The 139,893-nt window shown below is 36.7% G+C and overlaps 39 protein-coding genes across 39 annotated transcripts in view; 25 read left to right on the top strand and 14 right to left on the bottom strand.

Moving 5' to 3' along the window:
- SAPINGB_P002937 (uncharacterized protein) overlaps positions 1-1,606 on the top strand; it is a gene marked incomplete at both ends in the record, with an annotated part of 3,009 nt that extends 1,403 nt beyond the window's left edge. The window contains one exon of the mRNA XM_031997655.1: positions 1-1,606. This exon is cut by the window's left edge and continues 1,403 nt beyond it. Within this exon, the coding sequence (XP_031853546.1) occupies positions 1-1,606 (1,606 nt within the window).
- A 2,363-nt stretch (positions 1,607-3,969) lies between these two features.
- Positions 3,970-6,693, top strand: SAPINGB_P002936 (uncharacterized protein; the record flags this gene model as incomplete). Its single annotated transcript, XM_031997654.1, has 1 exon — positions 3,970-6,693. One exon carries the CDS (start codon positions 3,970-3,972, stop codon positions 6,691-6,693), a length of 2,724 nt encoding a protein of 907 aa, XP_031853545.1.
- Positions 6,694-6,939: 246 nt separating this feature from the next.
- On the bottom strand, positions 6,940-8,718 carry SAPINGB_P002935 (uncharacterized protein; the record flags this gene model as incomplete). The annotated part of the gene is made up of 1 exon (XM_031997653.1): positions 6,940-8,718. The coding sequence occupies one exon, from the start codon at positions 8,716-8,718 to the stop codon at positions 6,940-6,942; it is 1,779 nt and encodes a 592-aa protein (XP_031853544.1).
- Positions 8,719-9,160: 442 nt separating this feature from the next.
- SAPINGB_P002934 (uncharacterized protein) lies at positions 9,161-10,053 on the top strand (the record flags this gene model as incomplete). The annotated part of the gene is made up of 3 exons (XM_031997652.1): positions 9,161-9,163; positions 9,564-9,744; positions 9,842-10,053. 3 exons carry the CDS (start codon positions 9,161-9,163, stop codon positions 10,051-10,053), a joined length of 396 nt encoding a protein of 131 aa, XP_031853543.1.
- A 542-nt stretch (positions 10,054-10,595) lies between these two features.
- Positions 10,596-11,087, bottom strand: SAPINGB_P002933 (uncharacterized protein; the record flags this gene model as incomplete). The annotated part of the gene is made up of 2 exons (XM_031997651.1): positions 10,596-10,869; positions 10,936-11,087. 2 exons carry the CDS (start codon positions 11,085-11,087, stop codon positions 10,596-10,598), a joined length of 426 nt encoding a protein of 141 aa, XP_031853542.1.
- Positions 11,088-12,206: 1,119 nt separating this feature from the next.
- Positions 12,207-14,789, top strand: SAPINGB_P002932 (uncharacterized protein; the record flags this gene model as incomplete). Its single annotated transcript, XM_031997650.1, has 1 exon — positions 12,207-14,789. One exon carries the CDS (start codon positions 12,207-12,209, stop codon positions 14,787-14,789), a length of 2,583 nt encoding a protein of 860 aa, XP_031853541.1.
- Positions 14,790-15,402: 613 nt separating this feature from the next.
- SAPINGB_P002931 (uncharacterized protein) lies at positions 15,403-20,004 on the top strand (the record flags this gene model as incomplete). Its single annotated transcript, XM_031997649.1, has 2 exons — positions 15,403-16,176; positions 16,237-20,004. 2 exons carry the CDS (start codon positions 15,403-15,405, stop codon positions 20,002-20,004), a joined length of 4,542 nt encoding a protein of 1,513 aa, XP_031853540.1.
- A 122-nt stretch (positions 20,005-20,126) lies between these two features.
- SAPINGB_P002930 (uncharacterized protein) lies at positions 20,127-21,092 on the bottom strand (the record flags this gene model as incomplete). Its single annotated transcript, XM_031997648.1, has 1 exon — positions 20,127-21,092. The coding sequence occupies one exon, from the start codon at positions 21,090-21,092 to the stop codon at positions 20,127-20,129; it is 966 nt and encodes a 321-aa protein (XP_031853539.1).
- A 365-nt stretch (positions 21,093-21,457) lies between these two features.
- On the top strand, positions 21,458-24,252 carry SAPINGB_P002929 (uncharacterized protein; the record flags this gene model as incomplete). Its single annotated transcript, XM_031997647.1, has 2 exons — positions 21,458-21,764; positions 21,869-24,252. The coding sequence occupies 2 exons, from the start codon at positions 21,458-21,460 to the stop codon at positions 24,250-24,252; spliced, it is 2,691 nt and encodes an 896-aa protein (XP_031853538.1).
- A 92-nt stretch (positions 24,253-24,344) lies between these two features.
- On the bottom strand, positions 24,345-25,370 carry SAPINGB_P002928 (uncharacterized protein; the record flags this gene model as incomplete). Its single annotated transcript, XM_031997646.1, has 1 exon — positions 24,345-25,370. The coding sequence occupies one exon, from the start codon at positions 25,368-25,370 to the stop codon at positions 24,345-24,347; it is 1,026 nt and encodes a 341-aa protein (XP_031853537.1).
- A 724-nt stretch (positions 25,371-26,094) lies between these two features.
- Positions 26,095-27,396, top strand: SAPINGB_P002927 (uncharacterized protein; the record flags this gene model as incomplete). Its single annotated transcript, XM_031997645.1, has 1 exon — positions 26,095-27,396. The coding sequence occupies one exon, from the start codon at positions 26,095-26,097 to the stop codon at positions 27,394-27,396; it is 1,302 nt and encodes a 433-aa protein (XP_031853536.1).
- Positions 27,397-29,241: 1,845 nt separating this feature from the next.
- On the top strand, positions 29,242-32,631 carry SAPINGB_P002926 (uncharacterized protein; the record flags this gene model as incomplete). Its single annotated transcript, XM_031997644.1, has 1 exon — positions 29,242-32,631. One exon carries the CDS (start codon positions 29,242-29,244, stop codon positions 32,629-32,631), a length of 3,390 nt encoding a protein of 1,129 aa, XP_031853535.1.
- Positions 32,632-32,776: 145 nt separating this feature from the next.
- SAPINGB_P002925 (uncharacterized protein) lies at positions 32,777-33,907 on the bottom strand (the record flags this gene model as incomplete). The annotated part of the gene is made up of 1 exon (XM_031997643.1): positions 32,777-33,907. The coding sequence occupies one exon, from the start codon at positions 33,905-33,907 to the stop codon at positions 32,777-32,779; it is 1,131 nt and encodes a 376-aa protein (XP_031853534.1).
- Positions 33,908-34,087: 180 nt separating this feature from the next.
- SAPINGB_P002924 (uncharacterized protein) lies at positions 34,088-37,747 on the bottom strand (the record flags this gene model as incomplete). The annotated part of the gene is made up of 1 exon (XM_031997642.1): positions 34,088-37,747. One exon carries the CDS (start codon positions 37,745-37,747, stop codon positions 34,088-34,090), a length of 3,660 nt encoding a protein of 1,219 aa, XP_031853533.1.
- A 4,726-nt stretch (positions 37,748-42,473) lies between these two features.
- SAPINGB_P002923 (uncharacterized protein) lies at positions 42,474-43,740 on the top strand (the record flags this gene model as incomplete). Its single annotated transcript, XM_031997641.1, has 2 exons — positions 42,474-42,491; positions 42,544-43,740. 2 exons carry the CDS (start codon positions 42,474-42,476, stop codon positions 43,738-43,740), a joined length of 1,215 nt encoding a protein of 404 aa, XP_031853532.1.
- Positions 43,741-44,438: 698 nt separating this feature from the next.
- Positions 44,439-45,371, top strand: SAPINGB_P002922 (uncharacterized protein; the record flags this gene model as incomplete). Its single annotated transcript, XM_031997640.1, has 1 exon — positions 44,439-45,371. The coding sequence occupies one exon, from the start codon at positions 44,439-44,441 to the stop codon at positions 45,369-45,371; it is 933 nt and encodes a 310-aa protein (XP_031853531.1).
- A 1,681-nt stretch (positions 45,372-47,052) lies between these two features.
- Positions 47,053-48,491, top strand: SAPINGB_P002921 (uncharacterized protein; the record flags this gene model as incomplete). The annotated part of the gene is made up of 3 exons (XM_031997639.1): positions 47,053-47,445; positions 47,527-48,251; positions 48,323-48,491. 3 exons carry the CDS (start codon positions 47,053-47,055, stop codon positions 48,489-48,491), a joined length of 1,287 nt encoding a protein of 428 aa, XP_031853530.1.
- A 515-nt stretch (positions 48,492-49,006) lies between these two features.
- On the top strand, positions 49,007-50,821 carry SAPINGB_P002920 (uncharacterized protein; the record flags this gene model as incomplete). Its single annotated transcript, XM_031997638.1, has 1 exon — positions 49,007-50,821. The coding sequence occupies one exon, from the start codon at positions 49,007-49,009 to the stop codon at positions 50,819-50,821; it is 1,815 nt and encodes a 604-aa protein (XP_031853529.1).
- Positions 50,822-56,756: 5,935 nt separating this feature from the next.
- On the top strand, positions 56,757-58,820 carry SAPINGB_P002919 (uncharacterized protein; the record flags this gene model as incomplete). The annotated part of the gene is made up of 1 exon (XM_031997637.1): positions 56,757-58,820. The coding sequence occupies one exon, from the start codon at positions 56,757-56,759 to the stop codon at positions 58,818-58,820; it is 2,064 nt and encodes a 687-aa protein (XP_031853528.1).
- Positions 58,821-60,016: 1,196 nt separating this feature from the next.
- On the bottom strand, positions 60,017-60,606 carry SAPINGB_P002918 (uncharacterized protein; the record flags this gene model as incomplete). The annotated part of the gene is made up of 2 exons (XM_031997636.1): positions 60,017-60,515; positions 60,593-60,606. 2 exons carry the CDS (start codon positions 60,604-60,606, stop codon positions 60,017-60,019), a joined length of 513 nt encoding a protein of 170 aa, XP_031853527.1.
- An 11,724-nt stretch (positions 60,607-72,330) lies between these two features.
- Positions 72,331-75,396, top strand: SAPINGB_P002917 (uncharacterized protein; the record flags this gene model as incomplete). The annotated part of the gene is made up of 2 exons (XM_031997635.1): positions 72,331-73,393; positions 73,472-75,396. 2 exons carry the CDS (start codon positions 72,331-72,333, stop codon positions 75,394-75,396), a joined length of 2,988 nt encoding a protein of 995 aa, XP_031853526.1.
- Positions 75,397-75,713: 317 nt separating this feature from the next.
- SAPINGB_P002916 (uncharacterized protein) lies at positions 75,714-78,920 on the bottom strand (the record flags this gene model as incomplete). Its single annotated transcript, XM_031997634.1, has 1 exon — positions 75,714-78,920. One exon carries the CDS (start codon positions 78,918-78,920, stop codon positions 75,714-75,716), a length of 3,207 nt encoding a protein of 1,068 aa, XP_031853525.1.
- Positions 78,921-79,493: 573 nt separating this feature from the next.
- SAPINGB_P002915 (uncharacterized protein) lies at positions 79,494-80,933 on the top strand (the record flags this gene model as incomplete). The annotated part of the gene is made up of 1 exon (XM_031997633.1): positions 79,494-80,933. One exon carries the CDS (start codon positions 79,494-79,496, stop codon positions 80,931-80,933), a length of 1,440 nt encoding a protein of 479 aa, XP_031853524.1.
- A 70-nt stretch (positions 80,934-81,003) lies between these two features.
- Positions 81,004-82,914, bottom strand: SAPINGB_P002914 (uncharacterized protein; the record flags this gene model as incomplete). Its single annotated transcript, XM_031997632.1, has 1 exon — positions 81,004-82,914. One exon carries the CDS (start codon positions 82,912-82,914, stop codon positions 81,004-81,006), a length of 1,911 nt encoding a protein of 636 aa, XP_031853523.1.
- Positions 82,915-84,045: 1,131 nt separating this feature from the next.
- SAPINGB_P002913 (uncharacterized protein) lies at positions 84,046-85,725 on the top strand (the record flags this gene model as incomplete). The annotated part of the gene is made up of 3 exons (XM_031997631.1): positions 84,046-84,081; positions 84,141-84,272; positions 84,337-85,725. The coding sequence occupies 3 exons, from the start codon at positions 84,046-84,048 to the stop codon at positions 85,723-85,725; spliced, it is 1,557 nt and encodes a 518-aa protein (XP_031853522.1).
- Positions 85,726-85,767: 42 nt separating this feature from the next.
- Positions 85,768-86,889, bottom strand: SAPINGB_P002912 (uncharacterized protein; the record flags this gene model as incomplete). The annotated part of the gene is made up of 2 exons (XM_031997630.1): positions 85,768-86,577; positions 86,638-86,889. The coding sequence occupies 2 exons, from the start codon at positions 86,887-86,889 to the stop codon at positions 85,768-85,770; spliced, it is 1,062 nt and encodes a 353-aa protein (XP_031853521.1).
- Positions 86,890-87,132: 243 nt separating this feature from the next.
- SAPINGB_P002911 (uncharacterized protein) lies at positions 87,133-87,891 on the top strand (the record flags this gene model as incomplete). Its single annotated transcript, XM_031997629.1, has 5 exons — positions 87,133-87,168; positions 87,227-87,239; positions 87,319-87,476; positions 87,524-87,617; positions 87,668-87,891. 5 exons carry the CDS (start codon positions 87,133-87,135, stop codon positions 87,889-87,891), a joined length of 525 nt encoding a protein of 174 aa, XP_031853520.1.
- Positions 87,892-88,293: 402 nt separating this feature from the next.
- On the top strand, positions 88,294-88,758 carry SAPINGB_P002910 (uncharacterized protein; the record flags this gene model as incomplete). Its single annotated transcript, XM_031997628.1, has 1 exon — positions 88,294-88,758. The coding sequence occupies one exon, from the start codon at positions 88,294-88,296 to the stop codon at positions 88,756-88,758; it is 465 nt and encodes a 154-aa protein (XP_031853519.1).
- Positions 88,759-89,505: 747 nt separating this feature from the next.
- Positions 89,506-91,728, top strand: SAPINGB_P002909 (uncharacterized protein; the record flags this gene model as incomplete). The annotated part of the gene is made up of 1 exon (XM_031997627.1): positions 89,506-91,728. One exon carries the CDS (start codon positions 89,506-89,508, stop codon positions 91,726-91,728), a length of 2,223 nt encoding a protein of 740 aa, XP_031853518.1.
- A 195-nt stretch (positions 91,729-91,923) lies between these two features.
- On the top strand, positions 91,924-93,432 carry SAPINGB_P002908 (uncharacterized protein; the record flags this gene model as incomplete). Its single annotated transcript, XM_031997626.1, has 2 exons — positions 91,924-92,400; positions 92,479-93,432. 2 exons carry the CDS (start codon positions 91,924-91,926, stop codon positions 93,430-93,432), a joined length of 1,431 nt encoding a protein of 476 aa, XP_031853517.1.
- Positions 93,433-93,925: 493 nt separating this feature from the next.
- Positions 93,926-94,524, bottom strand: SAPINGB_P002907 (uncharacterized protein; the record flags this gene model as incomplete). Its single annotated transcript, XM_031997625.1, has 2 exons — positions 93,926-94,437; positions 94,509-94,524. 2 exons carry the CDS (start codon positions 94,522-94,524, stop codon positions 93,926-93,928), a joined length of 528 nt encoding a protein of 175 aa, XP_031853516.1.
- A 1,655-nt stretch (positions 94,525-96,179) lies between these two features.
- On the top strand, positions 96,180-100,031 carry SAPINGB_P002906 (uncharacterized protein; the record flags this gene model as incomplete). Its single annotated transcript, XM_031997624.1, has 2 exons — positions 96,180-96,304; positions 96,944-100,031. 2 exons carry the CDS (start codon positions 96,180-96,182, stop codon positions 100,029-100,031), a joined length of 3,213 nt encoding a protein of 1,070 aa, XP_031853515.1.
- Positions 100,032-100,175: 144 nt separating this feature from the next.
- Positions 100,176-100,886, bottom strand: SAPINGB_P002905 (uncharacterized protein; the record flags this gene model as incomplete). The annotated part of the gene is made up of 1 exon (XM_031997623.1): positions 100,176-100,886. One exon carries the CDS (start codon positions 100,884-100,886, stop codon positions 100,176-100,178), a length of 711 nt encoding a protein of 236 aa, XP_031853514.1.
- A 6,424-nt stretch (positions 100,887-107,310) lies between these two features.
- SAPINGB_P002904 (uncharacterized protein) lies at positions 107,311-109,092 on the top strand (the record flags this gene model as incomplete). Its single annotated transcript, XM_031997622.1, has 2 exons — positions 107,311-108,740; positions 109,005-109,092. The coding sequence occupies 2 exons, from the start codon at positions 107,311-107,313 to the stop codon at positions 109,090-109,092; spliced, it is 1,518 nt and encodes a 505-aa protein (XP_031853513.1).
- Positions 109,093-113,350: 4,258 nt separating this feature from the next.
- SAPINGB_P002903 (uncharacterized protein) lies at positions 113,351-114,920 on the bottom strand (the record flags this gene model as incomplete). Its single annotated transcript, XM_031997621.1, has 3 exons — positions 113,351-114,404; positions 114,672-114,682; positions 114,900-114,920. 3 exons carry the CDS (start codon positions 114,918-114,920, stop codon positions 113,351-113,353), a joined length of 1,086 nt encoding a protein of 361 aa, XP_031853512.1.
- Positions 114,921-116,500: 1,580 nt separating this feature from the next.
- Positions 116,501-122,136, top strand: SAPINGB_P002902 (uncharacterized protein; the record flags this gene model as incomplete). Its single annotated transcript, XM_031997620.1, has 2 exons — positions 116,501-116,583; positions 116,664-122,136. The coding sequence occupies 2 exons, from the start codon at positions 116,501-116,503 to the stop codon at positions 122,134-122,136; spliced, it is 5,556 nt and encodes a 1,851-aa protein (XP_031853511.1).
- Positions 122,137-127,868: 5,732 nt separating this feature from the next.
- Positions 127,869-130,781, bottom strand: SAPINGB_P002901 (uncharacterized protein; the record flags this gene model as incomplete). The annotated part of the gene is made up of 1 exon (XM_031997619.1): positions 127,869-130,781. One exon carries the CDS (start codon positions 130,779-130,781, stop codon positions 127,869-127,871), a length of 2,913 nt encoding a protein of 970 aa, XP_031853510.1.
- Positions 130,782-134,951: 4,170 nt separating this feature from the next.
- SAPINGB_P002900 (uncharacterized protein) lies at positions 134,952-137,804 on the top strand (the record flags this gene model as incomplete). The annotated part of the gene is made up of 1 exon (XM_031997618.1): positions 134,952-137,804. One exon carries the CDS (start codon positions 134,952-134,954, stop codon positions 137,802-137,804), a length of 2,853 nt encoding a protein of 950 aa, XP_031853509.1.
- Positions 137,805-138,317: 513 nt separating this feature from the next.
- Positions 138,318-139,893, top strand: part of SAPINGB_P002899 (uncharacterized protein) — a gene marked incomplete at both ends in the record, with an annotated part of 2,385 nt that continues 809 nt past the window's right edge. The window contains one exon of the mRNA XM_031997617.1: positions 138,318-139,893. This exon is cut by the window's right edge and continues 809 nt beyond it. Within this exon, the coding sequence (XP_031853508.1) occupies positions 138,318-139,893 (1,576 nt within the window).

Below are 139,893 nucleotides of genomic sequence, written 5' to 3'. Positions count from 1 at the left end.
ACTTATTTTAATTCCCCAAAAAGATTATGCTTTAAAAAGATTTCTTTTAAAACAATTTGAAGAAATGAAGCATCTTCACACACAAAGAGAAGAGCTTACAAAAGAAATATTAAAATGGTTTCATTGGCCTGAGTTAAATGAAGACTTAGATTGGTATATACCCTATTGTGAAAATTGTCAAATTAAAGAAAAATATCTTCCTACTTTGTTTTGCAATAAACAAGTAGAACATTTAATTTTTTACCCATTTGCGCAACCTCACATATTTAAAATCACGTTAAATTCTTTTGAAACTGAAATTTGCTTGACTATTATGTGCCGTTTTACTCAATACATTATTGGCATACCAGTTCTATTAAACACAAATAATGAAAATATTATTGAAAGAATTTTGGAAGCAATTAAGAAAATTGGAAAACAATTACGTCCAATACATCTTTCTTGGGATGATGGCCTACTTTGTTTGGAGACAAAAGATTCAGAAACTTGGCTTAAGAAAAAAGGAATTAAGCGTGTACCAAAAGAATCATTTCACCCTTTAATTTCCTTTCATCTTGCAGAACGATGCAACGAATTCCTTAAACTCATTCGCAGCCATGAAAACAACATTTTCCCTTTATCATTCAGTTTCAAACTCCTTGAACAGTTGGTTGTTAAGCAAAATGCTATAAATATTAAAAAATCCACATTAACTCCAAAAGTTGTACTAAACGAGTATACTTGTGATTTAACTAAAAAAAATAAAAAAGCTGGCTTGGAGTTGGCTAAAGAATTGACGAATTGTTTTAACAGACATACTCATTCTGAGTATACAAAAGGCTTACAGAATGAGTTCAAAGTCTCTTCTTTCTTTCCAGAAAACTCTTTGGTATTTGTTGCACTACCTGTCAATCAACATTTTGATAGCGATTTAGATAAGGCCAAATATCAGGCAGATTTATCACTTGTTAATAACATGAAACTGGAATTGATTGGCCCATTCAGCATTGTTCGAGCTAATCAAAATCAATACGGATGCAGTTATAGCTTAATGATGCCACCGGCTTGGAACGTAAATGGCAAAATTAATGATACATTTGAAAATCAATATGTGATTTTGCCTTTGATGATTAACGTCCCTAAAGACAAGGTCTTTCAACTGCTTAAAGAAGGTCCTCATATTAATATTAATAACAGTTTTTTGAAGATTAAACCCCCAGTTTACAAGTCGAAAAATGGAAAATATTTAGTGACTCAGCTTGAAAACAGTCAAGTTATTGTGATTGGAATAAGATCACCATCGATGTTAGAAAATGAAAATAACCGCAGGAGAGAAAAAAACAAAAACGAAAATATGATTTATGATAGTGTTGGAGTTTGCAATAATTTCAGTAACACTGAATTTCAAAAAACTCATCAAGTGTCATATGATATATCATCGTCTAGTACTAATAGTCAAAGGAGAGCCTTAAATAACATCAGGGGGTGTACCTGCAAAAATATTAGCGGCGGTCTCTCAGATCCTCTCTGCTCTATCCATATAACCCCCATACCCTTCCATTCCAAGCGCAAGTACGACAATTCTGGTGATGATGTAGTTAAGAGATTTGTTCGATCTAATAAATAAATCTTTATTTTTATATATCATATGTATAACCCGTAAATGGTTAATGCTTAATTTATTCGCTAATAAATTTTAAGGTTGACGTCCTAGTGCGAATTTCAAGCGCCATTGTTACTGACAACATTTAGTGATCTTCAACTTGCTCTTTTTTGCAGCATTTCGCATTTCAACAGCATCAATAGTATTTGATTGAACGCGTGCAGCTGCTCCTCTATAGGAAATTCTAATCCGCACAGCTGCTGCTACTTCAAGTACAACTGGTAATACTTCTTGGCTCCCTGCAACATCCGATTTTTATCGACCATTGCGACCAGTTTCTCTTAACATTTGCAATTGCTACAGATTTTTGATTTATTAGATTAATATTTCCAACAGTGTAGTTTTTTTATTAACTATATATATATATACTTAATCTTCGTAATGAATTATAGCAGGAATTTGACAAGGTTTAAAAATTTATGGTTTTTTTTATTGGTATTAATGGTGATAAGCCCATATTGAAATAGGGTTTTAAGTAATTATAATTGCATTTTATAAAAAAATAAAAAAAAATAATAATAGCCTGTGCTGAAGAGTTTACATCAACTTTCATTAGCCCTAACCCTTGCGTAATCTCTATTAACTGAAGACCCTTGCAAAATAAGGAAAAAAAGACAATTTATTAGCCCTAACCCTTGCGGAATCTCTATTAACTGAAGACCCTTGCAAAATAACGGAAAAAAAGATAATTTATTAGCCCTAACCCTTGCGGAATCTCTATTAACTGAAGACCCTTGCAAAATAACGGAAAAAAAGATAATTTATTAGCCCTAACCCTTGCGGAATCTCTATTAACTGAAGACCCTTGCAAAATAACGGAAAAAAAGATAATTTATATGTTTTCTTAACGTTAATATAAAATAGGTATTTGATTTTATAATTTCAGCATAAAATTAAATAAATATATATTCTAAATGCTATCTCAACGTTAAGGAAACTTATAAATTACTTTTTTTTTGGTAATTTTACAATAGTTTACAAACTTATGTTTTATATTTAGTTCAATATATATGTTTTTTTTAGCACCAACAATATCTATATTGAACAAAAATCAATTTTTTTTTTCTCTCTGATCTTATTGTTTTCTCCTGAAAAAAAAAAAAAAAAATCAATTATATATATAAATAGACACACATTTTTTAAATATATGAAATTCTTTTAAAAAAACCGTCATCTATAATTGTTTAATTATCTGAGGAATCATAAAAAAAATATTTTGGATTAGTTTTATTTTTCCATATAGTTATTATCTTTTTTCCTCCACCAAAAAAAAAAAAAATATTAAAACAAATAAAAACCTCATATAGTTTATTTACCTAAGAATTTTTTTAACTCTCAAAGTATGGATATTATAGCATTCTTTTATTTAATCACCATGAACATGCCATATATATAAGTTAATAGAGATTTTCAGATTAATATTTAACATTTTTGTTTTCATAAAGTTTATAATTATTTTTTTTTCTTTTCTGAATATTAAATTAATTTTTTTGAAAGTTTTTAAAAAAAATTAAATAAAAATAAACTTTGATAGGTTTAATATATATGGACGGATAAAAAGGAGATCTTCAGATCTAAATAAAATTCACCCATATTTTTTTTAATCCAAAATGAAAAAAAAAAAATTAAAAATAAAAAAAAAAAAAAAATTAAACTAAATTGATAAAGATTAATAATTTTTGTGATATTTTGAAAAAAAAAATATATATATATATATATTACTTATTATAGAGATTTCCTTATAATTTAATTTTTCAATGTTCTGAAAGTTCAGGTTGTTAGAAACTATTCGAGTTTCCCCACATTTTTATCACGTGATTCTTTAAGTACATTGAGTCACCTGCGTATTTTTCTGACTGTGTCTTTTGTAAATTTCCATCTCCGCTTTTAAAAAATTTTTGAATGAATTTTTTTTTTTAGCAAGAAGAAAGAAAGAAAAAAAGAAAGAAAAAAAAAAAAAAAAAATCAAAATTTTTTGCTTTCGCCCAACTTAGAAACAAAAACTGCCCCATCACTACCACCACTACATTTACACTCACACCAAACCAAACCAAATATTTTTTTTTTTTTTTTTTTTTTTTGAAAAATCCCATTTTAATGGCCCTCCACGTCTTTTCTCTGCCTATTCCTTTCACCGGTCCCGACTTCTTATAGAACCGGAACCTTACACGCTCTTTTCTTTGGCTTCGGGACTCTGCTCATCACTACTATTAACTTAGCCCCTCTTTTTTTTTTTTTTTTTTTCAACAACCAAAACCTTAAATCCTTTTGTCTATACATATATATATAATATATATAAACCCAACAAACCATCCTCCATTGAAAATATGTCTCTACCAGCATCCCAGCACCAGCATCAGCAACAACAACAGCACCAGGTTGTGTCGCCTCAAACTATCCCCCCATTGAACTCACCGTATGGCCATTCTCCAGGCTCTCAAACGGCCCTGCCATCTGTTGCCAACCAAGCAGCAATGTCCCCGCAAGGTTCTTCCTCCACATCAGCATCCACCCCCGCACCACTAGCACCAGCACCAGCACCAGTACCAATAAGACATCAGAATACATATTCTGGATCTCCTGGCCACGGGTCTCCATCATCATCATCATCATCATCATCATCATCATCAAAACACAAAGATCTCACATCGCCTGGAGCGATGGGACTCTCAGCAAAAAAGCCTTTGCAGCTAAAAACAGCACCACCTTCTAAAGGCAAGCCGCGAGGAAGGAAACGAGGCAGCGGGGCATCCACCCCACAAGTCTTAAAAGCAGCACCACAACCACAACCACAACCACCAGCAACAACATCAACATCAACATCAACAACAACATCAACATCAACATCAACCTCAACCTCAACCTCAACCTTAAACTCCAATGCTACTACCAATATTCCCAACCGCGACCATAATCCATCGTCTCTTGCTGCGATTCTTGCACATCCAGTATCTCACCCATCACCACTGGGTCCTTCGGCGTCCTCAGCTGAAGAATCAACCCCTCCCAGACCAGCACAAGTAGGCCGACAGCAAACTTCGAAAAAACCCAAGCGAAGGAAAGTAGATCACGCGTGTGTGTACTGTCGACGATCCCATATGACTTGTGACGATGAGCGGCCCTGTACCCGGTGCATCCGGCGTAATATTGGGCACCTGTGTCGTGATGAGCCCAAGCGCAAATCTGGGGCAGCTAGTAGTGCATCCCCAGACCAAAAGGCTAGTGAGGGTCCCGGGTCATCAGCATCTAGCAAGGCTGGGAAGTCAGTGTCGCCAACACCTATTTTGGCAAGTAATAACATCAATAATGGCCCTGAGCCGCTACCGTCGTCAGTGCACCAACCTGCAGCACTAGTGCTAACGTCCACGTCGCAAAGCCTCACGTTTACCGAATTGCAGGATTCCAAAAACAATTTACCATTCCACAGTAACAATCCATCCTACTCCGGTTCGCCACCTTCTCCTGCGTCTCCTTCCAACTTGAAGAATACCCAGCATATGACAACCAACTCGCCCAAGACGAGTAATACTAACTTTTCACATCCGCTTTCTCAGTCATTGACTATGGATAAGCAAGCCTCTCAATCCGCAACACCTGGGCTTGCTAACAATAACAATAATAATGTTGTCAACAACAATGGTGTCAACAACAATGGTATCAATAATAACAATAATAACAATAATAATAACAATAATAATAACAACAACAACAACAACTATAATAGTCAGTCGTTCAGTAGAACACCCTTTTTAAATGACTGGTTAGGAACTCAGAGTATTTTGTCACAAACCTCCGAGTTTAATCAGAATTTGTTTTTCTCGGAGCACGCCAATAGCGAGTTTGCATCGCTGGGCGATTTTCTTGCCATGATTGAAGACCCTAATGCAAACTCAGACTTTTTGCTACCAGGGTCACTCGGGAACTCAGCGCCTGGGTCGACCAACATTTCACCAGGGATTTCACGCAAGAGCTCTAACACGGATGTGACAAAACTGACATCTGTGCTTGGAATGGCACCATTTGGTAATAACTCAAATACTTTTAATGGAAACTTTAATGGTGATAATAGTCAGCAACAGCAGCCACAACAATTGGCTCCCTTTAATCAGTACACATCACAGTCTGTTCAATATAATAATCCACAGAACCAACAGAACCAACAGAACCAACATCATCAACATCATCAACATCATCAACAACAACAATCACTACAGCCACTACATCATCATCTTTATCAAACACAGCCACAACCACAACCACAACCACAACCACGACAGCAGCAACAGCAACAGCAACTACAACTGCAACAACGGCATTTACAACCACATCAACAATCGATACATTCTAATCAGTATCAGATACCTTCTTCACAGCCGCATCAACCGGTGATTTCGGACTCTGCAAGAGATAAATTCTTTTTAACAGCAGCGGACCCGTCGGTTGATGTTTCGCCAGAAGAGCGGCTGAAGCAGGTTATTCGAGCAAAAGTGGAGGCCGGGTTGTTACAGCCTTTCAACTATGCGCGGGGATACGCGCGGCTTCAAAAGTATATGGATAGCTACATGAACCAGTCATCAAAACAACGGATTCTTAAGCCACTTTCTGTGTTTCGACCGGCGTTTAGGGCAATTGCACAGTCATTGTTGGACGTTGATCTAGTACTTGTGGAAGAGGCATTTGAACGGATGTTACTTGACTATGATCGAATCTTTACGTCGATGGCTATTCCAGCGTGTTTGTGGCGACGTACTGGAGAGATTTACCGGGGGAACAAGGAGTTTGCAGGACTTGTTGAAGTATCTGTTGAAGATCTTCGGGATGGAAAGCTTGCAATCTATGAGCTCATGTCTGAAGAGTCTGCAGTCAATTATTGGGAAAAATATGGGAGTATTGCATTTGATGCTGGGCAAAAAGCAGTGTTAACGAGTTGCAACTTACGAACTCGAGATGGACGGAAACGGCGGGCATGCTGTTTTTCATTTACGATTCAACGGGATTGTTATAATATACCTAGTTGTATTATTGGGAATTTTATACCAATTCACCCTTGATGATTATGAAATTATGAAATAATGTATTTTTATGATGACGATAATTCGAGAATGGGAGGCAGGGATTAGTTTTTTTTTTATTTGTTCTTCTCGTGACGGGTAGCACCATTATCCGTCGAGTATTTATGACCTTTATGTATTTATTATTATTATAACGCTTTTTTTTTATTTTTTATGATTTGAAATTTTCTTTATATCTTGGTTTTTTTTTTTAAAAAAAATTTTTTTTTTTCTGGTTTCATTCTATCATTTGGACTTGCCAAAAGAAACGCTCTTCTTCTTGGAAGCAGAGCTTGGGGCAGCAGCAGTAGCAGTAGCCTTTCCATTCTTTTTCAGTGACCCTGAAGAAGTTTTTTGTTTTTTGGTGGCAGGTGTACTTTCTTCTTCCTCAACTTCTTCCTTCTTGACAGACTTCTTGACTGGTGTCTTCTTAACAGAAGCCTTCTTTTTATCCTCAACAACAATTACTGGTTTTTCTACCACCTCCTTTTTGACTGAAGCTGGCGATGGCGCACCTTCACGCTCACGTCTCTTCTTTGTGGTAGGAGTTGCAGGTTCCTTTTTCTTTTCTGGTTCTTCGTCATCCTGTTGTTCATCCTCAGGGGTAGTTTCCTTATTAATTTTCTTTTGCTTTTTATCAGCAGGAGCAGCAGCAGCAGCAGTCTTAAGAGCACTTTCATCATCTACAATTTCATCGAGCAGCAGTTGGTTAATACGCTTATCGGAAAGTTTGTTGGCAGCAATGCGGCGCTGCTTGGCAACAACGGCAGAATCTTTTTGTGTTTCTTGTGTGGCCACGGCCTCAGAAGCATCTGCAATCACGTCTTGTGAAGCATCTTCATAAAGTGTTTCAGCAACAAAAATAGGCAGCGAGGGACCTGTAGAAGTTTTAAGGAAAACTCCACGTACGATTGGCCAGCCGCCCTTGAGATACTCTGGGGTCTGAGCACCAGTTGGAGTTTCAAGAATTGTGGCAACAGCAGCCTCGATGTTGGAAGCAACTTCATCTGAAGTCAGCGCGGTGGAACCGATACGGACAATAATTTGGTTTGAGGGAGAAACCATGTAATGTGTACCATGGATTCGCTTATACATTCCAGTAAGAGTTTTTGTGAGAGAAAATGTAGAGGCAATGTTATCTGCATCGACGAGCTCTGCGAGGTCTTTAAGAGAGGTCTTACTGTTAGTGAGGAAAGTTGTAGGGTTCTTTTTGTTTGATGAAGCCGAATTCTTGTTACGAATAGCGAGTTGAACAACCTTCTCGGCCTTGGTTACATTTTCGTCAGAGGTTGAGGTAAGGGCCACGGGTTGAGGGACAGTTTTAGATTGAGCGTAAAAAGACTTTCCCATGACACGGGGCATCAAGAGACCGTCATCAGCACGGGCCAATGCGGCATCAAGGAAAAAAAGGTCATGCTCAGAGATGAGTTTGCGACGAGCTTGGAATGGTTTATACTCGTTACGGAGCTGAGAGAAGGTAACGACGCGGTCAATTTTAATTTTAGAAAGGTCTTCAAGAGAGGGTATGCTTGAGGAGGAGGAGGCAGCAGCAGCAGCAGCAGATTTCTTAGATTTCTTTTTAGGAGCAGTAGTAGCAGAAGTAGATTCTGGAGACTCAGCTTTAAGAGCTTCGAGAGCATCTTCAGGAGTCTTTGTGGCTTCGACAAGATGTTCATCATAAAAGACTTGAGCAGCTTCGGCAGACATGCCTTTAATATCACGTACAATGAGGCAGACTGATGGCTCAAGGGCATCAGAAGCAGCTTTGCCAAAGAACTGATTAGGAAGCTCTACTAAAATAGGGTCCATGGACTTATGATCCGTGATAATTTTCTTTGTGGCTACGACAAGATCAAAGGGTAATAGTGGTATAGTATGATCTTCGTCGGCATAGTCCTCAAGAAGTAAGGATTTTTTAGAAACACTAGAGGCAGTGTTATCATCGTCATCTTTAGAAATACGTTGGACGTAGTCGATGAGAGCCTCTGCGGCTTCTTTAGCTTTGTCGAACGAAAGTTTTGACATTAGTGATGGTGGTGATAGTAGTTTGTGTATGTGTATGTGTATTTAAAAAAAAAAAAAATTAATTTTCTCAAGACAAAACGAGATTTTTGATTGAAAAATTTTTGAAAAAAAAAAAAAAAAAAAAAAATTAAAATTTTTTTGTGTGGCTTACATAATTTTTCTGCGATAACCCAAAAGATTTTTTATTTTCTTTTTTTATTTTCTTCTACATAAGAAAAAAAAAAATAAAAAAATAAAAATAAAAAAAATTTCAGATTTGCTTCCGGGTAACTTTGAAAGTTCTGTGGGAAACCTCCCTGTGTGTGTGTGTGCCATTCCTCCACCACCACCACCAATTTTTTTTTTTTTATCTCCCCTCTTCTCTCTCCTTTTATATTCACAAGCAGCAACTTGAATCTGTGGCAAGTTTCAACAAAAAATCATCACACAGAAAAATATCACAATGGTGTGTAGTTTGCAGAGAAAAGTTCTTGTTAATTTTTATTTTGGTTTTTTCTTTTTCTTTTGGTTTTGGTTTTGGTTTACTAACAAGTGCTGGTGGATTGCGGGTGGTGGTTAATGATGTGTGTGTATATATATATATATATATATGTGCGGTTGGTGATGATGCGGGTTTGTTTACATCGGGTCTTGTATTTTGAAATTTTATATCTGGTCTCTCTAAGATTTGTTCACGCCACTTGGAAACTGATATTTTCGCGCATGCTTATCTTCCCCTGAAATCCATGCCGACTCATATACTACTCAATCACACACACATATATATATATATGTATATATATATATACACTCACACACATTGTATTTCTCCCTCCCACTTCTTTATTTTTTTTTTTTTTATTTAGGGAAAACGTAAGAAAAGTTCAAGAGGACCCGTCAAGAAGATCAAACAGAAGTTAGATGTGACATTTGCGTGTCTGTTTTGTAATCATGAAAATTCCGTGACTGCGAATCTTGACAAGCAAATGGGCATTGGCACTCTGACATGTAAAGTATGTGGTCAAAACTTTCAAGCATCAATCAACGGTATGTCAATTCCTTTTTTTTTTTTTTTTTTTCTTTAATGTTTTTATTGTTGTCTGGATAAGAATATATTGAAACATATAAATAAACTAACTTAAAGTAGCTCTATCGGAACCAATAGATGTGTACTGTGAATGGGTAGACGCGTGCGAGGCCGTTGCGAAAAAGGGTCAATCTGGGGATGAAGAAGGAGAAGGAGAAGGACATGACTCGGACGGGTACGGTGAAACTTCATCGCGGCCGTCGGGCAGAGCAGGAAGCAGGCCCTCCGCGCTGTCTGATGAAGAAGATGACGAGGAAGACTTGTTTTAAGGTTATTTATGATTATAAAAAAAAAAAAAAAGAAAAGAGTTAATGAATTGATGAATTGATGAAATCTATTATTATTATTAATATAAAGGCTACGATTGTGGGGTTTAATTGTTAAAAAAAAGAGTTTTTATGTATATATATTTAATGAGAATTTTTTTTTTATTATTAGATCTAGAATAGAAAGAAGAAAAAAAGAAGATATGATTTGGAAAAATTGTTTGTGTAAATGTTTTTATAATATGATGATGTATTGTAGGTGTATAAATAAAGATATAGTAAAAAAAAATGCACCCAATGAAAACAACAACAATTATAATAATAAAATCATCAGACATTTATAAATATATATGCCAGATTTTATAAACAATTAGAAATGGAAAAAAAAAAAACAAAAAAACGATGGTATTTTTTTTTTTTGCTTAAAAAAGAAAAAGAAAAAGAAAGAAAGAAAAATCAATTGTTATCATGTTTGTTTGTTTGATTGTTTGATTAATTGATTTTTTTTTTTTGTGTCTGTGTCATTTTATTCATATTATTTCCGTTTAAGCAAAGAGCTCCTCAGAGAGATCAATACCAAGCTCCTGTCTAATGTCCTTGAGCTCATCAAGGTATTGCTGGTACTGTTCCTTGGTCTCGACCTTGACCTTAAGGCCCTCAAACAATCGGACAGCGGTGGGGTAGTCGTTAACACGTCTGCAGGCCTGAAGAGCCTTCTCGAGCACAGAAGGAGCAGGAACCAAATCGTAAGAAAAGGCATTGTTAAGAACACGCTGGACTTCGTAAAGATCATAAGCCTCGTCGAATTCCTTCTCGAATCTGAAAAGATATGTTAGTAAAACTTAAAAAAAAAATAAATAAATAAAAACTCTCTCAAGGTCTTACCTCTTGGTGAACTCCTCGAAGCTCTCATCGTCATGGCTGGAGTACATGCGGACAGACTTGATCATAGAAGGAGCAGCGAGCTGAGCACGAACGACAGGACGAGCGATGGCAGCTCTAAGAAGAGCAGGGCGGGCACGGAGAAAGAAAGACATTTTTTTAGGTGATTTTGTGGTGTGTTGTGGTGATGACAATATATAGAAGAAGGGGAAAAAAAAAAAAGAGAAAAAAAAAAAAAAAAAAAGGGGAGGGGAAAAAAAAAAAAAAAAAATAGAAAGAAAAGAAGGAAGGATTTTGTGTGTGTGAAGAATTAAAAATGTGTGGAAAAGCCAAAGCGGCCATAGGACAAAAAATATAAAAAATAAAATAAAATAAATTGTCACTGCCACCACCTTAAAATTTTAAAAAAAAAAAAGTATCACCACTAATAGTATATTATTACTACTACTACTACTACTACTACTACTACTACTACTACTACTACTACTACTACTACTACTACTACTACTGTTTCTACTACTAATGTTTCTATTACCACAGATATATAGTTTAAAATATAAACGGAAAGACCTTCGATGCGGGCACTGATTAAAGTTGTTTAAGCGGAGAGGTCGGCATAAAATTTTTCAGCAATGCTGTGGTTGGCCGAAAAATAAAAATAAAAAATCAGCCCATATAGAAAGGGAAAAAAATAAAAAAATAAAATAAAATAAAATAAAATAAAATAAAAATTGGCTACGGAAAAAAAGGCAAAGGGCAAAGCCCATATTAATATATTAATTAATATATCATATTAATATATCATATTAATATTTTTATTTTTATTATAATATAAATGTATTTGTTACATTTTCTTATGTAATGTCATCTAAACTGTAATATATTATTGTAATGTCATATGCACAGCCGTATTATAACCCAATCTGAAAAATTTCGGCAATAAACCACCCAAAATGCCCTCAAATGATCAAATCACCAAATCACCAACTAGGACTTTTTTATTTATTTTTTTTTTTTTTTTATATTTTTTCATTAAATAATCCCAATCAAAAAAAAAAAAAAAAAAAAAAAAAAAAAAAATTTTCACAATAATAACATCTTATTATACCCACAACAAAAAAAAATCAAAGCCTTGTGATTATGGCAGCATCTTAAAACCTTTACATTTCTCCTGCTGACATTGTCATTATTTGCCTTATCAGTCTATTTTTCTTCTTCTTCTTCTTCTTCTTTTTTCTTCATCTTCTTCTATCTCTCTTTCTTTCTCTCACTCCATGACCGCCTTGGTCTCAAGAGCCCATGGCACATTCATTAATGCCCGCTCTTTTCATTCAACTGCATTTCATCGCTATAGCATTGCAGACAAAGTCAAAAATGCAATCTATGCTTTGGCTCCAAAGGAAATCTTTGCAGATCAACTAGGAGAAGAAGAAAATGATGAAGATACAAAAAAATTGTCACACCAATACGTTGCCGATCTCGAAATACCTTACTCCAATCTTAATATACCAAATCAAAATACCAATACAACAAAACTGCATTCTTCACACCCTTCTCTTACTCTCAGATCAACAAATTTAAAACCACCATACATTACACAAGGTGTCATGGGGTCTCACGTTCATCTCCCATCCTTCATGCTTGAATCAATCAAACCTTTAGGCTCCCCAGGCGATAAAATCATTCACATCATTAAAACCTACCCAACTGTATCTCCACGAGCAATTCTAATCCTCATCAAACCAATTCTTTCCTCTCTCTCTGATTCCCATCTAATCCAAATATCAATCTACCTCTATTCTCATTTTTACCCTCGTGAAGCATGCAACCTACTCTCTACAGCCCAGTCTCTGGCCCCAGCAATTGCCTCCTTTTCCGATCTTATCCCTGCTCTTACTCAATCTCAAATTGACCGCACTGATTTTATTCTTCTCAACATTACTTCAACCCTCCTAGCTACAAATAAGCATTCCCTAGTTCTCCAGCTTCTCCAGGAAATCCAAAACACAACAAATCTTGGAATTATCCCCCCGCATGAACTTTTCGAACAAGCTAAACTCGCTAACCGCATCTTCACAGCATCTTCCACTGCCGATCTCGACATTGTTCTCGACAATACCCCAACTCGCATATTCTACAAAACAGCCCCACCACCAATTAAACTGGCTATTCTTAAAGCTGTTGCCATCTTCAAAGACCCTGATCTACTTTCCTCTCTCATAAAACAAGATTTCCCCTTTTTCACCTCACCATACGTTCTCCACAATATCATCTCAGAAGTCCACCATCAATATCAGCTTACAGACGACCCCTCTGCCATTGAAACTCTCATCCCAGTTTTGTTCGAAGTAACCAACCCTTACCATACCCCTTCCATTTCTTTCCACCCAGTCGACCTTGCATTGCTCCCCTTTTTGGCCCTGACAAGGCCTTTCTTCGACAAACTCTGGCGAAGAGCCCAGATCCTTTTAAAAAAATCACCCTCGCCTGAAGCATACAAGCTTTTCCTAGAAAAGGCAATTACTCTTAAACTCACACACTCTGCAACTGACATTTTAAAAGACTCCCAGAAATCAATCACATCCCCAGCCCTCATTGCAAGTGCAATCAATCTAGTCATTTGGGGGCGCCATAAAATCAAACACAAGCGGCCAGAAAAAACAGTTGAAACTCAAGATAAAATCTTAAGTTACCAATTTCTCGATGTTTCCCTTGTCAAACGAATCTTTAAATACACACCAATTGACATTCTTATCCCAGCAATCACCATCTTCCTTAAACGTCTCAATGCCCAATATAAAACATCTGCTCCAATAAACCTCCCTGCTTCCCAGCAAGAACATCCAATCCCTCGAAGCATTCTCTGGTCACTCATCAAGGCTATCGATACTACCCCTAAAACAAATACCACCCTTACCCCAGAAATCGAGCAGCAGCTGGCCCTGCTTATCGCCACGCGACCTCTAACTGAACAGTTTGAGTATTATACCCTTAAGGCAATCTCCGTGGATGGAGTCCTCCAAGCCATTCTAGCACATATTGCCAGACTCAAGCAAATCCCAGACACTCCACAAGAAGCAAACATTCAGCTTATTCTCTCAGCCTTGGTCATGATGAAATCTAAAATCTCCCATGACCTTAACCCTCATCTTCTTTCCCAAATCATTCTTTCGCTTTTCCAACTGGCCCCAGCTCTCAATGACCCCCTCCCGGAAATCATGGCATATATTGCTCCATCCGAGAAAGCCTCTTTAGATATTGTACAGAGCCTGCTCAGAAAATCAAACTATACCGCCGCTCTCAAGTACATTGACATTTTGGGTAACAATCTCCCCATCGAAGTACTCTATGCCGCAATGACTTACACAAGTTACGCCCGCCCAGCCCTCAGCATGCATTTTCTGCGATGGTTGCGTGTCCACCGAGGGATTGTCCCCCCACCTCGCGTGCTGCGACGCATGGCTATTGGATTTGCTAAAAGTCCAGCTCTTTCAGATAGCCAAAGTCGCGTGCGCATTGAAAAAGTCGCACGCGTGCTTTCCCGCCATCACAAGGCATCTCTGGGCCCTCATGCCGCGCGTGTATTTGTTGACAGCTTGTTGGCTCGCGCGCTGGCTCGCGGCCAAGGTAGTCGGCAACGGCTACGGTGGGCCATTGGTTTGGCCCGTCACCAAAATGTCCCTCCAGAGCAAATCCAGCAGTGGATGCGGCAGATTGATTACATGCGCATGAAGCGCGTTGGGTACTGGGCCCCGGGCAGTTCTGTAAGTGCAAAACCGGGACACACAGGGGTCCGGCCCACTCTTTCGCATATCCTGGCCTTTTTCTCTAGGCCTCGACCCAATAAAACTAGATAGAACAAAATTCAAGATAGATTACGGATATATATATATATATATATCAAAAAAAAAAAAGAAAAAGAAAAACAATAGTTGTAACTAAGTTATAAAAAAGGTACTGGTTAACCAGTTGTTGTAAAATGTACTGAAAAAATACCGCTTTATTGCAGACCTCCGCATCCCCCGTTTGGACCCAAAAAAAAAATTAAAATAAAAAATAAAACGTTCTCCCTCCCCGTAGAAATAAATTATGCACGTGACATTCTTAAAAAAATTTTAAAATTTTTCAGATTTGCCGGTGAAAAAAAAAATTTTTTTCCCTTCTTTCCCGACAACAAACGAAAGTCTTTTATTTTTATTTTTTTTTTTTTTAAGAATCTTTTTATAAAAGACCTAAGCTCGAGATATTTTTTATCTCAAGTCTATTCTTTTTATTTTTAATAAAAGAGAAAAAAAAAAAACAAATCTTTAAATACCTTCTTTTGCATATACCTCCTAGTTTTGAAACTGTTTTTGGTTTTTTTTTTTAGATTTTAATGACTGTGAAGCCTCCACTCTCGTGTCTTCAAATCTAAACAAGAAACTCTCCAAAGTTTCCCTCTCTCTATCTATTCTTTGTTCTATATACAAAATGAAATCCATCTATAAGCTCTCAGGTATAAATCGCAACCCTGCTGTCACAGTGGCTCTGCGGTCATCGTCAGCTTCGACCTTTACCTGCAGCATTCATCGTAGAGCCTTCACCAGCTCAGCTGCTGCCTTGTCTGCTGTCAAAATCCAAAGTCCCTCTCGTGGCTTCAAAACTGATTCCACCACAAACCAGGCTCTGTCTGGTTCAACGACCTCCTTTGCGTCGTCTCTTCATTCAGATCCACTGTTTTCCACATCTTTTGACCGATCAAAACAATCGTCGTCATCACCATCAAGCACATCGCCACCCTCCTCTACTACATCATATATGCCTGGTCTTAACACAACTTCATGGTCCTCGCCACACGACTCTATCAATCGCCACCAGTTCCTTAAGGACTACTCACACCTGTGGACACTGCTCGAGGCGTGTCTCGAGTCTGGAAACTTTGAGCGCGCCGAGCACGTTCTCATCTCCTTTAGCGAGCACTCTGATTCAAAAGACCTCACCATGGCGGTCAACAACTACCTTCTACGTCTGTCTGAGCTCAACAGCAAGGATAGCAATGTCTCCCAAACGTGGCTCCGCAATATTTCCCGCAAAATCCCAAAGTTCTCTCCTGATACTATCACTCGTGCAATCATTCTTAAAAATAAGTGCTTGCACTATGACTACGAAGAGTCGAAAATTGCAAGCTATATTCGCCAATACTCAACCGATATTTTAAAGCACGTCGATGTGCTTGGCATTGACATGATTGCAAAGATTGTCAAGGTAAGTTTTTTTTGTTTTCATAATATGAGACTTTAGATTTCCTTTCTAACCCAGTCCTAGGTCTGCGATATTCCTCTGTCTGATATTGACCCTCAGTTTAGAAGTCTTGTTCAGGCTGTTTTGGAAATCCCCAAAGAATCTAACGTTGATGCTTCGGTTGATACCACTTCTGATGCTACTTCTGCTCCCAACGCCACCACAGAGCCCACCAAACAAGCTTCCGAAGCAAAGGCCGATAAAGACTTGACCACTCAGCGTGAACAACAAGAAGCCATAAACACCAAACTCGCGAGTTTTGACATTGATTCCATCAAGTCTCTCAGCAAACCTGGTGTTGAGAACTTAAACGCCGTGGACTCATTCGGTCTCAAGGCTATCCAGCATACTCTCTCGGGCTTTGCCTCCAATAGTGAGCAATTTAATGGCGTTCTCGACAAGATCATCCCCTTTGCATCTGAAAAAAATGTCAATAATACAAACTACATTGACTTTTACAAGATGGTTCAACAAATGGAAAGCCCAGAAAGCAAAGCAACTTTAGAGGAAAAGGAAAAGTTCTACGAGGCTTTTGAAAGCTACAACATTGCTCGTCAAAAAACTATTGAGCGCAGAGGTCTCGAAGGTGCTAACCTCAAATGGAAACACTCTCATGAGCAAATGCGCCAAGCCGGTGCTCTTGCGCTGAAACCTCTCGAGGCTCTTCTCTGGGAATGGAACCTGGCCATGCAGCCTCTGCTCGAGCAGGAATTTGCTCGTATCAAAGAGGTGGTCAAGTACACAACCACTCGCAAGGCTAAGGATGCACACAAAAAGGCTGTCGCTGCTGCTGCTGCTTCTGCTTCTTCTGCCACTTCTAAAAAGACTGCTGAAGATGATCTTCTTGAGTTTGTTGAAGGTGAAAACGAGGATATTGACTTGTCAATTTCTGACCGCTTCGAGTATGGTCCTTATCTGTTGCTTGTCAACTCTCAAAAACTCGGTATTCTTACCATTCTCGAAATTCTCAAGCTTGTTTCCACCGGTGGCATCCAAGAGGGTATGAGAACCGCACGTGCCGTTCTCTCTGTCGGTAAGGCTGTCGAGATGGAGTACAAGATTGCAAAAGCTTCCAAGCGTGAAAAGGACATTTTTGGTGGTCTTTCCCCAGAATCCCTTTCTGACCAATCCTCTGTTTCTGCTCTCCACGACAAGATCAAGGAATCAAACCTTTCGAATCAAGTTTCCTGGCCCTCTTCTATCCGTGCCAAGGTCGGCTCTCTGCTAATCTCTCTTCTGATACACGTTGCCAAAGTCCCTGTCACTGGTAAGGACCCTGTTACTGGCGATGTTGTCACCGGTAAGGCCCCCGCCTTTTTCCACTCTTACCAGTACCAAGGTGGTAACAGAGTCGGCGTACTCAAGGTCCACAACTTTCTGTCTAAGTACATTTCCGGTGATACCCCCTCCAACTTCTTACAACCCCAGCTCTTGCCCATGCTTGTCAAGCCCCGACCCTGGAAGTCGTGGCGTAGTGGTGGTTACATTTACTCCACCAGCTCCATCATGCGTGTCAAGGATGCCCCTGAACAAATTGCATATCTCCGAGCAGCCTCTGACAACGGTGATCTCGAGCAAGTCTACGAGGGCTTGAACGTTCTCGGTGATACCGCCTGGACCATCAACACCCCAATCTTCAAGGTTGTGTCTAAAGTCTGGAACACAGGCAAAGAATTTTTGGAAATTCCTAATGAGCCTGGCCCACTCCAGGCCCCACAAGCCCCTCCCCGTGATGCAGACCCACAAGTGCGTCGTTCGTGGCTTCGTGAATGCCGCAAGATTCATAATGAGCACACTGCCAAGTACTCGCAACGCTGTGACACCAACTACAAGCTCGAAATTGCTCGCGCATACCTCGGTGAGCGCTTTTATCTCCCACACAATATGGATTTCCGTGGTCGTGCGTACCCCCTCTCTCCTCATTTGAATCATCTGGGTAATGACCTGTCACGTTCGCTTCTCATGTTTTGGGAAGGCCGCCGACTCGGTGAGAGCGGTCTGCGATGGCTCAAGATTCACACTGCCAATGTGTTTGGTTATGACAAGTTTTCATTTGAAGAACGTGAACAGTTTATCGACGAGCACATGGGAGATGTCTTTGATTCTGCAGAGCATCCTCTTGATGGCGAGGGTTGGTGGCAACAGGGTACCGATCCTTGGCAGACTCTTGCTGCGTGTATGGAGCTGACCAATGCCATGTCTCTTTCCAACCCTGAGGACTATATCAGTCACTTGCCTGTTCACCAGGATGGTACATGTAATGGTCTGCAGCATTATGCTGCTCTCGGTGGTGATATTGAGGGTGCGCGACAGGTCAACTTGGTCCCCAGTGAGCGGCCCCAGGACGTTTATTCCAAGGTTCTGGAAATTGTCCAACGCTACGTCAATGCAGATGCTGAAGAAGGCCACCCACTGGCAGAGCTTCTCAAAGACAAGCTTGCTCGTAAGGTTGTCAAGCAAACCGTCATGACTACAGTCTATGGTGTGACATTTATTGGTGCTCGTGCCCAAATTGCATCACAGCTCAAGGATAAAGAAGGCATTGATGAGACTCAGGTCTACGAATGCTCAGTCTACCTCACCCGTAAAGTCTTTTTGGCTGTGCGCTCGCTGTTTGAGGGTGCACACTTAATTCAAGACTGGCTGGGCGATTCTGCAGCCAAGATTGCAAAATCTGTGCGTCTTGACATTGACACGCCCTCGCGCCGTAACGGCAACAGACCCGACTTTATGTCATCAGTTATCTGGACCACACCTTTGGGTCTGCCAATTGTGCAGCCTTACCGTGAACAAAAGAGACTTCAAGTCGCCACCCGCTTGCAAAGTGTGCAGCTGGTCGATCCTTATGCTCTGCGTGGAGTTAACGCACGAAAGCAAAAGACAGCTTTCCCTCCTAATTATGTCCACTCGCTCGATGCCAGCCATATGCTTTTGTCAGCTGCCGAGTGCGGCCGTCAAAATCTGCAGTTTGCATCTGTCCACGATTCCTACTGGACTCACGCTGCCGACATTGACAAGATGAATGTCATCTTGCGTAACGCCTTCATCAACCTGCACGAGGTAGATCTGATTGCACAGCTTAAGAATGAGTTTGATCAGAGATATGGTGGTATGCTTGAGTATGCTGAGATTCCACGTCACTCAGTGATTGCTCAACGCATCATCAAGGCTCGCCAAGATCTGGCCGCCATTTATCGTGCCCGTGAGGAAGAGGAGGAGCAGCAGAGCTGGACCGATGCTCCCAAGCGCGGCCGCAAGAAAAAGGCCAAGAAGTCGGCCTCATCAACTAACCTGACAGTTGCCGAGGAAATTGCAATTGAGCGCGAGCGTATCGATCTGCTATCGTCACCAGAGCCCGAGGATGTTGCTCGGGGTCAATCGATGGTCACACCTCTTAGCATTGTGGAATCGCTGGAACCTGAAGAGCTGGACGCGCTTATTAAAGAAGCAAACTCTACCAAGAAGCAGCGCTCTGTCAAGTCCAAGACTTCGTCGTTCATCAAGTCAACTGAGCACTCTGGTAGTGGCTACGACAAACAGGCGAGTGCTGCAGCCGCTGCAGAGGAAGATATTGATCTTCTTGATGATGTTGAGGAAGACATTATTGATGAAGTTATGGGTGATGAAGAATCTGGTGCTACAACCAAGAAGACCCCTAAGCTGGACTCACTGGCAAGTGCAAAGTCCAGCACAAGTGTTGGTGTTTTCATCAGACTCAAGGTGGACGCTGTTCCTCCCAAGGGAACATTTGACGTCAAGGAACTGAGAAAGAGTAAATACTTTTTCTCTTAAAAAAAAAATTTTTTTTCTGTTTATGTTATTTCTATTTTTTTGTATATATGATTCTTATTTTTTTGATGACTTGTAAAATTGTTTCCCCGTTTGTGTTAATATAAAAAATATATAAATATATTCTATTCATTAAGTGATTGCCATACAAGCCCCGTTTTTCCCTCCATGACTCGTTGGTCTATAAACTTTCTGGTCACTTCTGGACCGTGGATTTGGTACAGTGAACCTATTGTTTGATACAAGGCGGCAATGGCCTGTTGCTCGCGGCCCACATTGTGAGGCAGCGAGTCATACACAATGGAATCGTAAAGGCCAATGGCCTTTGTGTAATGCGCAAGAGACTCTGGCCGGCAGAGATTAATGTCATTATACGGTGATAACCGATGTTGATGCATTGGCGATTTTGTGTTTTTAAACTCGCTTGCCTTCACGTCTTCTTCTTCTATAGGAGCAATTTCCTCGTATGGACTCACATAACCAAGCATATTAAAGTTGTAGCCATTCACAAAGCATCCAGGAGATGGGGCACGCCCAGGTGCAGAAAGATACTTCATGGTATATGACCAGCAACATATCTCAAGGTACATGCGTCCGATCCTGGCAAGTTTGGCAAGCTGATCGCTATGGCCCGAAGTTTCAGCCAGGCGAGGGTAAATAATGGAAAAAATGACGTTATCTGGGAGTCCAAAGTCTACCGACCCAGTTGAAATGTGAGTTCCATCTGATTCAATTTTGGTTCCAAGCACGCGTGAAGAAAAGTACACCAATGATGGGCGGAATGTAGATGCAGCTTGCCTAAGCTTCAAGTTTGTGAGATGAGCCTGGCGAGGGCCTCGAATGATTTCCGGGTCAAATATGCGCAGGGTATGTGCTGGAGACTCGATGTTTGAAAGAAAACGAGAGATTTGTCGTGCAAATGCCGGGAATACAGCTTGTAACGCTGGCTGGGACCATTTTAGCAGCAACGAGGGGGGTTGATTGGTTAAAGACTGTCTTGACGCTAGGCCGGAAACAAGGCCTTGTAAGTGGCGGAGCGTACGCTCTCGAGAGTCTAGTAAAAACTGGTAGAACTTAAGTCTACTGAACATTATTAACGGGTATCAGGATGGGGGTATTTTGGGCAAGCCTGCACATGGTGCTGGTTGGTAATTTGTTGATTTGATGGTTTGATGGGTTTGATGATTTGATGATTTGATGGCTGATAGATTTTGTTAAAATTTTGAAAGAAAAAAAAAAAGCCGTTGAGAAAAGCCGCAATAAACAGGGTAACTTATTTGTTACAATTTTAGTTGTAACATTTCTAAAGGTTTATCTCTCCACCCACACATGTTGACTTCGTCAGCACAACCCCATCCTCTTCTTTAAACTCCTCTTCAAAGCCACCCTAAAATATAAAAATAACTAATAAATATCAAAAAAAAAATTTCAATATTAATAATAATAATTCAGAAAAATGTCAAGTGCCGTCCAGGTTATCACGGCCGAAGAACAGGCCCGTAAGCTTGAAGAGTCGCTTGCAATTATTCACCAGCAAGAGGCGCTCATGCGCAAATGCCTTGAGTCTAAGGGTAAGCTCATGGACGCGCTGAAACATGCCTCGACGTTTCTTGCTGAACTCCGCACATCGCTACTCAGTCCCAAGCAGTATTATGAGCTCTACATTGCAGTATTCGACGCCCTCAGTTATCTGGGAGGATATCTCAGAGACAATCATAAGACTTTTCATCTTGCCGATCTCTACGAACTGGTTCAATATGCAGGTATGTGGTGTCTTTTTTTTTTTTTATATTTTTCTTTTGCCAATGCGTGGCGGTCGTATAAATTCGCTTGAGAAAATAAAACTGACATTTTGGGGATGACCTAGGCAACATTGTCCCCCGACTTTACCTAATGATCACCGTGGGTACCGCATACATGTCGGTACCCGACGCGCCCGTCAAGGAAATTATGAAGGATATGCTGGAAATGTGTCGTGGTGTACAGCACCCTACCCGCGGCTTGTTTCTCCGCTACTATCTGTCGCAAACTGCTCGCGACCACTTGCCTATTGGCGATTCTGATGGCCCTGGTGGGAACTTGCAAGACTCGATCCAATTCATTGTGACCAACTTTATTGAGATGAATAAGCTGTGGGTGCGTCTCCAACACCAAGGCCACAGTCGTGAGCGCGAAAAGCGTACCAAGGAACGTAAGGAGCTCCAGATACTAGTTGGCTCAAATCTTGTGCGCTTGTCTCAGCTTGAAGGAATTGACAAGGAGTATTACCGGTCGACCATTCTCAATGCTATCCTTGAGCAGATTGTTCAGTGCCGCGATGTAATTGCGCAAGAGTATCTACTTGACGTGGTCACCCAAGTTTTCCCCGATGAGTTCCATCTCTATACGCTTGACCTGTTTCTCAATGCCACTGCCAATCTTCATCCTGAAACAAGTGTTAAGAAGGTCATTTTGACCATGGTCAATCGACTTGCAGACTTTGCTGCCCGCGAAGCTGAAAACGAGTCTTCTGAGGGCGTTGACGCATTGACTGAATCTTTGAAAGCAGCCACTATTAAAGAAAGCGTTAAAAGCGACGATGAGCCCAAGAATAAAGAAGAATCTGAAGCTGACAAGCCTGAAAAGGAAGAGGAAGAACCTAACAAGGCTGAGAAAAAAGAAGGAGAAGGAGAAGGAGAAGAAGAAGAGCCCACTAAGTCTGAACCCAGCAAGCCGGAACGCCCCAAGGAGGTTGCAACGTACCGTGGAGTTCCAGTCAATATTGATTTGTTTGAAATCTTTTGGTCCTTCTTTCTCAAGCTCTTGGATGCTCGCCCAGATCTTTCTTTGGATGACATTACAGCCTTTCTTGGGGGTATTGCACGGTTGTCGCTTAACTGCTACCCTGAGCGCACCGAAAACATTGACAAGATTCTTGATTTTGTTTTGCAAAAAGTCAAGCCAACTGAGGAAGAAGAGCCTATTTCTCCTATAACCACTGGGAATGTGTTGGATCTTCTCAAGATGCTAATTCAAACATACCCACAGATGTTGACTGTTCTTTCGCTCAAAAACTTTATCCCCCTACTGGAGTCTCAGCCTACAGCTACACAAAAGGCGGTTGCATCAAGTGTTGCACAGGACATTCTTAAAGGCGGCAACAAGATTACGACTGTTGAGGATACAGAAGGTGTTTTTGGACTGGTACGCATTGTGATTCGCGAGGGCGTGGATAGTATTCGAAACAAGCATTCCAGCGACGGCATTGCTAAGCTGATGGGTGGAGAGTCGCCTGCTGCGACTTTTGGAGAGGACGATAAGGACGTTCCTGATGAGATTGTTGCGGATCAAGGCAACTTGGCCAAGATGGTTCACTTGCTGTATAACCCTGATGCGGAGACGCACGCAAAGCTGTTGACGGCTGCGCGTAAGGCACTTTCTGAGGGTGGAGCATTTGTTCGATATACATACCCAGCGCTTGTGACGAGTGCGATGCGGCTTGTGCGACGGTTCAAGGCGCGGGAGCCAGTAGATTCTGAGTGGAAGGACAAGGTTTCGTCAACGTTTAAGTTTATGCAGCTGGTGATTGGAGACATTTACCGTGTGGGGGGGAGTGACAAAGCGCTGCGGCTTTATGTGAATGCGGCGAGTGTTGCTGACCAGGTAAATGTTGAGGAGGCTGCTTATGAATTTTTTGCCGAAGCGTTTACTGTTTATGAGGAGGCTGTGAGTGACTCGCGGGCGCAGTACCAAGCCATTGTACTGATTGCTGGAGTTTTGCAAAACACGCGCAACTTTGCGACAGATTCTTACGACACGCTTGTGTCCAAATGTGCGTTGTATGGATCAAAGTTGTTGAAGAAGCCAGACCAGTGTCGGGCGGTTTACCTTGCGAGTCATTTATGGTGGGCGGTTGAGATTCCGGCATTGGGTGAGACTGAGGAGGACAGTGAGTTTTTCCGTGACGGGAACCGGGTGCTTGAGTGTCTGCAGCGGGCGCTACGTGTTGCAGATGCATGCATGGATGTTGCTGTTTCAGTCGAACTTTTTGTTGAGATTTTGAACCGGTACTTGTACTTTTTCTACCGGGGGAATGATAAGGTGACTGTCAAGTATATTACAGGGCTGATTGAGTTGATTCAACGGAATTTGGATTCGATGACAAATGACGGGAATGTGAGTGATTCGCCGCGCAAGCACTTTGAGCGGACGTTGCAGTTTATTACAGATCAGAAGGAAGAGGATGAGCGGTTCCAAAAGATTGTTTGGTAGATTAGTAGAATAAGTAATAGTAGTAGTAGTAGTAGTAGTAGTAGTAGTAGTATTAGGGAGGGGAGGGGAGGATGTTTTTTATATATATAAATTTATACACTAATAGTAACTTGATGAGCATATTGGCATGCTTTATAGAGGGCAGTACCATGGAAGACTGCGGCGATGACGACGAAGAAATGAAAGATTTGGTGGGAGTGGCCAAAAAGGTCGTATTTTCCCGGGTGCCAGCGCTCGGGGATACGTGCGGCGTAGATTGCAGCTCCTGAGATGTAGAAGAAGGCTTCATTTAGGAGGTAAAAGAGCTGGGAACGTTTTGCAGTTTCTTGGAGGCCAAAGACGAAGAGGCCAGTAATTACTGGGAAGACACCTGAGAGTCCAAAGGCGACAAACATGGCAGCGCGGTATGGGCGCCAGTCTGGGGTTCTGAATTTTGAGTCTAGGGAGACGGTAGCGCAAGCGGCTCCGAGGAGCAAGGTAAGGGACCAGAAAAAGATGCGTGGAGCAGGCATATCAGCGAAAGAGTAGTTGACTAGGGAGACCATGGAAGCTACGATGAGCAAAACAATGCCGAGATAATCGAGCTTATTCCCGAGAGTTGCGACAGCATGGGAGTGGGATTTAAGGGTATGGAAAGTTGCAGAGAGGCCGAGACAGCCTGCGACACCGAGAGCGAAGATGAAAAATGCGGCAGAGTCAGGGAGGAGGTATGGAGGAGTGGATGGGTGGTCAGGGTATTGTGGGAGGATTGAGATGGAGAAGAAGGTTAGGAGGGCAGCGAGGGCTATGCAGAAGAAGATTGCGAGGATAGCTGGGAGGAGGTGGGAATAGATATTTACAGATTCATTATGGAGGTAAGTGAGGGAGTGAATTGAGTGTGCGAGGGAATTTGTTTGTGGGACATAACCTGTATGGATGTAATGGTTATCACGCATCCAGTGGGGGAGGTCATCCCATGATATGAGGGATTTTTTAAATGGTTTTGGAGATGGCGGGGGGTTAGGAGATGAAGTAGAAGGTTGGTCAGTACGAGAGACCGAAGTAGTCTGTGAGGAGGAGGAAGAAGTTGAGGCTTCGAGGAGGGCCATGTTTTCAATGTCGATGTCAGAGGTGGCCATAAAGATGGGATATAGGATATGTGAGTTTATATATATATATAAATAAATATAAATATAGGAAAGTGGGTTTTTTTCTTTAGATTTGGAGTTTGTTGGATGGTTGGGGAGAGATAATTTATTGTTGAGACACAAATAAAAAAAAAAAAAATCCGATGGGATTTCTCTCTCTCTCTCTCTCTCTCTCTCTCGGCTAACGGAGGTTTTGTCGGGTGAAAGTTATTGCGAGATCTATTTTAATGGTATATGTAATTTATATTTAAGTTTAGTAGTCATGTGACTAATTACATTTATTTTATTTTATTTTATTTTATTTTATTTATTACATTTTATTTTTTTTTTTTATAAATTCTGGGGTATTTATTTATATTTATTTAAATTTTATTAAATATTTTATCACTGGCCAATCACCAGCAACAGAGTCTAAGTGTCGAGAGAGAGAAAGAGAAAGAGAAAGAGAGGAAAGGGAGTAGCCACCTAAAATGGCTGGCCCTACACTATTTCATCCATCCCTCCGCCCATCCACTGGACTAGTTTTTTAATTTTTATTTATTATTATTAAGGGAAAAAAAAAAAAAAAAAAAAAAAAAAAAGGACTACACAATAACATACCACCACCACCATCTGACTTTCTAATCCTTTCTCCTCTTATATATTCATATTTTAAATTTTTTTTTTTTTGAAGAAAAAAAAACAAGAAATATCAACACCAATTGACTATAAAAGCATGACCAACTACGGAATTACACCCACGGAAACCCCCCGGTTATGTGTTGTGATGGTTGGACTGCCTGCACGAGGCAAATCGCTCATCACGCAAAAAATTGTACGGTATCTGTCATGGCTATCAATCAAGGCCCGGTCATTTAACGTGGGGTCATATAGGCGTTTGCAGGAAGCTCATCCATCTGCGGACTTTTTCGATGTGCACAATGCACAGGGTGAGCGGATGCGACGGCAAGCTGCTGAACTTGCTGTGAAGGATATGCTTGAATGGTTTGAGACGAGTGATGGAGTTGTAGCTATTCTTGATGCTACAAATTCTACCAAGGCCCGGCGGTCGTGGATCAAGGAACTATTACAGGGGCATGGAGTGGAACCATTTTTTGTGGAGAGCTGGTGCAATGATAAAGAGTTGATTTGGAATAATATTATGGATGTGAAGACGACCTCGCCAGATTACGTGGGGCAGGACCCTGAGGAGGCGGCCAAGGATTTCATGGCTCGGATCCGGAAGTATGAGGAGGTGTATGAGACTTTAGATGAGACAGAGGCGGAGTCATCATATGTGAAGATTATTAATGTGTCATCTCAAGTTGTTATTAACAAGATTCGGTCATATTTACAGTCTCGGATTGTATATTATGTGATGAATTTGCACATTAAGCGGCGGTGCATTTGGTTGAGTCGACATGGCGAGAGTGAGTACAATTTGACTGGTAAGCTTGGAGGGGATGCGAATTTAAGCCCCCGTGGAGAAATGTATGCAAGGAAATTACCTGAGCTTGTGAAGGAGGCTGTGGGGGATAGGCCACTGACTGTTTGGACTTCGACATTGAGGCGGACGCAACAAACGGCACGGTTTCTTCCTTATCCGAAGCTTGCATGGAAGGCACTTGATGAGCTTGATGCTGGTGTATGTGATGGAATGACTTATGAGGAGATTGAGCAAAAGTATCCGGAGGATTTTGCTGCTCGTGACAAGGACAAGTATGAGTACCGATACCGTGGTGGGGAATCGTATCGGGACGTTGTGACACGGCTGGAGCCGATTATTATGGAGCTTGAGAGGCAAGAGAATATTATGATTGTGACACATCAGGCGGTATTGCGATGCATCTATGCATACTTTATGAATGTGCCGCAGGACCGGTCACCATGGATGGTTGTTCCATTACATACGTTAATTCAGTTGGAGCCTCGGCCGTACTCTACAAATGAGACTCGGGTGCCTGCTAATATTCCTGCGGTTAGCACATACCGGGAAAAGGGCACTAGTAGCAAGCATAGTACTGAGGTTGTTGAGTGAGTGAGTGATTACTTAGTGTGAGAGGAATAGTAAGGAAGAAGAAGGTTAAGGGTTTTTTTTTAGGAATGTAATAACAACAACAACAACAACAACAACAACAACAACAAGTAGAGTGGAGTGAGTAATTGATATCATGTGAGAAATGAGATTATTTACACGTGATTGTCGTGTGACTGGTGATGACGTTTGATTTTTTTTTTTGTAAGAGAGAGGGGGGTGTGGAAGGAAGTTTTTGAAAAAAAAAAAAAAAAAAAGCGGCAACAGCAGCATTAACTTTTAAAAGGGGAAAATCCGGTTATTTGGCAGCAGCAGCAGCAGCAGCAGCAGCAGCAACAACAGCCTTTCCAAGTAAGAAGGAAAACCGCCGCACAAATTTATTTATTTATTTTTTTATTTTTATTTTTTTAAAAAAAAAAAAAACTATAAATCTTTTTTATGAAATTTTTTTTTTTTTTTTTTTTTTTTTAAAAAGATTTAGTTTTTAAGAGCATTTATATGTTTAAGAAAGGAAGGAAGGAAGGAAGGGTCAACTAGTCAATGAGTTAATCATTCCGGAGAGACAAGAAAGAAATAATAAAAAATAATAAAAAATAATAAAAAATAATAAAAAATAATAAAAAATAATAAAAAATAATAAAAAATAATAAAAAATAATAAAAAATAAAAGTTTACAAGGCGATGCGATGATGCCGTGCCGCGGGACCAAAGAACAGCACCAGCGGTAGTTGTTGTAATTAACTTCTAAGTAAAATAGTAAATAGTAAATAGTAAAAAATATAGTAGTATATTTATATAATTAATAGTAGCAGCATCACTAACAGTAACTAATAGTGGGATCAACGGATTCCGGGTATTTGGAACGGGTCTAGTTAAGAAATAAAGGAAAGAAAGAAAAAAAAAGAAAAAAAAAGGTTCCCGAGAAAGATAAATAGATAGATGATGATGATGATGATGATGATGAAAAAAAAAAAAAAAGAAGAAGGAATATGCGATATTAGATAAATTTATATATATATAATAATTATAGAATTGATGGAATTGATGGAATTGATGGAATTTGTGGAATTTATGGAATTTATGGAAAACTCTCCGCTCGGGATTTTAGCAGCCGTAGCAGCAGTAATAGTAGTATTAGTATTAGTATTAGTATTAGTATTAGTATTAGTAGAAGTAGAAGCAGCAAAAGCGGCAACGGCCAGATGTCTTTCTTGATCGGGGAATTTGAAAAAAAAAAAAAAAAAAAAAAATAGAGGAGGATTTTAGAAAATCAAAAAAATCAAAAAAATCAAAAAAATCAAAAAAATCAAAAATAAAATTAAAAATAAAATAAAAAAAAAGCCTCGTATTTAATATTTAGTTATATTTATTTATATTTATTTTAACTTGTTTTAATTTAATTTTTTTTTAATTTTTATTTTAAATTTATTTCTTTCTTTCTTTTTTTCTCTTCCTTTTTCTCTCCCTTTTTTTTTTAATTTTTTAATTTTTTAATTTTTTAATTTTTTTAATTTTTTTAATTTATTGATTTTTATTTATTTTTATTTATTTATTTATTTATTTTTTCTCTCTTACAAAATTCTTTTTTTTTTTCTCTTCTTCTTATTTTCATTTTCATTTTCATTTTCATTTTCATTTTCATTTTTTCATTTTTTTTTTTTTCATTTCATACGTTTCTTCATTAAAATATATATAAAATAAACAATGTCAACAACTCCAACTCCAAATTCATTCAAACCGTTAAACGTCCTCCCCCCACGGTTCCATCATAACTCTCGGACCCTGCCGCCACTCCACACTACTCCATCTCCTCCACAACCTTCTCAACCATCATCATCATTCACTCCAATGCCTAAATCATCCTCTACAATCTTACAAAAACAAGGTTATGCTCCAACTTCAAATCCTTCATCCTCTTCTTCTTCTTCTTCTTCAAATAAAACAAAGGCTTCCGCTCCACCTTCCCCTTCTCCTTCTCCATCCTTATCCCCAGCATCAAGCCCACTTCCATGTACTCCAACCACTGCTACTGTTACTACTGTTATTACTGCTACTACTACTAATCCCCACCAAACTATTCCCAAAATCCATTTCAAAGCTATATCAGCAACTCAACCATCACAAGTCACAGCTACTTCAAATGTATTTTCTTCTTCTTCTTCTTCTTCTTCTTCTTCTTCTTCTTCTTCTTCTTCTTCTGTTGTGCCGGTTTCAACAGCCACTAAACTCAGCTCCAACACAGCCACTACTATTACCCCCACTGCCTCAAGTCCTCACAACTCAGTGGTAACCTCCTCCACCAACACCTCCACTCAGCCAAGACCTCTCAAGAGGTCTCGTAGCTCGGCAAAAACTGATATCCACGCCCCGGACTACGGCTATGAAATCGTCTACCGCATCCACGAGGTCCCGACCTCCACCCAAATCCCTCCCGATCAAGTCCCCCTTGTTCCGAATACCTCCCGTGACATCCGCATGCGCAAATATGCAACCGCAGTCGACTCACGTAATTTCCTTACAGTCTATGAATACTCGTTAAATAACCAGTGGATCATTTGGGATTATTACACAGGATATGTTCATTTGACTGGACTCTGGAAAGCTCTCGGGCATTCTAAAGCTGACATTGTCAAACTTTTGGAAACTTCTCCGGATCTGGAGCCAGTTATTCGACGCGTCCGTGGAGGATTTCTTAAAATCCAAGGTACTTGGGTCCCCTTTGAAATTGCACGTACTTTAGCTGCAAGAACATGCTTCCATATCCGATACGCTTTAGTCCCTCTATTTGGCCAGGATTTCCCCGATGCTTGTTTAAAACCTCATGAACCAGGCTTTGGCCAGTTACAAATGCGCCTGGCTGATCCAGCTTCTCGCAAACGTCGCAGAGTTAAAAAGAAGGAAGATAATTTGTCTGCTAAATCCTCCTCCTCTTCTTCTTCTTCTTTGGCTACAACCCAAAACCCCGTTACAACAAGTAGGCTGGCTACTACTGTTACTACTAATACAACAGCTGTTCAATATTTACCGTCGCCACCGCACGGCGTAAGTGTTTCCTCGAACAGGCCCGACGAATACGACCAAAAGGTAATGGGATATGCCGGAAGTGCCGATACAAACAACATCAATAACAATATCAACAATATCGACAATATCGACAATATCAACAATACCAATAATACCAATAATACCAATAATATAAATGGATTTACCGGGTCTAGCCAAGATGAAACTACGAAAAAATCTGGTGGCAATAGCAACAGCGGGGTCATCACGCGGCCTCTTGGAATGACCAACACTACCAATGCTCGGCAACTTGCAACAATAACAGATTCTGCGCGACTCCTCCACAACGGCAACAGCAACAGCAACAGCAACAGCAACAGCAACAACAACAACAACAACAATAATAATAATAATAATAACCACTTTGGCGAGGCTCAAGGCAATAAGAATATTAAAAAGTACTCGCCACCATCATCACCGTCACATGGCCCATCAAGATCGACAGACTCGGCAACAACAAGTACTACAACTACTACAAGAAAAACAGCAGTAGCAACACCAACAACAACAAGTACTACAAAAAGTTTGGCTGGGCATGATCAAAGTTCCACTAAAGTTCGAGACCCTCGGGCCCTTGCGCCGCTTTTCCCGGGGACGGCCGAGGGCGGTTGTTATGGTGGGTTGTTATATGCTGGTGATGAAAAGGGAAATGTAAGCTGCAGTGGTGGTGGTGGTGATGACGTCACAAGTGGTGGTGGGCTCAGGGGGGGGTCAGAAAAACGTTTGCCTCACGAGGTCTCTTATGCTCAGACTTTTCAGCAACAGCAACAGCAACAGCAAAATAAATATGAAAAGAAGGAATTTCAACACGTCAGATCAGAATCTTTTGGTGGCGTTGTCGGTGGCAATAATCTTAACAAAAGTAACAACAAGTACTCGGGTCGGACAAAAGAGTCTATCCGTTCATCTACAGTTCCTCCACCACCGTTGGAAAAAGATTTTGGCCGGAACGCTGGTGGAAAAGATTCCGCCGGAACTTACAACAGCCCACTAGTACAGCCTCATTGGACGGCTGGAAGCGCAGGAGAAGTGGATTCTTGGTTAACTCCGCACTTACAGAATCAACAATATCATCAGCAATATCAGCAACATCAACAATATCAACAACAGCTTGACTTTAGAGCATCAGCATCAGAAGCTGGTTTGACACAATCTGAAGTAGGAAGAACAGCTACAACTAATGTCGGAAAAAATGTTTCTTCTTCTTTTGGTTTTAATAATAAATCGTCATCCTCTTTGTCACCATCGTTGCCGCCGTCGTCGAAATGCTCGCTCACCCGCCTGTCGCCTCCATCGTTTGAGCCCCACCAACACCCATACCAAAACCAAAACCAAAACCAAAACCAAAACCAAAACCCCCTAACAAATAACGACACGCTAACGCCGACGCATCTCTACGGCGCCATCACCCACCATGCCTACCCCCACTTAACTGCCGCCGTCACCACAGCCGCCGCAGCCGCTACTAATACTGCTGTTAATAAAAAGCCCACGCAATCACAAACCATTGGCAGCTCCTTCATTTCTCTTGGAGGCTTGGCACAATCGGATCCACGGGTATTTCCCACTTCCTGCAACCCGTCGCTTTCTCCACCGTCGCCCCACAAAAATGGCTCTCAACTGATGTTTTCCCAGGGTCAAGGGTTCTGCTCTACGCTACCACCACTCCACAACCATAACCAAACACAGACACTAACACAGACACAGACACAAACACAAATGTTTCGATCCGATTCACTCCGACCCGAAGACTACCATTTGACCCAAACTCACCACCAAAAACTACAAGAACCAATCACTCCACCACCACCATTACCTGCTAAATTGGCTCTGGGCGGCCCACGCGAAGAAAAACTTCTTGCTACATCTCCATCAGAACTTGTCCAGGTCCTTCAGGCTACCCGCTCACTCCAGCAAATGTCTGCAGGCGTGGCTGCTCGCAGATGGTCAGTCAGCAGTAGTGCTAAACTCCTTGGAGGACAATTCGAGTGTGGAGGACGCCGGTTTGCTTGGGATGGATGTGACAAATTGTTGGTTAAGGATGAAGTGGCAGTAGAAGAGGAAGAATGCGAGCAGCAAAAACAGCAGCAGCAGCAGCAGCTAAAGAAACAGGTGATTGAAAAACAAAAGGATACTCAGCGTGGGGCAATGGACATTAATCGTCTTTTATCATGAATTTTTTTTGTAATTTATTTTTTTGTAACTTTTTTTTTTATTCTTCTTCTTCTATTAACTTGTATTATTTTCTAACATATATATATATATAAATATACCAAAAAAAAAAAAAAAAAAAAAAAAACTTATTTTCTAAATTTTTTAATCAACTAGTTTTGGTCAAAAGCCCTGCCCGCTTAAGCTCCAGTGCTCGCTTATAAGGCGGTGCGGTGGGGGCCTGCACTGGATCCAGCGACAGCCGCGCCAGTTCCTCGGGTGCCAGGGTGTATGTTGCGTCCGAATCGTAGGCACTAAGATCGCCGCACGCTATAAACTGTGCATTTGCTCTTGATCCAAACACATCATCTAATGGAAGCGAGTCGCCGACGCTAAGACTTGGGACTCCCTTAAGAACGGATTCCGTAAACTTTTGTGTAGACAAGTTTTGAACACCACCACTACTGCCACTACTACTAATACTATCCAATTGCTGCTTCTGTAAAGCCTCAGGCTGACCTCCACGATAACCAAGCCCAACTATAAATGCTTCCAGAGATGATGCTCTACTCGATCTTGGTTTTGCACATGCTACATGAACAAACATACGACCCATTTGATCATACAGTAAATCAATATCTCTTCCACGGAAAATCTTGGCCACAAACGCGCCACCTGAACGTGCATCCACGGGACCACCATTTGCAGGAGCCTCGTCCACGGGCCGCAGAACTGCTGCAGCAACTTGTAGCGCCGAGTGGATCAGTTGAGCCTGAATATACTCGTCAAGATCATGAAGCCCTGTAACATCAGGAGCGCCGTCTGAAACCACAAGATCCGCAGGCTCACCGTCAAAGTGTGCAAGAATCGCTGCAATTGTTCGTGGGTGAGTAATATCAGCCTGCATAGTAGTTACCCCCTCGATTGGTGCCATGGGTTGCAAATCTACTGCCACAATCTTGGGTTCTTGAGGTGCTTTAATGTGTACTTGTGAAGATGATGAAGAATCTTTGACTCGAGAGTATTCGGCAACTGCAGCAGCATGCTCTTCACGCATCCGCTGAGAAAGAACTTGTGACCAACTTCCCGGAGCCGCGCACAGGTCCACGACCCGCGTGAGGGCCTGCTGGTGAGACGAAGATGCGGCGGCAGTAGTGTCGGAGGCAGAGGTGGCACCTGGGTTTAAAAGATGGAACTGGGAGTCGAGTTGTAAAAGTTTAAACGCAGACCGTGCGCGCCAACCTTCTTCTTTGGCTTTGCGGTAGTACAAGTCGCGTTTATCTTTAGATGATTTACCCATAATGTCTTTTAGATGTTGTTTTTTTTTTTTTTTTTTTTTTTTTTTCTTTTAATAAAAGCTAAGTGTGATGTGATTGAAATAAAAAAAAATTTTTTTTGTTCACTATTTTCTATAAAAAAAAAAAAATCTATATCACATGACTGGGTCCGAACCAATCCAACTCATTTTTTGTTTATTAATTTATGGGAACCGGTAAAACAATCCAAAGTACCACTCGACGTTATAATTGCCCGCGTCTTTCCAATGATCATCCCACATTGAAAACATATAAACATCGCCCTGTAGCGCATTATAAATCTGAGTCACTGCTATACCTTGATTCACATCCGACGGCACCTGCAATCCATTTGTGTTACCGTCGTGTGGGTACCCAGTTTCCAGAACCTTGACATCCGAGCGTCCGCATGCGTCCTTGACCAGCTGTACCTGTGCCAGCATAAAGTCACCCGACTGGTCAGCAGCAATACCCGAATCAAAGTACGGGTGAATATTGACACCCACGTAATCTGCTGCACTCGACGTGCACAGCTGTGGGTAGCTCTGGTAAATCCCCACAATCTCCGACGTGATGACGGGGCCTGTGAATCCAATCTCAGATTGCAGTTTTGACCGCACACTTTCCATCTTGCTTGCAAGATCATCTGCAGTCACCCAGCCATTTGTCACTGCCTCGTTTCCAATAGCCACGGCCGTAACCACATCAATGTCTCCGGAACTTTGAGCCCACGAAATAAAAGACTCAACTTCGCTATCGACCACGTCGACGCCTGCGCTAGTTACGTAGAATCCCATAATGACTGTAAGGCCCTGGGCCTTTGCCGGTGACAGAATGGTGTTAATTGCGTCACAGTCTGCACCGTACAGACGCAATTCTCGAATCCCCTTGTTGTAGAGATCTGCAAGGTCCTGCGCAATCTCGGAAGTGCTACGACAAGACGTATCATTGTTGAATGGCGTGTAACTCAGCGACCGAGGTGTAAACTTGAACAACCCATCATCTCCAGGGTAGTCGTAATCGGTCCAGCCGTCAGAAGATGTTGAGGTGGTCGTGGACGCGGCAGCAGCTGTGGACGAGGTCGTGGCAATGACTTGGGAAGAAGTTGTTGGCACGGCATCAGGTGTAGATGTTGTTGAAGTTGTAGGCACGGCATCAGGTGTAGAAGTAGAAGAAGTTGTAGGCACAGCTTCAGGGGTAGAAGTAGAAGAAGTCGTAGGAACAGCCTCAGGAGTATAAGTGGTAGATGAAGTGGTAGGCACGGCTTCAGGGACCCAAGTTGACGAGGTTGAAGTTTGAGCTTCCTGAACTGGAGTCTCGACCACAACAACAACCGCTGAAGAGGAGGATGAGCTAGTTGTTGTGGGATCAAAGTTGACAGTCTGTACACTAACGGACGTTTGCTGTTGTACAGTATTTATAACCTGTCCCGCTGCGTCTGTTGCCCCGGCACCCAAGGCCACCACAACGTCTGCCGCACTATCAGCAGCTGTTGATGCCGCACCTGTGGAGCTTTGAGGGTCTGCAGTGCTGCTGGATGGTTGTGCGGCTGATGGTTCAACGGCATTAACCGAAAGAGTAGCAGCCGATACAATCCACTCAGAAGAAGAAGAGGAGGAGGAGGAGGAGGAGGAGGCTGAAGAACTATCAGTAGCAACAATAGTGATTTCGTTTTGTTTGTTGGCAACATTGACAGAGGCAGCATCTGTAAAAGATTCCAAGGAATCAATGGTTGTGGCAGAAAAGGAAGAAGAAGATGAAGATGATGAAACTGAAGTGGAGGAAATGGGATCAGATTCAACAGAAGATTCCACAGAAAAAAATGAGGATAAATCAGTAGATGAGGAAGAAATAGCAGTAGACTCAGAAATAACACTGGATTCTGTAGTAGGGTCAACTGAAGATTCAACTGAAGACACAATTGGAGCAGCACTGGAACTTTCTGAAGAAGAAATGTAGGAGGACTCTGTGGGAACTTCCGCTGAAGAGCTAACAGATGAAGCAATAGTAGACTCAACTGAAGACTCAATAGCAGAAGCAACAGCAGATTCAGTTACAGATGCATCTGACAAAGAAGTAGAATACTCAACAGATGAGATTGAAGCAGTTGATTTATCAGCAGATCCAGAAATTTCAGTTGAAAAGTTGGCAGCCACAATGCTTCCAAGGGACAAAGTGACTGCAGAAAAGCTACTACTTTCATCAGTAGCAGAAGAAGACACAGTGCTTACATTAGTCTTTGATGTCTCAACAAGCTTAGAAAGGCTTGGAGCAGCAGTAGACGATGCAGGGGCCGTAGTTGTAGCAGCAGAAGTAGCAGAAGTAGCAGAAGCAGAATGTGTGTGTTTAAGGGCGAATTCCATAGTTGCGTTCAGGGTGGAAAATGTGGAGGTTGAGAGAGCAGTGGCAGTAGATGAAGAAATACTGTGGGCCAAAACTGTAGAGTTAGAAGAGATAGTTGAGGCAGTTGAGGCAGCAGTGGTCACGGTGGCATTTAAGTAGGCGCTGTGTGTGATGATGGAAGAAGATGAGGAAGAAACAAGACCACTAATTTTGGAGGTGATTTCTGCAGCTGAGTCAGCATTTGAGGCAAGAGAGGGGGAAGTAGATGAAGAAGATGAAGGAGAAGAAGGAGAGGCTGGAGAGGATGTGGGGATAGTAGCAGAACCTGGGAGAATGGTAGTGACAGCTACAAAAAATGGAGAATCGCTTGAAAAAGAGGAAACAGAGGTGGAAGTAGAAGAAGAGGAAGAAGACTCGATGGTGTTAGAACCAGAGGAAGAAAGAATAGTGTTAGAACCAGATGAAGAGAATGACTCAATGGCATTGGAGCCAGAGGAAGAAGAAGAAGAAGAAGAAATAGTAGACTCAATGACAGAAGACTTGGTCGATTCGTCAGAGGATGAAGTAGAAGTAGAGCTGGACACAGGCACTAATTGGAGATTTGCAGAAAGAGTAGCCAACGGAGAAGAGGAAGAGCCGGTGTTGCTTGAAGATCCAGAAGAGCCAGAAGATTCATTGTTTGTAGAAGATGAATCAGAAGAAGCACTGGAAGAAGAGGAAGAGGTGTTTGCTGAAGTTTCAGAAGAACCTGAACCAGAACCAGAAGAAGAGGAAGATGTGCCGGAGGAAGTGTTAGACGAAGAAGAAGAAGAATCGGAAGAACTGGAAGAAGAAGAGGACAAAGAATCAGAAGATCCCAAAGAGTTTGAGGAAGAATCAGAAGATCCAGAAGAATTACTTGTAGAACTTGACCCAGAAGAACTGTTGGAACCACTGGAATCAGAAGAACCATTAGAACTGCTTGTATCGGAACCAGCCGAAACACTAGTGCTACTACTTGAACTGCTGTCAGAGCTTGAAGTTGCAGCTGCTGAAGCCGCATCCACACTCACGGTAACCACTTGGGAGCCAGCTCCCGACGACACACTTGCTGCAACTGAATTTTCATTTGCGCCGGCATCATTATACTCTCCTGTGATGACGTTCCCGTCAGAGTCTACAATGACGACCTGTGTGACTATAGACAAAACTGTTTTTGTAACAGGAGTGCCGAACTCTGTAACGACTACAGTTGCGTTTGTGTAAGGCGCAAGGGTTGTTGTTGTTGAATTCTGGAGAAGCGTGGAGTTAAGAGTTGCAGTAGAGTTGTTTAGATTGTACTGTGAGGTAGAGTTTAAAGAAGAAGTTGGGACGGCGGAGAGAGTGGAGGTGGAGGAGGACCCTTGGACGGAAATTATATTGTAATCTTCGAGGACTTGACGTTTGGGGAAAAGAATGTTTGATGGTAACGCATTGACCATCATCACAGCTGAAGTAGAAAAAAGAATGTCTGAGAATTTCATTTTATCGAAAGTCTATAAAAATACAAAATTTTGAATGAAAAAAAAAATAAAATAAATAAAAATATAAATAAAAATAAATAAATAATAAAGGAATGTCGGGTCTTCTAATTGCCTGCAAAAAGAAGAAGTTGGGTGTTAATGTTTAAAGAGTGTACTTGGACTAAAGTCCTTTTGAAGAAATGAATATGTTCTCGATAGATTTCAGCTTGGTTAAAGAAATGAAGAATAAATAAATAAAAAAAAATTTACTAAAGTTGAGCGAATATGATGATTATATAGGAGAAATATTTTTTTTATTTAAAGTAATACTACTACTACTATTACTAATAATAATAATGATAATACTTTACTTGAACAAAGGAGGTCCATTATGCTTTCTTGGTTGTGTGTAGCAGGTGAAGGTGCGCCAATGGAAGAAGTAGGCAGAAACAGGTTGCGTATAGGCTTAAGTAACCGTGGATATTAGCTATATATACTTGGGACATATTGGCAGCAAAGGGGGTTATGGAAAGGAAGGGAGCAAAGAAAAAAAAAGTAGCGATTAATAGATGATGATGATGATGATGATGGTGATATACAGCGACTTTGGTTTACTACACACAGCCACAGTACGCACAATAAAGTATCACACTTTGGCGAATAATATTAATCAACAGAGAGAGAGAGTGTGTGTGTGTGTGTGTGAAAAAAAAAGGTCTTTGTTAAGTAAGGTGGTGAAGCAAATGAAAATATTTCTGTTAAAAAAAAAAAAATACAGATAGATAGACAGACAGATTATTTGATGAAACTGACAAAGAAGGAGACTTCTTCTTTTTTCTTATGAGATAAAATAATAATATTTGCAAGACAGGGAAACATCTTTGTTGCCAAAACAAGAGTGCGGCTGTGCACGTCATTATTATCATCATCAACAACAACAACAAAAACGATCGCTTAAATTGATCCTTTTGATTATATCGACCAAGAAAAAAAAAAATAAAATATATAAAAAATAAACTTGAAAAAAAAAATTCTTTTAATTATTTCGAAATTTTTTTAGAAAGTCTTTTAAAAGTGTGAGTGAAGTTGAAGATGCAAAAAAAAAAAAAAAAAAAAAAAAAATTTCAAGAATAGATAAAATCGTTATATAAAGTAAAAAAAATTAATTGCCTAGTCAAGTCCCCCTTAATATAATTAGTCTGAAAAAAAAAAATAATAATAATAATAATAATAATAATAAAAAAGGCTTATTTGCTTGTTCCTTGCATGACGCAGCCTTTTCAGGTACACACATCATATATATATATACACACACACACACACACACACACACTAAAGGATCACAATATGTCATTTTGAAATTTTAAAATTTTGAAAAAAGTAAAATTTTTCTTTTTTTTAATTTTAATATTTCTTCATTTATTGATATTTTCTACAAAAATAAAAAAATAAAATAAAAATTTATAATCCTTGAGATATTCATATAATTCTCTTTATATTTCAAATTTCATGTAAACTTGTTCCAGATGTAACTCGCTCAAAATTTCAAAAAAAAAAAAAAAAAAAAATATCCTTTGTCAACACCAACTTAAAACGCAACAAGAAAAAAAAATTATTGTGTCTTGTATTAACAAGCAATATATCCATATACATAGATTTAAATAATTTAATAATCAATATGCAAATAAGTATTAACTTGCTTATTTTCCTAATTTATAATAAAGCATACATACTTTTATTTTTTTATTATTTTTTTCATCTGTTTGGCTTTGTGAAATTATTTCCTTTTCCCTTGGATAATGGTATAACGATCTTCAGTTTCACAGCTTTCTAATTATTATTATTATTATTATTTTTATTTTTTTCAATATATCACATAATGCACTCAATCAAAATATTAAATCTTCCTAATCAAGGAATAAATTCATTTTTTGTCTTTTTTTATTGTAAAGTGAAATATACTGAAAAAAGAAATCATTGGCCTTTGTTCTGAACATAAAATATTGCGTGGCTTTTAGATACAGATTTTACTTCATTTTATATTTAATAAAAAGCCAGAAATATGAACTTATAAATGAATATATTTTTTCTTTGAATACTTGCAATAAATCCACAAATTTTAAGCATTTAAAAAATAGTTTTATTGACTGTCTTATGTAGAATTGAAGAAACATTTTTTTCATCAACATGTGGGCGTATGGCGCAGTTGGTAGCGCGCAAGTTTTGCATACTTGAGGTCTCTGGTTCGATCCCTGATGCGTCCAGGATTTGTTTTTTTACTTGTTCTGTTTTTTCTGTTAACATTGGTTTTAGTTATTTAGTTATGGTTGGGGCTGTCAATGGTTTTTTTTTTTTTTTTTGAGAAATAGTGTGGGTGGTGGTTGTGTGGTGATTAATAAAATGTACCAAAGTCAGAGGTTACTAAAAAAAATTTTAAACTTTTTTTTTTTTTTGTTTCTTATAATCATCATACACTCAGCTTGGCTTTTGTTGTTTTCCAGCTACTTCACTTTTTTTTTCTCATCTTTTAAACTATTGAAAAGAGATTGAATTAAGAAAAAAGTCTGTTAGAAGGATTTTTTTTTTCTTTTTGGTTGATTATGTGAAAATCTAGCTAATGACTGACTATACATATTAGAAGATGAATGAAATGTATATTAACTAGGAAAAAATATCTATTGAAAAACAAACCAAATATCATTTTTATAGCATTCAGACTAATCCAATTAGTATTTGTTGGGAAAATCAAATACCTAGCTTAGAAATATCATTATTTTTAATTCAATCAATAGGAAATCTTCACTTAATAGTGGTCGCTAACTTTTGAAGCAGAGAAATACTAGTATCACAGTTTAAAGTCATTTTAAATTTTCATATCTATGAAAATAAAAAAATAAAATTCATCCCAATCTTTACAGTTTTTAAAAAAAAAAAATTCTTTTTTCAATTGTCTAGCTTTTTAGTAATTAATAATAAATAAGCTTGGTTGTAAATTTAAAAGAAATTTCACAACAGTACATCTATTTTTTTTTTAAATTTGTTGGTATCAAGGCTGAAAACTTCATGATGAAATAGGTTTTAAACAATTTACTGATTATAATTTTATTATATATATATATAAATATAAATAAAAATAAAAATAAAAATGATAGTTATTCGATTGAGCTCACCAGTTTGTATCATGTCAAACAAACCCCAACCCTTGCGGAATCAATGTTAACTGAATTTTGATGTGAACTGCAAGAAAACGTCTATTTCTTGTTTTACTTAATTCTATTGAAGATCGTAATAGTAATATATTTTTCTTCATTTTTCGTAAACGCAAGAAGATCAAATAATACCAAATACTCTTTTTTTTTTTTTTATTTATTTTGCTTCAATTTAAAAGCTAATGATACATGAATACACTTGATTATAAAGGTACTGTTCAATACAAACAAGGTCTATATATTAATCTAAAATATTGACTCATTTGAAGAAAATCATTTATAAATAGGGATTGATTTTATCCCTAAGTTTTATATTTAGAATTGATGGTTATCTTAAAATTTATCATCCATATTATGAATATATTCATCTATTTTTTTTTTTTTTTTTTCAAGTTTACGCCATTGCTTGAAATTTGTTTCTAAGTCACACTTTTATACTCAGTACCACAATTAAATGACCCTGGCGTTACAAATAGGCACCCCACCTTCTCTTTGAGTATTTTGTCTGCTCGTTGGATAAGCCTTCCGCAACAGATCAGTATTTTTTCAAAAAAAAAAAAATAAATAAATAATAATACGAATTTTGACATTTATTTGTTTTTTCCAGCAAACATTTTCAGTTATCCAATTTTTTTAACAATAACCTTAATAGAAAATTAGAAGAAATTAGACCAGATTTAGGGAATTTTTAGATTTTTTGATTCTTTTGATTCTTTTGATTCTTTTGATTTTTTTGATTCTTTTGAAAAATATTTTCATTTATATTTGATTATCTGAAAATTTATCAACCATATTTTGAATGCATTTATTTATAGTTTACGCTAAATCAGTTTCATTTATACTTAAAATTAATATTCTTTTTTTTTTTTACCAATAACAAAATCTCCTATCTATTTTACTTTGATAATTACCCAACTCTCTGAATTGGAGGGTTTCAGTATTTTTTATTTTATCTGAGCATAACTCCATACCTTTACATCATTGCTTGAAGAATCTTTTTAGACCATTAACTTTTTATATTAAGTACCACAATGCCAAAAAAAAAAAAAATTGATTTTCAATTAAATAGCTTACGTTTGTTTATTTTGTTTTGTTGCAAAATACAACTCGTAGATATAAAAAATAAATTTTACGTAGTCAATTAAAGGCTGTTTGTTTTGTTAGTAAAGGGGGTTCATTGATTAATTGAATTTTAATTGTCTACAAAAATATTTTGTGAAATTGTTATAGTGGTTTTAATATTTTTTGTTTCAATATTTAATTTATCTACGTCATTGATTTATTTATTTATTTATTTATTTTTAATATCACATATTTGTATGTTTGAAGATTTGAAAATTTCGAATCTAAAATCTAAAAATTTCTAATACCATTTCTCATTTTTAAACTAAAATCAGTATTGAAAGATATAATAACTATTTAGCTACCATAATAAATATTTCAGGTTTAGGGTTAAAATTAAATGCCAAAACTAAAATTTTTTTAAATTTTTTTTTTTTTTTTTTTTTTCATCAAATGCAATACCCATAAGATCAAAAATGTCTGAACATCTTAAGGTAAGAATAACCCATTCTCTTAATAGTCTTTCATAGTCTAATCATTTTCTAGATTACAAGAGCAGGAACTAAAAGACGGTTAACCCTGTGTATTCCATCATCTGCTATTTCATCTTCCAACTGCCGTACGGGCCAACAAGTGGCAGCCACAGCACACCAGATTGCACGAACAGCGGTGCAGTTTGGTGTTTCTGAAATCATTGTTTATGATACTGCAAAACCATCAAGAGAAGAAAGTGCACCAGTTGTTGTAGCACAGGAACTTGAAAAACCCAAGAAAATTGTTTTTGGTGAAGACTCAAGCGATGAGCCGCAGCCCAGTACAGAAGACAAGAGCACACCAATCACCAACGACGACGACGCTGAACTTTCTGATCAAGACAAGCTTGTTGGACTGCTTGAATATTTTGTCACTCCCTCATATTTACGGAAAAGCTTGTTTGGTGACCGGACGCACTTTTTCGATTCCATTGCCAAGAAGTTACCCAAGCTTCCAGGTCTTGATCTGCTAAACCATGAAAATAGTCGGTACTTTATTGGACTGAGTGTAAACCGTAAGGTGAGAAAGTCCAAGACACGTACGATTACGAGCAGCAACGGGCGCAAGCGTAAGAGAAAAACCAAGGTGACTGGGTCTGCCGAGGAAAATGATCCGGGACTTACTGGATATGTCAACATTGGCGAGAAAAAGGTACTGAAACTGGCAGGCAAAGTAAAAGTTCCTGTACACTCGATTGTTGTGATTGACAAGGAAACAAAGGCGGTAGTTTCACCAGAGGATGCCTTTGGTAACGACAAAAAGCTGGAGCAATTACAGAAGAAGGGGATTGAGACGAGTGACACACACTGGACTACGGTGGGATTCGGGTATAAGGTCCGCAAAGTAGAGAATTTTGGGCAGGTGTTTACTGAGTGTCCTTATTCTGGAGGTTACCGGTATACAGCTTTTGCACCATGTGCTGAATTTTTGGAGCAGCAGAACAAGGCGACTGGAGCAAACGAGATTGCTTTGATTGAGGAGGAAACCTTTTTGATCAAGGGTATTACAACAACACCTGGAGATGATGTACCAGTGTTGCTTATTACTGGCAAATGGAAGGAATTGGAGCAGGCTGTTTTAGCAGACTCTGTAAATTTTGCTGGTCTAGAGAAGGCTCAGATGTTGTTTGATGGGCGGATCCGGATGGGACGTGGTGCTCGTGTAGAGGATGCGGTGTTGATTGCAATGTCCAAGATTGAAGGCTTGTAGAATAAAAATGGGATGTGACTTATGCATGTTATATATAGATAGAACTTAGATTAAAAGACACAAGTTTTAAGCGGTTATATTGGAGTATAGATAGAGAGAGAAAAGAAAAAGACTTATAGTGGAAAGTTACCCGGTCGAGAGGCAAATGTATTTTAATGTGTGCCGCAGCAACACCCCATTTTTTTTTTTTTTTTTTTTTTTTTTAAGTGATGTCTGCTTGAATGCCTTGTCTGGGCTGCTGCCTTAAAATGTCTGCGTAATTACTTTGTGTGAGGCCTCTCTCTCTCCCTAAAAAAAAAATAAAAAAAAAAAAATTTTATTTTTAAAACCGCCATTCCCGTCTTTTCTTTCTTCTTTCCTTCTTCCCTTTTTTTTTTTTTCTCTTTCCAAACTAGAATTACAACTTTTTAGACTTGCCCTTAGAAAAACTCAACCAGCCAAAAGAGTAAAATTCCTTATAGAATTTTTTCCCTTTCGACAATCTTTTTCATTCCTTTTTTTTTTTTTTTTTCGTCTATTTGAAACTTTCTTCGTCACTCGTTTAAAACGTCACTTATTCGCCTCTTTTTTTTTTTTTTCAACATCATATAAAACATACAATTTCTTAAATTTTTTTATTTTTTTTTTTCAAAACACGAAAAAAGCTACCAGCCAACCAACTAACCACATACATATTTTAATCACATAAATCACCAACAATGAAGTTCTCCACCTCCCTCGCTCTCGCTGCTTTTGCGGGTGCCTCCTCCGTTGCTGCTTTTGGCGATCTCGGCTTTGACATTGGTGTCAAGCGCAACTCTGACGGTAACTGCAAGGAAACCTCTGATTACCTTACTGACTTCAATGACATGAGCTCTCTTACCAACACTGTTCGTGTTTACGCTGTTTCCGACTGCAACACCCTTGCCAACATGGCTTCTGCTCTCACTCAGACTGGTTTCCAGGCTTTCCTTGGTATCTGGCCCAATGACGACGCCCACTTTGCTGCTGAGTTGGCTGCCTTGTCCACCTACCTCCCCACCATCTCTGTTTCCAATGTCCGTGCCTTCACTGTCGGCTCCGAGGCTCTTTACCGTGGTGACCTGAGTGCCAGCGCTCTTGCCGATAAAATCAACTCTGCTAAAAGCTACATTTCCACCCTTAAGGACAAGGACGGCAACTCTTGGTCTTCTGTTCCTGTTGGAACTGTCGATTCTTGGAACGTTCTTGTTGATGGTGGTAATGCTGCTGCTATTCAGGCTGCTGACATTGTCTTGGCCAATGCCTTTTCTTACTGGCAAGGTCAGACCCAGGCTAATGCCTCTTACTCCTTTGTTGACGACATTATGCAGGCTCTCCAGACCATTCAGACTATTAAGGGTTCCACTGATATCCCCTTCTGGGTTGGCGAGACTGGTTGGCCCACTGCTGGTGGCAGCTATGGTGTTTCTGTTCCTTCTGTCGAGAATGCTCAACACTTTTGGAAGTCTGCCATTTGCGCCATTCGTGCTTGGGGTATTAACACTCTTGTCTTTGAGGCCTACGATGAGTCTTGGAAGCCTGATACTTCTGGTATCTCCAATGTCGAGAAGCACTGGGGTGTTCTTAATGACGACGGTAGTGCTAAGTACGACCTTGCTTGCACCTTTTAAGCGATCTTTTAGTATATGAGGTCATTGATTATTAAAAAAAATAAAATAAAATAAAACGGCACCACCGGCTTGGTGACGACAAACAAAACTCATCTTTTATTCAACGACCATTTTTATTATTAATATTTAAAAAAAAAAATAATCTTGCATACACATTTTTTTATTTTAATCTTTCATTTTCATTATACATATTTATTATATATTATTGGCTTTATTATTATTTATTAATTTGATTTAAAAAAAATCTATTGATCATGAAGGCAGTAAGCAGCTATGTTTGTCTGTTTTTTTTATATATAATTATGGTGGTTTGGTAGGAATGAAAAAAAAAAAAAATAGTATTGCGTTGTACCCACCGTTGTTCCAGTTACACAAATAATCACGTGAACATAACTACTAGAAACTTTTTTATTGTTTTTGTTGTTGTTGTTGTCGTCGCTATAACAATCACATTACAACTGGGCTTTGTGGAGTATAATTTGTTTAATCTCGTTACAATCTTCCAAGGATATATCCTGTATATACAAGTAGATCAAATCCATTTTGCAGTTCTTTTCTTACTTATAAGAAAGTTAAAGATTTATATATATATATATATATATATATACGTTGGATTACAAAAGAAAAAGTACTAGCATATAGGGGGTTTAAACTTATTTGCTGAAGCTGAAAACCTCCAAATGTATTCTAGTCAAGTAACAACAAAACATGTTTTTATATATTGTAGTAAATGGATTTAATTGAGTTTTCCTTTGCAAATGAAATTTTAATAAAATTGTGGGGAAATATTGTTTAACTCTAGATCAAATTTGAAAAAAAAAGTTATTTCTTTGATAATTAGGAAATCCTTTATTAATTTATCTTATCATTCAGTTCAAGAGACAATAATACTTTTTTTTTTTTTTTTTTTTTTTGATAATAGAAATATATGAGAACCATTTAGTTTCATATAGATTAGTTTTTTTTTTTTTTTAAGAGTAATGAATTTCCATTGTGACTTTAAAATAAATAAAATAAAATAAATGGTTACAATCGATTGTAGGACTTGATACCAGTTACGTTAGGTGGTTAATTGGTTAGTTTAAATATATCTTGATATATATTCTGATTAACAAAAGAGAAATGTGAATAATTGTTGAAAGGATCTAATAATTTACTATTAAAATATTTCATATATATTTTAAAATGATATTTATGATTTAAAATTCTTGAAAAAAAAAAATGTGTTTAATTGGTTATTTTTATATAATAAAAATTTTTTTTTTCTACAACACATCTCTATTGTTGTGATGGCTACGAGCGGCAGATTAGTCATCAAAATGAGGGTGATATTTTCCAATGGCTTTTGGTGACAAAACAAACATCGCCTGTTTCGACCAAAAAGTAAACAAACAGAGACTTTTTTTTTTTTTTTTTTTGTAAATAATATAAATAATAATAAATCATCAAAAGTAAATAAATAACTAAATAAGTAAATAACTAAATAAGTAAATAAAAAAACAACAATCTTAAAGACCTGGCTGTTTGAATGGAAATGTTCAATCAATTGGGATTTACTGATTTACAACTTTTATTTTTTATTTTTTATTTCATAAAATAAACAAAATTACTTTAATAATAGCTTGACCATTTCAATTAAATTAAATCAAACCAAAAAAAAAAAAAAAGCATCTCTATAATCATGGCTCAAAGAATACACAAGGACCTCGCAAAACTCTTCAAGGCTCCTCCTCCAGATTGCATCCTAGACACTGAAGATGATGACGATGATTCTTCTCTTGCAGACCCTGAACCCTCGATCGGTCTTGCGCTACCTGGCCGCTCAACAGGACTTGGCATGTCATCTCTCAGCACTATTTCATTTTACTTGCTGGGCCCTGAGTCCACTGCATTTTACGGCGGCGCGTGGCGCGTCAAGCTCAAAATCCCATCAGAGTATCCGCGCAAAGCTCCAGCGGCATACTTTGTCACAAAGATCTTTCACCCAAACGTGCAACCAAGCACAGGTGAGGTGTGTGTAGACACACTAAAGCGGGACTGGCGACCGGATGTTGATTTGGCTCAGATTATATTGGTAAGATTATGAGGATTTTTATATTGTCAAAAAAATAACAAATCTAATAGACTAACTAACTAACTAACAAACATTCAATAGACTATACGATGCCTTTTGATTCAACCAAACCCAGAGTCCTCGCTTAATGAAGAAGCTGGGAAACTCATGCTGGACGACTATGCGGCATTTGAACGAATGGCTCGTGTCATGACTAAGGTGCACTCAATCCCACGCGCAGATATTTTAAAAAAGTTCAATTTGGACGACTCACCCTTAGTCGAAGAGCCCATGAAAAAAATTGAAGCACCAAATAGTACTACTACAACTACAACTACAACTACAACTGCATCCACCGTTAAACCTGACATGCTACCGGTCAAAGAAGACATTGAAATGGTTGACGGAAAGGGTTTCCAGGACTCTATTATCATTACAAACAACAACAAGGAAAATGGGGGTGCAGGCACCACCAACTCTGGGCTTTCTTCTCCACTCATATTGTCTGCAACATGTTCAACTGGCCAGGACTTGCAAATGATTCAAACTCAAAGCTCGGCCCAAACCTCAAGTGTTTTGCTTCCACGCGACGAAAGAGACACAAACAACATTACAAACAATTCTGGCATTAACTCTTCATCGCCATTATTCCCTGCTAGCAAAGAAAGTTCGTTCAATGGACTATGTACCTCGCTCACCCCTCCCTCATCATCATCATCATCATCTTCCAATAGTCTCACAAAGGCCCCACCATCGCCGTTATCTCCAACTATGGGCCCGGCACCTGCATACTCGCCGACCGCGGGGACTAGTCCTACTACGGTTTCGTCATCGCTGCAGCACCTTCCGCCACAGCAGCCACAATCCGATTCTGCATCAAATCTATTACCAAATCCAGCAGTAGTAGTAGTAGTATCACAAACTTTACAGCTACCGCAAGTGCACCAACAACTTCAGCCGCAGTCGGCTTCTTCACCGTCGTCGTCGTCGCCGTCGTCGCCGTCAACGTCGCCAAGTTCCGTGGCGAAACCATCAAGCCACAGTTTTCCGTGCCTGTTACCCTGTAATGCATCTTCATCTGGGTCCATTATTAAGAAGAAGAGAAAACTGAGAACACATGTATCTAAGATTAAAATCGGTTTAAAACGATTGTGATTAAAAGAAAAGAAGAGAAAATAGTATTAAAAAAAAACTGGATTTTTAAAGTCATTGAGAAGAAGAAGAAGAATTGAATTTATTATTTGCATTGTATTTAAAATTTTCAAAATGAATCTCGTACAACCGGAACATGGTCACTAATTTAAAGGCTTCGTTCCGATCAAAGAAGTTTTTTGATATTCCAAAGTTGTTGTTAAGTCGGATATCCGTCAAGACTCATCAGATGGCGTCATTTTGTACCAACAACAATAAAAAAAAATCCATTTTGACTTATAGTTTCCAGGAAATGATCAAATTTAATAAAGAATGATGAAATATGCAATTGAGAAAAAAAAAACATATATATATATATATATAAAATGATCCTCGTATCCTTTTTTAAAGACATATCTTATCTCAATTCCTTAACATCTTCGATATAACCATGACTGATCCTACTAACTCCACCAAAAAACCAAACTTTGTTGTCATTGTGGCCGATGATCTGGGCTTCTCAGACTTAGGCGCCTTTGGAGGTGAAATCAATACCCCCAACCTTGATAAACTCGCTTTTAACGGTCTACGTTTAAACCAGTTTTATGCAGCTGCCGCTTGCTCGCCCACACGTTCTATGCTGCTCTCCGGCACCGACAACCATATTGCCGGTGTCGGCGCCATGTTTGAGTTTGTACGGCGCACCCCTGGCTTTCGAGAAAAGCCTGGCTACGAGGGTTACCTCAACAATAAGGTAGCCCCATTCCCAGAACTTCTTTCTGAACGTGGCGGGTACCATACCTTCATCTCAGGCAAGTGGCACCTGGGACTTATTCCAGAAGCATTCCCTGCTAAAAGAGGGTTCCAGAAAAGTTTTGCACTACTTCCTGGTGCCGCTAACCATTACGGCTGGGAACCACAGCTCGAGTTTGGAAACAAAACAGTCGACGAAGTTGTTCCCGACTTGTTACAGGCCACTGCACCTGTGCTCCATGCCGAGGGTGAAAACTATTATACAAAGCGATTACCAGAAGACTTTTATTCTTCTGATTTTTACGCAGGTAAGTTTCTCGAGTACCTCAATGAGCATGTTGAAAAAAAGAAGAAAGAAAATAGTGATCAGCCATTTTTTGGGTTCCTTACATTTACTGCCCCACACTGGCCACTCCAAGCCCCACGACATTTGATTGAAAAATACAAGGGTGTTTACGACGAGGGTCCTGCTGCTTTAAGATTAAAGCGCCTTGCACGTCAAAAAGAACTTGGTATTATTCCTCAAGAAGTTGAACCACACCCTGTGGTTCCACTTGGCACTTCGGACTGGGAGGATCTTGACGATCTTCAGCGCAAAAAGTCTGCCCGTGCCATGGAAACTTTTGCAGCAATGGTCGAGCGACTTGACTGGAATGTTGGCAAAGTTGTTGAGAGCTTGGAAAAGTCTGGAGAACTCGATAATACTTACATTATCTTTCTTTCAGATAATGGTGCCGAGGGCGCTGATCTCGAGGCAAAGACTATCATCACCGGTAGTTTGTCTGAACACATTGAAAAGTACTACAACAACTCTTTAGAAAATATTGGTAACGGCGACTCGTACGTGTGGTACGGCACCCGTTGGGCTCAAGCTGCAACTGCTCCATCTAAGCTTTTTAAAATGTTTTCATCTGAAGGTGGTATCCACGTCCCTATCATCATTTCACACCCTGGACTTAGTCCCGAGCACAAGGGTTCTATAAACAGCACATTCTCCACCGTCATGGATATTGCCCCGACTCTTCTTGAACTTGCAGGTGTTGCACAGCCAGACACCAAGAATTATAAGGGCCGTGAGATTGCGCCAATTCGCGGCAAGTCATGGGTCAAATTTCTTCAGAACCCATCTGCAGTCAATTCTATTTATGACAAAGATGAGACTGTTGGCTGGGAGTTGTTTGGACAAGCAGCTGTGCGCAAGGGTGACTGGAAGATTACCTTTATTGGAAATCCTGTTGAAGAAAATAGCTGGAAGTTGTTTAACATTCGTGAGGACCCTGGTGAGGTTCATGATTTGTCTAGCAAGTACCCAGAAAAATTTGACGAGCTGCTGGAAGGCTGGGAAGATTACAAAAAGAATTATAATGTTCTGGGACTTAAGACTGAATGGGCAAGCTTGCCTGTAAATGAGATTGATGATGATACCTTGTGGATGAAGTATGAGCGATTGACTGCTTTTAAAGTCAAGCGAGCGATCGAAGCAGAAGCTGCTCGTGTGTCGGTCAAAGCCTAGGCAGATTTAGTTTAATTGGTTAAAAATTTTGAGATTTAAGTGAATGAAAAAAAAAAAAAAGACTATGCAGTAAATTAGAATTCCCTGTATAAATCAAAAAGATGTGAATATAAGATGTGCAATTTGTGTGCCAATGAAACGTACCTATATATATGAAATTGATTGAAGTTGAATTACCAATGAAAGTTTAAATGCTTTACTTCCTTTTGGCAATTAAGATTGAGATTTCTTATAATAAAATTTATTGATTTTTTTATTTTTTTTTACTTATAACTAAAAAAAATTAAACCGTCTTTTATTTATCAATTGCTATAATCATAGTAATAAACTACTTTATATAATAATTTATGATATTCAACATTAAAAAAACAAAAATAAAAATAAAAATCATTAGGTGTGCTGCTGGTGTCTTATTTGACACGGCTTTTGCTTGTCACAATCTACTGGCTTATAAGGAAAATATTCTTGAGAAATATTTTCAATAAATCCAACTTTTTGAGGAAAAATTACACAACTTTTACCTTCACTGTTTGAATCAAAGTAATCAAAATCAAGCAACAAAGGGAAACGAGTGTCATCATTATTTGTAAAAATTTTACAAGGCCTCAAAATTATAGAGTGTGTTTCGGATATGAAAAGTTCATTTTCCTTAAGACTTATGCCATAAATAGGTGAAATATTTTCACGTATTTTTTTCTTTGAGGAATTAAAACCAGAGTATGATAAAAATACCTTTTTTAAGACTTGAGATTCACCCCAGGGGCCTATCATCTTTTGAAATGTTAAATTTGGAAGCCATCCAAATAAACTTTTTAGTAATAAGTTTTTTGAATCTTTCACACAAGTATCAATGTTGTGAACTTGATAATATAAAGTATTCAAATTTTTCAGTTTGGATATATTTCTGAAAAGCACTTCTTGCAAATACATTATGACAAACACATGGTATTGACGATGAGGGTTATTTAGATCCATAAACTCTGGAAAAAATGAAACTGGATCGCTGTATAATTTAGCCAAGTAATCAAGAACATCATCATCATTGATTAATATCAAACACTTTATTTTTTCTTTTAAAGCTTCAAAAGAAAGAAGTGGTAACTTTCTCAAAGATTTATAAATAACTTTGGCGTCGGTCAAAACATCTATATTTTCGACAGTATATGTCTCGCTAACTAGCCAGTTATCTGTCAAATCTAAAAACAATTTGTTTAAGTTAACTAACGACGGAATAAACATTATGAAATTGCCAAAATAGTTTTCATTGTTAACGTTAATCAAAAAATGAAGAGTAGAGATATTAATAGCACTATTCTCAATAAACGAAAATTTTTCATTTAAACCTCCACAATTGTTTTTTAAGTCAAGTAATTTAATTCTCGGAAAGTGATACTTTTCAAGAAAACCAGAATGAGATACTGGAAGACGCAATCCGGTTATTTGTGGGATTACAATTGAATCATTACTTTGGCTAGAGACCACAAGAGGTAATAAACCTTTAAATGATCCATGAATTTCTATACAGCAAGATTGTATATTAGATGATAACTTTGAAATTCCATGAACAAGCAAATCTTGGATATTTGTTGGAAATTTTTTTGAAAAATATATTTCAACATCATTAAGTGTTGAAGATTTTGATGCAATGGTTAAAAGAGGTATAATACTTTGTAAAATCATAGGGGGTCTTTTGTGTGAAAAAAATTTTAACTTTTGCAAACATGGAAATAATGTATTTGATGTATCAGTAATAGGATATATTACATCTCCTGAAAATATAATCCGGGTGACAGTATTGAAATTGAATGGTGGATAAAGATTTAAAAGCATACTTTCAAACATAACTTTACCAATTTCAAATACTAAGAAATTTTGAAAGCCAGGATTGTTTTGTGCAAACTCATTTATAGTTTTAAAACTAACTTGGTTTAATTGAATCTGCTTTTTTATATTAAACTTTGTAGTTGCGTTTGAAAACAATTGTCTAAGAGAAGGATAGTATTTTGATTTTAAGAAACCAATATTCAAAATGTCACTTTCCACATGACTATACATTATTATCTTCAATGTAACAACTTTGTTGTTTAAAAACCATGAGAATTTTTCTGGATTAGTAAGAACTTTGAACGGAACATATAGTTTCGCTGATATGTCTATTGCCTGTTTTTTGACAGTTGTTTGGAAAACAAGGTCTGACACTGTTGTTATACAATCACAATAAGCCATGGGTCTATATATTTCCATTAGGTTAGAGCTTGTATGGCTCACAGTTTTTCGTTCTGAAGCGGTAAGATATTTGGAAACTTCCAGGTGAATTTCAAAAGGAAGAAATTCGAAGGTTGACATTTTTTTTAATACTTTATAGAAGGATATGTGAGAAAAAGTGTATATAAGAAAAAGTGTCGAGCTAGTGGGGGAAAAAAACTTAATGAATAATGGTGGCAATAGTGTGTGGTTTTATATTATATTAAGCTAACAATTTTTATTTTACCCCTTGGTCCTGTGAGATGCCTCATTTCAAGATATATTGATAATTTTAGCACTGAACCACACAACTCCTGCCCTTTTAATGTGTTCATTAATTTAAATTAAATTTAAATGATAAAAATTAATGAATATAATTGATATGATGTTTAAATTAAAGCAAAATATTGAATGCCAGGTATTATTTATATTGTTTCCATATATTGACCAGAAATCTTCTAAGCAATAATGCTTGGAGCTTTCATAATTATTATTAATTGTAAATTACATAATCTTAAGGTTCGAACCACTTTGATTAATCGATTTGGGTAATCTTTAGAAATCAGTTTATCGCAATTATAAAAAAAAAAAAAAAAAAAAAGCACAATAGACCATTTATTTGTTGGAAGGTTTTTATTAAAAGATATTATTTGTATACTAACAAAATTTCATAGTTTCATGAAGTAGTTAAGCAATATCTATAAACACTGAAGTTTAATCAGATAACCTTAGTTAAAATAATTATTTAGATAATTATCTAAGCTTACATGTAAGCTTAAATGATAAAATATGTGATATTTTGAGCTTAAAAGCAAGTGTAAAAAAAGAGAGAAAATAACGAAATATTAATTTGATATTAATTTTTGTAAAAGGATATTGTCAGCGAACATTGTAGTGGGTGATTTTTTTTTTTTTTTTTTTTTTTTTTTGGACTGAATTATTAGCAAATAATTGTATTATAGCATTAAGAACTTAACATGATATCATCTTTTTTCTTTAAAATCAGTCAATTTGTTTCCATTAAAAAGTGACTTATAAGAAACTATGATAGGGATAATATGTTCTTAATTTTGGTTAAGTATACCTCTGATATTAAATCGTTTGATGCTTTTGTTTTTTTTTTTTAACCTCCAATAAAAACTGTTCCATTTTTCAGCGGATAGTCTGAATGGGAAAAAAAAAAATGGAAGGAAGACAACGATAGGGGTCCTCTATTCTAAGAAAACAAATTCAAAGAATTTCTCGAGGACTTATAAATATAAAATTTCCCCTTAAAAGATTTTTTTTAAAGATCATGACTCAGGTAGATAACCCTTTTTTTTTTTTGATGATTGAAGAACACGATCAGTTAATGGTAAAAAAAAAAAATATTTTTTTTTGACATTGTAAAATACTGTATTCAGGATATCTAATAATTTGACGATTAAAACTCAACGATTTTTGGACGTAGAGTTATGCCAAATCTTTTTGAAGCCAACTAACTTCTTGGTTTTTTATGCCAAGTGCAACTTTTAAATATTTTCAAAGTTCAAAAAAAAGGCTTGGGCAATGACTTGGCACTTTTCACAACCACTCCTCCAAATAATTATATAACCAAATCCAATTTTTTTTTTTTTTCATGCAAAAAACTCAAAAAGCGTATTATGTCATTACAGCTTTTCAACTTTTTGGTCATTCAGCTGATTTTTCCAAGGTTTTTATAAAATCTTTTAAACGTGTGCAATGAGAGAGTTTTCTATTAAATTTTTGTAACGAGTATTGCAATTTGCTTTAAAGCAATTTGGAAATTTGGCTTTTAAAAAGTTGCTGAAAAAACATGTATTTGAATTTATGGGTAGATGGGTAAAAACAAAATCCAGGCTTAATTATACCCAAACAAAGTTTTCCGTTGCATTTGAGTATATTAACCAGAAGGGTATTGACTGAAGGTATGGTGGTATTAGTAGCATCAACATTAGTGCTGATATTAGTAAATTCATTTAATTAATCATAAGGCAAATGATTATTGGTATTTTGCCATGTCAAACAATTTGTAAGCATAATCAACTTGCAACATGCAACAATAATGTGTCGTCTTAAAAGTTTTGTGAAAGTCCCTTTTCCTTAAACAATATCTCGGTTTTTCTTAATCTTATGTAGTTTTTAAAATCCAATTTTTTTTTTCTTTTTTTCTTTTTTTCTTTTCCGCTTAATTGATCTGAAAAAAGAAAAATTACCACCAATTTAAAGCCAACTTTAGTGATTGTTTGCCAGTATGCCATTTCGGACCACAATGGGCGTCTCGGATAAAGATAATCCCACATGACGGTTACAACCGGTATACCATCATTACCTTGAAAAATAAGGAATTTTTTCAATACTGGTAATTATCTTACTCATAGAGGACAAAAAATAAGAACGACTCATATAATAATCAGTAATAACTAATTTACTTGCCAAATTTGACAAATTTGTAATCTTCTTTAAAATTTGTCATTATTTGTCAAAAAAAAATCTTTCACAATATATTTTACAGAAATACTTTGCTGGCCAAACAATTTGAAGAGTTTAGCAGAATCGTTGGTTTAATAAACTGTATCAAAGATTTTAAGCTCTTTGTCAGTTCCAAGAGTAGAATTTTTGATTATTGATACTATGACTTTTAATAGAAAGCCCTCAAAATCAATTTCTAATGTAATCGTCATTATTTGATCTAAAATTAAAGCCAGTTTATAATGACAATCTGTTTTGTGAAACGTTTTTGTTTTTTTTTTTTTCTAAATAATTGATTTTTATAATTACGAACAATGATGGTATTACCATGAAAAATGGCCAGGTTTATTAGAAAATGTTTCTTAAAAAAAGTTTATAAACTGCTATATATTAAAAAAAAAATTATAATTTTTTTGGTTTTTGACAAATGATTACATGAACCACAAAGACATGGGTTTATCTTATTTCAAAACAAAAGAAAAAAAGAAAGGAACTCTATTTGGGCCAGAAGAAGAAAAATCTAGCGCTGAAATAGAAAAAAAAAAATAAGAAGTTTTTTAGAAAAAGTAAATATTTACGTATAAAAATAAAAATAAAAACGAAAATAAACATTAACCATATATTAAATAGCAATTCAAGTTTTTTTTCATGAGAAAATACAAAAATTATTATCAATGGAATAATATTATGTCATTGATTCATAAACTATCTAAAAATAAATTTTAACCCTGTTTTTTTTTTTTTTTTTTAGATTTAAAGACGTTGAAAAACAAAAGAGAAAAAAAAAATGGAGAAAACCCTTTTGCATTCTATGGAAGGGTTGTGTTAAACTAATATTCCACAAATAAAATCACAGTAAAAATACTACTACTCATGCGACCGTTATGCTAGTTCAAAAAAAAAAAAAAGTACAATGAAAATCAGATAAATAATCAGTTACTTTAGAGTTTAATCAAGTTATCCAGGTTCCGCTGCAATCCGAAAATCTGATTTTTCCGGATTTGGAAAAAAAAAATTAATTCGTTCAGGTTTTTCAAAAGTCGCACCGTAAAATAATTAACCGAATAGAAACAAAAAATTCATTGAGATTTCTTCGATTAATAATTACCATGGCAGAAAAAAAAATAATAACCTTAAGTAAAATAAAAGCTTCCATCAAACTATATAAATATGTCTCGTAGTTTTCCATTTTCAATCAACTTCTTAACCAACTAAAAAAATGAAGTTCACTAGTCTCGCTCTCCTTTTTCTAAGCGTTTGTTTAACATCAGCTATAACTTCGGGTGATGCTCTTTTTCGCGGTTGCGGTGTCTATGTCGCCAAATACAGTTTCGAATGTCCTTCAAAATACTCCAAGGTTAAAGGTGGCCGTACCGGTGGCTGCAACTGTATGAGTCCTGAGTTCATGGCTACCATGGTTGACTGTATGATTCGCTCAAAGGGAGGTAATATTAAGCGCGGTTTCACAAGTTTGATTGACGATTGCAAACTTTCAAGCAGATCTAACTTGACTGTTGATGAACTTTATGCTATCCACGACAATGCATCTGATTATTGGGTCAACTCCAAGGACGTCAAAAACAAAACTGAAACTCATTACTATCCCATTAAATTCACCCAAGCTCAAGTTGACCAGGCTCAAAGAGCATTCGGTGCAGGCTTTTATGCTAAATACACAGGTCAACTTTACGGCGGTTTAATGTGCGCCTACTTTGGTGTGATTATGCTTGCTGCTGCCATTTCTAACTTTTTGAAAAAGGTTGCCCCCAAATTCGTTCATAACTCAACCAATAACAAATTTGCTCTTTTTTTCCGCAGAAAACTTATTAACCCGGCATTTTTTGGATTTAAACACAGTACTCCTGTTAACTGGGGACCATTCAGTATGTCTCTACCAACTCGTGCACAAGGTTGGGTTGTTACTGGATATGTTGTTATGTTCATTATCTTTATGTTTATCAAGTACGACGTCTATGACGGAAACACTCGTTATCCCTCTAAAGCAAATCAATTATCACGCATTGTTAGTGACCGTACTGCTGTATTATCAGTTACTCAAATGCCTTTACTTTACATTCTTGCTGGCAGAAACAACCTATTGCTTTGGATTACTGGTCTCTCTTACGATACCATGAATTTATACCACAGATGGGTTGCCCGTGTCACTTTTACAAGTGTATTCATACACTCAATTGCTTTTAGTGCTTTGTACGTCAACCAGGGGACTTACAAAACCCAGTTAGCAAAGACTTCTAATGTATGGGGTATTGTTGGTACTGTCTGCGGAGGTCTTCTCATGTTTTTTTCTCTTCGTCAATTCCGTGAAAAGATATATGACTTTTTCTTGCTTACTCATTGGGCTTTTGTCATTTTCTTCACTGTTGGTTCTTGGTATCATGTTGGCAGCAACACTTACTATGAGTGGATCTATGCTACAGTCGCCTTCTGGGCTTTTGATAGAGCTTTCCGTCTTGCTCGCATTGTTCTCACTGGTGTTAAAGCCAAGGGCCATGTTGAACTTCAAAGTGATGTTTTCCTTAAGATTAAAATTGACTACAACAACCGCATATGGAAGCCATATCCTGGTGCATATGCATTCTTGTACTTCCTTCGACCTACATGGCGCATTTGGGAAAACCACCCTTTCTCTGCTTATCCTTCACCTGTTCCTGGTGAAGAGAACAAAATTGTTTTCTGTGCTCGTGTTCGTCAAGGTAAGACTCTTCAAATGTCCAATTACATTGCCAAGTCTGGCCCACAAACTATTCCAGTTTTTGTCGAAGGTCCTTATGGCCATGCTCAACCTGTTGACCGTTCAGAGACTGTCGTTTTGATTGCAGGTGGTATTGGTTTCACTGGTGCTTACTCTTATGCCTGCAGAATGCTTGAAAAACCTAACGTTACTTTTATCTGGGCAGTTCAATTTATTTCCCACTTTGAGGTTTTCCGTGAAGAAATTGAGCACCTTGCTTCTCATGGAATTAACGTCATTGTCTACATTAGTGATGAGACCAGTGACAAACCCATTGTTTTGGAGAAAAATTATGGTTCTGATTCTGAGGTTTCTGAGAAAACTGACAGTTCAATGACACTTGACACACGGTACGGTATGGCTGATATTAAGTCAATTATCGATACTTCCGTTGCAGAGGCTCCTGGAAGCATTGGTTTCTTTGTTTGTGGTCCTCCAGGTGTTAACGATAGTGTTCGTAAGCATGTCACCAACGCTATGGGACAAGGGAAAGGTCGTGTTGATCTTTACGTTGAGGCTTTCAACTGGTAAAGAAAGAAAGTGTTTTTTGTTTTTAATTTTTCGTTTTTCGTTTTTGGTTCATAACTGTTTTTGTATTTTTTTTTTTTTTTTGGCATAGTTAGATAGAAAGAGCTAGATGGCTAGATATTAATAGATTATTAGATTGAAACTTATTGCTAGCAAAGGAAGAAGCAAGTTGTTGGTAAAAGAACCGCTTAGAATAAAATAGCCTAAGCTTAATAGTATTTGAACACCTGTATGCAATCCCGCTCTATATTTTAAGAGATTAGTCAATATATGAGTTAAAGATTTAAGACTTATGCTGCTAAAGCATTGCAAGTAATTATACAGTTATTGGGTCTAAAATGTTTACTTTAAACCAAACATTTGTAAGGACATCTCTTCACTTTTTTTTTTTTTGGATTAAGAAGAGATTTTGTAATTCATTTTGCTTAAAAAAAAAGTTGTTGACAGATTTTATCTCTTTAAGATAACCACCATGCAATCCTATCTATCAATCACGTGATTTCATTATAAAATCCCCCCACTCTGAATCAAAAAAAAAAAAAACTTTTCTTTCCAACCACCAAAAAACATGACAGATGAAAAAATTGAATACTTATCAACAAGATTATGTGATAAGGGAAGACATTATCTTTCACCTACTGAGTATGAAGCTGATTTAACTACATGTAATCTATGTAGCGTTGAAAAACAATGCAAAAAATGTCTTCATCTTCATAAAGGTTACGAATTCTTGACCAAAAACCAGCAGAGTTACACGATAAACTGTGAGCTTTGTCGGAAAAATCAAATACAACATCCAGGAGAATATCCTATTCGCTTACAAGTTGCCGGTTTTATTGTAAGTTAAATGAATCAAGATATTAAAGAAGGGAAAATATCTAACTTTGAAAGGGTCCATTAATGTCAAAGCAGACATTAACAAAAAACAAAGAAACGTCACCAATACAAACAACAAATAAATCAGTAGTCCCTTCATTAAAAGCAATTTTACCAAAAAAATCCAGTGAATTTTCTTTGATAAATACGCCAGAGGACTCAAAAATCAAACTGCAATTTATGGCACAATCAGAAGATAAAGATTTGAAGGTGGTTAACTTTAACGCGCCTCGTGACGATGTTTTAGCAGACTCTCCCCCACCAAAAACAAGACTTAAATATCAAAAGCTTCAACCTGAGCAACTCCAGTCTCATTGCAATGTTCAAAAAGAAACTGAATTATTACCAACATCTAAGGAACCAGATTTTGATTCTAAAACAACGCTAACCCCGATATTGCTTAAAAACACATCTACAAGTTCACTTAAAAACATGTCTGCAAATACATCCACGAAAATATCTACAGGTAGATCTACAAACGCCCCAATACCAATATTGCCAAAAGAAGTGCCTCCAGGTATTCCTACAACTACATTTATAAGTCCATCTAAGTCTACAAATACACCAATACCAATATTACCGAAAAAAGTACTTAAAAAGACATCAAATCCGATATTACCAAATAAAGTCTTTAAGAATACGCCAGTACCGATATTACCCAAAAGGGTACTAAAACCAGCCATAACGAACGAAACACTTGCGAATATGCCAATAATAAAAATATCTAAAATAGAACTTACGAATAAGTCAAAGCCAAAACCTTCCAAAGAATCTCCTACAAGCATGTCGAAGTCAACATCTTCCAAACTGCAACTTGGGAATCTTTCAAATCAAACACTTTCCAAAAATGAATCACTAACAAATTCGCCAAGTACAAAATCCTTGAAAAAATCACATACGAATACCCATACATCTAAAGTTGTATTTCCAAAGCCTGTTACAGCTGGATCTGTAATAATACCAGCTTTGGAATCTACTAAAGCGCCTACAAACACACCACTGCCTATTTTACCAAAACCCCCGCATGCATATATACCTCCATACACACCGGTTCCAATTTTACCTAAACCTATACTTGTAGGTACACCACCTACAAATGAACTTAAGACTAATAGTACAAATTCCAATTCGATTCTAATTCAAATTCCAAGTTTAAATTCAAATTCAAATTCAAATTCAAATGCAAATGCAGATTCAATAAATACCAATAAATTGAAAAATGAAGGTAAAATCACAAAAATCAAATCTAAAGTCAAATCTAAAGTCAAAGCCAAAAATAAAGCCAAAAATAAAAATTCAAATATATCACTAAGACTACAAACACTAAAACAAAAATCCCAAATACTTAAATCATTGAAACCTTCACCCGCAAAAACAGTGCGATCAACTTCGATGGTAGCAGAAAAAGGGTCTGTAATGAGCAAAACTGTACGTCAACAATTATCAGAACCAGTACCACGTGTTAGACTTGTTACAAGGCCTACTCGGTCTAGTCCTGCATAGTGTGTTGCATTGAATTTCCACAATTATGTCTATCAAGATATATATATTTTTTTTTGTTTTTTTGACCATAAATATATTTGAATAATTTTCACAGAAATATTTCTGTTATAACGTTGCAATTATAGTGTATTGTCGGTAAATCATAAACAAATGTGATTTTGGAGAACCAAATGGGAACAAATGTGGCGAAAGTTTTGCATGCACTATTAAAGAATCTCTTTTTGGTATCTAATAAAAAAAAAAAAAGAAGCAGTATTTAAATGATTTATAATGAAAAATTGAATTTATGAAAATATGAAAGTAAAAAAAAAAAAGATACTTAGTGAGAATATATTATATATCTTTAAATTTTTTGGATTCTGAACAAGCAGCCGTAGTAGTGAGGAGTCCCCAGGAAATGATGGACAAGGCTAGAACTCTACAAAGGTAAAATGGTTTGTGGTCTAAGCTGAGCTGAGCTGAGCTAAGTTGAAACAGGGAATGTAAGTCTTTGAGAAAGCAAGGTAAGATTTTTGATGCATTTTATTGTTTAAGTAATGGACGGTCGACATTATGAAGCTTTTTTTTTTTTTTTGATATGCACTTTTTGAAGTTGAAAATTTATGAGAAAACTTATTGTTGAGTTATTGTCAAATTTAACGCCTGTAAGCTTGAACCTAAGTGGGATTGAAAGTCTCAAGGGGTATGAAGTTTTATGAAGTTTTGGGTGAGTAGTTTAAAAAAAAAAAATAGAGCTGCTAAAAAGGATTGAGATTCTGCCTATGACTAGGAGTTTGGTGTACCCGACATAAAAGTTATTTAAAGAGTATGGCTAAAAAAAAAAAAAAAAAAGATAAGATGTTTGGGCTTGACAGGCCTTTTAGTAGCGGGAAATTTCCAGATGTCAAAAGTTGGGTATCTTTCTAAGAAAGGCTGAGAAAGAGTTGAATTTAACATACTGGATAAAGGATGTTTGTTTATTGTTGGGATAATTTAATTTGGTATTTTGCTATTTACAAGTTGCTTTTAATGAAAGTTTTTTTTTTTTTTATTTTTATTTTCCTATCAAATTTCTGAGTTATAGCTGTAGAAATATATCAAAGTATGTGTACACGTACAGGAGGTTATGTCTGAATTAGTTTGTTACAGTAGCTTTACCAGGGCTTGGATTTGAGGGTGAAGCAAGTGTAGGTGTGCTGTTATGCCAAGTACCAAGATGGTGGATCAGAATGAGGAAAAGGAGGTTGATGAAGATAATTTTTTTTTTTTTTGAGGTTGTGAAGGGTGTTATATAGTATGAAAAAGAATTTAAGAAATAGGCGGGAGATGGAAAAAGATTGAGTGGAATTGTTGGTGATATTTAAAAGAGAAAAGAAGAGAGCGGGTATATAGAAGTGCAGTTGAGTTTAAGTTTTTTTTTTTTTTTTTCTGGGTTAATTTCTAAGAAGAAGAATATTTTAAAGAAAAAGATGGCAGGTGATTTTATATGAGTTTGGGTATTTCAGTGGGAGAGTTTATGAGAAGTATGTATCAAGGGTACACAGTTTTAGGGGTATGAATACGGATATGGTAGCATCGGATGTTGTTTTGAGGAAGGAAGATTAAGGGCGGACAATAAGTACGGTTGAAATAAAGGTTGAAATGTTAATAATATAAATAAAAGAGAGTTTTTTTTTTTAATGAGAGGATTCCAAAGTATTTTTAGTGGGAAGTATTTTAAAATGACTTTAATTTCGGTTGTTATGTAAGCAAATGAAGGAGTGGAGTAAGAATAGTACAAGAATGGAATTTATTTATTGTATATATTGAGTTTTTTCAACGGTAGATAAAGCACCAGATAACACAGGGGAAAAAAAAAAATAAAATAAAACGGTGATAAAAATATTTTCTAAGTGAATGTTAGTAAAATTTAAAAAAAAAAAAAAAAAAAAAATCTTTGGAATGAATAATTATTATAAGTTTTTAAATAGTTGAAGATATAGAAATAAAAATTGAAATTTAAATAAAATATGGATTGTTTAGAACAAATAAAAAAAAAAAATTTTTTTTTTTTGAGAATCAGACCAGAAAGCAACTTCTGTCGAGCAATCTTAATTTCTAAAACGAGTTATAGACAATCAATTGTATTAATTTATTTATAATTTAATATATATATATATATATATATATATATATATATATTAAAATAGAATTTAAACTTTTTTTTTTTTTATATTGAAATAACCGAACAAAGTTTTTATATTTTTTTTTTTAATGATGAATGAATGAAAATTATAATGCGTTGAATCATTTAAAAAAAAAAAAAAAAAAAAAAAATAACCGCCTCCCAAAAATAAAAAATAATAAATAATAAAAATAATAAAAATAATAAAAATAATAAAAATAAAAAAAATAAAAAAAAAAGCTTACATTTATTTTTTATTTATTTATATTTTTTATTCATTCTAAAGAATGTCTCCTCTTTATGATAGCCATTGAGTTTTTTTTTTTTTTTTTTTTTTTTAAGTTTTAATAAACTGGAGAACAAAATAAAATAAAATAAAATAAAATAAAATAAAATAAAATAAAATAAAATAAAATAAAATAAAAAAAAGGACATCCAAAATGATTAATCCATTTTAAACTATCTTAATCAAAATAACTGGAATTTTATTTTTTTTTTTTTGTATAAAATAGTAAACCATTATTTATTTTTTTTTTAATACTAAATAAGTAAAATAAAATATAATAGCAAATAGGTTTATTTGGGATATTTTCCTAAAAGTCCATGTTTGGCTTATTTCAGGGGGGGAAGAGAGGGAGGGATAAAGAGGGTGGTGGGATGAGATATCAAATATCTTGAAGAAAAAAAAAAAAAAAAAAAAAAAAAAAAAAAAAAAAAAAAAAAAAAAAAACATGTGTATATAAAAATATACAAATATATATAACTTGAGGTTATAGGTGCACCATGGTGTCCTGTTGCATAAGACAGAGGAAGGCTGCGCATACACAATTGTTGTAAAGTTTGCTTTTCTTTTATATAAAATAAAATAAAATAAAATAAGGAGCTGGGAATGGTGATGTTGGTACACTTGACTATGGAGTTATAAATTTAGAGCCATAAAGAGAGAGTTTAGATGTCAGAGGTCAAAGTACGGTTAGGGTTTTCGGAACCAACAATATAATAGAATGGAATAAAATTACAACACAATATAACTACAAAACAATAATAAATAATAAATAGCAAACAGAGAGAGACAAAGATTGTATGTATTATTGAAAAAAAAAAGAAAAGAAATAACATTTTATTGCCTTAGGCTACATGATTTTTATGACCTTCATCATCATATTTGTTTATTTATTTATTTTTATTTTATTTTTTTTTAAAGATTGTAAAAAGTGTCATAAAATTTATAAATAAAATTTATAAATAATATATAATAAGGTTATATAGATGAAATTGTAAGTAAGTAAGTAGGTGTATTACTAATAATATATATATTTAATTATTTTTTTTATTTTTTCTTTCGGAATAAAATATACTTTTTTAACGGAACGAAGAAGTAGAAAAAAAAAAAAAAAAAAAAAAGAAGAAGAAGAAGAATCACCAAAAAAAAAAAAAAAAAAAAAAAAAAAAAAAAAAAAAAAAAAAGTTGACCGGCTTTATTGCGGAGAAAAGTCATCCGGAAAACAGAAAAGTAAAAGTAAAAAAAAAAAGAAAAAAAGAAAAAAAAAAGAAATTTATTAATTAATTTATTTATTTTAGAAAGACGTCAAAAAAGTGGATCAATTGAGTGGAGGCAATATATATATATTTTTTATTATTATATTATATATATATTATATAATTATAATAAAATTATTAAGGAGAATCATTTTTTTTTCTTTCTTTCTTTTGTTTTTTTTTTTTTTTTTAAACAGTGCATGTCACATTTTCAAGATCTCGGACATAAGTTTTTTTTTTTTTTTTTTTTTTTTTGGCGCTTAGTTTAATTTAATTTAATTTAGTTTTTTTTTTTTTTTTTTTTTTTTTTTTAAATTTTTTTTTAAATTTTTTTCTTTTTTTAGTTCGATTGGTTACTACAGAGATTATTTGGTTTAGTTTTTTTATATTTTTTTATTTTTTTATATTTTTATTTTTATTGCAAAAAAAAAAAAATATTAATAAATATTTAACCAATGGCATTATTATCAGCAGGTTTTTGTATATATATATATATATATATTGTATTAAAATCTAGTCATTTAACTGGTTGGCTCATTGATATTTTTAAAAAAAATATACAATTTTTTATTTGTTTTAAATTTAAATTTAAATTTTGTTTTTTTTGTAAGTGATGACTCGGGATTTGTCTGATGATGGTAATGATGGTAATGACGATGATGATGATGATGATGATGGCTTGCTTGATAGATAAATAGATAGATGAGGCAGAGTTAAGATGGTGACGTGGTAACAACAAAATTAAAATTAAAAATAAAAATAAAAAAAAATAAAAAAAATTCAATTTATTTATTTCTTTTCTTTTATTTTTTTATTTTATTTTATTTTATTTTATTTTATTTTATTTTTTTTTTTTTGCAAAAGGGGTGTATGTATGTGTATGTGGAAGAGAGAGAGAGAGAGAGAATAATAAACGCGCCACTAAAACGAAGAGAAAAAAAATAATAATAAAAAAAAAAAAAAAGTGAATGTTAAATTTCCCTCATGCAGCGAATTTAACAATAGCAATGGACTATTATTAAAGTTTAAAAAAAAAAAAAATAAACTCAAGTTATTATTATTATTATTATTATTATTATTATATTGTTAGTAATATTTAATATTTTGCTGATGTAATTAAATAAGTAGACAAAAGCCGGAAAAAGGATTTCTATTTTGGGGTGGGTGGGGGAGAGGATTTTAGTTAAACTTTTTAAAGTGTAGAAATTAAATATTTTATTTTTATTTTTTTTAATAATAATATTTTTCTTTAAAATGATTTGAAAATTAACGCTCGCTATTTTATTTTTTTATTTTATTTTAATTTTTTAATTTTTTTTTTTTTGTTGTTGGCTGCCATTGCTACTAAACTACTTGTCAAACACCACACAGCCACCTAAACGGCAAAAGTGTGCGAGAGCAAATTAAAAGGTTTTACAAAAAGTCCAGCCGCATATTGTTAATAGTAGATTTATTTTATTTTATTTTTTTAAAAAAAAGAAAAAAAGTCAATAAAATAAAAAAATAAAAAAATTTAAAAAAAAAAAAAACGAGATTTTCTATTTAGTATTGGCATGTGGATTAAATTTTATTATTTACTAGTAGTATTATAATTATCAATATTATTAATAGTTTGAAAAAAAAAAAAAAAAAAAAAACAATTTATTGGTATTGATTGGTGGAAGGTTATTATTATACTACTTAGTAGGAAATTGATAAGATTAATACAATTGTGATATATTTAACTACTAAATCATCAAATTTTTGAAAATAAAAAAAATAAAAAAAATAAAACTCAATCTCCAGGGTTCATCATCATATTTTATGACATTAATAAGAAAAGGAAAAAAAAAACAAAGAAAAAACCTTGATGATATTTTTTTGTTATTTTTGACGTCACAAAGTATTTGAAAAATTAAATTTTAAAAAAAAAAAAAAAAAAAGATACCTTAAATAATATTTAAACAAGGACGTGACACAGAGTTGCAAATAGATATATATTTATATAAATATATACAAAGAGAAAGAGTAGAGATGGAAGAAATGTGCCATGAATAATAATTAATATGTCATAGAGGCTGAGCATTTGCCAAGTATATATATATAAATTAAATATATATATAATTATATACAAAAATTTGATTTTTAGTTAAGAACGGCTGTATGTTAATTACGTAATTTATAAGAGGAGATAGAATGAGAAAAAAAAAAAACAAAACAAAAGTTTTTGTCAAAAGTCAACAAACAAACAAACAAATATTTATGTTGAATGAATTTTTCATTTTCCATAAGAAACACGAATTTCAAGTAGAAAGAAATGTAGCCACTTTATTTTATTTTATTTTATTTTATTTTATTTTTATTTTATTTTTATAATTTTTATACAAAAGAAGGTCTTTGTATGGATCTGGCTCAGGTCTAAAATTTATTATTATTTATTATTATTTATTTATTTTTTTTTTTTAATGTAGTATTTGTTGTTTGCCAATTTTGTTTAAGGAATAAAAAAAAAAATTTAAAAAGAATTTTAAAAAAGAATTTTAAAAAAAAAAAAAAATGACTCGTCGGAGGTTCCCACCAAAGATAGACAACAAGTTACTAACGCAGAACATGATTACGTTTAAATAAAACGTAGGCTTTAAAAAATGGATCTCTTTTTTTTTTTTTTTTTTTTTTTTTTTTTTTTATTCTTAAATTAAATTTATAACAATTAAAACCTAACTTATCTGTCAAAAAAAAAGATAAAATTTTTTTTAAATAAATTTTTTAAAAAAAAAAAAAAAAAAAAAAAACTATTAAAAGAGAAAAAAAAAATAACTAGTAGTAATTTCAATTTTTATTTTTATTAATGTCTTTTCTTGAGTCAAGGTAAACAACAGTCACTTTTAAAACTTTAGAATGTGTCGGACAAAGTGAAGGGAAAAAGGAGGGGAGAAGTTTGAATCTTCACGTGACATATATATATATGAATTGCAATTGGGGTAAAATGAGGAAATTCTCAATGAGATAAATAATAATAATAATAATAATAATAATAATAATAATAATAATAATAATAATAATAATAATAATATATTTATTATATATCAAAAAAATTGCTTATTAATATTTATTTAGTACATCACATAATGACATCTTATTTCTTATTTTTCTTTTTCTCTCCACACATCCCTCCCCCCCCCTTAAAATTTCATTTAATAAACACTTGTTATTTTTCTGAGACATTCGTTTAAAAAGTTCTTAAGATACCACGCTGGCCGTACAAAATAAAAAAAAAGTAAAAAAAAAAAAGAAAATTCCTGTAGGACTTGGTGGACAACATTTGCACTAAAATACTTTTTCCCCCACTACATCGACTAGTCTCCATTCTATTGTGCTGCTGGTGCTGCTGGTGCTGGTGCTGCAAACATTACGTATTAAACAAACGGTTTAATCAGTCACGTGAATATACATAAATAAAAATACACATATATGGCTACTACGTCGGGGATTGTATTTGTAGAATCCCTCGTCTAAAGGGGGGAAAAAGAAAATAGTTCTGACCAATAAGAGAAAAAGTAAAATGTGTTCCTGTTTAATACCATCAGTCCGGGTCACTTTTTTTTGTATATATTTTTTCATTTTTTTTTTTTTTTGAAGAAGAGCAAAATAAATTGATGAGAAAATAGCCATGTGGTTTGTGATTTCCTCCTGATTTCAAACACAGATTTTTGAATAGGGGAAGGGGAAAGTTTCATCCCATCCCATCACTCCCCAATCAAATATGTACATATCTGTGGATATTTACATTTGAGGTACCCGCTCACAAAATTAATGACAGGGAGAATTAAGATCAAGTCTTAGGCTTTTGAAGGCGTCAAAGATGTAAAAGAAGATGGTGATGGTGATGAGGATCAGAGAAGAAGAAGAAGAAGAAGAAGAAGAAGAAGAAGAAGAAGAAGAAGAAGAAGAAGAAAAGAGTAGACATAAAAATAAGATGAGGTTAGGGGATGGATTTCAAGGAGAACAAAAAAGATGATGGAATTGTAAGAGTGTTAGACAGCATGGTAGTTCAAAATATATATGGCAAAAAAAAAAAAAAAAGGGGAAGGGGTATAAAATAGCCAGCATTATTTATACGAGATTGATAAAATAAATTAAAAAAAAAAAAAGAAAAAACATAGATGGCCATGATAGAGAGTTTGAGGGTTAAACAAAAAAAAAAGAAGAAATAGAAGAAGAAGAAGAAGAAAACATATATATATATATATATGTTGGTTGGACGAAATAAAAGAAAAAAAAAAGGTCTAGGCCGATCGGCTGGAAGGTTTTTTGTTGTTTTTTGTTATTTTTGGCAAATACGGAAATGTGTATATTTATTTTTTTTTTTTTATTTTAAAAAAAATTTAAAAATATAAAAATAAAAAGTGATTAATTATTAGCGAGATTAATAGAAAACTGTTATAGGGTAAAAGAGCTCGTGCACGGGGAAATAAAAAAAAAATATTAAAAAAAAAAAGTTTAAAGGCAGCAAAAACAGTAGCAGTAGTAGCAGTAATAATAGTAGTAATAGTAATAATAGTAATAATAGTAATAATAGTAATAATAGTAATAGTGGTGGTAGAAAATGGAAGCAACAACAACTACAAAAAGAAAAAAAAGAAAAAAAAAAATAAGAAAAACTTCGGGACACGATAAAAAAATCTCCGCAAATAAAAAAAAAATATTTTAGGGAGTTAAAAAAAAAAAAAAGAACCAAGAAAGAGCCGCACAGATGAGAGAACCTTGTAGGGGAGAGAGACAAAAAAAAATATATATATATATATATGAGGGAGATAATAAAGAAGATTGGAATGAGTGAGGAGGAGATTGTTTCAACATATATATATCTTATATAAGATATTATATATATATGAAGAATGAAAAAAAAAAAAAAAAAGAACCAAAGTCTTAAATAATAATAGTTCAGTTATTATTATTATTATTATTATTATTATTGAGCTAACTAACTAACTAACTAAAATTAATAGGATTATTATGTTATATTAATATTCTCTCATTATTGTGATTTTAATAATAATTGCAAACTCTAGAGTGAAGAGGTTTTGTTTTTGGTTACAGGAGAAGAGCAACTATTGTGTGTGAGTTAAATTAAAAAAAATAAACACTTTTTTTTTTTTTTTTTTTTTTTTTTTTTGAGGTCTGAGCAAGGATATGTTTTGAGATGATAAATGTTGATGATGTTGATGATGAAGATTGACAATTTTTTTTTTTTTTTTTTGGCTTTAAAAAAAAAAAAAAAAAAAAAAAAAAAAAAAAAGAAAAGGGGGTGATCAATAGATCCGCCAATACCTCGGCTGGAAAAAAAAATAAAAAAATAAAAAAATAAAAAAAAAATTTAATTTTCTTTAACATTTTTTTTTTTTTTTTTAATTTTTCATTTTGTTTAGGGCATTGAAAAAAATAAAAAAAAATTCAAAGTGGGGTTGTCTAGACAACAAAATGAGGATTCAATTTTTTTAATTTTTTTTTTTTTTTTTTTTGCTCATATATCTCGTAAAAAAAAATAAAAAATAAATTTAAAAAATTTAAAAAATTTAAAAAAATTTATAAAATAATGGTGAGAGGAAAGTTGCGGAGAACCGAAATTCACGCGGACCCAAAAAAAAAAAAAAAAAAAAAAAAAAAAACGAAGAGATGGAAGGAAAAAAAAAAAAAAACGATGGTGTGTTTACATAAGCCACATTTTAAATAAAAAATAATAATAATTAAATAAATAATCTAGTATTAAGACTAAAAGTCGTATATATATATATATATATATATATATGCATAGTGTGCATAACAAGGAAAGAGCAGCCGTACATCATTAAAGATAGTAGAATTGTAAAATAGTAGTGGGTTAGTGAGAAGGAGAGAGAAAAAAGAAAAAAATAAAAAAAAAATAAAAAAAAATATAAACATTCTCGTTTTAGTGTTGTTTTGCAGCGCACATCAACAACAATCAAAAAAAAAAGAAAAAAAATAAAATAAACAAAAAAAAAAAAAAGACATGGGTGAGCCGCCAGTCTAATGGTACCGCCCACCAGTACGATTATTTTTTTTGATTTTGAATTTCAGTGTGGCAGTCTCTTACGTTTGTTGCATGGCAGTGCTGCTACTGCTACTGCTGCTACTGCTACTGCTGCTGCTGCTGCTGCCATTTTATTTATATATATACCAGCTGTTTTTACTGCTGCTACTTCTTGCTGCTTCTTACTGCTTCTGATTTTTACTGTAAATATGAATAAAATAAATATAAACTGACAAATATTGACATTGAAGAAGAAGAAAAAAATAAAAAAATAAAAAAGACTCATGAGATTTAAATTTTTTTTTTTTTTTTTTTAAAACTAAAATTGGTAATTTTTTTTCTTCTTCTACCCCCTCCCGCTTATTGTTATTTTTTTTTTTTAAAGTCATTAGCATAATAAACCATTCTATTATTGCGCATTGAAAAGAAAAAAAAACAAAAACAAAAATAAATATCTTAAATATCATAAATATCATGAATTCTAATATTATTTTTTAAAAAAATAATAAAAATAATAATGTTATTATAATTATTATATAACTCACTTTAAAAGAAATGCCGTCGTCGTCGTTTTTATGGTTGCCTTTACATTTATTACCTTGGCTTGTAATTTATGTGCACTTAAAAAAAGAAAATAATAATAAAAAATAAAAAATAAAAAAAAAACGGTTCAATAACCTTTATTTATTATCTTTTAAACTAATGCAGAAGCAGCAGCAGTAGCAGCCACAAATATATATATATATATATATATATATATAAATATATAATTATATATTATAATCTAATATCTAATAAAAATGAGAGAGAGAGAGAGAGAGAGAGAGGGGAGGAGGGGGGGATTGCCTGTCCGCGGCTTCTAAATCAACTGATTGGTTAAATATTCTATAATTCTATTCTATTAATATAGATAATAATAAATAATATATTGGATTTAAAATAAAAATAAAAAAAAAATAAAAAAAAAGAAATTATGAAAGCCTTTCTTTATTTATTTCTTTCTTGTTGATTTTCAAATCAATTTTTATTATTTTTTTTTTTTTTTGTCCGCCTGTAATTTTTTTTTAATTTTTTTTTTTTATTTCCCTTTTTTTTTTTTTTTTTTTTTTTCTTCTTCTTCTTCTTCTTCTTCTTCTTCTTCTTCTTCCACTTTTACTTTTTACTTTTTTTTTTTTTTTTTTTTTTTTTTTTCAATTTCTCATTCAAAACCTCTCAAATTTTTTTTTTTTGTCATTTTTAAAAAAAAAAAAAATCACCAAAAAGGACTTTTCCATTCAAAATTATAATAATTAAACATAAATAATTATTTATATAATATATTTATATATACTTTTTTTTTTTTTTTTTTTTTTTTTTTCAACCATTCATTCTTATTCTCTTAAATTATTTAATAAATAACTAAATAAAAAAAAAAAAGGCTTATGAACTTTAGAGCCACCGCTGCTCCAGCATATTCCCCTCCACAAACCCCTCCTCTTCCATACCCGGCCAACCAAGGCTTTCTTAGGCAACAACAAAACTTCCAACCGCCCACCGTGTCCGCAGTATCTTCAGTTTCCTCGCCACCGCAGCCGCTGCAGCATCACCAGCAGCAGCAGCAGCAGCAGCAGCAACACCAACACCAACAACAACACCAACAACACCAACAACAACAACATCATCACCACCAACAACAACAACAACAACTTCCACACCACCAATCGCCTATCCCTCCTTACGGTGCAGTTTCTCATCCCCATCCTCCACCACCACCACCACACCAACAACAACAACAACATCAACAACATCAACAACAACAATATCACCACCATCCTTATCCGCAACCCCCTCATCCTTCTGCCCTGGCACCTCCACAACAACAACAACTCCCACCAGGCATACAACCATCCGCTCCATTGGCCCCAGCCTCTGTTTCTGCACCATCGCCCCACCCAGTCCCAATCAAACACGAAAAACCTGCCACCAAACGCCGCCGCAGAACAAACACAATCTCCTCAGATACCTCCACTACAAACACCCCAGACTCTTCATTTGCAGGAAACTCAAATTCAAACTCAAACTCAAACAATACTTCAGCACACCGCCGTAAACACCACAAATCTACCTCCTCAACTTGCTCAACCGCTGCATCAACTCCAAACTTGGCCTATGCTGCTGTCCCAACACCTCCTATGTCTTCTCTGGCTGCTCCAAACTCTCAAGAAGGTCATCCGGGTTATCAACAACAACAACCTCAGGGGTATCAACAGCAGCAACAACAGCAACATCAACAGCAGCAGCAGCAGCAGCAGCAGCAGCAGCAACAACAACAACATCAGCAACAGCAACAGCAGCTTGGACCTCCTCCTCCTCCTCCTCATCATCTTCAACAACAACCTCAACAGCTTAACAAGTCTCCCAAAGCCTACCCTAACATCCTTTCAAGTTACCCACCACCACCACCTCAGCAACAACAACAACAACAACAACAACCACCTTACTCAGGTAAGTTACCCCTACCAAATAACATTTACATACCATACAGTAACCAAATAACTAACTAACTAACTAACCATCTTACAGGATCAATCACTCCAATGTCCCCACAGGTCCCGCCGGGTGCGCAGACCCACCACCATCAACAACAACAACAATCCCAACCCCAAGACTTAAAGCTTAATGATTCGCCAGCAATCCAGGCTTTCCGTGCAGAAACAATCGAAACATGGCTTGCAATTGCATCCATGTCAGACGCACTCGACCTCCATGACAAGGCTATTGACTGCTACCGCAAAGTCCTTGACTATGACCATTCAAATTTCAAGGCCCTCGTTGGATTAGGCAACCAGTTTCACGCAAAGGAACTCTTCCACAAGGCTATCGACTACTATAACTCAGCCCTCAAAATTGACCCAGGTGATGGTGCCGTCTGCGAGGCCCTCGCTCATAGTTACCTAATGGTCGACAGCCTCAGTGAGTCTTATGCTGCATACCAACGTGCTCTTAACGCACTTCCTGATAAAAATGTCCCCAAACTGTGGTACGGCATTGCTGTTCTCTACGAGCGGTGCAGCTCCTTTGAACTCGCAAAGTCCTCCTTCCTGCGCGTCTTGGAAATCGACCCAAACTACTCAAAGCGCTCTGACGTTTACTTCCACCTGGGTATCATGTTTAAGCACGAGCGTGACTACCCAAGAGCTCTCGAATACTTCCATCTTGTCCTTAAAACTCCTCCCCTCCCAATTGCTGCCTCCCACGTCTGGCTCCAAATAGGTTATATCCAAGAGTTTCTTGAAGACTACCCAGCAGCTCAATACGCATACGAGCGCGTCCTTAAAGATGAACCCACACATAGCAAAGCTCTTCAGCAACTGGGCTGGCTTAACTATCTCCAGTACATGAAAGCCTCTTCAGCTGCCCAACCACCATCTTCTCCACCCGAGCACGCCTTGGACATGGCCATTTCCCGCCTCAATGCCTCGCTCGAATATGAACCAAATGATGCTTATACTTGGTACCTCCTCGGCAGATGCTACATGCAACAGGGTCGCCATGAAGAAGCTCTCCGCTCATACGACCGTGCAACCACTCTGGACCCCAACAACTCCCGCTTCTTTTGCTCAATCGGTATTTTCTACTATCGCACTGGGTCCTTCCATGAGGCTTTACAATGGTACACTAAAGCCATCACAGCCGATCCAGATACTCTCAGCGAGGCATGGTACAATGCCGCAATTCTTTACCAAATTTCAAACCAACTCCATGACTCCATCAACGCCATGGAAAACGCTATCCGAGTTGACCCAAATAACCAGCTCTACAAGTCACACATTGAGTATCTCCACGCTGCAGCTGAATCAGCAACCCCTTCAGGTGCACCCAAAGACCCGGTCCCGGAAAACCTCAAGATCCCTAGAGAACCTCCAGTGCCTGTGGAGCGACCTATCCCGCAACAACGTCAGGGCATGGATGATGGATCAACCCCTCCTCCACCTCCACAACTCACAGCACCCCCATCCCAACAACCACAACAACAACAACAGCTACAACACATGCCGCCCGGTGTGGGTCCACAGGGAGGACCTCAGGACGTGCCACACCACCATCATCCTGAAATAAATGGCAATGCTGGACGAGGCCCACCTCAACACGCGATGCCTCCTCAGCAGCAGCGACAACAACAACAACAGCAACAGCAACAGCAACAACAACAACAGAACCAGCCACCGCCTGGAATGCCCATGGAAATGGCTGCAGCTGCAGCTGCAGGTTCGCCTTATTCTCAACATCAAGCTCCACCTGGAATGGGACCTCCACCTCACGCAATCCACCACCAGGGAATGGGACCACCACCAATGCAGGGAATGCACCCGTCGCAACAGCAGCAACAGCAACAACAGCAACAACAACAGCACCCAGGGTCGTACGGTCCACCGCCGCCAGGCATGGCGGGTCCCGGGTTTGTGCCCATTGCTCCGGCGCCAGGCGCGTCTCCCCATATGCGATGATTTTCTCTATACTTTATTTTTTAAATCTTTTTTTTTTCTTTGCATATATAAAACTTTTTCTATTTTTGTTGTTTCTTTTTTTTTTTTTTTTATTTACGTTTATAAAAAAATATCTTTGTTTTTTTTTTTTTTTTTTTTTCATTTTTCATTTTTCATTTTTCATTTTCCCAATCTCCTTCTTCTTCTTCTTCTTCTTCTTCTTCTTTTCACATGTATAAAAATGCAACCAATAATAAATAAATATAACCTATTTTGAAAACAAAAATAAAAACAAAATCATCAAATAAAAACAACAACAACAACTGCAGAATCGTCTATCATCGCTGGTGACCAGAGTATGTGTATGAATACTGTGGTGGTTGAGGTTGAGAAATGTTCTCCGTGCTTGCAAACGGGTTATTAGATCCTAGCGGCTCAGAATTATATTCATTTCCCTGACCACGGTACCCGCCATAGCTACTATTACTATTGTACCCGTTACCTGCTGTCCCTCCCAAATTACTCATCTCGTATTGCTGTTGCTGCTGCTGCAGTGGCTGCTGCTGCAGTGGCTGCTGCTGTTGCTGCTGTTGCGGCTGCTCAGGATAATATCCCGTAGGCGCACCGCCGCCATAATTGTAATTGGAATAGGCCCCTGCACCTGACCCCCACGGGCTGGGAGCTGCTGCAGCAGGGGGTGCAACTGACGCCGATGCCGATGCCGATGCATGACGCATTTGTATGGGTGGTGGTGGTGGTGGCGGTGGGTGCATTGCACGTTGAGTATAAATACCAGCTGCAGCGTATGGTGGGGGGACAGCATAACCACCGGCTGGAGGTTTAGGTCTTGCGTTGGCTGCCAATGCTGCTCCCATCATTTTGCGCTGACGGTACCGGTAGAACCAACGACGGAAAATAGACATTATAATCATAAGGATAATGAAAGCTCCAATCGATACACAAATTGCAATAACTGTGCCCTTGTGGTTCGATAACCACGACCCTGGGTCGTCCAAAAACCCGCTCCCACTCCCAGATGATGTCCCGCCAATGCACCGGCCCATCGAACACCGCCCTGTGCTTTTACACGGTGTACCATCCAAAAAGTTCTGCGAGGTTAGAATGCACATACTTCCGAAAGTCGGGTCTACGCATGACAGTTGACACGATGAATCGTCCGTGCACGACCGTGTTACGTTCACCACGTTCCCGTTCAGAGTCAGCGTCGTGTTACCAAGCAGTGTCACACATTGCAAGTCTCGCGACGTACAATGTCCCGAAATACACTCCAAGTTCTTAAACGTTGAGTTGCTCAGCGTACATGACGTTCCAGTTTCCTTATACTTGGCTGCAGGACACGTCGACGAGTCTCCTGGGCATGTAATATCATAATCGCAAGGCCCTGTCGATGCCCGGCAGATTGTGCTTGAAGACTGGAATTTGCATCCGGAGCAACACTCTTCGTTAGCATCATCACACTGCGCACCGCTTTTAAACTTGCAAGTGGTCGGGTCGCAGCATGAATTACCGGCGCACCCCTCGGTGCCGCCACAATCGCATTCCTCTCCCTCTTCTACAATGCCGTTGCCACACTCGTTGCTTGTTACCAGCTTCACGCCTGTATTGGATGTCAAACATGTACTATTCACAGAGTTACGTCCCAGCGCACCGCAAATGTTCCCCACTGTACACTCACTAAACTTATCCTGACTTGAGCTCGATGCCGGATTCATAATGTACGCACCAGCAGCATCACATGTTGATGACGACAGTGGGCAACATTGAGATGAAGCTTGCAAGTTTTGAGTGCATGCTGATGACGTACAGTCATGGACGGCGCCAAATGTGTGACCAACTTCATGGGCATAAACTCTCCAGCCAACCTGTGTTCGAGCAACAACGTTTGTACCTGCCACCGACGAGCCGCTGGCGCCGTTACCGCACAGCAGTCCCATCCACGAAAGACCAACTACAGAAGATTGGGTGCACGACGTCATCAGAGTCCACACGGCTATGCCATCATCAGAGCGTTTCCCGCGCCATTCGGAAAATAACCCGAGGCGATCACTCATTGACGTATTCACATTGGTTGAACAATCATAACTCCATGGTGTAGATGAGCTTGAGTCTGACGACGTGGGGCAGCTGGTTTCATTCACAAGAACAAGGGCTGAAATGCCTAAAGTCACATTGAGCTGGGTTTCGTAAATCTGTGAAGCAGTGTTGACTATGCTAATAAGCCATTCGCGTGTCGATGACGTGCTGTTAAACGATGACAGCAGTGAACAGTCACCGGCCAGCCCCACTAGCGCAATCATGCGGCGTGAGGGGCACCCCGAAGTATCTCCAACTGTGGATGCCAGATTCATGCCGGATGAAAAACCTTGGCTGCCAGTATCATTGGTATCTCCGGAGCGGCCAAAGAGCGAGGGCCCCCCGAGTTGGGTTTGGTACCGAAACAAGTAATCCGGGTCTTCAAAGTCATTTTCATCAAACAGATCGACCGACCCGCGTTTGGAAAACTTCCCCTGAGACCATGTCTCAAAAAGAGAATATTCTTTATTGTCGCGGTAATTGTCATCCAACAAGTGCAAGTTCTGGTACATAACTGGGCTCATATCTGCATCACGCCAAACAACCATTCGGGTGTATTCATCTCCATAAATGTCTTCAAGTGATGCAAGCAGCAGTTGCTCATCTTCGAGAATTTCGTAATCACGCTTGGGGAGTGCCAGGTTTTCAGTCTGCACAACTGCAGAAAACGTGTCTCGAGGATTAATGTGGTAAATAGCTGCGGGTGTTCCAAGTCCTTCCTCGTCGTCAACCTTCCAAGCACCTTCGACAAGAGGATATTTACCATCTCGTACAACTACAAAACGGGCCCAACCCACGCGCTTAAATGTTTTCATGAGGTATCCAGTAGAAGGGTTAAGTGATACTACCTGGCGGTATGCAATGCCCTTATAAACCTTGGCGATATCCCTTGGTGTAAAGTCTGGGTGAGGAACCATGTTGCCCTTGCTGTCAATTGTATAAACGTTTGCCGAAGTGTCTGAGAGTTCAGTATTAGGCTGGAGGGTAATTTTAAAGACCTGAGTATCTTGTGGGTATTCTAATAGTGTCGAGTTTTTCGTTAAATAGTGTAGTAGTTTTTCTGATGAAAGGGCTGCTGATGCCGGGGCTACCTTAACTGGGGAACCGTCTGCCCATGTAAACTGTTGTGAGGAATCATTACTGGTGAACAGGTAATCTTTAAACATTGGGAAATAGGATGCAAGTTTGCGAAACTTGGATGAGGCGTTTGGATCTGCCAGCGCGACCCACCGACGCGACAAGTAATTGTAGTGGTCTGTAGATGGGATTTCTAATGTGATTGAAAAGGAGTCTTCTGGGGCAACTGTATGATCTGGAGTGTTTATTTCAAGATTGAGGACTGGTGATAGATGCGTCAAAGGCTGGGTTCTCTGGGACGAGTGAGCAGCTGCGGGGCCAAAAAGCATGGCTAGAAGCGCCATGACTAGTGGCCAAAGCAGAGGGTTGAACATTACTTTGGTGTAGATGATAATATATGAAAAAATAAGCAAAAAAAAAAAAAAAAAAAAAAATTAAATAAATAAATATAACAAGAGAATAACGATGAAGAAATGGAAACAAAAAAAATAAAAATAAAAATTATCTCCGCTAGTAGAGAGGGGATCTGAGGGGATATTTATATAAGAAACCTCCAAGTACAAAACTCTCCGTCTTAACTAGCGATTTTTTAATTTTTTTTAGATATTTTTTAGATATTTTTTTATATATTGAAACGGACTTTTTTTTTTTTATTTTTTTACCAGACGAGATTGCTGACCCAGCGCTTGGCTTTTAGGCTGTGCTGAGCCACCAGCTAGGCTGTGGCAGCTTCTCGTCAGCTTTAGTAATGGCGTATTTTATGGTCTAAAAATGCGTATATTTCAGTCTGCAAAATCAAACTTCCCTCACCACCAAATTTGTTAATTTTCAAGCAATTAAGAAATAATTAAATAATTAAATGAATGAATAAATAAATAAATGAATAATAAAAAAACCACTTACATTTAAACAAAAAAAACAAAAAACTAAAAAAAAAAAACAAAACCATGTCGTCAATATTAAACCTTTTAAATAATGATACCGGAAGCGATGATGACCAGAAAATCAGAAATAATACCAGCCATAGCCCTCAACGGGTGAAGCAGCAGGATTTCCCTAAAATGCCCCTCAATGGTATGCTCAACGACGAGTCAACGCCTCCACCAAACCCACTACCAAATGAACCAGAACCAGTCGCACATTCCCATACCAATGGAACCAATGACTCCGACTCCAATCGACGCTCTTCTGCTGCTGAAATAAACTACATCATTTCTCATAACGGTCCTTCTCTTCCTTCAAAACCATCCGATTCTCCACATGAAGAAAAACCTCTCCCCCATCATTACGAAACCCCTCCAATTTGGGCCCAGTCATGCCGACCAGGACGCTTCAGAAAGGAATACAATCCAAACGTTAGCCCTTTTGTTGTCCCATCTAATGAATACATGCGCCGAGTGCAAATGGAACGACAACAACAACAACAACAACAATTACAATACGCACATCAATGGCAAGGCCGAAGGCCTGTTTTGTTCTATGAAAATATTGCTCTTAAAAAACCTGTAGTAGACTGTGGCCTACCATATTCCTTTTTCGACATGATGCCTTACGATGATATCTCCCGGAAAATCGTCTCGTGGCTCTACGCAAACCTCGATAATATTAAAAACAATGGTGGTGATCTAAACAATCTAGAAGTGGAAATCAAACTTGGGAAAATCATTGACAAGTCAACGGACCGCAGAATCAATTTCCCAATTGTAACAGAAACATTATTAGATCCAGAATTCGCACGAGCTAGCACACGCTTTGAAGCAGGAGTCGAAGACGAGCTAATAAAATATATCCAGAACGACGTCGATAAGGCTGCGAAAAAGTTCCCAGACTCTGAAGACAATACCAAACACCACCACATCCGAAACCTAGGCTCGCGAACAACTACAGATCAAATATATCACTTTTCTCGGTCAGACGCCGGGCGCGAGATTGTGAAACCAGTGCGCGTTACCATGGACGAAAACAACCGCGAAGTTGAGCGCATTACAAAGAAAAATGTCGCCTCGCATGCAATCAACTTACCAGGCTCACTTCTCGATCTACGGATAAGTATCAATTTGGAACTTCCACAAAATCCTATGGAGTACGATGTCTCGAAACTAAGACCAATCAGTACCCGCAAAAAGGACCGCATTTCTTACGAAACCCGCGGCCTGCGTATCGATATTACAAGAGTCAAAGCAACAAGCTCGATAAAACCAGACATTATCTACACAAAAGAAGTCGAACTCGAGTTTGATAATAAACTACTGGTTGACTGGTTTGAAAAGGCGTCTTCCGGTGAAGATGAAAATGGTGCAGCTTACATGGAAGAGCTTGTACGTCTCAACCTGGACTCTGCGCGTCTGATTGTTCGTCACGCTTCGGATAGTCGTCAATTTAAATAAGTATCCTAATAGATTTAAAAAAAAAATTATCTCGCTTTCCCCCCCTTTTTTTTTTTTTTTTTTTTTTTTTTTAAATAGAATTCTTGTACCCAGAAAGCAGGCCTTGCAAAAGAGCTGCCAGACCAAAGGCACCAGGATCAGGAAGCCCACCTTCCTTGTCAAACTGTGCCAGCTCTTCTTTGGCCACATACGATGCGCGACCAAACTTGGCTTCGAGCTTGCGTGTGGAATCAGCTCCTTCTTGAGCTGCTGCAACGGCCTTTTCCAGTGATTCGGTTTCAGCCAAGGTCTTTACAAACGGAACAAGCGCGTCCATAAGTGTACGATCACCAGGAGCCGCACGCGTGTACTTTTGCAGAGCGCTGAGAGCATCTTTTGTAGCCTTTACCAGTAAAGGAATCGACATGTCTGTGGCGCTAGTGGCTGCCTTTGCCAGTCCTCTGGCTAAAGCGTGCAAGTAAATGGCATAGAGACCACCACTTGTGCCTCCCATGTAATCTTCAACAATGCTCGCAATGTCTGTAATAGTTTCAACCGCGTTGTCCAATCGGATCTTGTCAACAGGTATCGGGTCCTCCTCAGCTTCATCCTTAACAATACCAACTGTAGCCAAGTCTTTTGCAGAATCCTCGCCTAAACCACGCATAATGCCAATGGCACCGTTAACTAGGGTCTCACCACAGTCACCATCACCAGCAACAGTGTCGTACTTGGTAACTTGGGGCTCCACCTTGACTACACTTTTAAGACCAGCCTTGATAATTGCAGCTGCGTTTTGGGTCTTCACAACCACAGAGGCAGCCTCGCGCTCAGGAAGAGACGCTTGAGGTTGAACATTGCTTTCGGTACCATCAGCTGCGTATTTCGCACTGTCGGACAAAAGAGGTAAAACGGACCAGCCGGGTGCAATTGCAAGCTCATCAAGCAAATCAGTAATAGAAATGCCAACGAGACTTGGGACATGAGCATGAAGTTCGAGTGATGCACGAGAAGCATTGAGAAGAGTAAGAGAAAATCCAGGACCGTTAAGAGCTGTGATAAAGGTACCAACAAGAACTCGGGCAGGGGTAATCTTGTATTGACTTTTAAGAGCTGACACAGCAGCATTGGCAATGTAGTGTGTTTCTAGATTAGAAAGACCGCCCAGGTTGTTGACAAGTAAAACAATTTTATTTGAATTTTCAAAAGGAACAAAGGCACGATCTTCGTCCTTGGGATTTAAGAGCAGAGGAAGAAGCTCCTTGGTAATAAGCTCCTTAACTGTAGGAATGCTTTCGAGCTTTTTAGCACCAGGTTCATTGTGGATGCCCATGCCAATCTCCATTTCCTGAGCACCCAAACTTGTAGAAAAGGCTCTGCCAGGGACATTGCAGTGTTCAAGCGAAGCTGCTACCGTCACAAGGTTATCTGCGACTGATTGGGCAACATTGGCAACAGCATCAAGTGTGTATTTTTCAGGTTCCTTACCAGAGCGCTGGGCTGCTGCACCTGCAATCTTGTGCACGAGGACAGTTCCTGCCAATCCACGGCGGCCCACAAGACCACCCTTCTTGCGGCCCACTGCCACATCGTCCTGGACCACAACCACACGAACCTTTCTTCCGTTAGACTGTGCGCGCTCGGCCGCCAGACCGAAATTGATCACATCACCTGTATAGTTTTTCACCACAACAAGGGTTCCAAGCGATGAGGGGACAAGAGCCTCGATTCCGGCAAGTACTTGTTTGGTGGATGGAGAAGCAAAAACTTGGCCGCAAACTGCAGCGTCCAAAAGACCAGGGCCTACAAGTCCAGCGTGGGTGGGTTCGTGGCCTGATCCACCACCGGAAATAAGTGTAACCTTGCGCTCATTGTAGGTGTCAGCAGAGCGCACCACCACCTTTTCACGCTCCAATAACGTTAAGTTGGGATTGCTGCGAACAAGGGATTTAAGTGCGGGGAGTACCACGTCAGTGGTAGAATCATAGGGGAATTGTTTCATTGTGGAATATTATAAGTTTGCTAGTATGTATGTGGAAAGGAAGAAAGAAAGAAGATTTGTGTGAGGATGGGGAAAAGGTATGGGGTATTTATACTTTTTTTTTTTAGTCTTTTAAAGTCAAATGTGGGGAAACCATATATAAGATGTTGCTTTCTAAAGGTTCATTGACAATTAATCGGATCATTAATGAGAATTACCCGAGCATCATGAAAGTCTCATTGTCATTTTCCATATAAACTCGGAGGTCATAAGGCCGAGAAGAAAGGATACAAAAAAAGAAAAAAAATGTTGGTGTACTACTTGTAATTACATGCAGAATTGTTCCAATTAAGCTGTTCAAGTCCAGTTTACTCACAATGAAAGAAAGAAAAAAAACATTTAAATTTTTAAAACGTTGTTTATATAAAAATTAAGCTCAATTTCATCATAGCATACTTTTTGCTCTTTATTTATACTCTTTAGATTAGTCCAAACGTTGCAATTTCTAAGCAAAAAGGGAGTTTGGCCGAGTGGTCTAAGGCGCCAGATTTAGGTGTAACACATCTAGATTAAATCCTCTGGTATCTTCGGATACGTGGGTTCGAATCCCACAGCTCTCATTATTTTTAATTAATTTTTTTTACACTTTATACATTTAATATTGAAAAATTTTTGGTCTTGGCTTTTTTAAGCTGAGATTTTTTTTTTTTTATTTTGGTTGTATGCATTTTATTTTTGGGGATGTCCAAAGTCCGGGGATTTCATGGTTGATCACAATTATTCATACTTTACAGAAATGAAATGCTAATACTAGTTTTTTCTCTTAATTTATGTCACTTCTATTTAATTCCAAAAAAAAATAAAAACACTTGATTTTTTTGAAAAAAAAATATATATATATATATATCATGATCCTGATAGAATTCTAAATCTTTTTTTTTTCCCCCATCAATTTTAAAACTGGTCGCGTTCATTAGAAATATCAAATCAGGTGACTAGGACTTGTTGTCCACTGAAAATGCTCCCAGCCAATTCCTTTTTGCTCTCTCAGCCTTTTTTTTTTTTTTTAATTTTTTATTTTTCAAAACCTCCCAATTGGACTCTTCAAATTCTGTGATCCCTCAAAAGCTTAAAGGCACATAGCCCAACAAAATGTCTACAATCAATTCTGCTAATATAGAAGATCCGGTAAGCCAACTACACAGAAAGATTCTTTGTAGCCCGAATTTCTAACTTTTCACTCAAAGCTCTTCAATAAACTGAGCAGATCAGTAAAGCAAAATGAAAAAAATAATAATAAAAAAGATGCTCCGACTGAGCAAGAGATCCAGCGCGCCGAAGCAGAGCAAATAAGGCAATATGAAGCTTTTAATGATATGGTATGTTGAAATGTTGTGTATGTTCTTGCACACTTAAGACAAATTGCTAATTTTCATTCATCAGATTGCACGAAATTCCACGCGCAAAACCACTCTTCAAAGCGTCAAGGTGGTTGGCGGCAACAGCTGTCGCAGCAGTTTTCTTGAAGCCCAGATCCAGCCACTTCTCGACGCTTCAGGCCAAGACTTGGCCACCGTCATTGCTGCTTCAGACAAGACTTACAATGCTCTTAACTCCTTTGGAATCTTTAAGTCCGTGAATGTTGGGTTAGACGTTGCTCCCCCAGGACTCTTCTACTCGGCGGCAGGCCCGCAAGACCTGGATCTTGTAGCAACTGTGACACTGCAGCAAGCCAAGCGGTTCACAGCACGCACAGGTACCGATCTCGGGAACGGTGAAGGTACAGGTTATGCTAACTTTGTACTGAGGTCACTTTTTGGCGGTGCTGAAACTCTTTCTTTCGACGCGTCCATCGGCACCCGTACACGCTCATCTTACCTTCTCAACTTCACATCACCACTGCTGAACTCATCAATCTGGCGCGGTGAGCTGCTTGCATTTACTTCTTCAAGACGTATTCCATGGGCAGCCCACGAACAAGTCCTCAAGGGCCTTTCTGCTAAAATTCGGTCGCCACATGTTGAGGCTGGATACGAGGCCGTGCTACGTACAATTACCAGTGTTAACGCTGGCGCCAGTGATATGGTGCGCACACTGGCCGGTGACGGTATAAAGACTTCGCTTTTTTGGAGCATGATCCACGATAAGCGTAACGACATGCTTATGCCTTCATCTGGTTACTACTTCAAGTTTGGCAATGAGATTGGTGGTCTGTTGGGACCAGAATATGGAGACAAACCCTTTTTAAAAACAACTTTCGAAAGTCAAGTGGCCACCGGTTTTTCTCTTGGGGCTGGATCTTCTCTCAGTAGTGACGGAAGTCCTATTGAAAAACTGTTTCATCAGAAGAAGCTTGCTGGTGGAGTTGCTGACGACATTATTATGCAGTACTCTCTGCGCGGTGGTCTCCTCTACTCTTACAATGGCCCCTCTCATTTCATGGATCGCTTCTTTCTCGGTGGTGCTAACGACGTCCGCGGCTTTCAGCTGAACGCTATGGGCCCCCGTCAAGATCAGGATTCGCTCGGTGGTGATGTATTTGTCGCACAGGGTGCGTCGCTGCTTGCCCGTATCCCGGGCCTTGCACGCACTAACCCGCTCCGCTTTTTGGCCTTTGTCAATGGCGGCTCTGTGCTCGAACTCGACAAGAATGACATCAAGGGCACACTGCTGGAGGCTGCAACCAAGCCGTCAATTGCGGCTGGGTTTGGTCTGGCATACAGACACCCTGTGGCCCGGTTTGAGCTCAACGTGACTCTGCCACTGATTGCTCGTGAAAGTGAAGGTCTGCGCAAGGGTCTCCAATTTGGCGTGGGTCTTTCTTTCCTTTAAATAAATATAAAAAAAATGTTATACAACAATGTACAAATTCTCTTACTCGTGACTGGCAATCCACTTCTTGTGAAGCTCAACCACATTGGGCACAATCAAGGCCTCGATTTCCTTGCCATTTTCTTCGTCCTCCTTGCTGATGCGATATGGCGTAACGGCATCATTCGTAACAAAAATGACTTCAAACTTGCGAGTCTGGAGCAAGTTTCCAATGACAAGTTGGTGGCCGTAACGGGTCAAAGCTTGACGAGCCTTGAATAGCAAGATTGACTCATCAGTTTCAAGCTTGAAAGACACAATCATGGCACCCGGCGCCCATTGCTCTACAAGACGCTTAAGAAACTTGGGGACTGGATCAAGGTCAACAGTCAATTGACCAGAGCCACCCTTGGACTGAATCTTGTGTTCGGAGACTCGTGATGTGGGCAAGAAAAAGTCAGAAACGGCAGCAGCAAGGTAAAAGAGAGAGGAATGGGCCACAGGCTTAAGTTCCAGGGAAATGAGGTGAAGAGTAAAGAGATACTGGTTAACAGTAGTAAAGGGAACAAACAGCATCAGGTTTTGGTCAACAGCTCGCTTGTAGTCACGCAGCACAGGCTGGATCTGGTCCTGATATTGACGTGAGATTTGGACTGTACCATCGGGAGCTTCGTCCAGATAGTCAAGGAAACAGTTGGTGGTATGGGAATAATGGCGGGAGTAAGGCAGCAGAGAAAACTGTCTGTGGAGGAAAATGACTGCGTAGCCATTGGCAATGAAGTACTCGGTGGAAGTGGCACCACGAGTACCTGCAGAGAAGTTATCAATAAAGCGGACGGTATTATTTTCCAGTGGAACAGTAGTTCCTCCAGACTAAAGATTTTTTAAAAAAAAAGTTAGGGAAAGTCCAGTCGCCATTAAAAGTCTACTTACCGTCACAAGAGCAATTGGACGCTTTCCAGCGTGAGACTGAATAAAGTCGGAAACCTTCTTCTTGACTTCGGGAAGATAGCTTGGAGCTGGGTTGTTGTGGAAGTACTTTGTTTCCTCATCAATTTCGGCAGGCTCATGGTCTGGGACTGAGCGGTCGACTGCGGTTTCAAGCTTAGGCGCAGCAGTGGAGATAAACTCGAGTGAGTTTGAGCGAGAAAGATGAACAAAGGAGTTTCTTCTAGAGGGGGCCATTTTAAAGAATTGTTAAATAAATGTTGGTTCTGTTCTCAAAAAAAAAAAAAAAAGTTGGGGATAAAAGTGTGCTAGAAAAAAAAAAAAAAAAAAAAACTCTGGAGGTTTCTTTTTGATGGTGGGGAGGAAAAACCAAAAGGCTAAAAATGGGCCGAGTGTCACGTGAAGGGCCATCTGACTTGACCTTAAAAAAAGGCCACCCACTCACACATTAGGCCAACCGAGACCGCAGCACGACACAACATGGCTAGCCTTGATCCACCAGTAGTTTTTCTGGATGTAAGTTTTGAGAAAGGACAAGAGAAGAGAATAGAAACAAAAGATCTAACATGTGCAGGTGTCACTAGGGCGTGAGTAGTATGAATCTTTCAGCAAAAGTCATTCCCTCCCCTCTACCTTTCACCGTTTTAAAGACTAACTCTTCTTTAGCGCAACCCCTCGGACGTATCAAGATTGAGCTTTTCGCTAAAGATGTTCCTCGGACTGCAGAGAACTTCCGTCAATTTTGTACAGGAGAGTATCGTGTCAATACAGTGCCCATGGGTTACAAGGGCTCATCATTTCACCGGGTGATTCGCGACTTTATGGTATGTTATTTTTGGCAATGATAGTGCTCTTTGTTAACAAAGGATAGATCCAAGGAGGCGACTTTGTCAAAGGCAATGGAACAGGCCACATGACAATCTACGGACGCGAAACTTTTCCCGATGAAAACTTCATTCATAAGCGTAAGTATAAATGTTTGTCTTGATTTTTTCTTTATACTAACTTACAATAGACAAGGAGTTTAATGTCTCTATGGCTAACTCAGGACCAAACTCCAATGGATGTCAGTTCTTTATCTGTTGCAAGGACCTGCCTCATCTTGACGGCAAGCACGTAGTCTTTGGACGTGTCATTGAGGGTCAAGATGTTGTTCGCAAAATTGAATACGTGCCAACCGGTGAAAACAACCGGCCATATCCCCACGATGTACTTATTACACAGTGTGGTGAGATGTGAGAACAGTTCAGGTGGGGTATATAAATTTTTTTCTACGATTCTGACTAAGCATTGCTAGTAGAGAACTGAGACAAACGAGCTGCTTCTAGGCTTGTTGAAGATGTTCCTGTTTATATATTCTCAGAATAAATAAAATCTTTAAAAAAAATGAATTAATTTATTAAAGACTTGACATTGATTAACTTTTAAAAACAATTTTGGTTTAAAATTCCTTGTTTTTCTAACTGTGGACAAAAAGTTGAAACTTTTGATGTTTGCAGAATTGTAAACTGCCAAATATCTAATCATTGAAATCGTGTAAAGTTTTAGATCAATAGGATCATCATGATATATAAATATGGATCCATTTTTTTTTAAATTTTGAAGTTATTTTTTTTGTTGTTAAATCAATCATTTGACTCAATGGAAAATAATTCTACTGCTAGTTCTTTGCCTTATTACGATCCATCCTGCCTGAACTATATTGAAAATGATGTTCGGTTTATGGTAACGACGCCAGAAATTATAGCACAAGAAGTGAATCTTACTGTGTATAGTAAAGATGATTTAGTTGTAGCAGTTAATACCCTGAATAACATTTTGATTAGTTCTCGTGGCCCATTGACCTCTGGATCGCTTGCTTCTTGTATAAAAACACTTGCAAAGGGGAATACAGACCTTATGGCGGCAAAGTATTTGACTATTAACGAAGGAGATGGTCATAACAGAATTTATTCAGTCAATTTCTCTGAAAATGGCAATCAAATAATCAGTTCGGTTCTCAAAGGCTTTAAGCCCAGCATTGGTAAGCTTAAGAATAATGGATTTGAAAATAATTGTTATCTAACAAATATTAGGTATCTTTCGCTACCATATTCTGGATTATAATAACAAGCAAGCAAGTTATTTGAGTCTGAGAGAGAGAATATTTGAACTATATGGAATGATAAAGGTATTCCTCATTCAAAACTTCAACCATGCTGTCAGGTTTTACAACAGTTTAACCGGCACCCATTTTTTTCCATCACATTTTAAGTTTATCAGTAGTTTTTTCTGCAATTTCAACAAACACGGCTATGGAAGCTATGGCGAACTAGTCAAGGCTTATTCAAATGCAAAGAAAAAGTGTGGTGGTCATATACCTGTTGTATTTTGCTTTACTGGATTATTTTGCGGAGATTCTTACAGTAGCTTTTTCTTTTACGAAATAAAAAAAAGGAAGAAAGTCAATGAAATAATTGACAAATTTGAGTGCATTTGAGCCAAAATCTGTAATTGACATCAAAAAAGGTCTTTACACTGAATTAAATTAAATTAAATCAATATAAATATATATAATAGATCTATTCATTATAATATATTTCAACTTAACATTTATTGGTTATCTATGATATCGGATAATTTGTAACCCTTGAATAAAAACAAACAAACAAACAAACAAACAATAAACATATCGGATAATTTTTTTTATAGATTGTTGGATATTCAGTCAGATAGCAACCCTAACATCTAGTCACGTTTATTTTCAAGGGCAACGTTTAGTGACGTTAGATGGGTGAAAAAAAAATGAAAACATTGACCGAACTTAATCTTTCCAAATTTTTAAACTAAATTTACAACCCGGGCCTACATACAATGAGAAGAATCTACCGAAGAGGGGAAACACGGCCAACTGAGAGTGCCAACAGTAATGTGCGTGGACCTAACTCGGCCCTCACAGAATTTCTAAGTGAACAAAACATTCGAGCACAAGTTATTCGTGATCGGTACCTTAGTCGACTGCGAGATGCTGCAGGCTCAGATAATGAGAATCCAGAAGAAATGGAAGCAGCTGCAGATGCGGCCGAAGAAGCAGTAGAAGCAGCAGAAACGGCGGCCAGAACTGTGTTAGAGGAGGAATCTGATGATGAAATAGTCGAAATAGTCGACGAATCTGAACATGAGCCCGAGGAAGTTGAGGATGAGGATGAAGATGGTGAACCTATTTTAAGGACTTCGCGAGCCAGATCTGCAGCCAAACGTAAATCTAAAGCAGCCTCGAGCACAAATGGGAAAAAGAAACAAAAATTGACTAAAAAGCAACAAAAAGCACTTGCCAAAAAACAGCAACGGGGCGACGATGACGATGATGATTACTCTTCTGATTCTTCCGATTATGGGCGCCGCTTAGGTTTGTACCAAAACGACGAAAATGATGAAGAATTGTTTCGCCGTCGTCACGGACACCGTGGACGCTTACCGGGCCAAACAGATTTTTGTGCTCAGTGTCACTGTAAATTTATAGTCACAGTGTACTCGGAGTCTGCACCGCAGGAGATTCAAGAAAAGTATGTTAAGGAGCAACAAATGAAAAAACTAGTGGAGAAACAACATCGTGATCAGGCTAAGCTAGAGGAACGTTTACGTCGGCAGGCAGAAGGTGAAGACATTGAGTCTGAACCTGAGGAAGAAGAACCAGAATCTACAGAAGATGAGCGCATCTCAGGTACTCTTCTCTTATGTCTTGCGTGCTCTAAGGAAAAGCTCAACAAGAGCAAAGGTTCGCGATCATTAAATGCTCAAAAGGAAGCCCGTGAGTCCTCCAAAATGTACCGCCGGCGTGTAGCTGCTGCATTACTAGATCGCAAAGATTTTGCAAATGTTTCCTCATTACAGGAAATGTGTATCCAAGTGATTACCAACTACATTGAAGATGTGGAGGCACTGGGGTCTTTGGGGTTCTACAACCGAGATCGGATTGCGCGGATTTTGTCGCGCAACCGTAAGCTTACTTCTCAAACAGCACGGTTATTTCTTGATCCATCTGTGAAGCGTCTGGAACTGTGGGATTGCAGTCAAATCAATGCTGATACATTGGATCTTATTACAGCTTACTGCCCAAATCTTGAATCGCTGACTTTATCAATGTGTGGCCAGTTGCGCTCAGACTTTTTGTCAAGGTGTGCAAAAAACTTACCTCATTTAACTGAAGTTGCGCTAGATGGTGCGTTCCTGGTGTCAGGGGACGCTTGGGCTACCTTTTTTGTTGACATGGGATCGCGGTTGCGCAAACTTGATTTACGCAATTCGCACCGTTTTAATTCTGAGTCGCTTGCCGTGCTGGTCGAGGCCTGCGGATCATCCCTGACACATCTTACGCTGCACCGCATGTCTGGGCTTACTGATCCTGCAGGGTACATGTTGCTTCCAGGGCTTACGAATCTCGTTCATCTTGATTTGTCGTTTCCACCACAGCAGGTCGTTCTGGCCAAGGATGCTGAGCTTATCACTGATGAAACGGTAATTGCTATTTTGAACGCGGTTGGAGCACAACTTGAAACGCTAGTGCTAGATGGATGCTCTGAATTGACTGATAAATTCATTACCGATGGCCTGCGACCATGCTGTTCTCCCTTACGTTTGCAAAACCTTTCAATTGCTCAGTTAGACCAGTTGACAGATGAAGCTGTTGCAGACATGTTTTGTGCATGGCAGGCACAGCTGGAACGCCAGTCGCATAATCCTCTCCTTGCATCTATCAGTCTAGAACGCTGCATTGGACTTGGTGACACAGCAGTAGGTGCGATGTTTGAGCTAGTGCGACCGTCAGCAGTACGCATCAATATTAATTCCTTGGACTTAACCACGGCACCATTTGAGAGTGTATTTTTGGGTGAAGACCGCGCACCGTTTGCTGCACTGACCTCTTTTAACGCTGGGTTTATACGTGCGCTTACCAACGAGCTCATTACGGCCATTACATCTAAGTCACCACATCTTGAGTTTATTGAGGTATTTGGATCTCCAGGAGTTAATAAACACTGCGTTGTGCGGCCGGGCGTTAAGTTGATCGGCCGCCAGGATGCATTGGATTTGTAGATGTATATGTAGTAGAATTGTATTAAGCTGTTGTAAGTTATGATGTAAAGGTGGTCATAACCTTTTAGTAACAATGCACACAATTTTTTTTTTTTTTTTCTCTCACAACCACCAAAATTTTAGTTTAAACTTTTTTTTTCTGTTGTTTTTTTTTTTTTCCTACCATCCACCAACATATCAACACAGCACAGCAAAATGTCCGCTGAGTCCACCACCGCACAGCAACAGCCGTCGGCCGCCACTGAATCGTCTGTGGTGTCGGCATCCTCCGACGTTTCTAGCATTTCGGGCAAGCCAGTCAGCGTTTCTACAGCTTCGCCCTCTACTGGTGCTGCTGTTTCTGCTGCTTCCAACGACTCTGATGCCGTGACGCCCGATACGTCTGCACCCGGGACTGCGGGGCTTGAAGATGGGGAGGGTCCTTCTCCAGCAAATGCTTCACAAGGAGGCCGTGAAATCAACAAGAAGGTTCTTTATGTCGGTAATATCGATCAGCACGTTACTGAGGATATGCTCAACGAAGTGTTCCGGGTTACGGGCAATGTTTTGTCCATTAAGATTTTCCCTGACAAAAACAAGCGCAGCTTCAACTATGCTTTTGTCGAATACAGCGATCCCAACGGTGCTGAGCTTGCTTTTAACACCCTTAATGGCCGGGCTTTAAACCAGACTGTAAGTTGAAAGCAATTTAGAGGGAAAAAAAAGTGTGATTTTTCACTTACTAATAATTTTTTTTTTTTTTTTTCACAGGAAATTAAAATCAACTGGGCATACCAATCCCTCAATGTTACCAAGACCCCTGAGCTCTTTAATGTGTTTGTGGGTGATCTGTCGTCTGAAGTTGACGATGACTGTCTTGCCAAAGCCTTTGTTGGGTTTGGTTCGATGTCGGATGCGCATGTTATGTGGGACATGACCACTGGTCGGTCGCGTGGCTACGGGTTTGTGACATTTCGCAACCAAGATGATGCGTTGCGGGCGATTGACCGTATGAATGGTGAATGGCTTGGGTCACGGACCATTCGATGCAACTGGGCCTCTCAACGTATCCCTCAGCAACAGCAACAGTACCACCACAATAACCACCATCAGTACCACCGTAATGACGGTGGCAACAACCATAATGGGTACCATCACCAACAACAACAGCAGCAACAGCAGCAACAGCAGCAGCAACAGATTCCTATTCAGTTTTCTAACCAGCAGCAGCTTTACTTTAACAATAACAATGGCAACAATGGTATGCAGCAGGGCTACGATGGGCAACAGCAGCAACAGTTGCAGCAACAGCAACAGCAGCAGCAGCAACAGCAGCAGCAGCAGCCACAGCAGCAATTTCTTGGACAGATTTCACCAATTGGATCTCAGCAGCCCGTGCAGGTAAGCCCGCCTTATGATGTTGTTCTGCGTCAGACTCCCAACTGGCAAACTACAGTTTACTTGGGCAACATTCCCGGATACACGGTGCCCAACGACCTGCTGCCCGTTTTGCAGAACTTTGGGTTTGTTGTTGACTTCAAGTACCAGCAAGACCGTGAGTATGCATTCATCAAGTACGACACTCATGAGCATGCTGCTCTGGCGATTTCTCAGCTTTCTGGACTACAGTTTAATGGCCGGACGCTGCGTTGCGGATGGGGCAAGGACCGCAGCAACCACCATAACCAATATCAGGGATATGGGGGCCGTCAGTACAACCGATAAAGAATGAAAAAATAGGAGGATGATGACATGAATGAGGAGGTTTTTTTTTTTTTGTGATTTTGAAAAGAAATGAGAATTGAAGAGAGAAGGAAAGGAATGATTAAAAAAAAAATTTAAAAAATTTAAAAAAAAAAAATTAAGAAAAGCATGAAAATTGATGTTAAAAAAAAGAAAAAAAATTAAGAAAATTATTTAAAAAAAAAAAATTGCAGCCAACATACATATATTTTTTCCTTTCCTTCTCTTTTCTTCAAGACTTATTGTCTTGTTTTTTTTTTATATAAATTTTTTTTTGTTCATTCATTTTTTTATATATATAACCGTTTTTTTTATTATATATTTTGATTTTTATAGTTCAAAAATGATTTTCCTTTTTCGTTTCATAATTATGCTTAATCTATGATTTAAATTCCCCAGTCTATTATCTATCAGTCATTAGTATACCGTCATTTGCATTAATAAATATCTTTTTTTTTTTTCCATTTTGTAGTTTTTACTCTTCATTAAAAAGAGCAGCAAAAGGATTAGTAGACTCTGCTTCTCCATCATCACCTTGAGACTTTGACTTGGAGCCTTTAGTCGAGACTGTACGATTAAAATCTTCCCAATCTTTCTTTCGCTCCTTAATCCCCCGAAGTTTATCTTTGCTTTGTGCAACCTTGACTGACAAGACATCTTTTAAGGATTCTGCTTTTAGTGCCGCGTCCATTTGTCTCTTCCGTTGTTTTGCTGACAGTTTTTGCTTTCGGCCTGCAGGTGCAGACTTGCCAACCTTGTGTGTTTGCGCATTTACAACGCCCAGCGCTAGGGACTCGGTGATGTGCGCACCAGGACCATCGTCATCATCGTCACCATCACCAGACTTGTATTGACCACGAACTGTTAAATCGGCAATGTGTTCAAGCACACGGACTTTGCCGCTAGATTCGGAAGATGCAGTGTCGACGAGCTCTGGGGGTGGAGATACGGCGCGTCGCGCAGCTCTTGATCGAGATGATATTTGTCCTGAGAAAAAAAAAATGTTAAAAAAAAATTTTTATTTTAAAAAAAAAAAGAACATCTTTAAAAAGACTTACTAGTTTTTTTGGCCATTTTGTAAGGATATTATTGTGAGGTTTGAGTTGAAAGAAATCTTTTGATATTTTTGACTGAAGGTTGAATCAAAGATTTTGCCCTTGAAAAAAAAAAAAAAAAAAAAAAAAAAAAAAAAAAAAAAAGGTATGACATTATTTGTTACAAATTAATATTGTAACATATATAAATATATCAACATGTCACATGACTTTGTTCTAGAAGGAAGTCCGAAAAAAAAAAAAAAAAAAAAAAAAAAAAATGGCAAAAACGGTTTTTTTAGTGATATATTGAAAAAAGAAGCATTTTGGGTTCCTTCCATCAAACTAACCAGCAAAACTGCTGCTGTTTGAAAAATGCTAAAGAGAGATGGTTAACGAGATGAGTAAACAAATCGATATATATATATATATAGTTTGGTTATTTAGTAAGCAGCACCAAATTTAGATTTTTATCAAATAATTTCAATTAGACTGTATTGAAAGCAAAGCAATTGCCATGTGTCTCAAGTGCAGAAACGATCAAACCGATGTGGCTTATTGCAGCTAGCAAAAAAGGACCCGAATGAAATTTCAATTTTTTTTTTATTTATAAAAATATAAAAATATAAAAATATAAAAATATAAAAATATAAAAATATAAAAATATAAAAATATAAAAATATAAAAATATAAAAATATAAAAACGGTGTGAATGATAGGGGAGGAGGGAAAAAAACAAATGGGTTTCTATTTAAATGACAATTGTTGCAAGTAAATGATGTCTATTATTTTAGAAATATGTCTGGCTAAGAATTGATAGTACAGAAAGATATATATACAATAGGTCGTAGTTAGTTACAAAAGAATACGGGTTTAGTATAAAAGGTACTTATATATACATGAATCTTGTAAATTTAAGATAAAAAATGAACTAAACGTTGTAAATCAACTGAGACTTTGAATTTTATAAAAACCTTTTTGTTTCCCCTAATTTTCAAAAAAAAAATATATATATATTTCTTTCAATCATCAATCTTTAAAGTATTATATTCATTCCGTTATTTATTTATTTATATTAGATTGATTTTTTTTTTTTGCGTATCCATTCTACCCCTGAAGTATTTTATTGTTTTGATTGTTTATTACTATTAGTTACAAATATTACGTTGACTTCATCATTATCTTCTTGTTCTTCTTGTTCTTCTTCTTTTTTTGGTACCGAATATCTCTCGTTTTTTTGAGTGCTGCTTTCATACCAATTGACTACAATAGGATCATTTTTTTTTTTTTTGTTTCTGGCTAAAAAATAAAAAAAATTGCCCCACCACCAGTCTAAATCCGTATAAAAAACACACACATTCACTCACACACACAGTTTAGCCCACAGAATTACTAAGTAACCTTCACTACCACCTCCAAAAAAAAATAAAAAATTTAATAAAAAATAAAAAATAAAAAAAAAATTAAATAAAAAAATTCAAAAAAAAAAAAAAAATTACCACCACCACCACTGATGATTTACGACGACACTTCCACCGTGGCATTTCAATTCTCCTAAACAATCGCTTTTAGACTATAGAATCATCTTCATCATCAATTTCCTTTGGCTGTTTTTTCTTTGTTTTTTTTTTTTACTTCATTGTTGACTCTTAACAAAGAAAGAAACCGTTTTCTAAAAAAAAAAAAAAAAAAGCAATGTCTGCCACTCCTTTAGCCACGGACGCGTCTTACCAGCCAAACCTCCAACACATTAAACTGTCTACTATGCAAAAATATCATCAACAACTACAGCAAAAGCAGCAGTTACATCACAATCGAAAGTATCACTACCCCACCATTACTAGAAGGCATTTCTCCTGTCATGAAAATTATCTATTATATTCAAGCTCTCCAGTAAAGACAAGTGCTACTTCCGCGGCTGCAAGTTTTGGCCAAACGCCTGTCCAACACGATTTGGTTTTTGACAGCCTGTCGCTACTACCATTACCACCACCACCAACACCACTACACTCGCCCACACATGCACAACCACCGCCTCCACCGGAACAATTTCATTTTCCTCTAAGCGCCGACCCAAGAAATACCACCACCACTGCCAAAAATACGGCAGAGTGTAATGTCATACATTGTAATTACCAAGCGCACAACGTCACGTGTCTTTCACACTCGAGTCAAAATTTTCAAAAAATCCTTCACAAACCTCCTCCACAATTTCAATTATCATCATCACCACCACTACAATCACAATCACAATCACAATCACAATCACAATCACAATCACAATCACAATCACAATCACAATCAATAAATCCTCTACAATCAACAGATAGAAAAAGCATAGCTAAAAGCTTACCTATCCCAAACAATCCATTATTACTTTACACAATTTTGGCACTTGTAGGATTTCCTTCAATTGCCTTTGCTCAATTAAACAACTATATTAACCAGCAACTTCACAGTCAACATCACCAGCATCGTGCAAGTGATTCAGCCCAGGTACCACATAATAAACCATCCAGCACAATTTTCCAACAAAAGTCTCATCAACAACATCAGCGTCGAAAAATTAACCATATCCAAGCATCGTCACCTCCTCTTCCTCCTCCTCCAGTCATTATCAAATCTTCGCGCACAAACACAATCGTCTCCTTCACTCTCTTTTTTCTTCTTTGTGCTCTCATCACCTACTGGTACTACAAAACAACTCTCCTGAAACGCAAACGCCGAGCATCCTTGTCATCTTCTGCAACCCAGCAGCAAAGCTACTATACTACTAAACCAAACAAGAAAAGTAAACGCAGCAGCGGCCGTAGAGCTTCAGCATCTTCTGTTCCTCCACCTCCTCCACGGCCACCAACCCGCCTTCAAAAACTCATTGTTAAGGTCCAGGCAAATCAATACGTAGCCTCAGTGACCACCTCTGCACAATATCTATACGCCATGGTATCTGACACAATTTCCGGAACTGTCGACCTGGCATCTACATCTGCTCGTCAAATTTACGATGTGGCTTCTGAAAAGGCTTCCACAGCTATTGAAGGCATCTCGGATATGATTTCAGGAATCAAGACACGAAAAGATGATGACTTGCTTGATGGTGAGAATTTGATTGACTTGAATGCTGAAAGTTTTGAAGAAGAAGAAGATGACGATGATGACGACGACGAAACTGAAGAAAGTGAAGAAAGTGAGGAGGAGGAAGAAGAAGAAGAGGAAAAGGAAGAGAAAGAAGAAGGACAAAAATTAAATGGGCATCTTGATGATGTTAGTGAAGCCGAGGCTGAGGTCGAGGCCGAAGAAGATGATGGTGACGATGAAGTAGAACAAGGGAATCAAGGGGTGGAAAAAGACAAAGAATATGCAAAAAAGAAAAAGGAGGAAGAAGAAACTATTGACCCAATTATTACTCATACTAAGCCAAAAAATTTCATTCCCAACACTCTAGACAATGAGCTGGCCAAGGACCAACCTTTACCTAAACTTACCAATGGTTCTATTGACCATGTTGTTGCCATTCCTGCTGCTGCTGCTGCTGCTGCTGCTGCTGCTTCTGTTGCAGAGTCTTCAGCAGAGCCCGTTTCCCATGCAACAACTGCTACCCCCTCTCCGGTAACCACTCCAGAGTCCACACCCCCTCCTGAAACCCCAGAATCGGCTACTTATTCTCTCTTTACTTCTACCCCTCTTCCGGCTCCAAACTCTGCTGTTGTGGAGCCTGAAGCTATTGATGAGAAGCGCGCGCGTAAGTTGCGCAAGCAAACCAAGGCTGCACACAAGCGTGCACTGGAAAAGAAGCTTAAAATTGCCAAGATGGGTGGCCTCTACAATGAAGGCAATACATGCTTTATGAACTCCATTGTACAGGCATTGGGCTCACTTGATTCACTTGATATGCTTCTGGATGAAATTGCCAACGCAGCTAGCGATGATATGGGCTCGATTGAAGGCAAGAAAAAGTACCTATCTGCCAATGCTACTCTTACTTTACGTGATTTGATTCACAAAATCAATACAAAGTCTACAAGCAAGCACACGTATTCCGCAAACGACCTTGTCAAGTCCATGGGCTCTAACTCCGAGCGCTGGATGTCATATGACCAAGAAGACGCGCAAGAATACTTCCAACAAGTCATGAACTTGCTGGAGCGCGATACAAAGAACATTTTGCATGAAAAGGACGAGGATGAAGAAGGTAAATCTAAAGAGGAAACAAATAATAAGCACCCGCGGTTGTTGACTCCCTTTGATGGTGAAACAGCCGTACGTGTTGGGTGTCTAAAGTGCGGCGAAACTGAAGGTATTCGTGCAGAAGTGGTGTCAAGTGTTGGCTTGAGTTTGGAGGCCGACATGCGCGAAACTGACTTGTATGAACTTCTTCATGAGTATACAAAGTTCGAAGTCATTCCTGAAGTTGAATGTTACCGATGCAGTTTGGTCAATATGAAGCAGAGCCTTATTGACATGGTTTCAGGAAAACCCACTATTGCTGAAGACGGAACAATACAACCAGCAAAGGTTCTCCCACCACTACTCAAAGATCGCATTGAGACTCGTATTGATCAAATCACTGAAGCTCTTAAGCAACCTGTCATTGATGAAAAGAAGTATAAGGAGTTCCAGGCCAAGGGTGCCAAGGAACGTGGAGACAAGTCTAAGCAAATCATGTTTGCTCAGCCCACTGCCCGCATTTTGCCAATTCACATTAACCGATCAGTTTTTGATATGCGGACAGGATACTCTCGCAAACTGACAGTACCAGTCACATTCCCAGTGAAGCTTGATTTAGCGCCGTTTGTTGTGAATGACGTTAAGGATCCTCGAAATCTTAACCCACGCAAGCCCATGATTCCTACTCGAGCAGAAGCTGATGAGAGAGGAGTTGAACACGAGGAGGGTGAAGATGATGACGAAGAAGAGGAGGAGGAAGAAGAATCTGCTGCTGCTCACAGTGAGACTAAGCATAAAAAGCATCATCATCATCATCATCATCATCATCATCATGGTAAGCATAAGAAGAAGGCTGCATACAAACCCCAGTCCGACTCGTTGCTGTATAATCTCAAGGCTGTGGTTGTACACTTTGGGTCTCACAACTTTGGTCATTACATTTGTTTCCGCAAGTGTCGACACAATTTGTGGTGGCGAATCAGTGACCAGACAGTTTCCCAGGTTACTGAAGAGCAAGCTTTATCGCCACAGGGTGTCTTTATGTTATTTTACGAGCAGGAGTATGAGGGCAAGCTGCGTAAGGAGAAGTTGAAGCAGAAGCGTGATGCCCTGTTACATGAGGAGGAGGAAAAGAAGAAGGAAGAAGAGGAGCATGAAAGAGTGCTTGAACAGGAAGAGGAGAATGAAGAAAACGAAAAATCAGCAGAGGCTCCGGAGGCTGGTGATGCACCGAGTGAGCTCGTGAGTATTGAGGAGGTTGAGGAAGACGAAGAAGAGGAGGACGACGAAGACGAAGAGGATCTCGATGAGGACACGGGCAAGACCACGGGGGCCAGCCGCACGAAGCAGCACGCAAAGAATAGAAGCAAGACGGAATAAACAAACAAAAATTTATTGAAAAAAAAAAATTAATATATTATCATTGGATTATTATTAAATTGTGATTATTTTAGACTGTACAAAAAAAAAATTAGATTAATGTCCTGGTGTATCTTTAGAATAGTAGAGTATTTTTTTTAAATGCTACGCCAGGCCTTCGAGACGCTGTTCAGTGAGTTTGCGCATAGTGTCACGGTCCATTTCAGTTTCTCTGGCTTGTTCACGCAGCATATCTGCGGCATCTCGCAAACGATCCTCCTCATCCTGCTTTTCTTCCTGCTCAATAAAAGCATCAATATCAAAGTCCGGATCAATGTTTGCGTTGAAACTTCTACGCGTGTTGGGACTAGGTCCGACAATGGATGTGGGCCGCGATTTCGAAGCAATGGGTGCCGAAGTGAAACGAAGCTCAGGAGCATGGACAGAGGCTCGCTTTGCAGCGTTTTTGGCAGCAGAAGTGACACGGGCACGAAGGGCGGCAGACGAGGAGGTGGAAGCCTGAACGGAGTCAGGAACTGGCGTTGAGTCCTCGTAAGGTGTGTATGAAGGAGCAGCGTAAGCAACTGGCTCACCTCCTGGGATCATGTAAGGACCGCCAGCACCACGGCGGCGTGCAGTAGCACCAGCAGAGGTTTGATTTTTTGCAGAGGAAGAAGATCCAAAGGCCTTTTCATTGTTGGAACGCGACTTGATTTTAGAAATGCGGGGGGGAGCAGCGATTTTGTAGGAACCGACACCGTTGATGACTGGAAGGAAAAGCACAAGGCCAAGAAAGAGGACGCACATAAAGAGAAAAAAGTAGACGGGGAAAGCCTTGCGGCCCTCGTCATAAGAGGGAACCGATTGTTCGGGCATTAGTAGAAATGGGAAGGGGTTATGGATGGAAAAAAGATAAGAAGAGTTTAAAAGAGATTAAGAAGATGATGGTTAGATTGCTTTGTTGTTGTTTTTTTGTATGTGGGTATTGGATCAAGTTTATATTTGATTTTGGAGAGTGAAAAAAAAAATAAAATAAAATAAAAATAAAAAAATAAAAATAAAAAAAATAAAAAATTTATATGAAAAAAATATTCTATTAAATTAATTACTAATCATATTAAAATAATTTAATTAATGATTGTATGAGGTGCCAATAGTTCAAACAAAGCCCAAAAACGTTTCTTTTATCAAATTTTAAAGGTGAAGAAGTTTTCATTAAATACTTCACTAAACTAAATATGAAAACAACAACTCTGAGACTGAAGACAGATATTTTTGTAATATGCTGAAACGAGATTTTTATTTTATTTCATGTTGTTTTTTTATTTAAAATTGTTTAGTTTTGATATTTATATATCAAAATTTTGGCAATTCAACCACCATCATAAGATTGACAAAACCATTTAATTTCATAAGAGCACATCACAACATAAAAAAAATTATATCAGTGCAAGCTTCTTTTAGATACATTCTAAATTTATCAATAATTAATAATTGTTTTTTTTCTTCCACATTTTTTTTTATTTTTAAAAAGAATTTAAACTTTTTAATTTGTCAAAACAAATTTCTCAATTACAATGTGGTCTTCCAAAGAGAAAAAGAAAACAGAATCTCTGGTTTTGAAATTGGTCAAAAAATTATCAGTTAAAGGTTTTCCAGTCATAAAAGAAACAAAAAATCCTCTGGAAGATTTAACCAGTGATTCAGTCTTTTCAAAATCTCAAGGTTCTATCGTGGCACCTCCATCAGTCTCTAAAATACCCAAAAAATACAAAGCGGTTTTTGAAAGACCGGTACTCATGAATTTCACAGCAGAAGGTTGGCAAGTGGGTTATACAGCTTCAAATGGACAGGCTGTAGAAATTGAAATCGACTACAGAGAAAAAAAAATAATAAACTGGATTGCATATGTTGATAAAAATTTTTTTATTGGAAGGAAAGCAAAAGATCTATATGACGACCTAGAATTCGGACCTTCGGTAGCAGACTTGTATCAACTAATTGGTAAAAATGTGGAAGATCTTGATGAATATCTTAAATCCTTTAAATTAACAATAAAAAACTTTGAAGAATGGGGATCAAAACCACTTATTGTTTTACCAAAAGGTAAACGGGATGTTGAATTTTCAGTAAACCAGCTAATGGCGGAATTCATAATAAAAATGATCAGATCATCATGCGATTTTGTAATGGGAGAATTAAAAACTGTTTACATCATTATACCCTTTCATTTTAATAACCACCAAGTATCTGATATGGAAGCTGCAATTACTTTAGCTAAGAAAAAACAATATAAAATCAACTACTATCTAATCAGAGATATAGCTGCTTTTCAAATTGGCAACCAATTGAGCAATACAACTGTTGATTCATCTTTAGAACTTTTTGTCCAAATCGATGAATTCTCTTCAACAATTGCACTTGTTAAAACAAAAAATCAACAATTCATTCCCATTACTGTTTTATATGACACTGTTTTTTGTTTTCAATCATTTGTTGAGATAATTTTATCTCATATTTTAATAGATCATTTTGACTTCAATGATAGCATCATTGAAATGTCAAAGGATAAGTTTGACAATTGTTGCCGGCTTATAATAAAAAAATTACCAGATCTTTTTTTGGGAAAAAACATCACCTTTGCTTCAAATGAACTTTTTCCATTGTGGAACTTTTATTTGGATATTTTTCCCAATACCTTTGAAGAGCATTCAAGGGTTCTGTTGGAATATTTAATCAGCATCCTTATGATCACAATTCGTGGATCGGAAATACAAAGTATTTCCAAAATTAATATTATAAGTGAATTATTAGACGGTTCTTTCATTATAGAATCACTTTCTGATTTTTTTACATGTTCACGAGATGATACTAAGATTAAACCATTTTCCAGTTTATTAAAAAACTCTACTCACTTCAATTCTCCAGTTACTGTTGGTAAAAACTCAGCTGAACTCTCAAAATTGAACGGATATTGTATAAAACCACATAAAACCGAACTGACTTCGATTATTTGTGCAGATTCTGAGAAAGCCTTTACAGACAAACTTCCAGTCATTATTGACAAATCACATAACACATACAAATTTGTGCAAAATAAAACATTTCGTCTTTAATACTTTTATTTTAAAAAAAAAACCTCCAACTATTAATGTTAACGGGATCTCAGTCCAAATTATTTCTAACCCCATAGAATTACAATATCAACTGTAAAACTTTCTACAACAATCTATCGACAGCTGATTTGAAAAATCGATGCATGGTTGTTGAAGATAGTGATGATTCAGATAGTTTTAATCCAAAAATTAATCATTTTTCAATTTTTGTTTGTTTGTTCGGTTTATTCAAAGGGTTGAATCAATTTTTAAATATATTTAAAATAAAAATTTATTCACCTATATTTAATTATGAATTTAACATTATTTTTGGGGATTCTCAAGTGGTACAGTACATATTTCTCTCTCAAAACAAAAAAGAGAATATCGTGTTATCTGGTATATTATTAGGAATAATTATAATTTATAATTAATGATTAAAGATAATTGTCAACGCATATGATCGAATTCTCGATTCCATTAGCATAGTTCACTCTTTCTTGTCTTCCCTCTAAGGATAGACTTGGTTTCTCTTAGACACTATCTTGTTGTGCTGTGCTGATGATGGTGGTGATACTTTTAGCTTCTTGTTACAATGCCACTTAAATTATCTAACTCTTAATCACTTAAGTCACGGAGCCCAGGGGCATCCTATGACCGAGAATAATAATTTAACTTTGGTGAAGAGATTGAATATAAAAATTCAGATTGGAAATTTTTTGCCAAAAAGCTTTTTTTTCTGCTATCAATGAATTTAATTTGCATAACAAAGCTTTAAAACCAATTGAGCAAATTGATGACCAAGCTAAAATTTTTAAAGAAGTTGTGAAAAGAGCAATGGCAAAGTTGATGAAGGAAATTAAAGTATTGAGAAAGTCGAAATGCAATTGGAATGAAGAATTGAGGAAAAAATTGGAACAAGTTCTTGAAGTCAAACAGGAAACCTGTCAAAGGAAATCTTCTTTGACTTGAAAATGACAAGAAATTGACTAAATTATGCACAAAGCTAGTATTGAGCAATAGAATAAGCATTTTTGTCTAGTTGAGAAGGAAACGACATTTAGAAGAGCTTGAAGTATATTAATCCAAAAAGTAATAACATTATACCACAAATTATAGAAAAAAATCAAAACACTCACTACTAAACTTGATGAAAAAAGAGAAGAAAAAAGACGGCGCTTTTACCTAAAATTGGCTGTAGTCTTGATAGAGAATCTGAGGTTGATGATGATTATCGATGGCCAAAATTAGGATGAATTTGATTCTGCATTGGCGGATACCCCAAATGACAAAGTTTCAAAAGATGATGGAATTATTAGGTGATATTACAGAAAGTAAAAAAAAAAAAAGCCTTTGTCAAATTATAAGTGTGTTTTAAGCTTGGCCATTCATTTTTTGTCTATCTATTTGGAACTTTATATCTTATTTGCCAATATTTTGCTGTGAAATTCATGAGTATTGGTCTTTCGTTTAAAAATTACCTTGTACTTTTCGAGTATTTTAGAAACCGGTGTAATTGTCCTAGTAGAAACTTGAGAGCGCAAAGGGAGTGAATGAATTGAAAAATCATCAAGAATACATCGCTTAATAAATTTAAAATAAAGTATTTATTTTATGCTAAAGCGTGTGTGTCGTCGCATTCACAAATCATATTTAGATATCAAAAATTTCATTTAAATGAAATTTTACTATTAGTGCAAGATTAGCATTATAGAGTGCTTGATTAAATGGAAGATTACTGACAACTCAACGAATTGTTTCGACTGAAGATGATTATATTGTCATAATATGCTAAACTAAGATTTTTTTTTATTTAATCTTTTTCACAACTCTTAAAAAAATTTTATAGGTTCGATATTTTGATAGTTCAAATAATGGTTGAATGACAAGGAAAAATAAAAAATTTCTAGCAGTGGGAACCAAGACTTAGCATTTATATTGTATATATTATATCTACTAAGTAGATTGAGCCGCTTCGTCTCATAAAATAAATACACATCACAATAAAAAAAACTAATAGTGCAATTTACTTTTAAAATACGACAAAAGTTTATCGTTATTTTATTAATTAGTAACTACTAATACTAATTTAAGAGAACTTCTCTTCTAAAAGAATTATTTCTTCCCCCTACATCTTTCAAAAAAAAAAAAAAAAAAAAAAAAAACACGATCGATACTTTTGAAATTCGTCAAAAAAAAAAAAAATCTATATTCACAATGAGGTTCTTTAAAAGAAACAAAAGCCCCAGTACTATTGATGATTCTTCCATTCATTCATCCCCTTTGCGTCCTCAAGTTTCTACTAGGACAATTTCACAAGTTTCTAACCCTCCCAAAAAATACAAAGCAACTTTTGAAAGACCGGTACTCATGAATTTCACAGCAGAAGGTTGGCAAGTGGGTTATACAGCTTCAAATGGACAGGCTGTAGAAATTGAAATCGACTACAGAGAAAAAAAAATAATAAACTGGATTGCATATGTTGATAAAAATTTTTTTATTGGAAGGAAAGCAAAAGATCTATATGACGACCTAGAATTCGGACCTTCGGTAGCAGACTTGTATCAACTAATTGGTAAAAATGTGGAAGATCTTGATGAATATCTTAAATCCTTTAAATTAACAATAAAAAACTTTGAAGAATGGGGATCAAAACCACTTATTGTTTTACCAAAAGGTAAACGGGATGTTGAATTTTCAGTAAACCAGCTAATGGCGGAATTCATAATAAAAATGATCAGATCATCATGCGATTTTGTAATGGGAGAATTAAAAACTGTTTACATCATTATACCCTTTCATTTTAATAACCACCAAGTATCTGATATGGAAGCTGCAATTACTTTAGCTAAGAAAAAATATAAAACCAACTACTATCTAATCAGAGATATAGCTGCTTTTCAAATTGGCAACCAATTGAGCAATACAACTGTTGATTCATCTTTAGAACTTTTTATTCAAATCGATGAATTCTCTTCAACAATTGCACTTGTTAAAACAAAAAATCAACAATTCATTCCCATTACTGTTTTATACGATACTGTTTTTTGTTTTCAATCATTTGTTGAGATAATTTTATCTCATATTTTAATAGATTATTTTGACTTCAATGATAGCATCATTGAAATGTCAAAGGACTCGTTTCAGAGTTGCTGCCGTCTTATAATGAACAAATTGCCAACTCTTTTTTCCGGAGAAAATATCAACTTTGTTCCGAAGGAACTTCTTACAACGTGGAACTTTCATTTGGATATTTCTCCAGATACTTTTGAAAACCTCTCAAAGATTTTGTTTGAATATTTAAACAATGTTTTTATGAACACAATTCGTGGCTGTGAAATACAAAATGTATTCAACATTTATATTATAACTGATTTTTCAGACTGTTCTATGATTTCGGCATCACTCTCCAAAATTTTTATTAGGTCGCAAAAAGTCACTGCGTTTGACCCTTTCCTCAGTTTATTAAAAAACTCTTTCCACTTCAATTCTCCAGTTACTGTTGGTAAAAACTCAGCCGAACTCTCAAAATTAAACGGATATAAAATAGAATCAAATGAAATCGAATTGACTTCAGTTCATTGTGCAGATTTTGAGAAAGCCTTTACAGACAAACTTCCTGTAATTATTGACAAATCACAAAACACTTACAAATTTTTGCAACGCCCAACAAATATTGCTCCTTATACTTATGAGACCAATGCCCCAGCATTTATTGACAATAAAACCTTAGATCAAAATTTTCAAAACTCATACTTTTCCAATCCTAACAGATTTAGTAATTTAAGTTTTAATATGGAAAAACCCCTATCGACTGCCAATTTGAACAATCGATGCAGGGTGGTTAAAAGTAGTGATAACTCAAATATTTGTTAATCAAAAAATTAACAATTTCTTAATATAAACTACTAAGTCTTAAAGACATTTAATATAAAAATTTATTTTTTTGTTCATATATTTTATTTTCATATATCGAAGGCAAGTTTCTCTTTTGAAAAGAAGTTTGGCCAATGCTTTTTGTAATGATTATGTAATTATATACTAGGGTGCATCGCTTTACGATAATGATTAAAATTTAGCGATAAATGGTGTAACTCCTTAATCATGGAATAATCTCTTTGGATTTAAAAATAAATATTGTTGGCCGCAGCAATCCTACCATTTTTTTAACTCTTTTTTTTTTTCAAAACAAAAATAAAATTACAATGAAGAGAGTGTTTAAAGCATTTAAAAAATCCAAATATAAGAATAAAACCCCAACCAATTTTATTGATCCGCTATTAGTTATAAGTTTTGGCGTTAGATACTGGCAAATGGGGTATATCGACAGTAATGGCACCACCAAGGAAATTGAGATTAATTCGAAAGAAAAACGAATGCTTAGTTGTATATATTACAACGGTCACCGTTACATTTTTGGCAATGAAGCTCAACTGCAAAGTCAAAAGAATAATCAAAGTGCAATATTCGAAATTCATCGGCTACTTGGCTGTACAGGTTCAGAATCTGAATCTGAAAGCTATCTCAAAGAGTATTCAGTTAAAAGATCAAAACAGGTTACATATTTGGGGTTCAAAATTGATGCTGGGAACGGTGAAGAAGTTTACCCAACATATTTGGTTGCCGAATTTTTAAAAGAAATGATTAGAATAGCTACAAACCAGCAAGATAGAAAATGGAATAAAATTGCAATTATTATACCCGCACATTTTGGTACTTTTCAAAAAGAAGATATTTTGACTGCAATTAGCAGTGCCGGATTAGAAAAAGAAATTCCCAAGGAGAGAATTTTTTCAGACGTTTCTGCATATGTTTATAATTATTATTTGGACAATATAATTTTAACAGCGCAAACCGAAAATGTTCTTTTTATTAATATTTCAAGCTCTTTGACCACACTTTCTTTAGTGGAGATAAGTAAAACAAAAGCTTCGGTCATTAATGAGTTTTATGACTCTGTATTTTGCGAAAACATGATTTCCGAGCTCATATTTTACAACTTTTTGAAAGACTATTGTGGTTTAGAAAATTCTATTCGTTTTGAAAAAAAACAATTACGAAACTTACACAGTAATAAATTTGGTAACAACAATGTTAAGGCTTTGGAACAAGAAATTCAAAGCCTAATTTCCAATGATAAAGACAATGGATTTCTTGCTGACATACCAAATGAAGTTAATATTTCTATTAATTATTATATTAACTGCATTAAGCCATTGCTGAAATACCTTAGTAGTATCGCCAAAGAGGCGTGTCAGAAAAGTGCAACAAATATTTCTGAAATTATTATTATGGGAGAAGTGACTAAACATGAAAGATTTCTCAATACTTTTACCAGTTTCTTTAATCCCTCGGGGAATGTTTCTAATGTGAATATTTCCAGCACATCGACACCAATTTTTCCTATTCTTTATGGAGTTAACGAGGCAACACTTCCATCAGAAAAAAGAAAAACAAAAAGTTTAAAATTTTCTAGAAATGATAATTATAACTTAGATTTGGATTCTGAGTATATTTTTGAAAAATATTCAAATGAAATTCCAGTGATAAGGAAAGATATGGGAATTTATGTGGTTGTTTCTAAGAAAGGTACTGTTCAAAGAATAATGTCAGAAACTAGTAACCAAAGCTCATTGTATTTGGCAGAGAGTTTGTCTAGTACTTTAACCAGAACTGATGTTAACAGTGACCCTTTTTATAATCAATCAAACGAGAACGGGTTTCAAAATAACAAAAGCGAATTTTTTTTCCAGGATGTGATAGAGGATACAGACGATAGATTCATTGTGACGAAAGATCATAGATGTAATGTGATGAAAGATCATAGATGCAATGTTGTTCAAGATAGTACAAAAAATAAATACCAAAATAGGGGATTTAATTAACTTTTGATCTATAGAGAGACACTTGAAGTTAAAGGTCATTCATCAAAGAACTCTTACTTTCGAGAGAGTGAAGTTGCTGGTGCTGGAAAAGCAAAGGATTGAGCCCATGGAAAAAGAAAATTTAAATTTTCGTTTTTTTAAAGTCAAGCCTAGTCAATTGAATATTTTTTAGGATAACGATAACTGAATAGATGAACATATTAGATAATTTAGTAATTGATGAAGAAGAATATAATGAAAAAAAAGGAAAAAGTAAAAAATGAAGAATGAAAACAAATGTTTCATATCTGATTCATTAAACTTCTTTGTTAATTTTTTAAAAAATTAACAAAAAAAAGTAAACTCCGATACGGGGAATCGAACCCCGAACTGCTCGGTGAAAGCGAACCGTGCTAGCCGTTACACTATATCGGACTTTGTTATTTGATATTTTTTTATATTAAGATGATTATAAATAGTAGTTGAACTAAAAATTGAAAATTAAAAGTTATTTTTTGGAGAAAGTAATCTATAACCCTTGAATAAAAACAAAAAAACAAACAATTTGGAGAAAGTAAGCATCAGGACCAATTTTTGATCTGTTGGAAATGTATTGTTGAAGCCAAAATTAAAAGTTTATTATGAAAATGAAAAGATATATATTGTAAGAACAAAAAGGATAGCGCAGATGCTGATGTTATATAATTCTATAACCCTTGAATAAAAACAAACAAGCAAACAATTTTTTAGGAAAGAATTAATTTAGGCCATGGTAAGTATGGTGGATGGTTTTTTAAAACTTTTAAATTTTAAAAGGATAGTTATACTGATACAGAAGCATACAAGAATTGATAGAACAATTGAGAGACTTGAAGGGTAGGTTGAAGAGAGAGAGAGAGAGAGAGAGAGAGAGAGAGGGAGTATCATGAAGTGTAAACAATACTAGAATTTATTAATTAATTAATTAATTTTTAAATAATTTAGCAAGCAAATAAAAGCAGGATAAAAATAAATGTTAACAGGTACAAGAGAATTTTTTTTTTGTTTGTTTGTTTGTTTGTTAAAGATTTAAAAATCATTAAGTAGTTGTATAGAGTTCAAGTGTTACTGATCAGTAAAAGTTTTTTTTCATTTATCATGATAAATGAAAAAAAACTTTCATTGAATTTTTTAAAAGTGTTTTTTTTTTTTTTTTTTTGAAATCATTAAATATAATTGATTTTTTATGTTGTAATAATATTGGATTTAAAATTGATTTTATATTGTAGAAAAAATGGGACTTAAAATCGATTTTAAGTTGTGATAATATTTGAGGTTAAAATCGATTTTATGTGTTGAGAAAAACATCAAGTTAAAATCGATTTTAAAACTCTACAATTTATAACAAATCCTCAAGGGTTAGGGTTTACATAAATAGATACAAACAAACAAACTTTTGATGAGTGAGTGTCTTAATACTTTTTTCCCCTAGTTTTGAAATTTTTATAAAAGGAATTATCATTAATATTTTAAATATATATATATATTTCACTTTAATCCAATTTTTTATTATTTATACTCATTATTATCAATTTTTTTTTTTTTTTTTTTTCATTTTAGAAAATAAAACCTTCCATTGATTATTTACTTGAGAAACTTTCCAACTTTCAATTTTTTGTGCATTCCAACATTTTTTATTTGATTCAAGTACAAGTTCTTTTACTCTTACAGAATTGCTTGAATTTTTTTATTTATTTATTTATTTATTTTTTTTTTTTTTTTTTTTTTTTAAAATCATACATTTTTTATATATATTTTTAGAAATCTCATTATTTCACATAATGATGATGATGTATTAAAATAAAATTGGGAGAAACTTCCCCCTAAGTTGAGACACTAAACTTGTGAGAGGGTGATTGATTAAAAAAAAAAAATTTTTTGAAATAAGGTTTAAAATGTTTGATTCAGAATTCAATATTGTATTCCAAAAGAGGGAATTTAAAGAAAGAAAGAATCAATGAATCAATGACTGATTTACTTTTACAGTTTAAGTTTAAGTTTAAGTTTCTTTGTATTTTTTTTTCTTTTTTATTTTTATATGAATTAGAGGAATATTTATACTTCAAATTAAAAAAAAAAAAAAAAAATTGAAAAGAAAAGAATTTGATTTATGATTGAAAAGATATAAAAGTGATAATTTTTGTAGAAGAATAATAATTCAAGTTAATTATTAAATTGAAAGACGTTATTAGAAAAAGAATGTTTTTATTTATTATTATTTTTTGTTTTTTCTTGAAAATTGTGTTATGGGTCTTGAAATTTTTAGAGATTAAGGATATTTAAAGTTGTTTGTAGCAGTGGAACCTTAATCTGAAAAATATATATATAAATTTGATTTAGAAGAAGGATGATTAATAAAGATCTAGGGTAAGTCATTTTTGTAAAAGACGATTTAGAGTTTATATATATATGATAGATATTTAAGATCTTTAAAAAAAGGATTATTTCAAAAAAAATGATGTGATGGATATTTTTTTATTTTATTTTATTTTATTTTATTTTCTTACAAAGAAATTTGTTTGTTTGTTTATTTGTTTGTTTTTTTATTTTTTCCTTGAGAGTTTCATATTATGTTGTCAAGGGTGACCATCCCATCCAGGTGTTTTTTTTTTTTTTTTTAAAAAAAACATTTTGGCAAAAAAAAAAAACATGGAATTTTTACGCGCCTTGGAATGAAAGGGGAAATAAAAATAACAAAAATCTTTTAATTGATTTTAAATTGAAAAAAATAAAAAATTGAATTAAATTAAAGATTTGAATTGAAAAGAAATAAGTATTAAAGTTAAATTTTTTTTTAATATATAATATATATAAAGACTAATAATAATAATAATAATAATAATAATAATAATAATAATAATAATAATAATAATAATAATAATAATAATAATAATAATAATAATAATAATAATAATAATAATAATAATAATAATAATAATAATAATAATAATAATAATAATAATAATAATAATAATAATAATAATAATAATAATAATAATAATAATAATAATAATAATAATAATAATAATAATTATAATGGTTAAGTTTATTGCATATTTTGGGTATTCATATACAATCTATCTTAATACAGAGAATCTTTAATGGGCATTTTATGAGAAATATTAAATACCCAAAGATGTACAACAACAACAACAACATCATTATCGAACATCATCATCGTCATCATCAGACTTAGTTTGAGATTTTTATTTTTATTTTTATTTTTATTTTTTTAGGATTAGAAGAGTAACGCAAGGCAACAATAGCCTGTTTTTTTTTTTTATTTTTTATTATTTATTATTTATTATTTATTTATCTATCAATTTACAAAAAAAAAAAAAAAAAACCAAAATGGTTTGTTTCAAAAGAACAAAAAAAAAAAAAAGCGACTTTTTAAAGAAGAACAAGATGATGATAATGATGATGATAATGATGATGATAATGATGATGATAAAGTAAAAGCAATTTCATGAGAGATTCTTTTATTATTTTACTTTTAATAAGTCTTTCCCCCCCCTCATGTTTAAGAAACCTTGGGGAAGTTTTATATATATATAAATATATATTCTGTAGATACTTGGTTATAGGCAATTATTACCAAAAAAAAAAAAAAAAAGTACCAATATTGGTATTTATCAATATATATTTGTATAATATAAAAGGTCTTTTAAACTATTTTGATATCTAAAGTTTTTTTATTTTATTTTATTTTTTTTTAAAAACCCTCTGTTCTTGTGGGTACAATACCAACCTCATCGTCACCATACAAATTAATAAAAAAAACTATATAGTCACACTCTTTTTTTTTTTATTTGAAAAAAAAAAAAAAAAAAAAAAAAAAAAAAGATTCCCATCCAAAATGTTAAGTCCCTCAAAAAAAAAAAAAAATTTTTTTTATATATATTTTTTTATTTTATTTTATTTTATTTTTTTTTCCCTCGATAAAAGATTATTTTAAAATGATAGAAAAAAAAAAAGAATTAAATTTAAACATAAGAGATTAAAAATTATTATAAAGAGAAAGAGAGAGAAAAAAAAAAGACAGTTAAAGAAATTAATATGGAAAAAAAAAAAGATCATTTATATAAGAAAAAAAAAGATGATGATGATGATACTAATAAAATACAAAACAAGTGTTCGTTAACAATGATGATAAATGTTTTTTTTTTTTTTTTTTTTTTTTGTAGTTGTAGTTGTAGTTGTAGAATTTTTTATAGTGCCTGATGCTGGTGGATAATGGTCGAAATAAACAAAAAAAAAAAAAAAAAGAAGGGGGGGGAGGTAGGGAAGGGTATTAAAGTCTATAAGGGTGTGTGTAAGGTTATCACAACTTTTCAACTTGTTATCTCGAACCCAAGACACCACCAAGAACACCTGCAAGAATAGCACAAATAAGAATCACAATACCCAAGCAGATCCACTTCTTCTTACGGGCAGCGCGCGCATGGCGAACAGCCTGCGACGTCTCACCGACTCCGCGTTCAATATCCTGCTGAGCTTGTTGAGCACGAACCTCAATCTGTTGGACAGGCGCCTCCTGCTCTGCCACCATTGTTTCCAAATCTTGAAACAGTTGTGCAAGCTCTTCCATGGTTTTAGCAATCTGGACAATTCCCTGGTGACGAGCATTGACTTCATTCAAAGCAGATTGGGCCTCTCCACGACGGTTGCTGTTAAGCAGTGCTTGAGCAAAAATCTGATTGTTTGCAGCTGGATTGGTGTCTTCCATAATCTGCTGAACTGCTTCATTGACCTCAGTTTCCGAGGCCTCAGGGTACACTGTGCGATACTGGCGCTCGGCGCGATCACGGTACTGCTTGCGGAAAGCAGCTTCGATACCTTGGTAGCGCTTGACAGAAGCTTGGAATTGATGTCTGACGGTATTTGCTTGGACGTTTTTAGTATTGTCACGTTGAGAACGGTTAAGGAGAGCTTGGATACGCTGACGAAGGTCCTTTGCTAGAGCTGAAGTCTCGTCGACAAGAGCTTGCATTTGAGAGTTAATAACTTGGAGCTGCTCATCATTGACCTCGGCAAGAGACCGTTCATGTAAAGACTCGATGCGGTCAATATTGTCGTCATACTGAGCCAAGTTTTTCTTAATATCGTCGACCTCGGCAAAGAAAGAGGTGATATCATCGTGAGTTTTACCTGCAGTGGCAGTTGCTGGAGGGATATTAGTTTGATAATTAGATTGTTGTTGCTGGATTGTAGAGTTAGTTGTGGAAGGTGCATTTGCGTAGGGGTTTGCCGAGGCAGCACCGCCTGTAGAGATGGCAGTTGCAGAGGAGTTTGTAGCATTAGCGGCTGCATAAGGTGAGCTCATTTCATAGCCCTGAGTAGCGGCTGCACCTGCTGGAGCGTAAGCATTCTCGTCTTGTACGGAATATGGGTTTCTAAAAGAGATATAAAAAAAAAAAAAAAAAAAAAAAAAAAGGGGTTGGTTTGGATGAGACGCGTTAGGATTCAAAGTTTAGGGGGGAGGGGTGAAGTTGGACCAAAACAAGAGGTAAGGCGAAGGATTATTGGAGGAGGAGGAGTAGTGATAACAACAAGGGGAAAGGACAAGGAAAATGAATGAATGGATGAATGAATGAATGAATGGATAAATGAATGATATAAAGGACGAGATTGGTAGATTGTAGATGAAACAAACGACATACCCATAAGGAGACTATATGGGGAGAAAAAAAAAGATAAAATAATAAAGAGATGAAAGGTTAGTATATTATTGAAAAAGGATTGATTGATTTGGGATGAGAATCTTCAATGGCTATAAGAAGAAGAGGTATCTAAGGGATTTATATATATATATATATATAATAATAATAATAGTATTAAGCCATGAGATGATTAAATTTTTTAAAAAAAAAAGAGAAAGAAATACATACGACTTCTTCTGCGTAACTCATCGGACACAAATAGTATTATGGAAGTGTGATGAGAAGGTTTAAAAGAAGGTGATGATTGAAGTTGAGGTTGAGGTTGAGGATGAAGTTGAAGTTGAAGTTGAAGTGGTGGTGGTAATGAAGAATTTGTAGGGAAATAGAATTGGGGGAGGGAAAAAAATAAAAAATAAAAAATAAAAAAAGAAAGAAAGAAAATTTATTAAAAATAAATTAATAGATTAGTAATATTAATTTAATAAATTAATTTATTTATTAATTTATTATTTTTGGTAAAAAATTTTTTTTTTTTTTTTTTTTTTTGGATAGACTAAAAGGGGTTACAACGAGGCTTAGCACTGCCTAAAAAAAAAAAATTTCTATAAACGCAAACAAAATTTTTTTTTTTTGGATGGCTGGCTGGCTGGCTGGTTGGCTTGCAGACTGGCTGGCTGACACCCAAATTAGGTAATAATCTAATTAAAGAGGCGCATCATCGGCTTTAAACAAAAAAAAAAAAATGAGCCGTCCTCGGCAAAAAACAAATTATAACGTGATTTGTTACATTACAATAATAATTAAATTACATTTTTAAATTAAAAAAATGTAACAAAAAATTTAATATTACAAAATTTAAAAATTTTTTTTAAAAAAAAAAAACAAAAAATTCTTTTTTAAAAAAATTAAAAAATATCAGTCCGTGATTTAGTCCTCAGCTGCCTATAGAAAAATCGGCACCAAGGGTGGAGTAGACTTGGTTCTTCTGCCCTGCACAAACCCGCGGCTCCGTTACTGCAAAAATAAAAAATAGACCCCTTCTTTTAAAATTTTTTTTAAAAAAAAAAAAAAAAAAGATAAAAGAAGGAGAATTACAAAAACGACCACGTCCAACCCACAAAACAAGTTTATAAAAGTCTCCTAAGAGATCAATCATAAACAAGCAGCAGGTCGCCATTGGAGGGGGATTAATTGCAAAGAGAAAAAAAAAAGAAGAAAAAAAAAAAAAATTAAAAAAAATTTCATTTAATTTATATACAAATTTTTTATAAAAACCCTAAACCTTGATTTTATTAAAATATAACCCTAAACCTTGATCTATTAAAAATATATATATATTTAACCCTAGCCTTGATTTATAATTAACCCTAACCCATTAATATATTTTTTTAAAGAAAAAAAAAAACCCACAAAATCATATATTTTAACTTTTTTTTTTTTTTTTTTGTTGGGACGAAAAAAGACCGCTGCTGTTCAATATATAAATAAATAAATAAATAAATAAATATTACATAATAAAATAACAACAAATTGTACGGCTGTTGCAGCTCAACAGCCAACAAAAATCATTTTCTGTTCTTCTTCTTTTTCTTCTCTTCCCAAAAAAATCAACAAAAAATGGGCTTTTTTTTTTTTTTTTATAAAAACCTTGTCAATTCTCTAATTCTCTAAATATTAATATTATAATCTTCATCATCACCATCTTTTTTTTTTTTTTTTTTTTTTTTTTATACTTCTTCTTCACAATTTAAAAAACTTCACATAGTCAATCCTTAATTGACTATAATATAAAACAAATTTTCTTTCAAAAAAAAAAAGAAAACACTAAAATGAAACCTGAAGTCGAACAAGAACTCGCTCACATCCTTCTCACTGAGCTCCTGGCTTACCAGTTTGCCTCTCCCGTCAGATGGTATGCTTCAATTGTACTCCTCCTTCTTTTTTTTCTTTACCATTTTTTAAATAAAATTAAACAAAACTAACCTTCATTAGGATTGAAACCCAGGATGTCATTCTCAAAGACTACAATGCTGAACGTATCGTAGAAATCGGCCCCTCTCCTACCCTCGCAGGTATGGCCACAAGAACCCTCAAGGCCAAGTACGAGTCCTATGATGCCGCTCTTTCTCTTCAAAGACAAGTCCTCTGCTACTCAAAGGATACTAAGGAAATCTACTATACTCCTGATCCTCCAGCTGAGGCTGAGGCTGCTCCTGCCGCTGCTGCCGCTCCCGCTGCTGCTGCATCCTCTGCTCCTGCTGCTGTTGCTGCCCCCGTTGCCGCAGCTCCTGCCGCTGCTGCTGGCCCAGCTGCTGCCATCGACGACACCCCCGTCAAGGCTATTGAAATCCTTCACGCTCTTGTTGCCCAGAAACTTAAAAAGACTCTCGACCAGGTCCCCCTCTCCAAGTCTATTAAGGACCTCGTCGGTGGCAAGTCTACCGTCCAAAACGAAATCCTTGGTGATCTCGGAAAGGAATTCGGTGGTGCCCCTGATAAGCCTGAAGAAGTTCCCCTTGGCGAGCTTGCTGAAGCCTTCCAACAATCCTTCTCTGGCCAATTGGGCAAGCAATCCTCTTCTCTCATCTCTAAGCTCATGTCTTCTAAGATGCCTGGTGGTTTCTCCATCACCTCTGCCAGAAAGTACCTCTCGGACCGCTATGGCCTCGGCCAGGGCCGTCAGGACTCTGTCTTCCTCATCGCCATCACCCTCGAGCCCAAGAACCGTCTCGGTGCTGAGCCTGAAGCTAAGGCCTTCCTCGATGAATGCGCAAACAAGTATGCTGCTGTCGCTGGTATCAGTCTTTCTTCTGGCGCTGGTGCTGGTGCCGGTGCTGGTGGTGCTGCCGCTGGTGGTGCCGTCATTGACTCTGCTGCCTTTGAAGAACTCACTAAGGATCAGAAGTACCTTGTCCGCCAACAACTCGAACTCTTTGCCAACTACCTTAAAGTCGACATCCGCAAGGGTGACAAGGCTCTTATTGCCCAAAAGGATGCTACTGCTCTTCTTCAGGCCGAACTCGATCTCTGGAACCAAGAGCACGGCGAGTTTTACGCTCAAGGCATTAAACCCGTTTTCTCCCCCCTCAAGGCTCGTACCTACGACTCCTACTGGAACTGGGCTCGCCAGGACGCTCTCAAAATGTTTTGGGACGTTATCTTTGGCAAGCTCGACACTGTTGACCGTGAAATTGTTGCAAACTGTATCTCCCTTATGAACCGTGCTAACCCTACATTTATCGATTTTGTTCAATACCACATGGACCACGTCCCCACTGAGCGTGGCGCTACCTACAAGCTCGTCAAGGACCTTGGTATCCAACTCCTCGAAAACTGCAAAGAATCTCTTAACGCTGACCCCGTCTACAAGGATGTCAACTACCCCACTGGCCCTCAAACTACCGTTGACGAAAAGGGCAACATGTCTTACAAGGAAGTCCCCAGACCTTCCGTCCGCAAACTCGAACACTATGTCCAAGAAATGGCTCAAGGTGGTCCCATCACTAAGGATCCCAAGGCCAATGCCCAGGCTCAACTCGCCGCTATTTACCAAACCCTTTCTAACCAAAATTCAAACTCTGCTTCTAAAACTAAGCTCGACTCTCTCTACGCCGAGCTCAACAAGGTCATTGAAGCCATCAATGCCGACACCTCTTCTGCTAAAACCTCTGAAAAAATCGACCGTGTCTCGGCCTCTGTCCCCAAAGACACTGTCCCCTTCCTCCACCTCAAGAGCCGTTCCGGCGACGAGTGGTCTTACGACCGTGCCCTTTCCGGTGCCTACCTCAATGGCTTGGAGACTGCCGCTAAGGAAGGTATCACTTTTGCCAACAAGAATGTTTTGATCACTGGTGCCGGTGCCGGCTCCATTGGTGCTGACATTCTCCAAGGCCTTCTCTCTGGTGGTGCCAAGGTCGTTGTTACAACCTCTAGATACTCTCGCCAGGTTACTGAATTTTACCAATCTATCTACACTAGATTTGGTGCTGCTGGCTCTACCCTCATTGTTGTCCCCTTCAACCAGGCTTCTAAGACTGACGTTCTTGGCCTTGTTGACTTCATCTACAATGACCCCAAGAAGGGTGGTCTTGGCTGGGACCTTGACTTTGTCATTCCCTTTGCTGCCATCCCTGAAAATGGTATTGAAATCGACGGTATTGACTCCAAGTCTGAGCTTGCTCACAGACTTATGCTTACCAATGTCCTTAGACTTGTTGGTGCTGTCAAGACCCACAAGGCTAACAATGGTGTCATTACCCGTCCTGCTCAGGTCATTCTTCCTCTTTCTCCCAACCACGGTACTTTTGGTGCTGATGGTCTCTACTCTGAGTCTAAGCTTTCTCTTGAAACTTTGTTCAACAGATGGCACTCTGAGTCTTGGGGCCCTTACCTCACCATTTGCGGTGCTGTTATTGGCTGGACTAGAGGTACTGGTCTCATGTCTCAAAACAATGCCATTGCCGAGGGTGTTGAGAAGATGGGTGTCCGCACCTTCTCTCAAAAGGAAATGGCCTTCAACATTCTTGGTCTCTTGACTCCTCAGATTGTCAAGCTTGCCCAGGAGTCTCCTGTCTTTGCCGACCTCAACGGTGGTCTTCAGTTTATTGAGAACCTTAAGGATCTTACTGGCCGTTTGAGATCTGAGCTTGCTGAAAAGACTGATATTAGACGTGCTGTTTCCATTGAGACTGCCATTGAGCACCGTGTCACCAGCGGTGAGGCTGCCGATGCTCCTTACCAGCGTGTCGTTGTTCAACCCAGAGCCAACGAAACTTATGCTTTCCCCACCCTCAAGTCTTATGATGACCTCAAGAAGGTTGCTCCTGAGCTCGAGGGCATGCTTGATCTTGAGCGTGTTGTTGTCATTACTGGTTTTGCTGAAGTTGGTCCTTGGGGTAACGCCCGTACCCGCTGGCAGATGGAAGCCAATGGTACCTTTTCTCTTGAAGGTGCCATTGACATGGCCTGGATCATGGGTCTCATCAAGCACCACAATGGTCCCCTCAAGGGCAAGCCCTACTCTGGTTGGGTTGATGCCAAGACCAACGAGCCCGTTGATGATAAGGATGTCAAGGCCAAGTACGAGTCTTATATTCTTGACCACTCTGGTATCCGTATTATTGAGCCTGAGCTTTTCAATGGCTACGATCCTCTCAAGAAGCAGTTCTTGCAAGAAGTCATCATTGAGCACGACCTCGAACCCTTTGAGTCTTCCAAGGAGGCTGCTGACCAGTTCAAGCTTGAGCAAGGTGACAAGGTCGAGACTTTTGAGATTGATGGTACCGACCAGTTTACTGTTCGTTTCTTGAAGGGTGCCCGCATCCTTGTCCCCAAGGCTCTTAAGTTCAACCGTCTTGTTGCTGGCCAGATCCCCACTGGTTGGGATGCCCGCAGATATGGTATTTCTGAGGATACCATTTCCCAAGTTGACCCCGTCACTCTTTACGCCCTTGTCTCCACTGTCGAGGCTCTCATGGCTTCTGGTATCACTGATCCCTTTGAGTTCTACAAGTACGTCCACTTGTCCGAGGTCGGTAACTGTTCCGGTTCCGGTATGGGTGGTGTTTCTGCTCTCCGCGGTATGTTCAAGGATCGTTACCTTGATATCCCTGTCCAGAATGATATTCTCCAAGAGTCCTTCATTAACACCATGTCTGCTTGGGTTAACATGTTGCTCATCTCTTCCTCTGGACCCATCAAGACCCCCGTCGGTGCTTGCGCTACAGCTATTGAATCTGCTGACGTTGGTATCGAGACTATTCTCAGCGGCAAGGCCAAGATTGTCTTCATTGGTGGTTACGATGACTTCCAGGAGGAGGGCTCTTATGAGTTTGGTAACATGAAGGCTACCTCCGACTCCACCACTGAGGAAGCCCACGGCCGTACTCCTGGTGAGATGTCCAGACCTACCTCCACTTCCCGTTCCGGTTTCATGGAGGCCCAGGGTGCTGGTATCCAGGTCGCCATGAGCGCCAAGCTTGCTGTTGAAATGGGTGTCCCCATCTACGGTATTGTTGCCCTGACTGCCACTGCCACTGATAAGATTGGCCGTTCCGTTCCTGCTCCTGGCCGTGGTATCTTGACCACTGCTCGCGAGAATCAAGACAATAAGTTCCCCCACAGACTTCTTGACATTAAGTACCGCCGCAAGCAACTCGAGAAGCGCCGCAACCAGGTCAAGGAGTGGCTCAGCGACGAGTACGAGTACCTTGCCGATGAAGTTGAGGCTCTCAAGAAGGGTGACGACAAGTTTGACGCTGCCACTTACTACAAGGAGCGTTCTGAGCAGATTGAGTTTGAAGCTGCTCGCCAGGAGAAGGAGGCCCGCAACCACTGGGGCAATGAGTTCTGGAAGCAGGACCCCCGCATTGCTCCTCTTCGTGGTGCTCTTGCTACCTTTAACCTCACCATTGATGACATTGGTGTTGCTTCTTTCCACGGTACTTCTACCAAGGCTAACGATAAGAATGAGTCTGCCACTATCAACGACATGCTCAACCACTTGGGCCGTTCTAAGGGTAACCCCGTTCTTGGTGTCTTCCAGAAGTACCTCACTGGTCATCCCAAGGGTGCTGCCGGTGCCTGGATGCTTAACGGTGTCTTGCAAATCCTCAACTCTGGCATTGTCCCCGGTAACCGCAACGCTGACAATGTCGATCCCGTCATGGAGAAGTTTGACAAGATTCTGTACCCATCCATCACCATGCAGACCGACGGTATCAAGGCTGCCTCTGTCACCTCGTTTGGTTTCGGTCAAAAGGGTGCTCAGCTCGTTGCCATCCATGCCGACTACGCTCTGGCTGCTTTGAGCAAGTCCCAGTACGAGGACTATGCTAAGAAGGTTGCCGCTAGATACAAGAAGGCTTACAGATACATGCACAATGCCATTGCTGAGCAGACCATGTTTGTTGCCAAGAACAAGCCTCCTTACACTGACGAACAAGAGTCTACTGTCTACCTCAACCCTCTTGCCCGTGTTGACTACGACAAGAAGACTGAGTCGCTTGTCTTCAACCAGAAGAAGCTTGTTCAGGCTAACTACGGGTCTTCTACTGGCCACACCGAGGAGGTTGTCAAGGCTCTTGCCCAGTCCAACACCTCATCCAATGTGGGCGTTGATGTTGAGCTTTTGAGTGCCGTTAACATTGAGAACGAGACTTTCCTTGAGCGCAACTTTACCCAGGCTGAGCGCAAGTATTGCGCTGCCCAGGCTGACCCCCAGGCCTCATATACCGGTACCTGGTCGGCCAAGGAGGCTGTCTTCAAGGCTCTTAACACTGCAGGCAAGGGCGCTGGAGCTGCTCTTAATGAGATTGAGATTTTGCGCTCTGCCAAGGGTGCTCCCTATGTTGTCCTCCACAAGGACGCCGAGGCTGCTGCCAAGAAGGAGGGCGTGAAGAGTGTCAAGATTTCTATTTCTCACAATGATTTCCAGGCCGTTGCTGTTGCCATTGCTGAGAAATAAATAATAGGTATTTTAGTCTTAGATATATTATAATTTGAATATATATATAAATAATTTACAATTACTTAAATTGAGCAGTAACTGAAGCTTCAACAGCCCATATAATGCCAAGGAGTATCAGAATCACAAATACTTCAGGTGCGCCTAAAACTAAGAGGTCAAGCGGGTGTATGAATTTTTCATCAGCGCTGTTGCCTGATGTTGGTTCGTCCAGGTAGTCTTTGCGTTTGCCGTTTCTTGAGTTGTTCATCTTAAAATGGGGAGGGGGGTTTAAAAGTTAAAGAAGAAGAAGAAGAAACTAGGTGAAGATTTCAAAATAAATGAAAGAAGAATTAAACGAGTGTTTATAAGAAAAGAAAAAAAAATAAATAAAGAAAGAAAGAAAGAAAAAAGGAAATTGAGACGTTGAGACGTTGAGACAAGTTGAGTTTTGGATTGTAGTGAAACAAAAAGGGTATATGAGAATTGAGGAATTACTTAATGAAAAAAAAAAAAAAAAAAAAAAAAAAAAAGTATTAAATCTATCACAGTGAGGGTTTCGATTGCAAATAACTAAAGAACGTAAACATTAATTGTTTTTTTCAAAACAATGAATAACACATATAAATGACGAGGTAGTTGGGATTTTTAACAACGAAGCATACAAAGATTCAAACAAGTATTATTGTAAAACAAAATTGGTCTTGGAAATTTTATATTTATTTCTCATCAATTCGTTCCCTTCTTTTTTTTTTTTTTTCTCCAACTATTTTTATTTTTAATTTTTATTTTTATCTTTAAAAAAAAAAAAAAATTCTTTTTAATGACTGTTTCTCGTTCTTTCACTTTAAACTCTTGCACTTCTTTTGGGTCTATTTCTTTTGACCATCTAATGATGGCAATTTGGTTTATCTTTTTTGGTGTTATTTTTTTTAATTTTGGTGCTCTTTTAACAGGAATTAGAACCCCAGCAGCTCCAGATTCTTTAACATTAAATGAAATAAATTATTATACAGAAAATGAACAGGACCCACCTCAGGAAGAGGCTTTGGATGTGGTTATTAAACTGGCAAAACAATGGATTAATTTTTAAAAATAAAGAATATAATATATATATATATATATATATGATTCCAAATTTTTAAATTTCTTTTATTAAAATAATATTTTTTTTTTATAAAATTTCAGAAATATAATTAATTAGTTTTGTTTTTTTTTAAATGAGTTCCCCCGTTTTTTTTTTTATCTTTTTTTTAATAGATTATATAAAGATGGTATTTACAAGATAGTTTTTTAATGTAAAATTATGTAGATAAAAAAAAAAACATTTATTTTTTGACGCGTTTTGATTTTGCAGTCAGTTATTAATATTTTACAAAACATTTAAAAAATTTGAAGTTTACATTTTATTTAAAAAATACATCTCAAGAAAAAAAATTTAACAATTAGCCAAAAAAACAAAATAGGAAACTAAAGATTTTTTTCAAATTTTTCAAATTTTTCAAATTTTTTAAATTTTTAATAATTCTATTTTAAAATCACACTTGGAAAAATGATTTCCCTGCTTTTTCAAAAAGTGTTGCTTCTTCCTTTTTGAAAAGAGACATGACATGTGTAATTGCAAACAAACTAAACATGACTATCAAAAACACTAATATAATGACCAAAAGCATATTTGTAAGTTTCTCTTGGTCTTCATCCCACAAATATTTCTTTTTAGCTGGTTTGGGCCTTGAGGGAGGAACATGGAATTTAGATGTATTGTGTCTAGAATAAACAATTCGTGAGCTGCTCATTTTAAAAGTTGGTACTAGAAAAAAATAATTTGAAGAAGATGGGTTAAGATATAGTAATATTACTATCAAAAAAAAATTTATGTTATAGCTTTAAAGCAATCAGATGGGGTTACTCAAAAAAAAAAAAAAAAAAAAAAAAAAAAAAAAAAAAAAGAAAGAGAATAAAAAAATGAGGAAATTCTTAGTATTTATGGGAATTTTTGATAGTAAAAAAAAATAAGAAAAAAAAACCGGGGGTTTTTTTTAATGGAACACTGAAAAATAAAAATTTTAACATGAAACAATTGATTGATCTTTGGTTGTGTAAATACCTCGCTTATATATATATATATATATATATATATATATATTTATTTGAAAAAAAAAAATTTAATAATATATAAATTATAAATTAAGGGATCTGGGCATAGATTAATAATTTTACATCTCGATAAATTAATAGGAAAGTGAGAGTTTATTACTTTAAAAACCTAATTTAGTTTTTGTGCTGAAAATCCAGAAGAATATATATAAATATATGATAGATATTGTATTTTTAACTGAAAAAAGGTTTTTGATTTACTTAACTTTGTCAAAAAAAATTAACATTATATTGAGCTTTAATAAGTTCTTTTGTTATTTTGTGTCATTTAGTTAAAGCAACTAACTATATATATATAAAAGAATTTTTATTAAGGAAGTTATTATTATATATATTTAAATTGCACCTTGAATGAGTATTTAAAATATAGGATTTCCCCAAATCTGCTCTTTTTTTTTGTTGTTGTTTGTAAAAATCATTAATGTCTATATTTATCTCTCAAATAAGCTACTGTCAAACAAGCCATAGCAATTAATGACATCTGAATTACTAAAAAAAACAACTGTTCTTTAATCACAAAAAAAATCAGCCATTGACGCTTAGGGTAAAAAGTTTGTTGCTCGTTATAATCGTCATAATTTACATAAACCCGGCCTTGGGGTTGTTGTTTTTGGGCAACTTGACTTCGTTTGCTCATTGCTATAAATTAACGTCAAAAAAAATAAATAGAATGTATTGGAGAAGAGTTTATGATTAAAGTGTATGGTAAAGAGATTTTTTGGTTGATAATTCAAAAAAAAGAATCTATTGATTATATTTGTCTAAGAAAAAAAAAATTTGTATTATAATAATTAAGAGAAAATATCTCTATTTTAAACAAATAAAAAAAATTCTTCTTCTCTTAACCTAAGAATCATTTCTTTAACATGAATCAAATTTTTAATCATTGTTTACATAAGAGATAGAAGTTTTTTTAATTTGGCCAATTTTAAAAAAAAAAAAAAAAAATGTTGGCTGTTATTTAAAACCATTTTGTTTGGGGCTATATATTCTGACACTGTTTGTAGACTTGAAAAGGACTTTGATCATGGCACATTGCTTGTTTGAAAGTTATATTATAATACATTTTATCCAATATTGGTTTTTTCTATTTAAAAAAAATATCTGATTATACATAATTATGTAAATTAATTTGAAATTTAGTAGTTTCCTTTAAGAATCCAAATTTGGATTCTTCAGTGCCCAATTACTGTTTTTTTTTTACTACTGAGCATTCCGGTAAATAGTTTTAAACATTGATGGAGCTCTTATGACTTCCAAGCTAATTAGTCCAATTAGTTTTTGTTGAGTTTTTTCTTAAAAATTTAAAAGTTCCTTCTTAAAATAAAATAAAATAAAATAAAATTTCTATAATAACAATATCAATTATTGTCTATATAATCAAATATCACTTAATTCAATCGGTAGAAATTCTTTACTTGAGCTTGCTCGGAAATTTTCAATTTAATCAAACCCCAACCCTAGCGGAATCTTTGTTAACCGTAAACATTTAAAAACGGCAAGAAAACATCAATATTTACAATTATATGAAAAATTAATATTAAATGCCTTTTCAACGTTGAGAAAGCATAACATTGATGTTTTCTTGCCGTTTTTAAATGTTTACGGTTAACAAAGATTCCGCTAGGGTTGGGGTTTAATTAAATCGACAAAAAAAAAAACAATTCAGTGTCATACTAATAATACTTTCTCTATCTTTAATAAAAGCAAGAATATCCAATATACTAATTTCTCTTTTTGTTTTTATCATTTTGTGCCAATTATTGGGGAAAATGTTACATGAATAGAATTTATCGTAGGGCTGCTTCGGCACTAACAAGGTTAGTCTATATATTAATTAGAAACTGAATTTATCTCTGAGTTGACTCTTTTCAACTTAATATAATTATTTATAAATATATTATTATTAAACCAGTTCATTTAATAAAACTAGAGGAAGATATCGAAACGTTTTGTTATTGCTAAGAAAAATTAAAAATATAAATAAAATAGTATTTTTATAATAAAGATTATAGATAAAATAAATTGTTCCTAAATGAAGTATGAAATTTTTTTGAATAACAGAAAAGTTTTTTCTTATTCTTGAAGATAAAGGTTCCATTTATAATATTATAAATGGAACCTTTATTAATTAATTGAATTTTTTCAAGAGAAGAAAAAAAATCCATTTCAAAGAAAATTAAGCCACTTTATGATTTTAGTTTTGTTTTAATTAATTGGAAAATATAGACACTGCTTATCTCAAAACATACTTATTCATAAAAAAGTAAATTCCTGTGAATTATATTTATGAACTGTAATGGAGTGATAACAAAAAATAAATACTAGTATATGTGATATTATAACGTTTGAGAAAGATAAAGGAAGAATTACTGATGCAATATTAGGCACATACTAGTAAATTAATTTTTTTTTCTTGTAAATTTTTTCTTGTTGAATAACTTAAAAATCATTAAGTGGTTGTATCAGTTTTTGACAAATAAATTTTTATTTCTGTTACCAAATTTGATTATCTTATTTTAATTGCCAACTTAAGTAAAACCTTTTGCTTAGAAGTCAATGAAGTCTCTTGTTTTTGTTGATATTTATTTACTCAATTAATTCGCTTTGATTTAAAAACTTGAAATCCAAACTATACAACAGTCGATTCATATATTTCATAGATGTCGGATGAACCCTTTCCTTTTTCATCGGAACTCATTATCTCTTCAACCTATTTAAACATTAAAAGGTTAATCACAACCCGGTAGCTTTTTTTTTATATGAAATAGAATTTAAATTTAAATTGAGATTTCTTATTTTATAAAGATGAAAAATTTATATATATCACGTTGGACTGCAATCAAAGCCATGACTCAGTAAAAAATTAGCTATAATGGCAATAATAAAATAACAGACAACAACTAGTTCTACCATTGTAGCTGGACAGAAAAGTGTTTTTGATTTATCGCGGTCTTCATCAAAGCTTCTGATAGATTTGGTCATATTTGTGGATTGTATTGTGATTTTTTTGAGAAAAAAAAAAAAAACTAAGAGGGAGAAGGTCTTTGACATGAAATTTTTAAAAATTGGAAAAAAAAAAATAAAAGATAAATGATAGTTTAAAAAAATGAAAAATAGTTTTCTTTGTATTTATAAAAAAAAAAATTATAACGAGAAAAAAAAAACTTTCCAGGAGAATATTTATTTTAATAATAATATTGTCAAAAATATCATTGATGACATTTATAACAAGTGATGTATTAAAAGTGTACTCCAGCACATGTGAAAAATTCTTCTCACAGTTATTTACAACCTGATACTTGAACAAAATAAATCTTCAATGAAACAATTTAAATACAAAAAACACATGTTAAAAAAAATATCTATATCTGCAAAAAAAAAAAAAAATTAAAAAAAGATTAACTTATTCTAATATATTAAATAAATATTCCTCTCTTGTCGTTGAAAAGACAAAATGAGGCACTAAAAAACTTTTTTCTTCATTTTTTTTTAAAAAATACACTGGTGCTCAGTATTAAACGTTTAATACAAGACAAACTCAGTACTTTTTTTAGTCTTTTTTTTTTTTTTTCAAGAATCCAACTTTGTTTTGTTTAAGCAAGTCTATCAAACAAACCAAAGTTTTGTTCGACATTCCAACTTCCTGGAGACTTCCACTTGTCATCCCACATGGAAAACAAAACAACGTCGGACCCAGCCGCTGCAAAAATCTGTGTCACGGCAATACCTTGGTTAGTATAACTGGGAACCTGCTTGCCATATACATCACCAGCATGAGGATAGCCAGACTCGACCACACGGACTCGGAGCCCGGGGCAAGCAGCCTTTACAAGCTTGATCTGGTTAAGCATAAAGTCATATGACTCGTCAGCTGAAATGTACTGGTCAAAGTAGGGGTGGATGTTTGCAGCAACGTAGCCAACAAGACCAGAAGCACACAAAGAAGGGTTTGATTGCAAAGTACCAACAACTTCTGCAGTGATAACAGGGCCTGTATAGCCAATCTCATTACTGAGAAGAGTTTTGACCTGCTTAATCTTGGTAACAAGATCTGCAGCAGATATCCAATTGTTGGTGACAGCCTCGTTACCCACTGAAATGGCCGAAATGACGCTCAAGTCATTTGGATTTGCCTTAGCCCAAGTGATAAAATCAGACACCGCACTGTCAATAGAGCTAGCTCCAGCCGAGGTAATGTAGAAACCCTGGATAACCGAAAGGCCTTGAATCTTGGCTTGGGACAGAATAGTGTTGATGGAATTGCAATCTGTGCCATAGACGCGGATTTCGGTGATGCCCTTGGCGCGGATGTCCTTAAGATCCTGGGTGATTTGAGCCTGAGTTCGGCACCAGTTGCTGAGATCATTGTTGAATGGAGTGTAAGTCAGGGCTTTGGGAGCAAATTTGAAAATACCATCGGACCCGGGGTAGTTAAATGTAGGGCTAGTGCTTGTAGGTGTGGCAGAGGAAGAAGTGTGAGTAGTAGTTGTAGCTTTGGTTGTAGTTGTAGCTTTAGATGTAGTTGTTGCCTTAGATGTAGTTGTTGCTTTAGTTGTAGTTGTTGCTTTAGTTGTAGTTGTTGCCTTGCTTGTGGATGTTGCTTTGGATGTGGATGTTGCCTTAATAGTAGAAGTTGCTTTGGATGTGGAGGTTGCTTTACTGGTAGAAGTTGCTTTAGATGTGGATGTTGCCTTACTGGAAGTAGTTGCCTTGCTCGTGGAGGTTGCCTTACTTGTAGAAGTTGCTTTAGATGTGGATGTTGCCTTACTGGAAGTAGTTGCCTTGCTTGTTGAGGTTGCCTTACTTGTAGAAGTTGCTTTAGATGTGGATGTTGCCTTACTGGAAGTAGTTGCTTTGGATGTAGATGTTGCCTTACTGGAAGTAGTGGCTTTGGATGTGGAAGTTGCCTTACTTGTAGAGGCTGCTTTACTTGTAGAAGTTGGCTTAGTTGTAGTAGTTGATTTAGCAGAAGTTTTGATTGTAGAAAAGGTGGTTGGATGAGAAGATGAAGAGGTTTTTGTACTAGTGGATTTCCGAGTTGAAGAGGTAGGGGCTAACTCAAGAGCTTCAAACGAAGGTGGGTCTGAAATGGAGGCAGAAATGGAAGAAGTATAAGCTGGAACAGAGGAAGATGAAAATACAGTTTGGAGAGTGGAAGATGGGAAGTGGAAAGTAGTATTGGAATAAGGAGCTGTGAGAGTCAACCGAGAGGATGTAGCATGAGGAGCTGCATGAGAGTGAGAAAGGGTGTAGTATCCAGAGCCAGAGCTGGAACTAGAGCCTGATCCATTGCTAGAAGAGCTGGAGCCAGAGTCAGAACCAGAACCAGAGTCAGAACCAGAACCAGAGCCAGAGTCAGAACCAGAACCAGAACCAGAACCAGAACCAGAGTCAGAACCAGAACCAGAGTCAGTGCCGCTGGAACCAGAATCAGTGCCGTTGGAACCAGAGTCAGAGCCGTTGGAACCAGAGTCAGAGCCGGAGCCAGAGCTGCTGGAGCCGGTATCAGAACCAGAACCAGAACCAGAACCAGAACCAGATGAACCGGAGTCAGAAGAGGGACTTGAACCATTATCTGAGGACTCAGAACCAGAGGAAGAAGAGTTATTATCAGTAGAGCTTGATCCTGAATCAGAAGAAGAGCCTGAAGAGCCGTTAGAGCTGGAACCGGAATCAGAACCGGAATCAGAACCGGAGTCAGAACCGGAGTCAGAACCGGAATCAGAACCTGAGCCAGAACCTGAATCAGAATAGGAAGGAGAAGAGCCAGAGTCAGAACCGGAGTCGTTGCCGTTAGGAGAAATAGAAGAGTCTGAGCCTGTGCTGGAATTGGAATTGGAATTGGAATTGGAATTGGAACCTGAGTTTGAGGAAGAATCCGAAGGGGATCCTGAAGAAGCACCGGAGTCGGAGCCTGAAGAACCGGAGTCTGAACCTGAAGAAGAGCCGGAGTCTGAACCTGAAGAACCATTGTCGGTGCCTGAAGAAGAGCCGGAGTCTGAACCTGAAGAACCATTGTCGGTGCCTGAAGAAGAGCCGGAGTCAGAACCTGAAGAACCATTGTCAGAGCTGGAGCCGGAGTCAGAACCTGAGGTAGAACCATTGTCTGTACTGGGGCCAGTTTCAGTACTGGAATCAGATTCGGTACTGGAGCCAGCGTCGATACTGGAATCGGAAGCTGATTCTGATTCTGATTCTGATTCTGAGCTAGAGCTGTCACCTGGGGTCACAATAATGGTACCGTTATTGTAGGGGCCGGAAGAAGTAGAGTTTGAATAGGGAGAAGCGAGGATTGCTAGCGAAGCATTGAAAGATTCTGAAAAGGTAGAAATAGTTGAGGAAGAAGAGTTTTGGAATGACGAGACTGAGACAGAGCCCGATTCTGTGGTAGGGGAAGAAATAGATTGACGTTTTGAGAGCAAGCCTAATAGTGAAAATGCATTAGCATCTGTGGAGAGAAATACGATTGCTGAAAGGGTAGGCACGAGAACAGAAGAAGGTTTCATTTTGCCGGATTAGGTATATTAGCCTAACAAATTTGATTTTTCAAAGATTAAAAATTAAAAATAATATAGAAATGAATGAATAAATGAATGATAATAATACTAATATTAAGAAATATATTATTAAAAGATATATTTCAAATAAAAAAAATACAATTGAAAAAAAAAAAAAAAAAAAAAAAAAAAAAAAAGAGAGACAAAAAGTTAGATGGAATGTAGTTTTTAACGAATGTGGTAAAGTAGTTGGAACTAAAAGAAAGGACGTAAAGAACGAATCTTTACAAAAGAAAAAAAAAAAAAAAGATGTTTAGGAAGATGAAGAAAAAGGGATGTATGGATTATACGATATTGGAGAAGAATTTAGCAATAGTTGAAGAAAGAAAGAAAAAAAAAAAGGGGGGGGGAAAAGTGAGATGGAGGGGATAGTTTTGAGTATTTATATATATATATGTTTGTATATGTTTGTATATGTCAATATAATAATAATATAATAACAACAACAACAACAACAACAACAACAACAACAACAACAACAACAAGTCTACAGGGTTTGGTGGTATTTAGCAACATCAACTGTCGACGCAATTCACTTGGCACAATTTTTTTTTTTTTTAGTGCTAGTGAGAGAGATTTGTACATTTCCATGTTGATTACTCCTTTTCGAGAACAGTGCGCTTTAGTGGTGATGAAGTGAAAAAAAAAAAAAAAAAAAAACATTAAATTAAGGAAAAAGGAGCAGTGCTTTAACGAAATTAAAAAATAATTAAAAAATAAATAAAAAATAAATAAAAAAATAAATAAAAAAATAAATAAAAACGTTGACCCTTATTTTGGTTTTTTTTTTTTTTTTAAAAAAGAAGAAAAAAGAAGGAGAATTTTAAAATGCGCAGCAGCTTTATATAATCTTTTTTATTTTTTTCTTTCTTTCTAGGAGGTGTACAAAAACAAAAATTGAATGCATAGATGGCGTGCTGTATGTGTGGTGATGTTAGTGGATGTAAAAATGAAAAGGGTCTTCTTTTTTTTTTTTTTTTAATAATAATTCATACATTCATACATTCATACATTCTTAAGATATATATATAACAATATATTGTTATTGAGACTTTTCAGAAATACTTTTTGTTTGAAAAAAACATTTTTATTTTTTAAAGATTGTTATTATTTCTATGAAAGTTCTTAAAGATAATTCTCTATAGAAAGTTTATGAATATCAATTTTTGTTTTTTTTTTTATTTTATTTCTTCAAAAGAAATCTCGCCAAAAAATAAAAAAAAAAAAATAAAAAAAAAAAAAAGAAGTCCTCGAGAATCATTTCTTTTTATTTTTATTATTATTTTTGAGGCTTACCAGTTTTCAAAAGTAAACTGCAAAATAGTTTAATTTCTAAATTAGGACAGAACAGCCGTGCAGTGTTTTTTTTTAAATAAGGAAATTGATGCTGCTTTTGGGATGAAAAAAATAAAAAAAAAAAAAGCGAGCTTAAAATGCAACAGAAATTAATGCAGCTGTCACTTTTGAAGGATTCTCACGTGGCTAAATATTTGCAAAAGCAGCAAAATAAAAAAAAAAAAAAAAACAAAATAAACAAAGCTAAAACAGTTATCTAGGAGAAACAAATTAAAAAAAAAAAAAAAAAGAAAAAAAAAAACCTTTTGAAAATTTAAAAAATCAATTAAAAGATTAAAAAGATTTAAAAAAAAAAAGATTTTATTATAAAATCATAATCTAAATAATCAAAAAAAAAAAAAAAACATTAAAATGATTTATATATTTATTTGTATATAATGGAATTGTAAGGTGACAATATCTGAAGATAACATAAATACTCATATCTAATACACATGCATCCATGATCAAGAATGAACTTTGACCCCCCCGTTTTGGGACTTTGCCTAGTTGTAGTAAAGTCTGAGTAAGAAAAAAGAAAGACGCCACGACGACGACGACGACGACGACGACAATAACAAAAACATAACCTTTCAATATCACTGTTCTTATTTCCTGATTAAAGAAGTGCAGCTTTACTACTTCAAGATGAAAAAACAGTGCAAGTATATATATATCGAAATAATTTTAAACGAGTGAGAGACATTAAAAGAAAAAAAAAAGAAAAATGTCAAGTTTTGTTTCTTTTTTTTTTTGTTTTTTTGATTGGTTTAGGATTATCTAGTAGATATCCTTAATCTATATCCAGAAAAAATTTTAATGCAAGATTTGACGAGAAGTTTATATATCTCTTTTTTTTTTTTTTTTTCTTCTTTCTTTGTCTAACTAATGATCATTATCAAGGTTTGTTTGTACCAAAAACAGTATTGGTACCAAGGATATATATATAATTTTGATTTTATTTGGTTTTTTTTTTTTTTTTTTTTGGTGACACTCCCCCTCCATCTTTTAATCAAGTTTTTATTCTTTCACATTGAACATGTGTAATAATAATAGATTCTCAATAAAGCATCATAAACTAATTATTTTTAAGGATAGCTCCACGGAAATCTTTTTATTTTTTTATTAATTTATTTTTTTTTTTTTTTTTTTGACAGATAGCATCATGATCAGGAATGCAAAATTGTTAACCAACATGCTGTCCACTACATTTCTGCCATATAAAGAATGCACAAACTGATAATTATTATAATAATATTTTGTATTAGTTTAGCCGTACATTTTTAAATATAATGATTATCTAATGGTTATCTAATACTGATGTTGAAATAAAAAATGTCTTCGAAGGAACACTGAATTAACTATTCTTTTTGTTGAATAAAACGTAAACTAATTGAAAAGAAAAAAAAAAAAAAAATTGTTTAATAAAAGTTTTTAAAATCTAAGTTAAAATTTAAAAATTCATAAAAAAGGATTTCAAAATGATAAAATATGGAGTTTTTTTTTTTTTTTTTTTTTTTTTTTTTTTTTTCTTCAAACAGTTTCTCATGTTTTGCACTAGTAAGTTTCCATCTAACATTCTGTAACTTCCCCCGCTGTCTCTAAAACGTCTTGGAAACACACAAACACTGCTTTATTGCAACATGCTATGAAATACCTTTTTTGAATGTATCTAAGCTTTACAACTTAGTGCTCACTTTAATCCATTTAGCCTCAAAATTAGATCGCGTTACAAGATACGCGTTTGTTTGTATATTTGTTGTTGTTTTTTTTTTTTTTTCAATTAATTCATTTTAATCAATAAGTTAATGATTGCCCAGAAATTGAAGAGTCTCAGAAAAAAAAATTTTTTCTTTTTTTCTTTCTTTCTTTTCTCCTTTCATTAAGCCTTTTTAGGAATAGTTGGATCATTTTCAAAATAACAACGAGAAATTCTCCCTTAATGGAACTCAAATCATTATTAGTTAATGATGTCACAGCCGGATAAAGAAGAGAGAGAGAGAGAGGAGTTTTAAGGTTGAAGCTTAAAAAAAAAAAACAAAAAAAAAAATTATGGACAAACTTACCATGAATCTTTCCCTCCCGTATCAAACTTAATCAAAAAGACTTATTCGTACCAATAAAAAAAACCTTTCAAAGATTAAAATTGTTAATTATAAGTATATATATATATCTGATATTAAAAGATTTTTTAATCTATATTTCAAAAGTCTTTTAATTCAACTCATCTCTTTAACTTCACTTGAGGCTTGTTTTGGTCTAGCCTGTCCTGGCAAACCTGTGCGGCGTACTCATGAAACAAGACTGCAAAAAAAAAAAAAAACTCCACTGAAATTAAATTTTTAAAAAATAAAAAATAAAAAATAAAAAATAAATAAATAAAAGATATTGACGGAAGCATCACCATTCTAGCAGGTGTGAGAAGTGAGATTGAAATCTTGCCGCTTTAGGTCATCGAGGCAAAAAAAATATTTTTTTAATAACTTATAATTAGAATGATTGTAAACAAAAATAAAGGCCAATTGAACTGTTAATTCTATTATATATATATATATATATTCAAGGACCCAGTCGGTTCTTCATCCCCTTAAACATCCCTTGTATTTCTTTCTTCTTCTTCTTCTTCTTCTTCTTCACTCTTGCTTGGTCTTTAGGTTCATATCCAAGATAACCATGCACCACTAATCATTCATTAATTGTTTTTTTATAACATCTTTACTCTACTCTTTGTTCCCTCATTCTACTTCTCATCCATTTCTTAATTCTATTTTTTTTTTTTTTATGATGCTTCACAAAAAAAATTTATCTTTCTGGCTATTTTCCTTTCAACTAGCCTTGGCTCATAGCTTATATTCAATTCCAGAAGTCAATGAATCAAACATCAACATACTCGAAAGTCAAGCTCTTTCTGAAGTTCAATGTTTAGATGCCTGTTCCACAGCAGTCGCTGGGATCCTCAACTCCCAAGGTGATTCATCCGTTGTCTGTGCAGAAAACTCTTCTTTACAATCAAGCATCACAAAGTGTCAAGCATGTATAGATACTATCCGCAGTCAACTTTCTGAGCAAGACCTGTTACTGATTGACAATATATTTTGCGAAAACATAGAAAGCAAAAGCTTAGACACAAGTAGTTTCTTAAGTTCAAATGATTATGAGTCAGAGTTTGACAGTAGTAGTAGCACTTGGCTTTCTTCCTCAAACTCTCTAGAAATACTTAGCGATTCAGAAACACTTGAGACTTCAGAAACACTTGCCTCAAAGTCCAATTCAATTTCAGAGGTTTATTATTCTACAGACGCATATTCCACTGAATCTTTTGTCTCTGAGTCTTTTTCGTTTTCAAATTCTTCAGCAGAGCCAATATCACATTCAAGTTTCTCATTTGATTTTTCAACTCTTGAGTCCTCTGAAAACTTTGAGTCTTCCTTTATTTCTTATTCTTCTTTTTCCAAATCAATTTTGGAATCTGCTTTCTCTTCCGAGTCTTTAGAAATTTCAGAATCTTCTCTACTTTCTTCAGAATCCTCAACCTTCACTTATGAACTAACCTCAGAGTCTTTCTACTCTTATGAGTCTTCAGAAATTTTAGAATCATCTTTAACCTTTTCCAAATCTTCTGCTATCATTTCTGAACCCTCTGAGTCTTTACAACCTTCAAATCCATCTTCCACCTTTCCTGAATCTCTTAACACTTCCGAGTTTTTAGATTTATCTTTGTCTTCTGAGCCAACTGTCATTTCTTCAGAATCTCAATCTTCTATCGAGTCTCTAGAGTCTTCCGAATATTATTCCTCTTCATCAAATTCTTTTTCTATTATTTCTCAAACTCTCGAATCTTCTATCATCAATTCCGACTCCGACTCTGACTCCGACTCCGACCCTGGCTTTACCGAATCTTTAGAATCTGTCACAGATAACAGCGATTACTCAACTACAACTTCCTCCAACTACCACGTCAACAAAACAGTCACAGTTATTTCAACTTCTCAAGTAGGTATCATTGAAACAGTAGTCGTCACCATTCCCTGTACAAAAACTGCTTGCACAAGTCACGAAACAGTCGTCACTACCGTTACCACCAATCCTCCTTCATCTAGTGTCATAGCTCCTACTTCGACTTTTCAATCTTCTTCGCTTTCGTCTTCCTCTTTTTCTTCTACATCTGTTGCAATCTCTTCTTCCCCTCTTTCCTCTTCTTACTCTGTCAACACTGTTTATGTTACAGTTCCTTGCACAAAAACTGTCTGCTATCCTAATGAAGTTGTAACCATTTCAACACAGTACATCACTATCCCGTGCACTACAACTCAAACAATATCATCGATTCTTTCGACTACTAGCTCAGGTTCCTTAAAAAGCACAGCCACGGCTTCAAGCACCTTAGAGACTTTGTCAACAGAACCACAAACTTCTTTTTCAACTCCTATTTTTACCTTTAGCCCCACTTCAACTTTTATTGTCTCAACCTCCAGCAAAACTGGGTCAACAACATCTGCTTTAAATACACTTACTACAACAAAAACAACACTGGTTTCCAGTTTTTCAAAAGTTCCCAATTCCAGCAATTTTGGTTCATCCTCCACTCTTTTGAGCATTTCCAATGCTGATTCGGAGGTCTCTTCTTCTATGGTTTCTACCTTGTCAGCTACTCCTACTTCAACTAAGATTAACTCGTCTTCATTTATTTTAACTACCTCTACCTCCTCCACTATTTTTTATTCTACCACAAGCAATCCCATTTCCAGCTCTACAGAGTTAGCTGGTTTTCCAACAACCTCCGCTTCTTCTACTTTTGAGAGCTCTTCTTCTTCTGTGACACCATCAATCGAAATCATAGAATCCACCAAAGAATCATTTTTAATTACTTCTGAAACCCCCTCCACCTCCACTACTCTGACGGGTTCATCGTCTTTGTCTTCCAGTTCAATTTCTGTTGTAAGCGCCAGTTTTGAATCTGCAACTATACCCTTGTTTTCTGAGGCTCCTGTTGTCGATGTTACACCAAGTGTTTCTACTTTGGTCTCCACATTTGCCCTTGAAACAATAGTAAGCAGTAGTGATACCTCCAGTTTTACTACTCCCATAACTTCAACCTCCTCCATCCCAACATTGCAGCCCGTCTCCACTCACGTTGTTTCATCTTGGTTCTCTACAACGTCAACGCTTGAAACCGGGACCTTTTCCGGTACCATCATAACCCAAACATTGGTCCAAAGTTTAGCCACGAGTTCTTTTCCAGAAATTACACAACCCGTTGCTGAATCTACGTCGTCGCCAATTGAAACATCTACTGTAGTCGAGCAAAATGTTTCAAGTAAGGTCACTACTCTAGCCACAGAGTCACATACAGTGCCGCTTTCCAGCTCGGGACTTGAAAGCACGTCGGTCGTGGCCCCAGGCACAACAAGTGCAACTAAGGAGACCACACCGGCTATTACAATCAATAGTAGTACTACTACAACAATGGCCCACGGTTCCACCCAGACCGTGGTATCACAAGTGGGGCCCTCATCGACAGTGATAGCACCTACGCACCCTGTTGAACAGGTCAATGGTGCCTCTTGCACACGGGGTAGTCGAAGTGCGGTTGCGGTGCTGGTGCTAGTGGCCGGCATTCTAGCAATGACAATATGATAAATTTCATCTGAATTTTTAATGAATTATGAAAAAAAAATTTAATAAACCCCCTTTTTGCGATACTCATATACGAACTTTTTGTCTTGTCTTGTTTTTTCCTTTCTTTTTTTAATAATATATAATGCTCTATTGTGAATTGAAACAAAGTTGCTTTTTTTGGTTGTCTATAAAACGAAGGTCTTAAATAAGCTTATAAAGTCTTAGTTTAAAACTGAGAGTTTCATCGACTGTCATTGAAATTTCTCAATTCCCTTACAGATTCCCATTCATTGAACCCCTCCAAATCCAACATTCTTGAACTGTTTTATTATGATAAAATATATTTTGTGAAAATAAACTGGCGATGAGCAAAATAAATTGCCCAGATAAATATGTTACAGCCGGATGTTACAACACTCAAACCTCTCAGTTCCCTCCCAACTTCCCTCCCTGTTTATCTTGATTTTATCAAATATTTGATACCGGCCTGAATAAGTCCCGTTCCACTTCGTCCGCGATAACGATGCCAATATGCACCAGCAGCTTTCCGAGTACACGTCCCTAAGCACGGAAGACCATCAACGTAGACTTTCTGATGAGTTGGACGACCCGTACTACGACCAGGAAGACATTGAGCTCGAAACTATTTTTGAAAACGACCACTCAATTGTTGAGCAACACCCGGACCATGAGCACCTAATTCGCAGCACACCAGATGAAGAGGAACAAGGAAATGAAGACCAAGAAAACTCACCTTATGCTGAGGTCAGGGCTGCTGTCCCAATAACCGACGAAATGTCGCGCGTAAACCACTGGCGCACATGGGCACTAACACTCGTATTTGTGGCTCTTTTTTCCGCTGTTAATCAGTTCTTTTCTCTCCGGTATCCGAGCCTTGGAATCGGGTTCATAGTTGCTCAGCTTGTCTCGTACCCGGTTGGAAGTTTTTTGAGCTCTGTTTTCCCGAATCGCAACCCGTTCCCACAATCATTCCGCGACAAATATCCGGGCCTTACCGCGTGGTTCGACCTCAACCCAGGCCCGTTTTCCATCAAAGAACACGCAGTCATCACCATTGCAGTCTCTCTCACGGCCTCTTCTGCTTACGCAATGAACGTCCTGCTGGCCCAAACAAACTTTTACCTCAAGGAGTACTCGCTTCTCTACGAAATCCTTCTCGTGGTGACAACCCAAATGCTTGGCTATGGCTTTGCAGGACTTACCAGGCGTTGGGTCGTGTACCCAGCAGCCATGATTTGGCCTGATACTTTAGTTTCAACTACCTTGTTTACAACTATCCACAAAAGCCAATCGCATACTCCAGCAAACGGCTGGACCGTTTCTCGTTACCGTTTCTTTGCCTACGCTGCTGGGATTTCTTTCATTTGGTACTGGGTCCCTGGGTTTTTATTTACTGGGCTTTCCTACTTTTCTTTTCTGTGCTGGATCTTCCCTAAAAATCGAGTCGTCAACCAGCTTTTTGGCTTCATATCAGGGCTCGGTATTCTTCCAATCACGTTTGACTGGACACAAGTCACACAGGCTGGGGGGTCACCGCTGGCCACGCCCTGGTGGGTCACTGCAAATATCATTGGATCCGTTGGTTTATTTTTCTGGATTATCGTGCCCATTCTTTACTATACAAACACATGGTACTCAAAGTATCTCCCAGTATTGTCAACATCAACATTCGACAATCGAGGTAAACCTTATGACATTAGTAGAATCTTGACCAGTGGGTTCAGCTTAAACGAGGAAGCTTATAAAGAGTACTCGCCACTGCTTATCCCATTTTCTTATATCATGTCTTATGGGCTCAACTTTGCAGCTGTCATTGCAATCTTTGTGCACAGCATATTATACAATGGCAAGGATTTTTACCATAAACTAATTGATGCCTCTCATGGTGGAGAAGATATCCACAAGAAAATGATGAACAAGTATCGAGAAGTTCCTGATTCATGGTATTTTTGTTTGTTTCTTCTAGTCATGGGACTCTCTGTGTTTTTAATCACTGTATATGACACTCAATTGCCCCTGTGGGGGTTACTATTGGCAGTTAGCATCACTGCAATTAACTTTATTCCCCAAGGCCTTCTAGAAGGTA

Source organism: Magnusiomyces paraingens (genome assembly GCF_902498895.1).
Source record: "Magnusiomyces paraingens strain CBS 517.90 genome assembly, contig: contig2, whole genome shotgun sequence".
Lineage (NCBI taxonomy): Eukaryota > Fungi > Ascomycota > Dipodascomycetes > Dipodascales > Dipodascaceae > Magnusiomyces > Magnusiomyces paraingens.
The sequence above is the reverse complement of the archived record's forward strand: the minus strand, read 5'-3'. Positions and strand labels throughout refer to the sequence as shown.